At 52.2% G+C, this 121999-nt stretch overlaps 4 protein-coding genes across 7 annotated transcripts; 2 read left to right on the top strand and 2 right to left on the bottom strand.

Annotated features, from left to right (window-relative positions):
- Positions 1 to 2581: 2581 nt before the first annotated feature.
- On the top strand, positions 2582 to 15457 carry LRRC73 (leucine rich repeat containing 73). 2 transcript variants are annotated; one of them, XM_066594472.1, is made up of 7 exons: positions 2582 to 2689; positions 7534 to 7865; positions 7940 to 8100; positions 8193 to 8315; positions 13166 to 13266; positions 13625 to 13811; positions 14551 to 15457. In XM_066594472.1, exons 2-7 carry the CDS (start codon positions 7594 to 7596, stop codon positions 14619 to 14621), a joined length of 915 nt encoding a protein of 304 aa, XP_066450569.1. In that variant the 5' UTR covers positions 2582 to 2689; positions 7534 to 7593; the 3' UTR covers positions 14622 to 15457. The 2 variants fall into 2 exon arrangements, with proteins under 2 accessions (XP_066450569.1, XP_066450570.1); XM_066594473.1 differs by lacking the exon at positions 8193 to 8315.
- A 1671-nt stretch (positions 15458 to 17128) lies between these two features.
- TJAP1 (tight junction associated protein 1) lies at positions 17129 to 43410 on the bottom strand. 2 transcript variants are annotated; one of them, XM_066595201.1, is made up of 11 exons: positions 43358 to 43410; positions 37633 to 37675; positions 33012 to 33121; positions 32658 to 32709; positions 31951 to 32090; positions 30472 to 30500; positions 24796 to 24957; positions 24650 to 24716; positions 21342 to 21449; positions 20191 to 20274; positions 17129 to 19988 (listed from the first exon to the last, which is right to left on the bottom strand). In XM_066595201.1, the coding sequence occupies exons 5-11, from the start codon at positions 32065 to 32067 to the stop codon at positions 18822 to 18824; spliced, it is 1734 nt and encodes a 577-aa protein (XP_066451298.1). In that variant the 5' UTR covers positions 32068 to 32090; positions 32658 to 32709; positions 33012 to 33121; positions 37633 to 37675; positions 43358 to 43410; the 3' UTR covers positions 17129 to 18821. The 2 variants fall into 2 exon arrangements, with proteins under 2 accessions (XP_066451298.1, XP_066451299.1); XM_066595202.1 differs by lacking the exon at positions 43358 to 43410 and adding an exon at positions 43255 to 43306.
- Positions 43411 to 62968: 19558 nt separating this feature from the next.
- Positions 62969 to 82782, top strand: DLK2 (delta like non-canonical Notch ligand 2). 2 transcript variants are annotated; one of them, XM_066595199.1, is made up of 8 exons: positions 62970 to 63398; positions 66387 to 66822; positions 73721 to 73837; positions 76398 to 76487; positions 77953 to 78016; positions 78670 to 78800; positions 79079 to 79223; positions 81209 to 82782. In XM_066595199.1, exons 4-8 carry the CDS (start codon positions 76415 to 76417, stop codon positions 81912 to 81914), a joined length of 1119 nt encoding a protein of 372 aa, XP_066451296.1. In that variant the 5' UTR covers positions 62970 to 63398; positions 66387 to 66822; positions 73721 to 73837; positions 76398 to 76414; the 3' UTR covers positions 81915 to 82782. The 2 variants fall into 2 exon arrangements, with proteins under 2 accessions (XP_066451297.1, XP_066451296.1); XM_066595200.1 differs by lacking the exon at positions 73721 to 73837 and having other exon boundaries at positions 62969 to 63398.
- A 1386-nt stretch (positions 82783 to 84168) lies between these two features.
- ABCC10 (ATP binding cassette subfamily C member 10) lies at positions 84169 to 117593 on the bottom strand. Its single transcript, XM_066595198.1, has 22 exons — positions 117476 to 117593; positions 113358 to 113540; positions 103012 to 104266; positions 101752 to 101979; positions 100406 to 100565; positions 100210 to 100334; positions 99621 to 99700; positions 99372 to 99543; positions 99042 to 99140; positions 98526 to 98715; positions 95389 to 95466; positions 94945 to 95127; positions 94637 to 94775; positions 93831 to 94020; positions 93264 to 93607; positions 92003 to 92172; positions 91769 to 91929; positions 91316 to 91569; positions 91103 to 91248; positions 90914 to 91011; positions 90699 to 90811; positions 84169 to 85285 (listed from the first exon to the last, which is right to left on the bottom strand). The coding sequence occupies exons 2-22, from the start codon at positions 113516 to 113518 to the stop codon at positions 85147 to 85149; spliced, it is 4485 nt and encodes a 1494-aa protein (XP_066451295.1). The 5' UTR covers positions 113519 to 113540; positions 117476 to 117593; the 3' UTR covers positions 84169 to 85146.
- Between the last annotated feature and the right edge of the window lie 4406 nt (positions 117594 to 121999).

Below are 121999 nucleotides of genomic sequence, written 5' to 3'. Positions count from 1 at the left end.
GTTTAACAGCTGGTAAATGCTGCAGCGGCTGTGATCAAAGCTGGCGCCTAAAGTAGTTGGTTAACCCTTTAACTGCTGCAGTCAATGCAGACTATGACACTTACAGGGGGCCGGCACCCATGATGTGAGTGCAGGGCGTCAGTGCTTGCCACGGAGTGTTGCTTATTCAGCCCTGCCTGTGAGAGGGTTTAATAGGCTAACCATTCGACTATAATGTACTGAAGTACTGCAGTATATGATACAAGCTTATCGCACGTAGAGCAGAAAAGTAAAATCAAAGTAAGTTTCATAATTTTTTTTTTTAAATATTGGAAGTAATAAAAACCCTTTTCTGTTCAAAAAAAAAAATCTGAACGATAAAACACTTAAATATAAATCGCCGCCTCCGTAGGAGTGTGAACTATGAAAATATCACATTTATCACACACAATGCCAAAATTACAGGAGTATTTTTTTTTCTCACTCTGACTCTAAAAAGAAAAAAATTGCATGTACCCCATAATACCAATAAACACGGCCTCACAACGAACCCGCCGTCACACTGCGCCACCAACGGAAAGATAAGGCCGAGAGATCAGAATGGGACCAAAAGAAGTTTTTGTAGTATTTTTTTTAATTGCACTCTTTGTAAGAAAAAAAAATAAAAATTGTGCCCCCAAAAGAAGTTGTCATTTTGCTGCAAAACTCATCCTGCGGTTCCATCTCAGGCAGATCTGTAAATGATGAGAGTTGTGGTGATTAGATGGACGGTCTTGTCACCGGAGGCCCTAAAAATGGTTCCCCTCTTGGCCTATAAGAGGCTCTCGGAGGCTCCTTGTGTGTAGTGACCTCTTCTTCCGCTTGTGTAGAGCTTGTTGGCCACTAGACGCCTCTACGACGCAGAGAAGAGATTTCACCCCGTTACCAGAGGGGGGCGCATTATTGGGATGTGAGGAGCTGGATGGTCGTATCGATGAATTGTCCCCCGCCGGCCGTTCTGTCCAGACTTTTAGGGGGTGTTGGGACCAGTGGATGGGGGCACACAAGGTGACCGGGCTCAGGATGCCCCCTACGGACCACCAGTAGAGAGGAGCGTCTGACCAGACTGTTAGGAAACATTGTGAACCTGTATGCCTCCATGCCCGCCCGTATCACATCTTGTATCCAAGCTAGAGGCGGTACAACAGGGTACTAGAGCCTCCGTGCTCGCCCGTATCACATCTTGTATCCAAGCTAGAGGCGGTACAACAGGGTACTGCAGCGTGATCTGCCCCCCAACTACTCTAAACTCTCTGCAGTGTGATCTAGCCCATGTTTTCCTCTACAGCCATTGCTGTATGATTTGCCCCCTGTTCTGTGCATCGCCTGCAGTGTGATCTGCCCGCGTTCTCTACACTCCCTGCAGTGTGATATACCCTCAGTCCACCTCTATACTCCCTGCAGTGTAATCTGCCCCCCTCTCTATAATCACTGCAGTGTGATCTGCCTCCCCCTATCTCTTCATCCCCTGCAGTGTGATCTGCCCCCTGTCCTCTACACCAATACAGTGTTATCTGTTCCCCATTATTTACAGCCACTGCAGTGTGATTTGCCCTCCTGTTTTCTACAGTCCCTGCAGTTTGATCTGCCCCCACCTGGTCTCTACAGCCCCTGCAGTGTGGTCTGCCCCCACCTGGTCTCTACAGCCCCTGCAGTGTGGTCTGCCCCCACCTGGTCTCTACAGCCCCTGCAGTGTGGTCTGCCCCCACCTGTTCTGTGCACCCCCTGCAGTGTGATCTGCCCCCACCTGGTCTCTACAGCCCCTGCAGTGTGGTCTGCCCCCACCTGGTCTCTACAGCCCCTGCAGTGTGGTCTGCCCCCACCTGGTCTCTACAGCCCCTGCAGTGTGGTCTGCCCCCACCTGGTCTCTACAGCCCCTGCAGTGTGGTCTGCCCCCACCTGGTCTCTACAGCCCCTGCAGTGCGATCTGCCCCACCCCGGTCTCTACACCCCCTGCAGTGTGGTCTGCCCCCACCTGTTCTGTGCACCCCCTGCAGTGTGGTCTGCCCCCACCTGTTCTGTGCACCCCCTGCAGTGTGGTCTGCCCCCACCTGTTCTGTGCACCCCCTGCAGTGTGGTCTGCCCCCACCTGGTCTCTACAGCCCCTGCAGTGTGGTCTGCCCCCACCTGTTCTGTGCACCCCCTGCAGTGTGGTCTGCCCCCACCTGGTCTCTACACCCCCTGCAGTGTGATCTGCCCCCACCTGGTCTCTACAGCCCCTGCAGTGTGATCTGCCCCCACCTGGTCTCTACACCCCCTGCAGTGTGATCTGCCCCCACCTGGTCTCTACACCCCCTGCAGTGTGATCTGCCCCCACCTGGTCTCTACAGCCCCTGCAGTGTGGTCTGCCCCCACCTGTTCTGTGCACCCCCTGCAGTGTGGTCTGCCCCCACCTGGTCTCTACACCCCCTGCAGTGTGGTCTGCCCCCCTGTTTTCTACACCTCCAGCAGTTTCATCGGCTTTTTGTGTCGGATGACAGATAATACGTCGGCGCCTTTAAGGGAGTGACAGATTACGTCATCAGGTCAGCAGGGCGTGGCCAGACAGTGACGCGCTAGTTACCATAGAAACAAGACGGCATCACCGTGAGCTCAGGAGACCCCGGAACCGGCTGGTGGTCCCCGGGGGGCGGCAGAGGGAACTACCGGACAGCAACAGCGCCTCCTGCTGGTAACTGCCGCCCCGTTATCACCGCGTCTACACGTGTCTTAGTTTTCACTTAAGGGCCCTGATAATAACCCACCTGCTGTCACCCCCTGTACTGCGGTAATTACCCACCTGCTGTCACCCCCCTGTGCTGCGGTAATTACCCACCTGCTGTCACCCCCCTGTGCTGCGGTAATTACCCACCTGCTGTCACCCCCCCTGTACTGCGGTAATTACCCACCTGCTGTCACCCCCGGGCTGCGGTAATTACCCGTCGCCCCCCCCTTCCTTATGCTGTGGTAATTACCCACCTGCTGTGACCCCTCCCCCCACCCTGTGCTGTGGTAATTACCCACCTGTCCCCCTCCAAATTGCCCTAATTGCTCACCTGCCCTCCCCCCTTGTGTTGTGGTAATTACCCAACTGCACCAATACCTTCTGCTCTCAACTGCAGTGATGCCCACCTACTCCCTGCATTGTAATTACCCTCCTGCCCTCCCCACTCTGCTCTGGTAATTACCCACCTGCCCTCTCACCTCTGCTCTGGTATTTACCCACCTGCCCTCCTCTTCCTGCATTGTAATTACCCTCCTGCCCTCCCCACTCTGCTCTGGTAATTACCCACCTGCCCTCTCACCTCTGCTCTGGTATTTACCCACCTGCCCTCCTCTTCCTGCATTGTAATTACCCACCTGCTTTCCACCCTCTTCCCTCTGGTATTTACCCACCTGCTCTCCACCCTCTGCTCTAGTAATTACTCACCTGCCATCCCCTCTCTCCCCTCTTCCCTCTGCTCTGGTATTTACCCACCTGCTCTCTACCCTCTGCTCTGGTAATTACCCACATGCTCTCCCCCCTCTCCCCTTCGCTCTGGTATTTACCCATCTGCCCTCTCCACTCTGCTCTGGTATTTACCTACCTGCTCTCCATCCTCTACTCTGGTAATTACCCACCTGCCCTTCCCCCCTCTGATCTGGTAATTACCCACCTGCCTCACTTCCTCCTGCCCTGAATGGCAGTAATGCCCACCTGCCACCTGGACAGCGGTAATTACTCACTTGCTCTCATGAGATACGGTTATTACCCTCCTGCTCTTGTACCTCCTCCCCTAAGCTGCAGTAATTACCAACCCACCCGCATCCCTTCTCCCTTGGCTGTGGTATTTACCCAGTTGCCCTGTCCTTGTATCTCCTTTGCTAAATTGCAGTAATTACCCAGCTGCCCTCATACCTCCTATTCTGAGCTGCAGTAATTACCTACCTGTCCTTGTATCTCATAGCCATAACTACCTACCTGCCCTCATACCTCCTCCCTTGAGCTGTTGTAATTACCCACCTGCCTTCATTCCTCCTACCCTCAGCTGCTTTAATTACCTGCCTTCATCTCTCCTGCCTTGTGCTGCAGTAATTACCTACCTGCACCCATTCCTTCTTCCCTTAGCTGCTTTAATTACCTGCCTGTCCTTGTACCTCTTCCCCTGAGCTGCGATATTTACCAACCTGCCCTCATTCCTCCTCCCCTGAGCTGCCGTAATTACCTGCCTTCATCTCTGCTGCCCTGTGCTGCCTACCTGTAACCATTACTTCCTCCCTGTGTTGCGGTACCTACCCACCTGCCTTTGTTCCTTCTCCCTCGGCTGCGGTATGTACCCAGTTGCCTTCCTCCCTCCTCTCCTTGTCCATCCTTCCCTGAGCTGCTGTAATTTCTTGCCTGCCCTCGTATCTTCTTCCCTAAGGTGAAGTAATTACCCACCTGTCCTTTTTCCTCCTCTCCTGAGGTGCGGTAATTACCCACCTGCCCCCATTCCTCCTCTACTGAGTTGCAGTAATTGCCTGCCTTCATCTCTGCTGGCCTGTGCTGCAGTAATTACCTGCCTGCTCCATCCCTTCTTACCCATCTGCTCTTCTTCCTCCTTCCCTGAGCTGCTGTAATTACTTGCCTGCCCTTGTACCTCCTCTCCTAAGGTGAAGTAATTACCCACCTGCCTTCGTACCTCTTCCCCTGAGCTACAGTAATTACCTGCCTTCATCCCTTTTGCCCTGAGCTGCAGTAATTACCTGCCTTCATCTTTGCTGCCCTGTGCTGCAGTAACTGCCTGCCTGCAACCATTCCTTCTTCCCTTAGCTGCTTTAAGTACCTGCCTGTCCTTGTACCTCATCCCCTGAGCTGCAGTATTTACCCACCTGCAGTCATTCCTCCTCCCTTCAGCTGCAGTTATTACCCACCTGCCCTCGTACCTCCTCTCCTGAACTGCTGTTATTACCCACCTGCGCTCATTCCTCCTCCCCTGAGCTGACGTAATTACCTGCCTTCATCTCTGCTGCCCTGTGCTGCAGTAATTGCCTACCTGTAACCATTACTTCCTCCCTGTGTTGCGGTACCTACCCACCTGCCCTTGTTCCTTCTCCCTCGGCTGCAGTATTTACCCAGTTGCCTTCCTCCCTCCTCTCCTGAACTGCAATAATTGCCTGCTTTTACTTGTCCATCCTTCCCTGAGCTGCAGTAATTAACTGCCTGCTCCATCCCTTCTTACCCATCTGCTCTTCTTCCTCCTTCCCTGAGCTGCTGTAATTACTTACCTGCCCTCGTACCTCCTCTCCTAAGGTAAAGTAATTACCTGCCTTCCCTCGTACCTCCTTCATTGATGTGTGGTAATTGCCCACCTGTCCTTCCTCCTCCTCTCCTGAGGTGCGATAATAACCCACCTGCCCCCATTCCTCCTCTACTGAGCTGCAGTAATTACCCATCTGCTCCCATTCCTCCTCCCCTGAGCTGCTCTAACTACTTGCCTGGCCTTGTACCTCCTCTCCGAAGATAAAGTAATTACCCACCTGCCCTCATACCTCCTCCCCTGAGTTACAGTAATTACCTGCCCTCATACCACCTCCCCTGAGTTACAGTAATTACCTGCCTTCATCCCTTTTGCCCTGAGCTGCAGTAATTACCTGTCTTCATCATTCTTGCCCTGTGCTGCAGTAATTACCTGCCTGTCCTCGTACCTCCTCTCCTGAGCTGCTGTAATTACCCACCTGCGCTCATTCCTCCTCCCCTGAGTTGACGTAATTACCTCCCTTCATCTCTGCTGCCCTGTGCTGCAGTAATTGCCTACCTGCAACCATTCCTTCCTCCCTGTGTTGCAGTAACTACCCACCTGCCCCTGTTCCTTCTCCCTCGGTTTTGGTATTTACCCAGTTGCCTTCCTCCCTCCTCTCCTGAACTGCAATAATTGCCTACTTTTACTTGTCCATCCTTCCCTGAGCTGCTGTAATTACCTGCCTTCCCTCGTACCTCCTCCATTGATGTGTGGTAATTGCCCACCCGTCCTTCCTCCTCCTCTACTGAGCTGCAGTAATTACCCATCTGCTCCCATTCCTCCTCCCCTGAGCTGCTGTAACTACTTGCCTGGCCTTGTACCTTCTCTCCGAAGGTAAAGTAATTACCCACCTGCCCTCATACCTCCTCCCCTGAGTTACAGTAATTACCTGCCTTCATCCTTCTTGCCCTGAGCTGCAGTAATTACCTGTCTTCATCCTTCTTGCCCTGAGCTGCAGTAATTACCTGTCTTCATCCTTCTTGCCCTGTGCTGCAGTGATTACCTGCCTGTCCTCACCTCTTCTTCCCTGAGTTGCAGTAATTACCCACCTGTTCTTCTAACTTTTCCCTGGGCTGCAGTATTTTCCCAGTTGCCCTCCTACTCTAAGCTGCAGTAATTACCCCTGTCGTGCTGCCACAAAGCGCTATGGTGAGCGCTAATTATTATTATTATTTGTGTCTGGCAATTAATTGTGATTTGTTTTGTTGGGACACCGGTGCCCTTGGGCACAATTTGTACTTGTGAGTTGTGGCGAGGTGTGGAATAATACACAGAGCCAGATATTTTGCTTAAATTGTTGTGACCACGATATTATTAAATAAGGCAGTGAGATGAGGCAACATCCTTCAACACACAGTGCATGATCACTGATACACAATTTGCAACAATGTAGCCACCTGTCTAACTCATCCACACTCTGAACTTCTCTCTATCCTTCTTCATATTTACATCTCTTGTATTTTCCCTCTATTCCTTGTCAAAGCGGTCTCTCCTTCTCTGTTACTCACGGTTTCTCAGATTTCTCTCTTGTTTCTGTCTCTTTTCACTTCTTTCTCCTGCCTGGCACTTTCTTTTTTGTGCCGCGCTCTCTCTCTGCCTGGCGCTCCTCTGTCTGTCACCTCTCTTTATTCTCTTTAGTTTATTCTGCCTCTACTCTCTGGCACTTGCTTTGCCTGGTGCGTCTCACTCTCACTCCTGCAACCGTTGTCGGGCTATTTATCATCTGTCATCTGACTAGTTTGTATGCAGCCAATCACAGCCTATCTGGTTGCTAGGCTACCTGCCTCATCTGAGTCTCTAGGCCTTTTTTTCTATCTTGTGCAGCTGGATAAAAATGTCCCAACTGGTTGCTAGGTTACCTGCATCACTGACTCAGATTAAACCCCAGGGCCAGTTATCATATTACCGGTCCCCCATAACGAAACAGCGCTATGTAGTGCCTATTTCCAGACCACTACACCCCCTTACTCTCGTCCCTCCTCCCCTGAGTTGTGGTAATTACACTCCTGTGCCAGACTGCAGTAATTACTCGTATCCCTCATCCATTAGGCTGCATTAATTAATTACCCTTCTGCCTTCGTCCCTCCTGTTCTAGGCTGTAGTAATCACCCTTGTCCATCTTCCCCTGTCCTGGTGTTTTGGGGACCTCTTGCTGATTGTTCGGGGTGTTTATGTAATTTACATTTGGGGGTGCTGTGACATCTTACATTTATGGGATACCTGGCAGGACATAACATGGGGTGTGGTATCATTGTGTTCCCTTCTTTTCCTGTAGGGGGTCGGTCTCTGACACTTGCAGTGCTCGGTCTCGTGAGGTTCCCTTCTTCTACCCAAGATGTTACCGGGCTCTATTCAGATGTCGGGAGAGACGCTCTCCAGCGCGGAGGTGAAGGGGGTGTGCGAGGGGCTGGCAGAGGGCACAGTGCGTCTCCTCTCCCTGCGTGGATGCCACCTCTCTGATAGAGACTTTGCCCGGCTGTGTCAGGGGGTGTCAGAGTCCCCTTCCCTAGTACAGCTTAACCTCAACCTTGGAGTGGTGTCCAGCACGGGCCGGGTCCAGCAGTTGGCACAATGTCTCCACCGAAACCGCTCGCTGCAGTCCCTCTTGTAAGTATTCTGCTCCAGCTGGGTGTTGCAGGACGCCCAACCTATAATGACTCTCGCCCGTTTCCTCTCCGCAGCCTACATGGTAACCCTCTGACGGACACTGGCTTGTCCCTTCTTAACCCTGCACTGGCGGGCCACCCTGCACTGATGTCCCTGGACCTTGGTGACTGCTTGCTTGGTGATGAAGCAATCAGCCTGATTTGCGGTCTCCTGCCCCCTGATGGGGCTAAACAAGGTGAGGGGACCCCTCGGGGTAAAGTTATGATGGGGTCTCAGCCCTGTGTTATCTACTGGTTTGTTGCCGAATGGCATGTCATATGGTTTTAGGTCTTCGGGAACTGACTCTCTCTGCGAACCCTGGAATATCTTGTACTGGTTGGGCGCGTCTGGCCATCGCCGTGGCTCACAGTTCTCAAGTCCGAACCCTGAACCTGGATTATAATCCCCTGGGTGAGAGATGGTCCTTAGTGTGCGGTTATATCAGTACAGGGGGTCATATATCCTCCATGATGTCCCCAGTGTGCAGTTGTGTCAGTAAAAGTGTTGCCATATCTTCCATGTTGCCGTTTTGTGACTGTGTGGTTGTATCTGTAGAGGGGTCACACATCTTCTATGTGGTCCTAGGTGTGCTGTTGTATCTGTAGAGGCGTCACACATCTTCTATGTGGTCCTCTGTCTGTGGTTGTATCGGTAGAGGGGTCAGACACCTTCTATGTGGTCCTAGGTATGCTGTTGTATCTGTAGAGGCGTCACACATCTTCTATGTGGTCCTCAGTGTGCGGTTGTGTCTGTAGAGGGGTCACACATCTTCTATGTGGTCCTCGGTCTGCGGTTGTGTCTGTAGAGGGGTCACACATCTTCTGTGTGGTCCTCGGTCTGCGGTTGTGTCTGTAGAGGGGTCACACATCTTCTGTGTGGTCCTCGGTGTGCGGTTGTATCTGTAGAGGGGTCACACATCTTCTGTGTGGTCCTCGGTGTGCGGTTGTATCTGTAGAGGGGTTACACATCTTCTGTGTGGTCCTCGGTGTGCGGTTGTATCTGTAGAGGGGTCACACATCTTCTATGTGGTCCTCGGTGTGCGGTTGTATCTGTAGAGGGGTCACACATCTTCTATGTGGTCCTCGGTGTGCGGTTGTATCTGTAGAGGGGTCACACATCTTCTATGTGGTCCTCGGTGTGCGGTTGTATCTGTAGAGGGGTCACACATCTTCTATGTGGTCCTCGGTGTGCGGTTGTATCTGTAGAGGGGTCACACATCTTCTATGTGGTCCTCGGTGTGCGGTTGTATCTGTAGAGGGGTCACACATCTTCTATGTGGTCCTCGGTGTGCGGTTGTATCTGTAGAGGGGTCACACATCTTCTATGTGGTCCTCGGTGTGCGGTTGTATCTGTAGAGGGGTCACACATCTTCTATGTGGTCCTCGGTGTGCGGTTGTATCTGTAGAGGGGTCACACATCTTCTATGTGGTCCTCGGTGTGCGGTTGTATCTGTAGAGGCGTCACACATCTTCTATGTGGTCCTCGGTGTGCGGTTGTATCTGTAGAGGCGTCACACATCTTCTATGTGGTCCTCGGTGTGCGGTTGTATCTGTAGAGGCGTCACACATCTTCTATGTGGTCCTCGGTGTGCGGTTGTATCTGTAGGGGGGTCACACATCTTCTATGTGGTTCTCGGTGTGCGGTTGTATCTGTAGAGGAGGTCACACATCTTCTATGTGGTCCTCGGTGTGCGGTTGTATCTGTAGGGGGGTCACACATCTTCTATGTGGTTCTCGGTGTGCAGTTGTATCTGTAGGGGGGTCACACATCTTCTATGTGGTTCTCGGTGTGCAGTTGTATCTGTAGAGGAGGTCACACATCTATGTGGTCCTCGATGTGCGGTTGTATCTGTGGGGGGGGGTCACACATCTATGTGGTTCTCGGTGTGCGGTTGTATCTGTAGAGGAGGTCACACATCTATGTGGTCCTCAATGTGCGGTTGTATCTGTAGAGGAGGTCACATCTATGTGGTCCTCGGTGTGCGGTTGTATCTGTAGAGGGGGTCACACATCTTCTATGTGGTCCTCGGTGTGCGGTTGTATCTGTAGAGGGGGTCACACATCTATGTGGTCCTCGGTGTGCGGTTGTATCTGTAGAGCGGGTCACACATCTTCTATGTGGTCCTCGGTGTGCGGTTGTATCTGTAGAGGGGTCACACATCTTCTGTGTGGTCCACATTGTGCGGTTGTATCTGTAGAGGAGTTACACATCTTTTATGTGGTCCTCGGTGTGCTGTTGTATCTGTAGAGGAGTCACCACATCTTTTATGTGGTCCTCTGTCTACTGTTGTATCTGTAGAGGAGTCACCACATCTTTTATGTGGTCCTCGGTGTGCGGTTATATCTGCAGAGGGGTCACACATCTTTTATGTGGTCCTCTGTGTGCTGTTTTATCTGTAGAGGGGTCACCACATCTTTTATGTGGTCCTCGGTGTGCGGTTGTATCTGTAGAGAGGGTTACACATCTTCTATGTGGTCCTCGGTGTGCGGTTGAATCTGTAGAGGGGTCACACATCTTCTATGTGGTCCTCGGTGTGCGGTTGTATCTGTAGAGGCGGTCACACATCTTCTATGTGGTCCTCGGTGTGCGGTTGTATCTGTAGAGGGGGTCACACATCTTCTATGTGGTCCTCGGTGTGCGGTTGTATCTGTAGAGGGGGTCACACATCTTCTATGTGGTCCTCGGTGTGCGGTTGTATCTGTAGAGGGGGTCACACATCTTCTATGTGGTCCTCGGTGTGCGGTTGAATCTGTAGAAGGGTCACACATCTATGTTTTCCTCGGTGTGCGGTTGTATCTGTAGAGGGGGTCACACATCTTCTATGTGGTCCTCGGTGTGCGGTTGTATCTGTAGAGGGGTCACACATCTTCTATGTGGTCCTCGGTGTGCGGTTGAATCTGTAGAAGGGTCACACATCTATGTTTTCCTCGGTGTGCGGTTGTATCTGTAGAGGGGGTCACACATCTTCTATGTGGTCCTCGGTGTGCGGTTGTATCTGTAGAGGGGGTCACACATCTTCTATGTGGTCCTCGGTGTGCGGTTGTATCTGTAGAGGGGTCACACATTCTATGTGGTCCACATTGTGCGGTTGTATCTGTAGAGGGGTTACACATCTTTTATGTGGTCCTCGGTGTGCTGTTGTATCTGTAGAGGAGTCACCACATCTTTTATGTGGTCCTCTGTGTACTGTTGTATTTGTAGAGGGGTCACACATATTCTATGTGGTCCACATTGTGCGGTTGTATCTGTAGAGGGGTTACACATCTTTTATGTGGTCCTCGGTGTGCGGTTATATCTGCAGAGGGGTCACACATCTTTTATGTGGTCCTCAGTGTGCGGTTGTATCTGTAGAGAGGGTTACACATCTTCTATGTGGTCCTCGGTGTGCGGTTGTATCTGTAGAGGGGTCACACATCTTCTATGTGGTCCTCGGTGTGCGGTTGAATCTGTAGAGGGGTCACACATCTTCTATGTGGTCCTCGGTGTACGGTTGTATCTGTAGAGGGGTCACACATCTTCTATGTGGTCCTCGGTGTGCTGTTGTATCTGTAGAGGAGTCACCACATCTTTTATGTGGTCCTTGGTGTGCGGTTGAATCTGTAGAGGGGTCACACCTATGTGGTCCTCGGTGTGCGGTTGAATCTGTAGAGGGGTCACACATCTATGTGGTCCTCGGTGTGCGGTTGTAGCTGTAGAGGGGGTCACACATCTTCTATGTGGTCCTCAGTGTGTGGTTGTATCTGGAGAGGGCTCACACATCTTCTATGTGGTCCTCGGTGTGCGGTTGAATCTGTAGAAGGGTCACACATCTTCTATGTTTTCCTCGGTGTGCGGTTGTATCTGTAGAGGCATTCACACATCTTCTATGTGGTCCTCGGTGTGTGGTTATATCTGTAGAGGGGTCACATGTACTTCACATTGTCCTTATTGTGTGATTGTATCTGTACAGCGGTCACATACCCTCCAGGTAGTCTTCAATGTTCGGTTGTATCAGTGCAGTCATTGCAAGTCGTCCATCTTGCCCCCAGTGTAGTATTGTATCAGTGCACAGGTCACAAGTTCTCCATGTTGTCCACAATGTGTAGTTGTGTCATTCTCAATGTTGTCCTCCATGTTCGGATGTATCTACAGGGGTCAGACATCCTCCATGTTGTCAACAGTGTGCGGTTGTATCTGTACAAAGGTTACATGTCCAATATTTTCCTCGGTGTCCGACTGTATCTACAGGTGTCGCACATCCTATATGTTGTCCTCAGTGTGCAGTTGTATTTGTAAAGGGGTAACATATCCCCTACATTGTCCTCATTGTGTGATTGTATCTACACAGATGTCACATATCCTCTAAGTAGTCCTCAGTAAGCAGTTTTATTTGTACAGCCATCGCAAGTCTTCCATGTTGTCCTTAGTGTATGGTTGTATCTGTTCAGGGGTCACACGTCCTTCATGTTGTCCTCAGTGTGTGGTTGTATCTGTTCAGGGGTCACACATCCTCCATGTTGCTCTGAGTGTGCAGTTGTATCTGTTCAGGGGTCACACGCTCTTCACGCTGTCCTCAGTGTGTGGATGTATCTGTTCAGGGGTCACACGTCCTTCATGTTGTCCTCAGTGTGCAGTTGTATCTGTTCAGGGGTCACACGCTCTTCACGCTGTCCTCAGTGTGTGGATGTATCTGTTCAGGGGTCACACGTCCTTCATGTTGTCCTCAGTGTGTGGTTGTATCTGTTCAGGGGTCACACGCTCTTCACGCTGTCCTCAGTGTGTGGATGTATCTGTTCAGGGGTCACACGTCCTTCATGTTGTCCTCAGTGTGTGGTTGTATCTGTTCAGGGGTCACACGTCCTTCATGTTGTCCTCAGTTTGTGGTTGTATCTGTTCAGGGGTCACACGTCCTTCACGTTGTCCTCAGTGTGTGGTTGTATCTGTTCAGGGGTCATACGTCCTTCACGTTGTCCTTCACGTTGTCCTCAGTGTGCGGTTGTATCTGTACAGGGGTCACACATCCTCCATGTTGCTCTGACTGTGTGGCTGTAACTGTTCAGGGGTCACACGTCCTCCATGTTGCTGAGTATGCGATTATATCTGTTCAGGGATCACACGTCCTTCTAGTTGTCCTCAATGTGCGGTTGTATCTGTGTAAGCTTCCCTCGTCCACCATGTTGTCCTTCCTCCATGTGCAGTTGTATCTGTTCAGGGGTCACACGTCCTCCATGTTGTCCTCCGTGTGCAGTTGTCCGCTTGTGACTGCAGTTTTTTTGGCACAGGGGATCACATTGCCTCCATGTTGGCGGTGTGTGTGGCATCCAGTCGGACTCTGGAAGTTCTGGACTTAGAAGGGACTGGACTCAGCAATCAGTCAGCTCAGGTATGTTTATAGTAAATCAGTTGGTACGGGCGTGCTTTTTCTCCCTGCCACTAAGACCCGCCCACTCTTTTTTTTTTTTAACTTTATAAAAAAAAAAGTTGCACATTTTTGTACGTCTGTAAGTGGCACCAACGGCCCTCCCCGGTGGTGCACGTCCTCCGTGTGCCGCAGGTTGTGAACCGCTTGGTAATGCGCGCCCTACGTGTGCCGCAGGTTGTGGTGAACCACCATACAGAGGGACAGAGCTGCCATGTTGCCCGTCCGTGGGCAGTGCCTTTCATTCTGACTTTGGCATGTTGCCAATCCCCTCGTTCTGTGGGGTCTGCTCTGACGTTCTCCTCCTTCTCCATTGCTACAGATCCTGCTGGACATGGTGCAGAACTATCCGACCCCCCTCAAGTCTCTGGTGCTGTCTGAGAACAACATCAGTCTGGAGCTGCAGCAGCAGATCGCTGACCTGCTCTCCGAAGGGGAGGATGAGGAAGAAAGCGAAGGACACGGCCAAGAGAGACCGGTGAGGGAGAAAGGACTGAAGAGCAATGTAGGTGAGTGGTAGATGAGGCGGCGCAGGGGGTGAAGCCCAACAGACAATGGCTTGTCCCCGTGTCACATTTCGTCCTGCGAACCCAATACCTACATAGACAGCAGATGCTGGGGACAACCATCAGAGGTGGCCAAGTCTGACGACAGAAGGGAGGGGCCTGTGTAGGGACTCAAGTGGGAAGGGCTTGACTGGGATAGACCACCATTATTAAGGTGGCCAACTAACAAAAACCTGACAGTCATACACAAATATAGCGGATGAGGGTTATAAATACCCATCAATGCCACTAGTGCCAATCAGCAGGACCACAGAAGTACTCCACATCCAGCGTAGGGTTTGATGCCATAAGAAGGGTACATGCCTGGGAGGTGGGGGGTATGAGAGGCATGTTTAGTATAGGAGAAAAGGGTTGCTAAGAGAGTTGTACAGGATCGATAGAGGGATGTACATTATGGGGGGGAATAAGGCGGTATGAGAGTAGGGTAGTATGAAGAGATTTGGAGTATGGGGGTCAGGCCATGCATTGGTAAGGTAGTATGGAGAGATGTACAATATGGGGGTAGGGTAGTATAGGGGCATTTGAGTATGAAGATAGAGCAGTATGGAGAAATATACAGTGTGGGGATAGGCTAGTATGGAGGAAGGAATGTTCATTATGGGCTGAGGGCAGTATGGAGGGGTGTACAATATGGGGGATAGTTTTGCACAGTGAGCTATTTCTCTCTCGTCCCCTTCCTCAGGTTCCGGACCTCATCGGGTTCTCCTTACTTCTGGCATCGGAGACTGTCTCCTTGCTGAGACAGAGATGTGAGGCTCAGATTCCACCATACAACACAGCGGCTACTCACGGTAACCCAACTGCTGAAGACTTGAGAAGTGAGTGCCGGCTGCTGCTCCACCGATGGAGAAGACGGGTGCATTTACCAATGGACAATTCACAGTTTTGCACATTTCGAGAGACAGTTTCTGTTTCTGTTGCACAGAGGGCGGACAGGGTCTGAAGGGTTAATGATGGAGATTATTTATATACATATATATATATATACCCAACCACGGGAGCGGGCTGCACAGTACCGGGCACCTTAACACTGGCACATAACTACATGTTTGACTACTTCTTGGCCACAAGGGGCAGCCACACATGGAAGGAGGGGAGGGGGCGCTGCATGGGTCAGAGCTCTATAAGCACAAGCTAATAAAGGTTCTTACAGAAGCCGTGGCCCACTGTCCTGTTCCTGCCACGGATTTGATCACATCTGCGCCATCGGGCACAAAACCACTAATTCTCCTCAATGTTGCGCTATTTCATCAGGGAATATTGCAGGTTGCGGGCCAGGTGGTCTCTGTTATAGGCAACGTTGTCCATCTGGAGCCGGGATGTGCCGGATCCAGGTATTTTCATCGTGGAGCCGAAGGGAAACGATAAACAGAGGCCTGAAGGTGGTGTGAATGGGGCCTAAAGGTTCTTTTATGCTGGACCATTCATCAAGTACAACCGTCCCTCCACCGGACAGACAACTGGGCGGTGGAAAAGGTCCAACAATCCAATGACGAATGAGCAATTATTTTTGTCAGCGAGCATAAAAGATTTGCCTTGTTTTTCTAAAATACTCTTGTTGCTGTGAACATTACACGATGGTGATGCGACATTTCCTCATTTATGTCTGGTTTTCTGCTGCTCTGCAGTGACATCACAAATCTGATACCTAGCCACACCCCTGCAGCATCACAAATCTAAAACCTGGCCACACCCCTGCAGCGACATCACAAATCTGAGACCTGGCCACACCCCTGCAGCGGCATCACAAATCTGAGACCTGGCCACACCCCTGCAGCGACATCACAAATCCGAGACCTAGCCACACTCTGTATGACATCACTGCCCCCTATAGATATAGAATATTATTGAGGAGACCGTGGTTTAAGTCCAGCATCCGCTTAGTAATATCACTGATTCGAAGGACAGTAGCTGGGAAAAGTGAGTGTAAGCTCTGCCGGTGCAGACACCGATGACTTCAGCACAGAGAATCAGGCCCCTTAGGATATGTTCACACAAAGTGCATTTTCCACAGAGGAATCACACTGTGGATTTGAGTGCGGATCAGCTCCAAGACTTACATGTAGATTTCGGTGCCGAGTTGCAATGGAAAATCTACAGCCAATCCTCTTTGTGTGAGCACACGCTAAGGCCTCGTGTTCTGATGGGTCTGACCGTTTAATCTGCAGCAGGACTCTGCTGGATCCAATGGAGGAAGTGCGCAGAAGCCGTCCCCATGCAGATTTTACAAAGAAATCTCTGCCATATGAACGACGGGGCGAATTTTCATAGCATTCACTAAAACGCCAAAATGATGCAAATTTAGCTGCGGATTTGTGCAGAATCCATGCCAAAACTCCACCATGAGAACGAGGCTTAACTGGGAATCCCCAATTCGGCTTTTCTTGGCTGCCCTGTTCCAAGCATCTGTCGGAAAGAGCCAAGCGCTCAGCACAGCGCTGTTCCAGTAGCTCCCATTGAAGTGAATGTCTACGCCATTTCTGTAGCTCCCTGAGTTAAGGAAACAGCGCAGCGCTCTTGGTGGCCAGGAGTCACGGCAGCAGTTTCCCATATCGGTTGTAAAAAAGATGAGAATAGCGCCTTAAGCCCGGCTTCACACTGGCGGCAAAATCACGCACAGATATGAAACCTATTCTTCTGAATGGGTTCATTCACATGTGAGGTTTTCTGTATGGTACCGCATTGCGATGCTACGCAGGAAAATAAATCGCAGCATGTTCTATCTTCGTGCGGAATTGCCAATTGAAAACAACGGGAGACCTTCGCGATCCTCTGACGTGGATGTGACAGCCATAGCGGGGGATTCCTTCAGCCCCGGAGTGACGCATGCCGGTTTTCAGCTGAAGGGGTTTCACATGGATTGTGAGGGTGATATCAGGCCGCGATTCTCAGCCCGTGTGAAGGAGTCCTCAAGGGCTTTGTGCGCCCAGCGGGTTTTTCTTTTTAACCATGGATTGGACATAGAAATCACGGCAGTATCCGCATCTGAAGTCTCCCAAGTGTTGCGGAAGAAAAAAAAACGACATGTCACTTCTTAACACAGATCTACGCTGGAAACATCACATTTTGTGGATTGTCAATGAAATCCGTGTTGGAATCAACCTTGTGAGAACTTCGCCGAATACCGTATTGTTGCCATCACCATCCATCTCATTGATCTTCTTCCTGCCTGTATGACTGCACTTCTACGGTTGGTGGCACTTCCTCTCCCCCCCCCCCGCCTCCCTATCGGCCGCCGTCCTCAATCACCACAAGTCGAATTTCATTTAAAATAAGTTTATTTCTCGTTGGAAAATAGACATCAGCTCTGAAAAAATGTCAGAAAATAAATCTACGCGGGTTTAACAGTCAGATCCCGAGGACAGGGAGGCGCCAGACACACAGGAGAGGGTAATACTGTGCCGCCAGATACAAAAATATATATATATGTGCGTCTATATACAGACATGACCGATGGACGAGTCTGACATGGGCACAAGGACGAGACGGAGGCGCCCACCACCGAGGAACGTGAAGACAAGGCCGCGCCCTGAGCGAGCCACGGAGAGCGTCAGCGGCAGGGCTGCAACCAGCACACAGACAGGAGAAGAACAGTTCACACAAAACACAAGCGGCCGGAGGAGGGGTCTGCTCGTCGCACTCCGCCATCTCACTGAGCAAAAAACAAAAAAAGGCGGCAAATATTCAACGCTGCGTCAACGCGGTTTCATCGTGTGACAAATACCAGAGAATGGTCAGACTTCTAAAGCTCTGGGACACGGCGCCATCTGCATGAGCCACCACCTGAGGGTGAAGCGGGCGCGTGCTGACACCGGAGCTTTGGAAATCTGGCAGAGGTGGGCTACCCAGCGCCAGCATCTCCAACCACGATTCTGAGGAGGGGAGATCAAGTAGTTGCAACAGAAAGTCCCCCAGCGAATATCTGCTGCGATGTGGGGTCAGAGGACACAACGAGGAGACCTGGGCACTTCATGATGTGACCAACACTAAATCTTAGAGGGGATTTCCAGGCAAATACTATTAATGACCTACCCCCAGGATAAGTCATCAGTAGTTGATCGGCTGGGGTCCACCGCTCAGGATCCTGGCCAATCAGAGGCCAAGCTGTCATCACCACAATATACAGGGGTCGGAGAAGAGATGACCGGGATGCGCTTGTAATAACAAGTGGAGCTGCTATTGATTTTCATGAGACCCCAAGCCAGCAGTTAACAAGCGCCAGAACCATCTACTTCTGCTCCGACCCCTGTATACGGCGGCGCTGACAGTGGGCGCCCGATCAACAGATCGCAGCCAGACAACTATTGATGAGGATAGGTCATTAATAGTATTTGCATGGAAACCCCCTTTAAGGGTAAGGTCCAACATAGCGGTCACCACGCAGGTGGGTTGCAGCAGAGGTGGTGCAGGTCTGCCTTCACTAGCTGGTCACCTTTAGGCAACCCACATGGCCTTTAAGAAACTACAACTAGTGAACACTAAAAGCCACATGAATCTGTACAAAGAGCGGCGTTCTTGGCCGCAACCCAGCCGTGCAGCCGCCGCTACTCCATCACCCCCCTCTTTCCATCACTGCATTTCTCCACCGGATTCCGCCCCCCCCCCCCAACACTCTGGGACACTCATATGCCAATAGGTATGTGTTCCGACCTTGGCCGTCTCTGAGCTCTCGTACATCCTTGGTCTCCTTACCCATCCACCTCCTCTAAGCACCTGCATTCACGTATAACCTACTGTAGCTCCGGTCAAATCGGAGCATCTTCCTCTGTAGGAACCTGTGCTGGCCGCTGGGTAACCCTCCTCCTGTAGTGCACTATTGTCATGGCTGCAGACACGAATGTGTGCGGAGGTGGCCAGCAGGTCTGAAGACCTTGGGCCTGGTTATCTGCATATACTGTAAGGTTAATGGCCACAGCCCAAAGACATCCCATGTATCTGGTGCAACGCTCCTCGCTAGTTCAGTAAGTTCCCCTGCTCCTGTGCCCGGGTCAGACTGTCCTTCCGATGCAGATGGTGGACACCCATTCGCTTGGGGCTTCGGTGTGGGCGACCAGTCGGAGGTTTCTCCTTAAATATCTCCCTGTCTTCTGGCTCTATGCAAGTCTCAAGGATGTGATCTTCCAGTTCCTGTTCCTCCTCATCGATGTCTTCCGGTAGGGGTGGCGGCAGCTCCAGGAGGTCCTCCTCTTCTTCCACAGCTCCGGACAAGAGGTCCTGAGCCTCTTCATTTGAGAACTCTTTGCCGTACTCGTTGGGAAGTTGTCCTCTCTTCGTCCCGCTGCTTTCCTTTTCTGAACTGGACTCCCGGCTGCTCATCCAGCTGTTTCCGGACGTCTCAGAAAAAGCCTGCGCAGCGCGGCTCAGTTCTTGCATCGAGCGGCTGAACCTCTGCTGCAGCTCCAGCGCGGTGTCGCGACTAAAGGACGTGCGGTGCGCCACAGACCCCTCTGAACTCGGTGCCGCTTTATCGACAAACATCCTCTGCCAATTAGCAAGCATGTCTTCCTCCGAGCTGGCAGAGCTGGGGGCCGCACTACTTAATGGAGACCGAGCAGGATTATCAGCACTTCGTGCCCGCTGTGGGTAGCTGCCTGAAGATGCCGGGCTGTTTGGGACGGTGCGGTGTCTGTCGGGGCTGCCCTCCTCACCCTGCACTAGGCTGAGTGAGATGGCTTGCCTTGTAGCATAAGTACAGTTGGGCAGTGGACTGTTTTTAGGGATCCGCACCTTTTCATCAGAGAACTCGATGACTTTACGTCCCGGGTACAGAGGGTGTGGAGGTGGAGGAGTTGGGTACGGACTGAGTTTTTCAAAAGTTGGAGGGTCTTCGTTAGTGCTGTCCACACTCTCCTGCTTCTGGAGGACGCCATTATGTTGCTGACCGGACCCGCTCATGTCTACATGCACAAAGACATCCTCTGCAGTGGGGCCGCTGCCGCTACTGGAGGTGGCAGAGTTAAGAATAAGGGATTCTGGCTTCTCCAGAACACGGGCAATGACAGAAGTGGGCACCACGTCTGAATGTGACAGGCCAGGAGGAGGAGTGTCCTGACCGGAGCCGGGAGAGGAGGCCGAGTTCTGAAGATGCTTGCTGACCATGTCCTGCAGCTTGTATGGTAACTGGCAAGAAGGAGAGATGAACACACAAGTCAATGAGGGCACATGGGACATGGTAACACAACTGGATATCTCACTACAAGCTTTAGGCACATGGTCTATAGGGGCCACGAGTGTAACCCATGAACACCGACGGTAAATACTGGTGGAATGCAACGAGACTCGAGGCTGACCCATAACTGGTGACGACAATGTCGGTACTCACATCTGCAAATTTGTGGTTCCTGAAGTGAGACTTGTTGCATTTGAGCAGCTGCACAGCGAGGTTACAGTCCTGTCTGTAGCGCTCCTAGTAGAGAAGACAAAGGGTGATAGATGAGCAGATAATAAATACATCCACCACAACCCCAGGAGTCACTGTGTACATACATTACTTATCCTGTACCGATCCTGCGTTATATCCTGTATTTTACTCCAGAGCTGCACTCACTATTCTGCTGGTGGAGTCACTGTGTACATACATTACTTATCCTGTACTGCTCCTGAGTTACATCCTGTATTATACTCCAGAGCTGCACTCACTATTCTGCTGGTGGAGTCACTGTGTACATACATTACTTATCCTGTACTGCTCCTGAGTTACATCCTGTATTATACTCCAGAGCTGCACTCACTATTCTGCTGGTGGAGTCACTGTGTACATACATTACTTATCCTGTACCGATCCTGCATTATATCCTGTATTTTACTCCAGAGCTGCACTCACTATTCTGCTGGTGGAGTCACTGTGTACATACATTACCTATCCTGTACTGATCCCGAGTTATAGTTTATATTATACTGCAGAGCTGCACTCACTATTCTGCTGCTTGAGTCACTGTGTACATACATTACTTATCCTGTACCGATCCTGCATTATATCCTGTATTTTACTCCAGAGCTGCACTTACTATTCTGCTGGTGGAGTCACTGTAAACATACATTACTTATCCTGTACTGATACTGAGTTACATCCTGTATTATACTCCAGAGCTGCACTCACTATTCTGCTGGAGTCACTGTGTACATACATTACTTATCCTGTACTGATCCTAAGTTACATCCTGTATACTCCAGAGCTGCACTCACTATTCTGCTGGTGGAGTCACTGTGTACATACATTACTTATCCTGTACTGATCCTGAGTTACATCCTGTATTATACTTCAGAGCTGCACTCACTATTCTGCTGGTTGAGTCACTGTGTACATACAACCTATCCTGCCCTGATCCTGAGTTACATCCTGTATTATACTCCAGAGCTGCACTCACTATTCTGCTGATGGAGTCACTGTGTACATACATTACAGATCCAGAGTTACACCCGCTGTAACCCCCCCAGGTCCGATCCCTATGGCCATAGCCCTGTATGACGTACATTCAGCTCCTCCAGCTTGTTGATGGTCGTCTTGGCGTCCAGCAGCTTATTGGTCAGCTCCACAATCTCCCAGTCGAGGGTCTTTCGGTCCATCTCGGCCTTCTTAATCTACAAGCGATGAGAAGGACATGTCAGTGTCATGTGGAGTAGGACAGAGGGCGGGGGAGGTGCAGCCGTGAGGAAACACATGTCGTCATACACGCAACATACATGAGACAGAGCATGTCAGCCATTCTAGGGAGGTGGATGGCCGAGGTGAAAGGTGTCACTATTAACCCCGAGGTTGCCAGAGGTGGAAGACAAAAAATAGGGGTACATTCCGGAAAGCCGGACAGACGGGACAAATAACCCCCAATAACCCACCCCCACCACTACATTGTCACCCCACCCCCACCGCTACCAAACGCAACTGAATAGATCCAGCTCTGGCTGAACGAGGCCTGCGACAAAGCAAGACAAAGAAAGAAAGAGAACAACATGTAAGTTATAGCAGAGCTCAAGGTGCTGCATCCACTGCTTCGTCACCTTCCCCCATACATCATTGTCCTGGGTTCATCCTCTAGGACCCAACTGCCTCATGCCCTGCACTGTCATCCTGGCCCCAAACTGCCTCATGCCCTGCACCGCCATCCTGGCCCCAAACTGCCTCATGCCCTGCACCGTCATCCTGGCCCCAAACTGCCTCATGCCCTGCACCGTCATCCTGGCCCCAAACTGCCTCATGCCCTGCACAGTCATCCTGGCCTCTTCTGCCTCATGCCCTGCACCGTCATCCCGGCCTCTTCTGCCTCATGCCCTGCACCGTCATCCTGGCCCCAACTGCCTCATGCCTTGCACCGTCACCCTCGCCCCAACTGCCTCATGCCCTGCACCGTCATCCTGGCCCCAAACTGCCTCATGCCCCGCACCGTCATCCCGGCCTCTTCTGCCTCATGCCCTGCACCGTCATCCTGGCCCCAACTGCCTCATGCCCTGAACCGTCATCCCGGCCTCTTCTGCCTCATGCCCTGCACCGTCATCCTGGCCCCAAACTGCCTCATGCCCTGCAGCGTCATCCTCGCCCCAACTGCCTCATGCCCTGCACCGTCATCCCGGCCTCTTCTGCCTCATGCCCTGCACCGTCATCCTGGCCCCAAACTGCCTCATGCCCTGCAGCGTCATCCTCGCCCCAACTGCCTCATGCCCTGCACCGTCATCCTGGCCCCAAACTGCCTCATGCCCTGCAGCGTCATCCTGGCCCCAACTGCCTCATGCCCTGCACCGTCATCCTGGCCCCAAACTGGCTCATGCCCTGCAGCGTCATCCTCGCCCCAACTGCCTCATGCCCTGCACCGTCATCCCGGCCTCTTCTGCCTCATGCACTGCACAGTCATCCTGGCCCCAACTGCCTCATGCCCTGCACAGTCATCCTGGCCCCAAACTGCCTCATGCCCTGCACCGTCATCCTGGCCCCAAACTGCCTCATGCCTTGCACCGTCATCCTGGCCCCAACTGCCTCATGCCCTGCACCGTCATCCTGGCCCCAACTGCCTCATGCCTTGCACCGTCATCCTGGCCCCAACTGCCTCATGCCTTGCACCGTCATCCTGGCCCCAACTGCCTCATGCCTTGCACCGTCATCCTGGCCCCAACTGCCTCATGCCTTGCACCGTCATCCTGGCCCCAACTGCCTCATGCCTTGCACCGTCATCCTGGCCCCAACTGCTCCATGCCCTGCACCGTCATCCTGGCCTCTTCTGCCTCATGCCCTGCACCGTCATCCTGGCCTCTTCTGCCTCATGCCCTGCACCGTCATCCCGGCCTCTTCTGCCTCATGCCCTGCACCGTCATCCCGGCCTCTTCTGCCTCATGCCCTGCACCGTCATCCCGGCCTCTTCTGCCTCATGCCCTGCACCGTCATCCCGGCCTCTTCTGCCTCATGCCCTGCACCGTCATCCCGGCCTCTTCTGCCTCATGCCCTGCACCGTCATCCCGGCCTCTTCTGCCTCATGCCCTGCACCGTCATCCCGGCCTCTTCTGCCTCATGCCCTGCACCGTCATCCCGGCCTCTTCTGCCTCATGCCCTGCACCGTCATCCCGGCCTCTTCTGCCTCATGCCCTGCACCGTCATCCCGGCCTCTTCTGCCTCATGCCCTGCACCGTCATCCCGGCCTCTTCTGCCTCATGCCCTGCACCGTCATCCCGGCCTCTTCTGCCTCATGCCCTGCACCGTCATCCCGGCCTCTTCTGCCTCATGCCCTGCACCGTCATCCCGGCCTCTTCTGCCTCATGCCCTGCACCGTCATCCCGGCCTCTTCTGCCTCATGCCCTGCACCGTCATCCCGGCCTCTTCTGCCTCATGCCCTGCACCGTCATCCCGGCCTCTTCTGCCTCATGCCCTGCACCGTCATCCCGGCCTCTTCTGCCTCATGCCCTGCACCGTCATCCCGGCCTCTTCTGCCTCATGCCCTGCACCGTCATCCCGGCCTCTTCTGCCTCATGCCCTGCACCGTCATCCCGGCCTCTTCTGCCTCATGCCCTGCACCGTCATCCCGGCCTCTTCTGCCTCATGCCCTGCACCGTCATCCCGGCCTCTTCTGCCTCATGCCCTGCACCGTCATCCCGGCCTCTTCTGCCTCATGCCCTGCACCGTCATCCCGGCCTCTTCTGCCTCATGCCCTGCACCGTCATCCTGGCCCCAACTGCCTCATGCCCTGCACCGTCATCATGGCCTCAACTGCCTCATGCCCTGCACCGTCATCCTGGCCCCAACTGCCTCATGCCCTGCACCGTCATCCTGGCCCCAACTGCCTCATGCCCTGCACCGTCATCCTGGCCCCAACTGCCTCATGCCCTGCACCGTCATCCTGGCCCCAACTGCCTCATGCCCTGCACCGTCATCCTGGCCTCTTCTGCCTTATCCCCTACATCATAATGCCGGTCTCTTCTGTCTTCCCTCCTCCCAATCGTTGTGGCCTCATCCTCCCATTGTGATCCGCATCCTCCCTCTACACCATTTTCCTGGCCTCATCCGCCCTCCACTGTAGGCTCAGCCTCATCCACTTTCCCCTCTACACCATCGCCCCGACCCCACCCTCGATGCCTCCTCTACCTTTTCCCCTACACCATTACCCTGGCCTCTTCTGCCTTCATGCTTCACCATCATCATGGCGTCATCCTCCCAGCCTCATCTGCATTCCCCCGCTACACTATCACCCCGGGCTCATTCGCCCGGCAGCCATTTATACTGAAAGGCAGGATATGAGAAATATGGAGGACATATCTGTACGACGCCCATCACTAGAGCTGGCCCCAGGCAGAGCCCTTACCAGGGTGTGTAATTTCTCCTCCAGATCCTGGTTGGTCCTCTGGGAGGCCGTATAGCTGTTCTGTAACCTGCAGGATGGGAGGTAATGGTTGAATCGGGGGTCACCGATGATGGGACGATACACAATGCAACCAACTCCTCACTTACCTGCGGAATTTGTCCTTAAGTTTCTCCAGCTCCTCCCGATTACGACTTAGCTCCACCTCCAAATAATGACGACTGGCGTCCACCTCGTGCTCCATGGCCTCCATCTTGGTTGCGGTATATGCCAAACGCCTGCGCAGCTCGTCATTCTGATGCTGCAGAAAGCTGCAAAGATGAAATGGGTTAAGTGCCGAGGGAGATCGCCCAACATTCATTTGACAGGAGGGGGCAGCCATCAAGTCATACGTCTGCACTAAAATGTCATAGCCTTCCTGAAGAAGAATGGTCGCATACTGACATTTCCCCATACTGATTCCCAGTATAACCAGTATAAAGATAGTGGCCACACTGGTTGTTTCCCAGCTATGCAGGACAGAGTAGGGTTAACACTTTGTAAAGTGGACAGCATCATGCAATTTCCTATTAGGTCACATGGAGGAGATAAAAAGGCTTTCCCACCGGGACCCCCTCCTATTCACCCATCCTCTGGTGACATCACATGATGGCGGGGTGCCAGCGCTATCAGTACGCCGAGTGGCATAAGGCTGTACTGTGCAGCTGTGATGTGCGTCATGCGAATACACTGTGCAGAGGAGCAGCGACGGAGCCGTCACACAACACCACTCCTCCTGCATGGCAGCTCTCCGCTAGGACGACGGCTCGGCATGCCCAGTGTCCTAGATTCAGTGGAGTACGTCACAGGGGGCAACAAACTGCAGGACCCAAACTATGAGATGTAGTGCCCTATAACTGAAGGAGGCTGTGGCAAAATTAGGATGAGAGAAGATGATAATGGCAGGGCAAGATGAGAAGGAGATGACGACAACCGTATGGCAAAAAGAGGAGAAGGAAAAGACTACAATCGGAGGTCAAAAAGAAGAGGTCTGCGACCGTAAGGTGAAGACGAGGAGGAGGAGACTAGGACGACGACCACAGGGCAAAAAGACAAGGAGGAGGAGGAGACGAGGATGACAACCACAGGGCAAAAAGACGGCGAGGAGGAGGAGGAGGAGGAGGAGGAGACGAGGACGACAACCACAGGGCAAAAAGACAAGGAGGAGGAGGAGGAGACGAGGACGACAACCACAGGGCAAAAAGACAAGGAGGAGGAGGAGGAGGAGGAGGAGGAGGAGACGAGGACGACAACCACAGGGCAAAAAGACAAGGAGGAGGAGGAGGAGGAGGAGACGAGGACGACAACCACAGGGCAAAAAGACAAAGAGGAGGAGGAGGAGGAGGAGACGAGGACGACAACCACAGGGCAAAAAGACAAGGAGGAGGAGGAGGAGGAGGAGACGAGGACGACAACCACAGGGCAAAAAGACAAGGAGGAGGAGACGAGGACGACAACCACAGGGCAAAAAGACGGGGAGGAGGAGACGAGGACGACAACCACAGGGCAAAAAGACGGGGAGGAGGAGGAGGAGGAGGAGACGAGGACGACAACCACAGGGCAAAAAGACGGGGAGGAGGAGACGAGGACGACAACCACAGGGCAAAAAGACAAGGAGTAGGAGGAGACGAGGACGACAACCACAGGGCAAAAAGACGGGGAGGAGGAGACGAGGACGACAACCACAGGGCAAAAAGACAAGGAGGAGGAGGAGGAGACGAGGACGACAACCACAGGGCAAAAAGACAAGGAGTAGGAGGAGACGAGGATGACAACCACAGGGCAAAAAGACGGGGAGGAGGAGACGAGGACGACAACCACAGGGCAAAAAGACGGGGAGGAGGAGACGAGGACGACAACCACAGGGCAAAAAGACAAGGAGGAGGAGGAGGAGACGAGGACGACAACCACAGGGCAAAAAGACGGGGAGGAGGAGGAGACGAGGACGACAACCACAGGGCAAAAAGACGGGGAGGAGGAGACGAGGACGACAACCACAGGGCAAAAAGACAAGGAGTAGGAGGAGACGAGGACGACAACCACAGGGCAAAAAGACGGGGAGGAGGAGACGAGGACGACAACCACAGGGCAAAAAGACAAGGAGTAGGAGGAGACGAGGATGACAACCACAGGGCAAAAAGACGGGGAGGAGGAGACGAGGACGACAACCACAGGGCAAAAAGACGGGGAGGAGGAGACGAGGACGACAACCACAGGGCAAAAAGACAAGGAGGAGGAGGAGGAGACGAGGACGACAACCACAGGGCAAAAAGACGGGGAGGAGGAGGAGACGAGGACGACAACCACAGGGCAAAAAGACGGGGAGGAGGAGGAGACGAGGACGACAACCACAGGGCAAAAAGACGGGGAGGAGGAGGAGACGAGGACGACAACCACAGGGCAAAAAGACGGGGAGGAGGAGGAGACGAGGACGACAACCACAGGGCAAAAAGACGGGGAGGAGGAGGAGACGAGGACGACAACCACAGGGCAAAAAGACGGGGAGGAGGAGGAGACGAGGACGACAACCACAGGGCAAAAAGACGGGGAGGAGGAGGAGACGAGGACGACAACCACAGGGCAAAAAGACGGGGAGGAGGAGGAGACGAGGACGACAACCACAGGGCAAAAAGGACGGGGAGGAGGAGGAGACGAGGACGACAACCACAGGGCAAAAAGACGGGGAGGAGGAGGAGACGAGGACGACAACCACAGGGCAAAAAGACGGGGAGGAGGAGGAGACGAGGACGACAACCACAGGGCAAAAAGACGGGGAGGAGGAGGAGGAGACGAGGACGACAACCACAGGGCAAAAAGACGGGGAGGAGGAGGAGGAGACGAGGACGACAACCACAGGGCAAAAAGACGGGGAGGAGGAGGAGGAGACGAGGACGACAACCACAGGGCAAAAAGACGGGGAGGAGGAGGAGGAGACGGAGACGACAACCACAGGGCAAAAAGACGGGGAGGAGGAGACGGAGACGAGGACGACAACCACAGGGCAAAGAGACAAGGAGGACGAGACGACGACCGTAGGGCGAAAAGGCACGGAGGAGGAGACGAGGACGACGACCACCGTAGGGCGAAAAGGCACGGAGGAGGAGACGAGGACGACGACCACCGTAGGGCGAAAAGGCACGGAGGAGGAGACGAGGACGACGACCACCGTAGGGCGAAAAGGCACGGAGGAGGAGACGAGGACGACGACCACCGTAGGGCGAAAAGGCACGGAGGAGGAGACGAGGACGACGACCACCGTAGGGCGAAAAGGCACGGAGGAGGAGACGAGGACGACGACCACCGTAGGGCGAAAAGGCACGGAGGAGGAGACGAGGACGACGACCACCGTAGGGCGAAAAGGCACGGAGGAGGAGACGAGGACGACGACCACCGTAGGGCGAAAAGGCACGGAGGAGGAGACGAGGACGACGACCACCGTAGGGCGAAAAGGCACGGAGGAGGAGACGAGGACGACGACCACCGTAGGGCGAAAAGGCACGGAGGAGGAGACGAGGACGACGACCACCGTAGGGCGAAAAGGCACGGAGGAGGAGACGAGGACGACGACCACCGTAGGGCGAAAAGGCACGGAGGAGGAGACGAGGACGACGACCACCGTAGGGCGAAAAGGCACGGAGGAGGAGACGAGGACGACGACCACCGTAGGGCGAAAAGGCACGGAGGAGGAGACGAGGACGACGACCACCGTAGGGCGAAAAGGCACGGAGGAGGAGACGAGGACGACGACCACCGTAGGGCGAAAAGGCACGGAGGAGGAGACGAGGACGACGACCACCGTAGGGCGAAAAGGCACGGAGGAGGAGACGAGGACGACGACCACCGTAGGGCGAAAAGGCACGGAGGAGGAGACGAGGACGACGACCACCGTAGGGCGAAAAGGCACGGAGGAGGAGACGAGGACGACGACCACCGTAGGGCGAAAAGGCACGGAGGAGGAGACGAGGACGACGACCACCGTAGGGCGAAAAGGCACGGAGGAGGAGACGAGGACGACGACCACCGTAGGGCGAAAAGGCACGGAGGAGGAGACGAGGACGACGACCACCGTAGGGCGAAAAGGCACGGAGGAGGAGACGAGGACGACGACCACCGCAGGGCGAAAAGGCACGGAGGAGGAGACGAGGAGCACCGTAGGGCGAAAAGGCACGGAGGAGGAGACGAGGAGCACCGCAGGGCGAAAAGGCACGGAGGAGGAGACGAGGAGCACCGCAGGGCGAAAAGCCATGGAGGAGGAGACGAGGAGCACCGCAGGGCGAAAAGCCATGGAGGAGGAGACGAGGAGCACCGCAGGGCGAAAAGCCATGGAGGAGGAGACGAGGAGCACCGCAGGGCGAAAAGCCATGGAGGAGGAGACGAGGAGCACCGCAGGGCAAAAAGCCATGGAGGAGGAGACGAGGAGCACCGCAGGGCAAAAAGCCATGGAGGAGGAGACGAGGAGCACCGCAGGGCAAAAAGCCATGGAGGAGGAGACGAGGAGCACCGCAGGGCAAAAAGCCATGGAGGAGGAGACGAGGAGCACCGCAGGGCAAAAAGCCATGGAGGAGGAGACGAGGAGCACCGCAGGGCAAAAAGCCATGGAGGAGGAGACGAGGAGCACCGCAGGGCAAAAAGCCATGGAGGAGGAGACGAGGAGCACCGCAGGGCAAAAAGCCATGGAGGAGGAGACGAGGAGCACCGCAGGGCAAAAAGCCATGGAGGAGGAGACGAGGAGCACCGCAGGGCAAAAAGCCATGGAGGAGGAGACGAGGAGCACCGCAGGGCAAAAAGCCATGGAGGAGGAGACGAGGAGCACCGCAGGGCAAAAAGCCATGGAGGAGGAGACAAGGAGCACCGCAGGGCAAAAAGCCATGGAGGAGGGGACGAGGAGCACCGCAGGGCAAAAAGACATGGAGGAGGGGACGAGGAGCACCGCAGGGCAAAAAGACATGGAGGAGGGGACGAGGACGACCGCAGGGCAAAAAGACAAGGCGGAGGAGACGAGGACGACCGCAGGGCAAAAAGACAAGGCGGAGGAGACGAGTACGACCGCAGGGCAAAAAGACAAGGGGGAGGAGACGAGGACGACCGCAGGGCAAAAAGACAAGGGGGAGGAGACGAGGACGACCGCAGGGCAAAAAGACAAGGGGGAGGAGACGAGGACGACCGCAGGGCAAAAAGACAAGGGGGAGGAGACGAGGACGACCGCAGGGCAAAAAGACAAGGGGGAGGAGACGAGGACGACCGCAGGGCAAAAAGACAAGGGGGAGGAGACGAGGACGACCGCAGGGCAAAAAGACAAGGAGGGGGAGACGAGGACAACGACCGAAGTTCAAATAGACGAGGAAGAGAAGACGAGGACGACGACCGTAGAGCAAAAAGACGAGGAGGAGACAAGGACGACGACCGTGGGGCAAAAACACGAGGAAAGGACGAGAATGACGATCGTAGGGCAAATAGATGAGGAGAAGCAGAAGAAGAGGACGACCACAGGGCAAAAAGACAAGGAGGAGGAGGAAACGAGGATGATGACCGTAGGGCAAAAAGACAAGGAGGAGGAGGAGACAAGGACGACGACCGTAGGGCAAAAAGACGAGAAGATGATGATGACCAGAAGGCAAGATGAGGACGACGACAACGAGAAGACAAGGAGGATGAGAAGACAACAATCAGAGGGCAAGACAAGGAGCAGAAGGAGGCAACAACTGGAGGCCAAGACCAGAAGACATGACTAGTAGGGGGAAGGAGGAGAAGGCCAGGAGGATAAGAGGAGGCAAAAGACAACTTACTGAATTCTGTCAGCTTCTGACACAGGGTCCTGTGAACAGAGAGAAGATCAATCACTGGCAGGCAGGAAACTAGATGTCTCACATAATCAGATATTCCAATCAGGAGTATAAGAAAGCTGGGTGACACCCTCTATGGGAACTGTGATGGTGCCATTGTCTCCCAGCTTTCTCCAGAACAAGATACAACCAAATATTCTATCAGGTGACACTAGCATGCCAAATACAACCAGCAGTGCTATCTAAACACCCTCAGGTCATATCCACCCCTAGGAAAGCTGAGTGAGAACCTTCTGGCTGTGATCGTAGATTCCAAGGGGCAGTCACCCAAGCTTTCCCAGGTGATGAAAGTAAAACTGACGTAGCTACTCTGATGAGCAGGGAATGATGAATGCAAGATAGATTCTCCATGCAGGAGCCTAGGAAAGCAGGGTGACAGCCAACCGCGGGTGCGGTAATGACAGACTGCAGGACCTAGGCGCCGAGACATTAACCAGGAACAGGAGAAAAATGGGGAAACCATTGGGAAGAGGCTGCACACTGGATGGGGTAACCAGAGGAATGGCAAAGGCTGAAGCTGCGGGAGGAGGAAGGGGCACTAACCTTGGTGCGGGCAGTGTTAAGAGGCGATGTCCTGGGTGAAGGGCTTTTGCCCTCAGGACTCCAGTGAGAAGCAGAAGAGAGGGACTCTGTGTCCAGGTATCCCTGTTCCGATGGGGTCTGACAGCGCTCCTTACTGTGTGAGGCCGAGGGCAGCGCCCGCTCTTGAGTCCTCTCATCTGACCTCCTCCTGCCCATGGGCAGACCTGGAGATACCACTCGCTGATGCCCTGCCTTCTTCCCACAGCCATTGCCAGGTGTTCTGACCTGGGTTGGTGGAGACTCGTCATCGACGGATGGCCCTCTCCTCTGGGCTGTCTGCAAGTTGGTCGGGCTCAGCACCCGGGAGGTGATCTCATCCAGAAACCTAGAGAAGTCAGCTTTGTCCCGCAGAGTCTTGCGGTCTGGGGAGGGGGATCCTGATGGAGACATGGCTGATGGAGAGCGCAGCTTGTCGGGGTGTTTCAGGATGCTCTTCAGAGGCCGGCAGCTGGATGAATGGTGGGCTTTCTTGGGGGTTAGGACCTCGGCGGGCTCTTTAAAGACCAGGCTGCGTTCCAAGCTGCGGTTCTTACCCTCCTGCTTTTCCGTTTCTGCCACGGTGATGTTTTCCTCACTGCGACTTAGGAACCGACGGAGTCCCGTAAGCCGTTTGGACTTCCCCACCTTCCCCTTTCCCTTGAGGGACTTCACCCTCCGAAGTAGCGTCCGCGGAGGTCTGCCCCTACCAACCCCCCCCCATTCTGCTTCCTTATCATTGCTGGATGCTATGGACCAGGAGGAGGAACAGCTAAAGTTACCGACGTCTGATGCATCCAGCTCCACCGCCTCGGCTCTGCTGAAGCACGTGCGCTGGTATCCGGCTCTTCCACCTGCGGTTACCTGACTGCTCGGCTGCTCCAGCACCTCCTCCCGCGCTCCTGGCGGCTCGTGTCGGACCTCGCGGTGCTGCGGCGGAGCCTTACGGTACGGCTTCTTGGTGGGGGCCGTGCTGCTCATCCTGATATCAACGGGCAACGATCCTACGGCAGAGGAAGACAAGTCAGCGGCTTCACATGTAGGATGCAGGAGCAGAACGAGAGCGGCGCACACATCCACAGCCAGAGGCAGAATATTGATCTCTCCAGGGGGAGGCGCCGCTCACTGGGGAAAGATCAATCGACCCGATAGATGAGAAAACACACAGGGAGGGGCTGACGTCCCACCACGCGCCGGACCCCGGAGCGCCCGTCCCACCACGCGCCGGACCCCGGAGCGCCCGTCCCACCACGCGCCGGACCCCGGAGCGCCCGTCCCACCACGCGCCGGACCCCGGAGCGCCCGTCCCACCACGCGCCGGACCCCGGAGCGCCCGTCCCACCACGCGCCGGACCCCGGAGCGCCCGTCCCACCACGCGCCGGACCCCGGAGCGCCCGTCCCACCACGCGCCGGACCCCGGAACGGATAACCCACACAGCACTGCAGCAAAGATTCCTCAGAACGTAACCTACTCCACCGGATGTAGCAGTGCCTACTGTGCGCTCTGACCTGCACAAGACATAGTGACGGGTTATCTGGTCCCGTCTGATGATGATGGATATGTACTCACAACAAAAACTCCACACCGGGTCAGACGGGGGATCCGCTGCGTGTCAGGAGGCCTGTGGAAACACAAAGAGGTATATGTTAGTCTTGGTGAAGGTGGTGGGGGAAGCCAAAGATCTAAGTCTAGGCTGGCTGAAGGTGTGTGTGGGGGGGGGCACAGATTGGCTCTCAACTGCCAGGCGGTGTCAGTAGGGGGGCACTGCGCAGATGGTGGGGGGCACAGGATAGGCTGTGCCCCCCACTTTCTGCCAGTACAGAAGGGCTTTTATTTTCTAATTCAGACAGTCCAAGCAACACAAGAAAGGGCCAATATGAAGGAAAACGGGCATGGCCAACGTCACCGGGGCGGGGGTCTCACCTGTGGAGGGTGCAGCGTCCTGCTCACAGATGATGCCATCTGGGCGACACCGGCTGAATCTGCCTCGTCTCCGTCCTGTGTAATTCAAGCTGCGGGAATCAGCATTGTGTCTACGAAACATGAGGACAGCGAGCCGTCAGAGCAACAAGTATCATATCGCCCACTGGTGCCCGCCTGACCCTCGCCAGCCTGCAGCCCCCACTTGTGCCTACCGTGCCTGACTGCACATCACCAGCCTGCAGCACCTGAGACCCCCAACTTGTGCTCAACTGCCACCTCACCATGCTGCAGCAACCAACCCTACCTGTGGCTACTACCCCCTCACCAGCCATCACAGCTCTAGCATCCTGCAGGGGGCGCCATCAATATTTATTATTGCAGCCTGTAATGGCCGCCCTCACTATATATAATTACTCCAGCATCCTGTAGGGGGCGCCATCACAATAGATCATTCACTCCAACATCTGCAGGGGGCACTGTCACTATGCATCATTGTCCTGGCAGCCTGCAGGGGGCGCCGTCACTATATTAATCATTGCTCTAGCAGCCAGCAGGGGGCGCCGCCACTATATAACTCATTGCTCTAGCAGCCTGCAGGGGGCGCCGTCACTATATAAATCATTGCTCTAGCAGCCTGCAGGGGGCGCCGTCACTATATAAATCATTGCTCTAGCAACCTGCAGGGGGCGCCGTCACTATATAAATCATTGCTCTAGCAGCCTGCAGGGGGCGCCGTCACTATATAAATCATTGCTCTAGCAGCCTGCAGGGGGCGCCGTCATTATATAACTCATTGCTCTAGCAGCCTGCAAGGGGCGCCGTCACTATATAAATCATTGCTCTAGCAGCCTGCAGGGGGCGCCGTCACTATATAACTCATTGCTCTAGCAGCCTGCAGGGGGCGCCGTCACTATATAACTCATTGCTCTAGCTGCCTGCAGGTGGCGCCGTCACTACATATTATTGCTTCAACAAACTGCAGAGGGCGCCATTATTAAATATTATCACTCTGGAACCCTGCAGGGGGCGCTGCCACTATTTCTAACTGCATCCTGCAGAGGGCGCCATCACAATATATCATTGCTCTAGAACCCTGCAAGGGGTGCAGTTACTATTTATAATGCATCCTGCAGGGGGCGCAGCTCGTTACACGTGGGCAGAGGTGATGGCGGGGATATTTATGGAGGCATGACGCCCTCCTCGCCTCTTATATTGACTCGTGCCTGTAAGGCTCCAGGTGTACCCAGGTGAGGACACGCGCAGCGCCGCCCCGCCTCTCCTGTAAAGTTTGTGCCCCCCGGCTATGAACAGCGTGCCTCTCTGACTCGTACCAACAAGAATGTGGAGAGGAACTGAACGCCAGAAAAACACACACAGGACAAAAACCCCGTCATCCTCCCACGTCCGGGCAAGACCTGGCAGAGCCGGTAACCCGAGCGGCGAGACGCAACCTGCGCAGTCACCCTGGATGAGGCCTCAGCGTTGGGCGGACGCGCGGGCACAGGTGCCAGACAGTAAACAACTCGACGTGTTACCGCCATCAGCTACCAGCACGGCGCCGTGACCCGTGTAGGGGGACATCAGGGGCCACGGAGGACCACTGCAGATACTGTGGGCACCGGGGGGCACTCATCCCGCAATGCCAGGGAAGTACGGCCACATGGTGGTCCTGTGTGTAGGAAACCGCAATCTGCTGCGTGGAGCAGAGTGTAAACGGCATCTACCCCCGCAGCGTGTGGCGACCCCTGAACATACGAGGCCCGCACCCCGAAACCCGAGACCGCGGATCACATGTCTGGAAAAACAGCGGCTCCAACAGCCAGACAGAAGGAAACGTATCCGAGCCGCAGATAGGGTTACATAACAGCCAGCAGGTGGGGGCGCCGATAATATACGGGCGGGGGGGGGGGGGGGGGTATATTACATGTGCTCACTGCCCGCCCCTGGAAGGAGTATATATACACAGACACATATATACACACTTGTTGTCAGTGACTTCCCTCCTCTAGAGGTTGTCGGACGGATGACACTTTCTCTGTGATTGTAACGCTGGGTTCACATGGGGCGTATTCCCGTCGGAAATCCCGCGGTTTGGCCGCAGCAAAAACCGCGAGATTTTCGCCGGGAGAAGCACCGCGGAAAACCCCACGGCGGCTTTGAAGCGGCCCGGCTGCTCGCTTTTCCGTTGCGGCCGGCGCTGCCATAGAGGAGAGCGCGGCCGCGACGAAAGTAAACAATAAATAGACATGCTGCATCTTTTGAAACTGCGGCTGCCGCGGTTTCAGCCGGACTTACCGCAGTGGATTGGCTGTCCAGTGTGGACGAGGTTTCTGAGAAATCTCGTCCACGTGGCTGGCTAATCCCGAGATTAGCGGCCGCGGGCGGATTTGCCGCGGCAAATCCGTCCTGTGTGAACCCAGGCTGATAGAATTGATTACAATATCAGAGCAAAAGGAGAACCGACCCCTAGTAGGGAGGCTCTAGTACCCTGTTGTACCGCCTCTAGCTTGGATACAAGATGTGATACGGGGAGCATGGAGGCTCTAGTACCCTGTTGTACCACCTCTAGCTTGGATACAAGATGTGATACAGGCAGGTATGGAGGCTCTAGTACCCTGTTGTACCGCCTCCAGCTTGGATACAAGATGTGATACGGGTGGGCATGGAGGCTCTAGTACCCTGTTGTACCACCTCTAGCTTGGATACAAGATGTGATACGGGTGGGCATGGAGGCTCTAGTACCCTGTTGTACCGCCTCTAGCTTGGATACAAGGTGTGATACGTGTGGGCATGGAGGCTCTAGTACCCTGTTGTACCGCCTCTAGCTTGGATACAAGATGTGATACGGGGAGCATGGAGGCTCTAGTACCCTGTTGTACCACCTCTAGCTTGGATACAAGATGTGATACAGGCAGGTATGGAGGCTCTAGTACCCTGTTGTACCGCCTCCAGCTTGGATACAAGATGTGATACGGGGAGCATGGAGGCTCTAGTACCCTGTTGTACCACCTCTAGCTTGGATACAAGATGTGATACGGGTGGGCATGGAGGCTCTAGTACCCTGTTGTACCGCCTCTAGCTTGGATACAAGGTGTGATACGTGTGGGCATGGAGGCTCTAGTACCCTGTTGTACCGCCTCTAGCTTGGATACAAGATGTGATACGGGGAGCATGGAGGCTCTAGTACCCTGTTGTACCGCCTCTAGCTTGGATACAAGATGTGATACAGGCAGGTATGGAGGCTCTAGTACCCTGTTGTACCGCCTCCAGCTTGGATACAAGATGTGATACGGGGAGCATGGAGGCTCTAGTACCCTGTTGTACCACCTCTAGCTTGGATACAAGATGTGATACAGGCAGGTATGGAGGCTCTAGTACCCTGTTGTACCGCCTGTAGCTTGGATACAAGATGTGATACAGGCGGGCATGGAGGCTCTAGTACCCTGTTGTACCGCCTCTAGCTTGGATACAAGATGTGATACAGGTGGGCATGGAGGCTCTAGTACCCTGTTGTACTGCCTCTAGCTTGGATACAAGATGTGATACAGGCGGGCATGGAGGCTCTAGTACCCTGTTGTATCACCTCTAGCTTGGATACAAGATTTGATACGGGGGGCATGGAGGCTCTAGTACCCTGTTGTACTGCTTCTAGCCTGGATAAAATATGTGATACAGATTCAAGTGAGGTGGGTGATATATACATAGGGGGTACATAGATATACAGGTGAGGTGTGAGGGGATATATATATATACACACATAAGGGTATATAAATATATAGGTGAGGTGTGGGGAGAAATATACATGGGAGGTACATAGATATACAGGGCAAGGTGGGGGATATATATATGAATAGGGAGTTGTGTGGGTACACACATACACGAAACATACATGTACAGGGTGAGGTGTGGGGGATATATACACATGGGGGGTACATAGCTATACAGGTGAGGTGGGGTGATATATAGCTATACAAGTGTAGTGCAAGGGGGTATACACACACACACACATATATATATATCATACATACACACACACTTGTGGGGGACATATACTCACATACATGGGAGGGTAGGCAGATACACAGGGAAGCTCCGCAGTGACAACTCCCAGCATCCCCTGCTCCGGCACCACTCCTCTGCTGACCTCACTCCTTCCCCGGGAGGACGACTCCCATCTTTTGCCGCCTCCGGACTCCTCATAGGTAACAGTGAGCGGCCGAGCAGAAGCCAAAGTCCAGGGAGTCGTGGAGGGTCAGAGTCCGGGGCGGATGTGCCGTCCTCTGGAGATCCCTGCGCCTCGTACCTCCGGAGATCCCTGCGCCTCGTACCTCCGCTCACCTTCTAATACAGGGCTAGTTCGTCTCACTGATGGGACTGCGGTCTGCAGCGTCCTGACTAGTAGTGATATAGGAGGCGCCGCAGACCCCGTACCTCAGTCCCATCAGATACACTACTGCTATACTATCATGTGAGGTCCGGGCTCTGCAGCGCCTCCTACCTCTCACACGTTAGTATAGGACTAGTCTGATAATGATCCCTACTGGTGGGGCTGAGGTCCGGGGCGCTCGGTGTCCCCCTCCTCACACAGGATACAACAGGCACACAGAACGTTGCTGCTTACCGCACGGCTGGGTCCTCCGCACCGAGAGAAGCGCAGGCCTCACCTACAAGACAAACACAAGCTGGTAAAGTGGGGTGAGCGGACCCCCGAGATCTTCCAATATCAGACCTGACTAATCCGCCCCCCAACATCAGACTGCATCCATCCACGCCCGATCTCACACCCGCCATCATCAGACGCAGCGCGCCAGTCTACTATGCCGATTCAGCCATCAACCCAGCGCAACAGGTCACTCCATCGAGTCACCTGCCAAACCCACCGAAGTCCAACCAACCTCAAGCTGGAACCATCCACTAACCCTTTATCCTTTACTGTCAGGTCCGAACCACCCACCAACCCCTCCACATCACACCCAAGCCGCCCACCAAGCCCTCCACATCACACCCAAGCCGCCCACCAAGCCCTCCACATCCCACCCAAGCCGCCCACCAACCCCTCCACATCCCACCCAAGCCGCCCACCAACCCCTCCACATCCCACCCAAGCCGCCCACCAACCCCTCCACATCCCACCCAAGCCGCCCACCAACCCCTCCACATCCCACCCAAGCCGCCCACCAACCCCTCCACATCCCACCCAAGCCGCCCACCAACCCCTCCACATCCCACCCAAGCCGCCCACCAACCCCTCCACATCCCACCCAAGCCGCCCACCAACCCCTCCACATCCCACCCAAGCCGCCCACCAACCCCTCCACATCCCACCCAAGCCGCCCACCAACCCCTCCACATCCCACCCAAGCCGCCCACCAACCCCTCCACATCCCACCCAAGCCGCCCACCAACCCCTCCACATCCCACCCAAGCCGCCCACCAACCCCTCCACATCCCACCCAAGCCGCCCACCAACCCCTCCACATCCCACCCAAGCCGCCCACCAACCCCTCCACATCCCACCCAAGCCGCCCACCAACCCCTCCACATCCCACCCAAGCCGCCCACCAACCCCTCCACATCCCACCCAAGATGCCCACCAACCCCTCCACATCCCACCCAAGATGCCCACCAACCCCTCCACATCCCACCCAAGATGCCCACCAACCCCTCCACATCCCACCCAAGATGCCCACCAACCCCTCCACATCCCACCCAAGATGCCCACCAACCCCTCCACATCCCACCCAAGATGCCCACCAACCCCTCCACATCCCACCCAAGATGCCCACCAACCCCTCCACATCCCACCCAAGATGCCCACCAACCCCTCCACATCCCACCCAAGATGCCCACCAACCCCTCCACATCCCACCCAAGATGCCCACCAACCCCTCCACATCCCACCCAAGATGCCCACCAACCCCTCCACATCACACCCAAGACGCCCACCAATCCCCCCCCCAACATTTTGAACCACTAAGCAACATCCAGCGACCTACTGAACCCTGAAAAAGTCACCATAGCGATCTAACCCCAACCTGTCACCTGATGCAGCCAACCCCAACCTGTCAGCCCTGCCGTCCCATCAAAGCACCCGCCAACCCCCAACCTGTCGCCTGAGGCAGCCAACCCCCACCCTCCCCCTACACGTCCGCCGCCATCCCATCAGCCACCCTCCCCCTACACGTCCGCCGCCATCCCATCAGCCACCCTCCCCCTACACGTCCGCCGCCATCCCATCAGCCACCCTCCCCCTACACGTCCGCCGCCATCCCATCAGCCACCCTCCCCCTACACGTCCGCCGCCATCCCATCAGCCACCCTCCCCCTACACGTCCGCCGCCATCCCATCAGCCACCCTCCCCCTACACGTCCCCCGTCATCCCATCAGCCACCCTCCCCCTACACGTCCGCCGCCATCCCATCAGCCACCCTCCCCCTACACGTCCGCCGCCATCCCATCAGCCACCCTCCCCCTACACGTCCCCCGTCATCCCATCAGCCACCCTCCCCCTACACGTCCCCCGTCATCCCATCAGCCACCCTCCCCCTACACGTCCCCCGTCATCCCATCAGCCACCCTCCCCCTACACGTCCCCCGTCATCCCATCAGCCACCCTCCCCCTACACGTCCCCCGTCATCCCATCAGCCACCCTCCCCCTACACGTCGCCCGTCATCCCATCAGCCACCCTCCCCCTACACGTCCCCCGTCATCCCATCAGCCACCCTCCCCCTACACGTCCCCCGTCATCCCATCAGCCACCCTCCCCCTACACGTCCCCCGTCATCCCATCAGCCACCCTCCCCCTACACGTCCCCCGTCATCCCATCAGCCACCCTCCCCCTACACGTCCCCCGTCATCCCATCAGCCACCCTCCCCCTACACGTCCCCCGTCATCCCATCAGCCACCCTCCCCCTACACGTCCCCCGTCATCCCATCAGCCACCCTCCCCCTACACGTCCCCCGTCATCCCATCAGCCACCCTCCCCCTACACGTCCCCCGTCATCCCATCAGCCACCCTCCCCCTACACGTCCCCCGTCATCCCATCAGCCACCCTCCCCCTACACGTCCCCCGTCATCCCATCAGCCACCCTCCCCCTACACGTCCCCCGTCATCCCATCAGCCACCCTCCCCCTACACGTCCCCCGTCATCCCATCAGCCACCCTCCCCCTACACGTCCCCCGTCATCCCATCAGCCACCCTCCCCCTACACGTCCCCCGTCATCCCATCAGCCACCCTCCCCCTACACGTCCCCCGTCATCCCATCAGCCACCCTCCCCCTACACGTCCCCCGTCATCCCATCAGCCACCCTCCCCCTACACGTCCCCCGTCATCCCATCAGCCACCCTCCCCCTACACGTCCCCCGTCATCCCATCAGCCACCCTCCCCCTACACGTCCCCCGTCATCCCATCAGCCACCCTCCCCCTACACGTCCCCCGTCATCCCATCAGCCACCCTCCCCCTACACGTCCCCCGTCATCCCATCAGCCACCCTCCCCCTACACGTCCCCCGTCATCCCATCAGCCACCCTCCCCCTACACGTCCCCCGTCATCCCATCAGCCACCCTCCCCCTACACGTCCCCCGTCATCCCATCAGCCACCCTCCCCCTACACGTCCCCCGTCATCCCATCAGCCACCCTCCCCCTACACGTCCCCCGTCATCCCATCAGCCACCCTCCCCCTACACGTCCCCCGTCATCCCATCAGCCACCCTCCCCCTACACGTCCCCCGTCATCCCATCAGCCACCCTCCCCCTACACGTCCCCCGTCATCCCATCAGCCACCCTCCCCCTACACGTCCCCCGTCATCCCATCACCCACCCTCCCCCTACATGTCACCCTCCATGAACACAACACGCTCCTACCATCACCCACACCCTACAAGTCACCTGTCCTCCCATCACCCCCCCGAACCCTCCCCCTACAAGTCACCCACCAACCCATCAACACAACGGCTAACTCCAACACATCACCCCCCAACATCACCCACCCCCTACATGTCATCTGTCCTCCCATTACCCCCGCCACCATCCCGCTACACTATACCTGTCCCCCCATAACCCCCCACCCCCCTAGACGTCACCTTCCTCCCATAACCTCCCCACCCTCCTGCAAGTCACCTGTCCTCCCATAACCCCCGCCTACACGTCACCTGTCCTCCCATAACCCCCCCTACACGTCACCTGTCCTCCCATCACCCACCCTCCCTCTATATGTCACCCGTTATAAAATGGCTAACCCCGACACATTACCCGCCCTCCTAGACGTCACCCATTGCAATCCCCAATATATCAACCACAATCTCATCAACCTGATCCCTACATGTAAGCTGTCATCCCATCAACCTAACTGCCAACCCAAACAATTCACCCACCATCCCATCAACACAACCCCTACACGTCACCCGCCGCCCCCCGCCCTCCCCCTACACGTCACCCGCCGTCCCCAGCCTGTCTCCCGCCCTCCCCCTACACGTCACCCGCCGTCTCCAGCACTGGTGTATCTTGACGCCACCGGAAGAGGTGGGTGGAGACAAGGGATACTCTTCTTGACAAGGAGGTGACACCCCTGGGTAGTGATTGGCTGCAGGAGCTTCGCAGTGTAGCCGAGTGTGTTTGATGCACCACCCCAGGCAGCGTGTGCTGCTAGTCTGCGGCTGTGTCATTAAGTCCCCTCCGGCCTGCATGTCCCCTGCTAGCTCTCCCGCTGTATGTGTTGCCAGCGGCACGATGCCATCTGAGGCTGTCAGGGGCACCTCCACCGCCAACACTGTATATTTCAAATCAACTGCCCTCCGGCTTGCTTGCCAGGACGATGCCATGGTATGCTGCCACTGACTCCTCCGCTGGCGACAACACGCTCATTTCTGAGCGCTGAGTTATCAGTCCCACGGCCGCTGCAGTACCAATGCATCACTGGCTGCAGCGACGGGCATGGGGGCAGCCGGGGGAACTGCTGAGATGGCCTGCCGGGGAACAGCGCACAGTCAGCGACTACACACGCTCCGGCCACAGAGAGCAAAAGAAAGACTCACACTGAGAGCTGACATGGCACGCCACCGCCACCGGGGGAAGCAAGGAGAAGACAGGCAGCCTGTTCTGTCTGCTGTAATGAGCTCCTTCACACGGCAGCCGCTCAATCTGCCCTGAAGCCGGAGGGGTAAGGACAGCCAATCAGGCAGTGGGGGCATTACATAGCTGTCAAGAAGCATAACACTTGTCTCCACCCACCACTTCCGGTGGCTTCAAGGTATACCAGTACCCCCCACCCCCAGCCTATCTCCCGCCCTCCCCCTACGCATCACCCTCCACCCCCCAGCCTATCACCCTCCCCCTACGCATCACCCTCCACCCCCCAGCCTATCACCCGCCCTCCCCGTACGCGTCACCCGCCACCCCCAGCCTACCACTCGCCCTCCCCCAACCTGTCAGCTGCCCCTTCCCCTACATGTCACCCACCACCCCCAGCCTATCACCCGCCACCCCCAGCCTATCACCCGCCTTACCCCGCCTATCAGCCGCCCTGGCTCTACATGTCACCCGCCACCCCCAGCCTATCACCTGCCCTCCCCAGCCTATCACCCGCCCTCTCCTACGTGTAACCCGCAACCCCCTACACGTCACCCGCCGTCCCCAGCGCTCCGCCCTACACGTCACCCGCCGTCCCCAGCGCTCCCCCCTACACGTCACCCGCCGTCCCCAGCGCTCCGCCCTACACGACACCCGCCGTCCCCAGCGCTCCGCCCTACACGACACCCGCCGTCCCCAGCGCTCCCCCCTACACGTCACCCGCCGTCCCCAGCGCTCCCCCCTACACGTCACCCGCCGTCCCCAGCGCTCCCCCCTACACGTCACCCGCCGTCCCCAGCGCTCCCCCCTACACGTCACCCGCCGTCCCCAGCGCTCCCCCCTACACGTCACCCGCCGTCCCCAGCGCTCCCCCCTACACGTCACCCGCCGTCCCCAGCGCTCCCCCCTACACGTCACCCGCCATCCCCAGCGCTTCCCCTACCTGTCACCTGATCTACCACCACATCTCCCCCTCTCTCCTCCCCACTGCCGCCTCCTGCTACCCCCAATATGCCTCCTATTCCCCCCGCAGCTACATCACATCATCCCCCCATCGCAGTGCCCCCCGCTGCAGCCATCCGCACACAGCAGCAGGGAAGCCCCTCTAACTCTGCCCTACAGCGCCCCCTCCCTGTTACCCCGCACGGCCGCTGCTCATACCCCAAACAGACGGCTCCTTCACGACTCACTAGCGCCCCCTCCCTGTGCAGCCAGGACGCACCCTGCCCCGTCGCCTCGTAGGCGGCCTCCCTCCCCCTCTCACCTCCTGGCAGCCATGTTCCCGCGAGGCACGCCGGGTAATCCTCCGGAATCCCCACGTTCAACGTCTGACATCACAGTCCGACATCTCTCTTTCCGCCCTTGTCAGAGGCGAAGAACGCCGTCCGCCATGTTCAAGAAGCCCAAATAACCTCAGAAGTCAGAGGCTGAACCCCAGCAAGATGGCGCGGCGCCGCGGACACACCGAGGAGATAACGGACGGCCTCTACCGGCGAGCTGTACTCCGAGCCCGGTATAAACGGGGACAGCAGAGTAACCGAGGAACACGGCGACCGGAAATAACTAATCCAGGAGAACCAGTAGAGACCCCCCCCCCCCGGCGTCATGGAAACGGACCGCTCTACCGGCGGCCAATCACAGCGCAGCTCTTACACTCAAACCGCTTGTGCTGAACTGAAACGGGGCCTCTGATTGGTCGGTCTAGACACTGAGATTTTATCTCTACTGGGCATTGAACGTCAGGGGACTGCAAGTCCAAGCATTACATTGTTCTACTTTCTACCAGCAGAATAGTGAGTGCAGCTCTGGAGTATAATACAGGATGTAACTCAGGATCAGTACAGGATAAGTAATGTATGTACACATTGACTCCACCAGCAGAATAGTGAGTGCAGCTCTGGAGTATAATACAGGATGTAACTCAGGATCAGTACAGGATAAGTAATGTATGTACACAGTCACCCCACAAGCAGAATAGTGAGTGCAGCTCTGGAGTATAATACAGGATGTAACTCAGGATCAGTACAGGATAAGTAATGTATGTATACAGTGACTCCACCAGCAGAATAGTGAGTGCAGCTCTGGGGTATAATACAGGATGTAACTCAGGAGCAGTACAGGATAAGTAATGTATGTACACAGTGACTCCACCAGCAGAATAGTGAGTGCAGCTCTGGAGTATAATACAGGATGTAACTCAGGATCAGTACAGGATCAGTAATGTATGTACACAGTGACTCCACCAGCAGAATAGTGAGTGCAGCTCTGGAGTATAATACAGGATGTAACTCCGGATCAGTACAGGATAAGTAATGTATGTACACAGTGACTCCACCAGCAGAATAGTGAGTGCAGCTCTGGAGTATAATACAGGATGTAATTCAGGATCAGTACAGGATCAGTAATGTATGTACACAGTGACTCCACCAGCAGAATAGTGAGTGCAGCTCTGGAGTATAATGCAAGATGTAATTCAGGATCAGTACAGGATCAGTAATGTATGTACACAGTGACTCCACCAGCAGAATAGTGAGTGCAGCTCTGGAGTATAATACAGGATGTATTAAATAACTTTTATTAATGTTTTTTGCTACGGGGCAATAGATAAAAGAATTTCACCGTTGCTTTTTTTGGTTGTTGTTATTCACCATGTGGTATAATCATTAAGTGACCTTTATTCTGCGGGTCGTTCTGATTATGATAACCCCAAGTTTGTAGACTTTTCATTATGTTTTATCACTTTTGCTGCGTATAAACACTTTGTGTGACGTCGCATTCCAGGAACGGAGCATTTTTCCTTTTCAGCGGACAGAGCTGTATGTGGGCTTGTTTTTTTGTGGGACGACTTGTAGTTTTTATTGCTACCACTATGATGTATGTGTGTATATATATATATATATATATTTATTTTTTTTTTGTTATTTTTTTATTCCTGTTTTCGGGAAGCAAAATGATCAGAAAACAGCTAGTTTGGTCTTTTTGTTTTAGAGGTTTTTTTTTTTTTTTTTTAAGTATTTCCCATGCTGAATAAATCTGGCGGTGGTGATCCAATCATGTGGAGTCTTTTTTTTCTCTAATATTTAAAGGCTCGTCTGAGGTGAAATATAATATATTGACGAGTAATTCCTGATTCTTTAGTAAAAGAACTCCTCCGACCTCCACAAACGAAGGACCGACTCCCAGGACGACTGGAGACGGTGCAGAAGGACATCAGGTTTAGTCAGCCGTATGCTAGCAGTAGTCACATTCTGAGTCAGGATGGAGATAGGGACCACAAGGGAAGAAAAGTGACGGACAAACTGGCAGTACAAACTCCCCAAAAGTTTCAGTCCCTGAGGCAGAGGCCAAGACAAGACTCCAGTGCCAATGGAAGCTTTACCACCTGAAGCAAGCGCGTGGCGTATAGCTTGTTGTTATGGGGTTACATCAGTGCTGAAGAAGGGGTTTTACCTGCGCACGGTGTGATCGAAGATCCTGCTTAGAACCAAGGATGTTGTCTAGATACATGATACATACCAGTACTGCTATGGCTTATCACTAGGATATCAGATAGGGGTGGACCCCCACAATATACAAGAATGGAAAGACCATGGGATAGAGAATCTGAGGATCAGCGGGGGCCGCAGCCGCTGGATCCCCATCGATCATGGCGACATCTAGTATTCTAGTACAACTCCTGGAAGAGATGTTGCACAGGCTGAAAGACCTGGCCAAGTATCAATGGTGGTCGTCTCGGGTTAAATGCTATTTGTCACTCATCACCTTCTCATATGAGGGTCCGGCTCCCCTCACATCCACTTCCATAAAAATCCCAGACCCCCTAGAGACAATTCTTAGATGAAGGACAAGGGATAATTGTTTTTAATTAAAGCTTTCATGGTGTACACAAGGCTGAAGAAGAGAGAAGAAGGCATCGTCCACCGGGGAGCATGTCTTCTGGATGAAAGCTCCAATCTCAGGTAAAGATAAGGGATGCCATGAGGATGGGATATGCCAAGCAGGTCAATGCCGTGTCGTCTGGGCCATGTGGTAGGAGCTCTTTGATCTGCTGTTGGCAGAACACATCGGAAGAGTTTCATATACAGTAACATGCCAAAAGTCATAGGATAGCAATATATAAAGTGGTTCTGAAGTGGCGTTACTTCAGGTGATGCTTTGGAACACCCACAGCTGTCTAAGTTGTGAGGTTGAGCCCCGGCCAGCGCACTTGTGGCAAGGGGATGGGAATTATTGGAGTTCGAACATGGTGTGATAGCGGGCACCAGATGGGATGGGATGTTCCATTTCCAAAGTTGTGCGGGCATTTAACATTCATGGATCTACTGGGTGATGTGTGTCACAAGAAAACATCATCGAAGGCATTACCACCCACAGTGGACAGCGCGGGGACCGTCCACCGGTGCTTAATGATCACGGCTGACTAAAATTGTTCGTGCAAACAGACAAGCAACGTCGGCAGAAATTACTCCACATTCAGTGCAGGAGACCCCACTTGTATATCCCGCAGGTCAGTGCAGGAGACCCCACCTGTATATCCTGGAGGTCAGTGCAGGAGACCCCACATGTATATCCCGCAGGTCAGTGCAGGAGACCCCGCATGTATATCCCGCAGGTCAGTGCAGGAGACCCCACATGTATATCCCGCAGGTCAGTGCAGGAGACCCCCGCCATGTATATTCCGCAGGTCAGTGCAGGAGACCCCCCTCCCCATCTATATCCCGCAGGTCAGTGCAGGAGACTCCACATGTATATCCCAGAGGTCAGTGCAGGAGACCCCACATGTATATCCCGCAGGTCAATGCAGGAGACCACACATGTACATCCTGCAGGTCAGTGCAGGAGACCGCACATGTATATCCTGCAGGTCAGTGCAGGAGACCGCGCATGTATATCCCGCAGGTCAGTGCAGGAGACCACACATGTACATCCCGCAGGTCAGCGCAGGACACCCCACATGTATATCCCGCAGGTCAGCGCAGGACACCCCACATGTATATCCCTCAGGTATATCCCGCAGGTCAGTGCAAGAGACCCCACATGCATATACGGCAGGTCAGTGCAGGAGACCTCACATGTATATCCCACAGGTCAGTGCAGGAGCCCCCATATATATATCCCACAGGTCAGTGCAGGACCTTCCATGGGATATGAGACCCATCAAAGCACCTCTATTAGCACCACGACACCGGACACAGCGCCTCACCTGGGCTCATGAGGTTGTAACTGGACCCTAGAGGACTGGCGACACATGGCGTTATCCACGATACCAATTGTTTTGGTTGGTGGTAGGGTTTTTGTGTGGCACAGACCCCACAAAGCCATTTGACCCCAGGTGTCAACACAGCCCTTTGACGGCTGGTATGGGTTGCATACTGGTGTGGGGTGTGTACCCATGGCATGGGTTGGGTCAACCAGCCCACCTAAATATGTTGCTGACCCGGTGCCCGCTATATTTCACTACTTGGTGACTATATGTAGCCCTTTACGGACTTCATGTTCCCCTACAGTGACGAGATATTCCAGTAGGATAATTCTTTGTGCCACCGGGCCCAAGTTGTCCAGAATTGGTTCAAGAAGCGTTCTGAGGAGTTCACATGATGGTGCGGCCACAAATTTCGCACGAGTATGAACCCCATTCTTTGCCTAAAAAACGCCTTACCTCCACGGGTAAATCACACGTTGGCGCGTACAATATCGCGATCACCCGTGTGGAAGTAGCCTTAGGCTTCGTTCAGACGAGCGTGTAAGTGCGCACAAAACCGCAAGTCAACGGCCATGCCGAAAAATGCATGAACGCAGCTGTGTTTCCATTGCTTTCAATGGGGCCGCCACTGCTGCCGGCGGCTCCATTGAAAGCATTGGGACGCCGGCAACCCCTGCAGTGATTTTCGGGGAAGGGCTTTAAATATAAGCCCTTCCCTGAAAATCATCCTTAGTTCGTGTAATAAAAAAAATAAACATATATCACCTCTCCGCCGCTGTTGGGGCTCAGTGCGTCTAGCCGGAACTGTACTGAAGCTCTTTTAAATCCCACCCTTCTGAAAGGGCTGCGTCTGATTGGCTGAGTGCTCAGCCAGTCACAAGCAGCACTCAGACATTCATTGAATAACAGCTGAGCGTTGCCTCTGATTTGTCACAGCGCTCAGCCAATCACAGGCAGTGCTCAGCCATTCATTGACTTCAATAAATGGCTGAGCGCTGCCTGTGATTGGCTAAGCGCTCAGCCAATCATGCAGCCCTTTCAGGAGGCGGGGGATTTAAAATCTCCACCTGCTGAAAGAGCTTCAGTATACTGCTGGGGACCAATCCAGAAGATGTGCCGAGCCCCGACAGCGGTGGAGAGGTGAATATATATATATTTTTTTTTTACACAAGCTAGGGATGATTTTCAAGGAAGAGCTTATATTTAAAGCGTTTCCCCGAAAATCATTGCAGGGCTTGCTGGCAGCACATTGCTTTCAATGGGGCCACCGGCAACAGCGGCGGTCCCATTGAAAGTAATGGGAGAACATCGCGATCCTCTGCCACAGCTGTGGGAGGGGATTCTTTACTTCCCGCAGGGAGTGCCATCATCACTGAACACGGTGACACTACTGTCACCGTGTTCAGTGACCAGGGGACTCCCCGCGTTGAATATTTACACACAGCATGGACCTATGGTGCACGCATGTCCTATCTTTTGCAGGTGCGCAAATTTTCACACCTGTAAAACACAGACATGTGAACACATCATAGGAAAACAATGGTTGTAATTGACACGTGGATTTGTGCGCACAAATACACGCTTGTATGAGCGAGGCCTTAAGGTATGATCTCACGGGGCGGAAATGCTTAAAATTCCGCTGCAAATTTCACAGCATTTCCACATTAAAGCGTGCACCAAAATCTGCACCTCAGGCTGATTTCACACCGGCGAGTGCGATATCAGGCCGCCCAATATTGCGCTCGCTTATGTGCAATTTCAATGCATATGTGAGGCGTTTTTGTATGAAAAATGTCTCCTCGCATCACTTTGGGGAAGTAGCGATCGTCAACCGCGGCGGCCATTGTTCTCATTGGGAAACAACGTGTGATGGGATGCGAGAGCCCCGCGATGCGGGGAAAAAAATTGCTCATGTGTATGACCCCATTCAAAAGAATGGGGTCATACTTGTGCGTCTCACAACACACAAATCTTGCGCGAGGTTCTTGTCCGTGTAAAACCGGCCATAGGTGTTGTTTTGACTAGGAATCGGCTGCGTATCCAAAGCCGAATTACGGAGCTACATCGCTCCCTCTTACCTCAGAATCCATGGCGCTGTCAGCGCACCCCGGCACAGGCCCCCATGGTAGCCTTCATGAGCGCCGAGCCACTGGTCAGGAAAGGGGGAGGGGGGGGGGGTGCTGACAGCACTATGGATTCTGAGGTAGGGGGGGTGATGTAGCTATGGATACACCGCTGATATCTGCTGTAGATCTACGGTGTGGTTTCGACGCTGATGTTCTTGTGGAAAAGCTGCGGACTTTTCAGCAGCGGGAATCCCCAGTGTTTCCACCTCGTGAACATTCCATTGATGGAATGTTAAAGGCCGCCTGCACACGGGCAGATTTGTATTGCGGAATGTGGTGCGGGCATCAGCCTCCGGATTCCGCAGCAAATACCGCCCTGCTCATGAAAGATTCTTCCTGCACACGAGCGGAATCCAATTGCGCTTTCAGCTCAGGGAGGAAAAATCGCAGCATGCTCCATTTTTGCGCGGATTCTGCGCAGACAGCTTCCATTGAAGTCAATGGAAGCCATTCCGATCCACGACCCCTCGGCAAATGACCGCCAGGCAATGACGTGAAAAAAGCATGATTTAAAAAAAAAAAATCTGCATCATGCATGTCCAACGGCGAGCCGTGCGGACCGTCCACAGTATAAATTTGAGAAAAAAAAGGTACGTGAGGACGCCGCTGCTGCCAGGGTTGGATTCTGCCCGTACCCTGTGTGCTTACTGCTCTGGAGAGGGGCAAACTATACAAAACTCAACTTTAATAGGAGGCAGAATTAAGTTATTGCTTTAGGGAGTTGCAGAACTCTCGACTCCCGGAGGCAGAAGAACGCAAGCTCTCCTGAGCTGCTACAGAGAGGGGGCAGACTTACGTGCCGCCGCGTTGCTTCTTCGGAGAGGGAGTGCCATGTAAAGTTTGCAGCTCTTTTCTCTGAGAGATTAGCTCTGAATGTGGAGTTTATTTAAACATAGGGAATGAAATCTTTGTCCATGAGTAATGCGGGCGGGTCACCACTGAGCCCCTTAATTGCTGCTGTGAATTATGTATCCGCAGGGCACGTATTTTACACACAGCCTGGCTGATGTACAAACACGCTGCCAAACCGGCACCACGCCAACACAATCTGGAATTACAAGCACACAAAGCCACCAAACTGCAGCGCTCCATGCAAGCTTCACACCTCGTCACCATGGGTCGGCGCTTCCCTGGAGCACCAGCCAGGGGCGCAACAGTGCAGGGTTTTCCTGAAAGGCCTCATTAACATTAATTAAATGAGAGTACAGTAACTTCTCAGACATAACCCTAGGATGGAGGAATCCACTTCATTTACAGCACTAGACTGCTGGATCAGTCGCCCTCCCCGCTCACTTACATACACGACTTGCGGTACTAGACACTGACTAAGGCACACGACTGTTTTAAATTGCGGGGTCCGCGATCCTCACCCGCACGGACGATCCGCAGTATTCCAGATCTATTGAAAGAATAGCGGACAGCGATAGCGGCGAGCGGAAATAAAATGGCAACATGTTCCATTTTTGTGCGGACTTCGCGCGGACGGCTTCCATTGAAGGCAACGGAGCCACAGCCCATCCACAATTGACATTGCAGATAGGTCGCGGGTACCTGTGTCATCGCCTAGTGACGGCACTGGAAAAACAAGGATTTATTAAAAAAAACCTGAACGGCGCACGACCAACAGCGAGCCGCTGCGGTCATCCACAATACAGAAAAAAATCAAGTACGCAGGGTCGCCGGCCACGGTCAGTGCCGGATTCCACTGCGGGCACCCCCATGCGGAATCCGACCCATCGTGTGCAGCCGGCTTAAGGGTACTTGTATCCTAGCCAACTATCAGCCCAAAAAAATCGAGTCATTTTAGGCGATAGTTGTCCCGTATAAACGTGGGACCCCACAGGGTGCGGAGCGAGAAATCGCTCATTAGTCTCTAGTTACTTAGTTTCAACTCATTGATATGAAACAACCTTCTTGCTCAGTGGAAACAGGCAGTAGGTCATCTTCGAACTACCGTACTGCCCGTTCACTGTGAATGCAGGCGGGCGGCCGGAAGAGATCTCTGTCCCATGTGCAACGGTGGCTTTAGATGGGACAACGATCGTCTGAATAGTTGATTGAAATAGTTGTTAGCGTACGAACGACTGTGGTTTACGTGTTTTTCCACAGAGCGATTGTTGTTCACTTTTGTTCGTTTTCACAGTCGCAGTCGATTTTTGACCCGATACAACACACGCCTATCAACAAAGTACACTCATTGTCAAAAAACTTCAAGCCTCTAGAATAATTTGTGGTTTTGCTGCAAAACCCGTCCTGCAGTTCCATCTCAGGCAGATATGCAAATGTTTAAAGTTGTGGTGTAATTAGATGAACGGTCTTGCCACCTGAGGACCTAAAAGGGGTTCCCGGTTCATGCAAGGAGATGTGTAGCTGACAATGAGAAGTTTTTTTTCCGGCTGCATAAGACATGCCATCAAGCAATGCTCGTTCATTGGCTGATAGGTGCCGCTTCACACAGGCCAACATTTCGGCAAATGAGCGTTCATATGAAAGTTTTTGCCCAATTGTCGCCGCGTGTAAAAGGGCCTTAAATGTTAAATATCTTTCTGCTCTTGGAAGGTATGTTAAATCACCAGAAGCCCCTTATGCAGCCGAACAATATGGTTATTGGATCAATAGTTGGCCCCTGTGTCGTCAGGTTCATTTCCTCTTGTCCTGTGCTACAGATTTTTTGACTCAACATTTTGCACTCGAGAGACGGAGTTTTTCACTCCCACAGCTGTTCCGTGATATACATAAAGAATTCACATCTTTAGGAAACTGATGTTGGAGAAGAACTTATATTTTGGACATCAAGGGAACGAGTGGATCCTTGGCAGGATGAAAATTCACACCTTTAGAAATTTGATCTTGGTGAAGAACTTAGATTTTGTTCGTCAAGTGGATCCTTGACGAGATGGAGCCAAGGCTCTCAAGTCAAGAGACGCACCTTATTGTGGACATATCCTGAGAAGACTGATCTTTGTGGAAGATGTAAAGGAGGCAGAAGGACGTCAAGATGGGTAGAAACTATTCCAGAACTGAGGAAGCATGAGTTGTTGAGAAATCTAGCGCTCCGAAGACAAGATAGGACATTTAGAAGAACCGTGAGTCACATGGGAGAGAATCTGAAATGCAACATAAATGATGAATCTGGAACAATGCTTGAACGAGATCTGAGAACATAGTCAAAGGCCGATAAACGTGCCCAGTCATCTAAAGTCATCCAGAAGCATCCACCAGAAGCCCCTTATGTGTCCGATCAGTATGGTTATTGGATCAATAGTTGGCCCCTGTGTCGTCAGGTTCATTGCTTCTTGTCCTGTGGAACCAATTTTTTGACTCAACATTTTGCATTCAGAGTTTTTCCCTTCCCCAGCTTTTCCGTGATATACGTAAAGAATTCACATCTTTAGGAATTTGATGTTGGCGAAGAACTTATATTTTGGACATCAAGGGAACAAGTGGCTCCTTGACAAGATGAAAATTCACACCTTTAGAAATTTGATGTTGGCGAAGAACTTATATATTGTATGTCAAGAGAACAAGCAGATCCTTGACGAGATGGAGCCAAACCTCTCAAGTCAAGTGATGGACCACACGGACCTTATTGTGGACATGTCTTGAGAAGACTGATCTTTGCGGAAGGTATAAAGGAGGCAGGAGGGGGCCAAGATGGGTGGAAACAATTCCAAAAATGAGGAAGCATGAGTTGTTGAGAAACCTAGCGCTCTAAACACAAGATAGGACATTTTAGAAGAATCGTGAGTCACATGGGAAAGAATCTGAAATGCAGTAATAAATGATGAATCTGGAACAATTGCTTGAACGAGATGTGAGAACATAGTTAAAGGCTGATAAACGTGCCCAGTCATCTAGAGGTTAATGCATCTATCTGCTTTCAGAGTGGGACTCGTCCAGACTCATTCATGCCCTGGATCGCTGCCTAGATATTTTTATCATATTGATTTTATCAAAGAGTGTCACCAATCAGGTTTCCCGTAGGGCTGGTAAAGTCAGGATCTAAAGAGACGCCGTCCTCGAAAAAGACAATGGGCTCCCAGGTCTCAAAAGCATGCAGCCCCCGGGCAGAGGGGTAGTAATGGGTGGTGCAGCTATCCTCGCTGTAACTGTGATACCCCACTCCGTGACCTTTTTTTTCTGTTTCTGCTTTACAATAATAGCTCTTTATTGGCACTATGGGGTCTACAGTTTTGAGTCTTGTCCAAAAACTGTCCGTGAAGAAGATTACTGCAAGCATCTGCCACCCAGAGCTCTGCCAGTTCTTTCTGGGGACCCATGTAATAACTCATCTAATATGGAGTGCTCTGATTAGAGTATCTACACATCATGCTCAGCTCCCTTCCAAGGAGATAGTGAAGAAATCCGGTGGAACATGTAAAGACAGTAAACGTAATAAACATTGACAAAGTCTGGAATGATAAAGGGAGGAGTCTGACATTTAATTACAGGCGCTTGTACTATTATTATAATGTTACAGATGAAGCCGAGAGATCTGCATCAAATATGGGACCAAGTTATGAAATAACACCCTGGAAACTTTCTACTGTTACCGGTGATAGCGAAAGGTGTAGCATGGGGGCCGCTCGCACCAGCTTGTAGATTAGCCATGGGCGCCTCCAACAGCCGATCTATGTTACTGAGCACTTCTCCACCGCGGAAGATAATGATGTTCCAGGCGTCCACCTGTCCTGGGCCGGGGTTTGGTTTCAGGTCTCTCCTGCCGAATCATCAAAGTTTCATGAGCTGAACGGTGTACTCTTACTTTCTGTTGTCGCAACCTTTGTTTTACGGAAGGAGAATGTATTCGATGGAAGGCCAAAAACACTTCTGTATATCGATTGGTCATAAAGGCAACATGGAAACTACGGAAAACCAGCAGCATCAGAGTCTATAGAACCCTAAAATGAATGACTACAATGTCCATAAATTGTCCTCTTCTCTCATTAAATGTAATCTTAGTTATCAGCTTGTGAGAAAGTTGGATGACAACAAATAGGACTGGCCACCCAACTTTTCCACACTTTAGATACCAATATGTTCAATTCAGAGCCTGGGAAAGATGGGTTGTGGGAGTTGAATGGCAGACATATTGGTTCTCCCTTGTCTTTCGCAGAAATTAAAAATAGTTGAGTAGAACTTTCAACAGCAGGAGAAAGAAGACTCAAGAATAGTGTTGAGAGAACTAAAACCTCCGAACTCTTGTTTCGGGTCGAACTTTGCAGAAAGTTCGGTTCGGTGCGAACTCGAATCTTGGCTGGCGCATCTCGGCCAAACCCACTAAAATGGCATCTAGTATATGGTCAGAGCCACTATAAAAGGCTATGCACCACAGCTTCAGCACCCAGTTTGGTCAGGCATAAAGTAAGGTGACCAGATGTCCCGATTTAGGCGGGACAGTCCCACTTTGGGTTACTATGTCCTGCTTTTCCCAGGGTCCCTAAGTGGGACAGTCTTTTGTCCCGCCTTTGGGACATCTGCTCACTATAAAGGTGATTAGCATTTAGGATTTCGAGGCTCCCTGGCTGATATTCACTCACTGGCGCTGCTGCGGGATGTACACACTGACGGCAGTGTGTGCACCCAGGATCCTCCTCCCCTGACCTCTCCTGCTTGGTTTCTGCAGGAGAAGAAGAGAAGGGAGGAGGTGTGTGGGCACACAAAATTATGTCTGCAGCAGAGAGGCAAGCAGAGGAGCAGCGGAGCTTAGAAGACCAGGAGGAAATAAGCATATTGGTCTAAGGGGGGCTACTGTGGAGGTCACTATTACTACTGTAGCCACTGTAGGGGGTCAATATTACTACTGGGGCAGATATAGGGGTCACCATTACTACTGGGGCAACTGTAGGGGTCACTATTACTGTTGAGGCCACTGTGGGGGTCACTATTACTACTGGGGCTGATATAAGGGACACTATTACTACTGGGGCCACTGTAGGGGGTCACTATTGCTACTGAGGCCACTGTGGGAGGGGGGGGGTCATTATTACTACTGGAGCCAATATAGGGGACAGAATTACTACTGAGGCCACTCTGAATGTGGCAGCATACGTCAAGCTGATTTAGGGTATGTTTAAATGTGGCAGAAATGCGGCGGAATGTCTGCAGCAAAAATTTTCGCAGCATTTCCGCATCCAAAAACGAGCCAAAATTTGCATCATTGGTGTGGTTCATAACTGGAAATCAGTCAATATGCAGCTGATTTCATGCATCGCTCCCCCCTCACCTTCTCCGAAGACTTCCCGCTATCAGCGCTCCCCAGCTTTCTGTTCCCAGCGGCCTGATGAAATACAGGAACCGGAAGTCGGGGAGCGCTGGCAGTGGAAGCCTTCAGAGAAGGTGAGGGGGGAGCGACACATAGTTTTACCAGGCAAAATCCACACCATTTGTACGAATTTTGACTGTTTTTTGGATGCCGAAATGCTGCGGTATTTGCTTCCTGCCTTTTTTGAAACGACCCTGTACTTTTTATAATGATAGAGGTAAAATCATACATTGTGATAAGCCCCGCCCCCCGACCACACACCCCTGTCCTGATTTGACCTTGGGAAAATCTGGTAACCTTAGAGAGATGAATAAGAAAGTGAGCAGCAAGGAGCAGCATTAGCCCTGCCATTGACTTGCTACTACCACCAGTCCACCACACCTGCAGCCGCCCACTACCACCAGTCCACTACACCTGCAGCCGCCCACTACCACCAGTCCACAAAACCTGCAGCCGCCCACTACCACCAGTCCACAACACCTGCAGCCGCCCACTACCACCAGTCCACAACACCTGCAGCCGCCCACCACCACCAGTTGAACACACCTGCAGCCGCCCACTACCACCAGTCCACCACACCTGCAACCGCCCACTACCACCAGTCCACCACACCTGCAACCGCCCACTACCACCAGTCCACCACACCTGCAGCCGCCCACTACCACCAGTCCACCACACCTGCAGCCGCCCACTACCACCAGTCCACCACACCTGCAGCCGCCCACTACCACCAGTCCACCACACCTGCAGCCGCCCACTACCACCAGTCCACAACACCTGCAGCCGCCCACCACCACCAGTTGAACACACCTGCAACCGCCCACTACCACCAGTCCACCACACCTGCAGCCGCCCACTACCACCAGTCCACCACACCACTGCAGTCGCCCACTACCACCAGTCCACCACACCTACAGCCGCCCACTACCACCAGTCCACTACACCTGCAGCCGCCCACTACCACCAGTCCACCACACCTGCAGCCGCCCACTACCACCAGTCCACTACACCTGCAGCCGCCCACTACCACCAGTCCACCACACCACTGCAGCCGCCCACTACCACCAGTCCACCACACCTGCAGCCGCCCACTACCACTAGTCCACCACACCTGCAGCCGCCCACTACCACCAGTCCACCACACCACTGCAGTCGCCCACTACCACCAGTCCACCACACCTGCAGCCGCCCACTACCACCAGTCCACCACACCTGCAGCCGCCCACTACCACCAGTCCACCACACCTGCAGCCGCCCACCACCACCAGTCCTACACAGCCACAGATCTCCTGTACCAGTACTGAGGCAACTACTTCTACTGATTAACTGAAACACATTTCCAGGGAGGAATGGTCCAAAATTTCTCTTTACCATTGTACAAATTCTTTTTGCATTTACAGGAAATGTTTGATGGAGGCAACGGATGCTAAAGTGGGATCTACAGGTTATTACATTCAAGGCTTCTCTTTACACCGTGGATATTACACAATGTGTTCCATGAAAGTCAATGGCACAATTGTCTGTTAGTTACATTGCATCCAAGTCACAATTAACTAATTGGAGCACAATTTATTAGTAATCAAAGCAGAAATCCGGGTAACGCTAAAGGGGCCACCTTTTCTTGCAACGGTTTGCTCAGGTCTGATATGCAGACCCCTTACCAGTCCTTTAAATATACAATAACTGAATCATATCAGATCTTGCAGATGTTTATATTTCCAGAACCAGGCAAACCTTCCTCTTGGAATGCAGGGGTTAATCTGTGACTTATGCTGGGGCGCATTATGGCTAAAATTACTCCCACCAGTCACTGGGAAGTAGGAGGTTTGGATTCCAAATTTAGCGCTGAGATCCTGGAATCTGGAGGTTAATGTCCCTTGTGGCAAGTAATAAGTTAATCCAAGTATTTATAACCCCTAAGCATGGCGCTCTCCAGAGATCTTCTGACCTCCCGTCAGCACGGTGCAGCAGGAAGCTGCATTCATCGGACCGGGAGATGTTTTTCCGCTGCTTAGTGATACAAGTTTTGCGCTCTTTTGCCCGCCTGAGTCGCCTTTCTGTCCCTTTTAGACACAATGGTGCTGGCACTGGTCGTCGGCTGTTATAGCCGATCCGTACTAAGGAATGGCGGGTTATGTGTTGGGACACATTAGTTGGAGCCCCAGCGTTGTATTCAGCAACTCCTGACTGTGCAGCGCCTGGTTGGTTAGAACGATTCCTGACATCCTCCTCTGACCCCTTTTTGCAGTTTTGCAGCGCCTGTTGGTTAGAATGATTCCTGACATCCTGGAGCCTCGATCCCCTAATGTCATAACCAGCACAGCGGAGGAGGATGAACCAAATAGATCTTACCAATGATAGGTATGTAGGAAACATATCAGCAGCTACTTGTCTCAGGGTTCAATAAATGGCCGCTTCTTCGAGCAGATACTTATCTCAAAAGTCAAGTCCAGCGTAAACGAAAGGCACCAATGCCAGCCTTAAGACAGCACCCTGTGGCGGAATTTCTTTTGGTGCCCCATCCCATCATAAGAGAAAAATTATATATATCACGGATATACAATCTCCTTGTATTCTGCTTGTGCACACCAGAACAGTTCAGCAAAAAATACTGTACCAGTACATAAATACAGTACCAAAACCAAACTCCATACATAGATACAATACCAGAACCAAGCTCAGCACATAAACACAGCACAAGAGCTAACCTCAGTACATGGATACAATACCAGAACCAAGTTCATAACATAAATACAGCAGCAGAATGAACCTCAATACATAAATACAATACCAGAATCAAGCTCGTAGCATAAATGCAGCACCAGACCCAAGTTCATAACAAGTACAGCAGTAGAATCAACCTCAATACATAAATACAATACCAGAAGCAAGCCCATAATATAAATACAGTATCACAACTAAGCAATTGTGTTGTGGGGGCGCCAACTGGCTGACAGTTGTACCTTGGAACATCAGAGGGAAGATGATAGAGTCAAGAGGAAGAAGATCATCTGACCAGGCGGTACTAAGGGCCTGATCTCCTCTAGCCTACTGTAACATCAAACTGGGATGTGAACACTCCACAGAGTCTTACAGGCGAAACTCGACGGCGGGCAAATTCACACAAAACCGCACAACTGTGGACATACTCGCGCACAGACACAAACCAACGGCTGATAAATGTTCCAAACACGCACCCAACATACCCGCATGCATAAATAGATGAAATAGATACAATACGAGGTATTAGTTCGTATTATGGCCAGGATTCTTAAGCCCGCAAGCCCACTTCACGGGTCCCGGTTGTCTCGCAGGTCCCTACACTAAGGAGACAACTAACTCCAGGAAACCTGCCTGCAATGCGGGGCGATCGTCCTGATAGGGACAACCCCACGCTGGAACCTAGGGACCTACCTCTAGATGATAAAGGACCCACAGCATGACACAGTTCACACTACACATACCGAGAGCTGCACAGAAATGCAGGAGCATGACACTGTTCACACGGAACACCCTGAACACCGCACAGACACCTCAAGTTTAGCCACATGCACAGACACGCAGGAACCTGGCACTATTCCCACTGAACACACGGAACAAACAGAGAAAAGGCCAGTAGACTCTAGCAAAGGAGCTGGTATATATGAGCAACAGACCTGGGGGATTGGCTGGCTGGAGCAATCCACACCCAGCCAGATCAATCAACACCACCTGTGGGGCTGTGCTGCTGAAAACCTTGGGGACATTGTTCAAACCCATAACCCCCCTTCTGTAACAACCCAATCAGGAGGCAAAAATTCACATCTCCTTAGGCATGTAGGGATTAGAGATGAGCGAGCATACTCGCTAAGGACAATTACTCGATCGATCATTGTCCTTAGCGAGTATCTCCCCGCTCGGAAGAAAAGGTTCGGCTGCCAGCGCGGGTGACAGGTGAGTTGCGGCAGTCAGGAGGGGGGAAGCCGGGGGGAGAGAGGGAGAGACAGATCTCCCCTCCGTTCCTCCCCGCTCTCCCCCGCATCTCCCCGCCCGCCGTCGGGAGCCAAACCTTTGCGGGCAGGTACTCACTAAGGGCAATGCTCGATCGAGCAATTGCCCTTAGCGAGCATGCTCGCTCATCTCTCGTAGGGATCATTATTACTCCTGAATGTTATTAATGGGAGTAGACAAGGTTCACATTCCAGCAGTTAGACCCCACCAGACCTCTGGCAGACCCCTGCAGGAATCACGCAGTATTAGTAGGGGTGCTTTATTTTTGTCACTCAGCCAGATCGATTGATATCACTAGCCCAGGAATGAGGGCAGAGTCTTCACAGGGGCGAAGCTAGTGGCCTCATGGGGTGATATGTGATCCAGGTGCTGGATGCTAGGGGCCATCAACCAACCATTCTGCGTTGGGCACGGTATCTAGACATAGGGCACAAAATCGGGTCTCCGCCTTGGGTGAATACAAGCCTAAAGTTTCTGCTCTGATCATACCCGATACCTGGACCCCCTTACTGATGGTTTCCTTTAGTCGGGGTCATCACTTCTTACTGGCGTTTAGACTTTTTGTGATGCTTCTACTTAACATATAAAATCTGAACTATCCCAGAGCAACTTCTGTAGGATTAAATGTCCGTCCGGCACGTGCCACAGCTGAGGGCAGCTGCTCCCTTGTCCCCTACTGATCCTAATATGCAGGTACACAAGGTCATGTACCAGCTGAATCTCCACCCGCACAGTGACCTACCGCACGTGGCAAACACAGAGGTCACACAGCTGAAGGGACTGCGGGGGTTCCAGTGGCACTTAACCCCTCCTAACTCACTCTAAATGAATGGGACATCCTATTGCAATCCCTAATAATATATACAGTTGAAAGAAAAAGTAAGTGAACCCTTTGGCGTTTCCTAGATGTCTGCATTGATGACTAATACAATGTGGTCTAACTGGTCACATTTGTAGACAAACACAGTGTAACTAATAACACGCAGACAATTGTAGCGTTCATGACTTTTAATGTGTAATATCCACAATGCAAGGAGAAAAGGAACCATTGAGTTTATAAACATGTAGATCCCTTCTTTAGCAGCAATCACCTTCGCCAAACAGTTCCTGTAGCAGAAAATAAGATTTGCACATTGTTGAGATGTTTTGGATCATTGCCCCCTACAAATGTGCTTAAGTTCAGCAGTATTTCTGGGATGCCTTGTGTGCACAACCCTCTTCTGGTCATTCCACGGCATCTCCATAGGGTTAAGGTCAGGACTGTCACTTGGCCATTCCAAAACACAAATCTTTTTCCACCATTCGTAAGTTGATTTAATTGTGTGCTTTGGCTCATTATCTTCTCGCATAACCCAACAGCTCTTCAGCTTGAGGTTATGGACAGCTGCCTTCAGATTCTCCTGTAAGATGCTCTCATCCACCTTAAAAGTATTTCTGGGATGCCTTGTGTGCACAACCCTCTTCTGGCCATTCCACGGCATCTCCATAGGGTTAAGGTCAGGACTGTCACTTGGCCATTCCAAAACACAAATCTTTTTCCACCATTCGTAAGTTGATTAAATTGTGTGCTTTGGCTCATTATCTTGTTGCATCACCCAACGTCTCTTCAGCTTGAGGTTATGGACAGCTGCCTTCAGATCCTCCAGTAAGATGCTCTCATCCACCTTAAAATTAATTGTTCCCTCGATGATCACAAGACGCCCAAGCCCTGAGGAGCAAAACAGCCCCAAACCATGATGGCCCTCCACTGTAGCCCAAAACCATGATGCTCCCTCCATCATAGCCCCAGACCATGATGTCCAGTCCACCATAGCCCAAAACGATGATGCTCCTTCCACCATAGCTCCAGACCATGATGCCCAGTCCACCATAGCCCAAAACGATGATGCTCCTTCCACCGTAACTCCAGACCATGATGCCCAGTCCACCATAGCCCAAAAACGATGATGCTCCCTCCACCAAAGCCACAAGCCATGATGCCTCTCCGTAGAACATATCCTGGTGGTTTGGGGGAAACTTGAGACAGGCTGCAATGTTTTTTGGCCAGCAGCGGTTTTCTTTATGGTGTCCTTCCATGATCACTGTTCTTAGTCAGTGTTTCCCTAACAGAGGACACATGAATGGAGGTTTCTGCAGTCTGTAGAATCTTCTGTAGTTCCTCTACTCTTCTTCTTGGGTTCTTTCTCATCTCTTTCAGGATTGTCCATTATGCTCTTGGAGTGATATAACAGGACGCTCCCAGGGAGAGAAGAACAGTCCAGAATGTTCTCCATCTAGAGATAGTAACCATGGATTGCTATACACCCGGGTCTTTAGCTTTTGTAGCCTTTCCCAGCTTTATGCATCTTTATAAAGTGCCTTCTGAAAGTTCCTTACATGGAGGCGCAGTTTATACTAAACAGATTTGTCAGCAACCAGCCTTTGTGTGCCTCTATTTAATGGGCAAAACCCTTGTGACTTCCAATCTATTCTTTTTAATTGAAACACCTTTTGCTAATTAGCACTTGGAGAAGGATTCACTTACTTTTTTTCCCCCTGCACTGTGGATGATGAACAATACATTTGTTTGTGTATTACTAGTTACATTGTGTTTGTCTACAGTTGTGACTTTGATACAATCACACCACATTTCATTAGCAACCAATCCAAGGAATTCCAAAGGGTTCACTTATTTTTTATTGCAACAGTATTGTGTAAAATCCTACGGTCAGAGCTATCACTTATCCTCCACCTCTTTCCCTATAGATTGTAAGCTCCTTTCTTCGGGACTCTTAGTCATCTCATAAATGACCCTTGGCTTGTACATGATGGCAAGTCATACAACTCAAGCACGTAGCATTATCCAGACCTGGTATTGGCTTTACGACAGTGGCATCCATCGTGGTGCATTGACTGGCATCATGTGAAGTTGGGGCAGCAGAGGTCAGCAGACATTCAGGGCCGCGGCTATGGTGCAGTGGATGCAGCAGATGACCCTGGCCAACCGTTCTCTGCCCAGATGGTGCCCATGAGATGACCGTGAGGGACCTTTCGTTGTGGCCCTGGCTCGGTCACCCTGGGGTTTTCCTGTAGCAGTCTTCCCGGCCCTGCTATTCCTAAGAAATCCTGGGTATGTGGGGAATGAGGTACTAGCCAAACACAGGCGCACGCCACCCTCTGCCACCCGCCTCCTGCTCCCTCTGATCTCCTGTCAAATATAGGGAACAATAGGCATCTCCAGTTACAGTGAGCTGGGGAGGGGTGGGGGGCTCCAGGCGGACTGTGTGATGAGCAGGGGGACATTACTGGGGGTTAGACATTTGTTTCCATATGTTGAGTGCTGTGCCCTGGGTTGCTGGATAACAATGGGCAGTTAGCTGGTGCTGGGCACAGGTCTGGGCAGAGTCTGGCTCCTGGCTTGGTGGAGAGCCCATTGCTGCAGCTGTCCCGTCACTGCCTCCTTGTCTTTGCTTGGGGGATTACAGCAGGGAAGGTGTGTGAGAGTCTGCACAAGTGTCTGCCTGCTCCGCAGATTCCTGCTGCTCCCAGGTGAGGACGGGCTGCGCTGTGCACACCTCCGCTCCATGCTCAGCGCTCCACACCTGGACCTGGGGTCTCTGAGGACATTGTGGGGTCACCGCCGCTTCTACGGGGAATATACAAGCGAACTCCGGGAATTCTGCAGAAAGCAACAAGAAGACTTCTGGAAGAAGTGGAGAGACGAGAGCCTCACCACCCCAAGGTCAGAACCTCTGTATTATACATTATATACGTAAGGGATTCTGTCCCAAAGAGCTCACAATCTATTGTATTGTATGAAACTTCTATAATCCTCCATATTTTAACCCTCTACATAGTATAACAATCTCAGGTCACATCCTGTGTATTATAACATCTCTCCCTCCGTATTATAGCTATCTAAAGTTACATCCTGTGTATTATAACACCACCCAGTCCATATTATAGCAGTTGAAGGTCAGATCCTGTGTATTATAACATCTCCGTCTCCATATAATAACAATCTATGGTCACATAACATCTCTGCCTCCATATTACAATCTAAGGTGACATCCTGTGTATAACATCACCCCTTTATATTGCAGCAATCTCGGGTCACATCTTGTAAATTATGACATCACTCCCTCCGTATTATGACAATTATTAGGCCACATCTTGTGTATTATAACATCACCCGTCCATATTACAACAGTTGAAGGTGACATCTTGTGTATTAGAACATCGCTACCTCCATATTATAACTATCTAAGGCCACATCCTGTGGATTATAGTATCACCTATATCTGATCTCACACAGTTTATATAGATTAGTGGGATGGAAGTGACTGAGCACACCGACTACCATAATTCACAGGTCTGTTATTTTCTTCTGTGGAATAAATGGTGCATCTCCCCCCGGAACCCAGGCTTGATATTCCACCAGCCCAGCACCCAGGGTACATCTCCCACCATTCTCCCCCAGCACCCAGGCTTGATATTCCACCAGCCCAGCACCCAGGGTACATCTCCCACCATTCTCCCCCAGCACCCAGGCTTGATATTCGACCAGCCCAGCACCCAAGGTACATCTCCCACCATTCTCCCCCAGCACCCAGGGTAGATATCCCACCAGCCTATCACCCAGGGTATATCTCCCACCGTTCCCCTTCAGCACCCAGGCCCTATTCCCCACCAGTGATTCACAGCACCCAGAGCAAATATCCCACCAGTCCACACCAGCAACCAGGGCACATCTCCCACCAGTGTACTTCCAACACCCAGGGCACATCTCCCACCAGTGTCCCTCAGCACTCAGGACACCTCTCCAACCAGTCCACCCCAGCAACTAGGGCACATCTCCCACCAGTCTACTCCCAACACCCAGGGCACATCTCCCACCAGTCCACCCCCAACACCCGGGGCACATCTCCAACCAGTCCACCCCAGCAACGAGGACACATGTCTCACCAGGCCACCCCAGCACTCAGGCTACATTTCCCGCCAATTTCCTCTCTGCAGTACCTGGGATACTGCTCTGACCAGTCCCTCCCAGCAACTGTAGCATGTCTTCCACCAGTCCTGCCCCCATAACCCAGGGCATATCTGCTACCATTCCCTCCCAGGACTCAGTACACATACCCCACCAGTCCCTGCCAGCACCAGGGAAATATCTCCCACTAGTCTGCTCCAGTACCCGAGGCACATCTCCCACCAGTCCACCCCAGCACCCAGGATACATCTCCCACCAGTCCATGCCCAACACCCAGGGCACATCTCACACCAGTGTCCCTCAGCACTCAGGGCACCTCTCCAACCAGTCTACCCCGACAACTAGGGCACATCTCTCACCAGGCCACCCCAGCACTCAGGCAACATTTCCCGCCAATTTCCTCCCTGCAGTACCTGGGATCTATCTCCGAACAGTCCCTCCCAGCAACTGTAGTAAATCTTCCACCAGTCCTGCCCCCATCACCCAGGGCATATCTGCTGCCATTCCCTCCCAGGACTCAGTACACATACCCCACCAGTCCCTGCCAGCACCACGGACATATCTCCCACCAGTCCTGCTCCAGTACCCGAGGCACATCTCCCACCAGTCCACCCAAGCTCCCAGGGCACATCTTTTGCGACTTGTCCTTGGCATTCAGGGAATATCTCCTGCTAGTCTTTTTCCCAGCACCTGGTGCACACCCTCTACCAGTTCCTCCTAGCACTGGGGCTTATTTCCTGCAAGTCTCTCCAAGCATCCATTGCATATTTCTCTTCAGTCCTGTCCTCAGAACCCAGGGAATATACCCTACAAGTCCCTCCCAGCACTCTAGGCACACATCTCTCCAGTATATCCCAGTCTCTGGGATACAGCATTTTCCAACTGCACTCATGGCATATCTCCCATCATTCCTACCCTCAGCACCCAGGACACATCCCTCGACAGTCTCTCCAGCATCTGTAGTGCATATTCTCTGTCAGCCCCTCTGAGCACCTGTGGCATATCTCTCTCTAGTCCTGCCCCCAACACCTGAGGAATATCTTCTACAGTCCCTCCCAGGACTCTGGGCACATCTCCCACCAGTACATTCCAGCACCCAGGACACATCCTTTGCCAATTGCCCCCAGTATCCGAGGCTTATCTCCGGCTAGTCTTTCCTGGGGCATATCCTCCACCAGTTATTACCAGGACTGGGGCATATTCCTCACCAGTCCCTTCAAGCACCTGTAGAATATTTCTCTTCAATCATGCCCCCAGCACCTGAGGAATATTCCCTACTAGTCTCTCATAGCACATCTGGCACATCTCTCACCAGCACCTGAGGTACTTTCTTTGCTAACTGTTCCAGCAACTAGGGTATATCTTCTGCTAGCCCCTCCTAGCATCAAGGGCATATCCTCCACCAGCCCCTTCCAGCACCTGGGGCATATCTCCCACTAGTCTCTCCAAGCACTGAGGCATATCCCCCATCAGTCTCTCCCAGCACCCATAGCATATTTCCCACCATTCCTACCCCCAGCACCCTGGACACATTCCTATCCAGTCTCCTCAGCACCTGTGGCACATACCCCACCAGTCCCTTCTAGAACTGGGGCATATTTCCTGCCAGTCCCTCCAAGGCCTCGTGTCATATCTTCCACTATTCCTGCCCCCAGCACCCGGGGCACATTCCCCACCAGTCCTCCCAGCTACACATTGATTCATACAGTGTATAACCTAATATTTAATCTGCTCCTCATGTAGGTCTTGTTCTGTTGGATACCAGTTCAGACCATCCATGTTGTAACCTTGGATTATCTTGAACCTCTTGGACATTCTGGTGATGGCGGCCAGACACCCGGTCACTGCACACATGTTAGCCCCTGAGCGTGGCCCTTATCTACAGGAATTACGGGCGATCGAAGGAGACGACTACTAAAGGTTTTACAGATTGCACATTATTGGATCAGAATATCAACCGCACGAGGCGTTATCATCTAGAGGCCTGACTCTGTACTGGTCACCTGTGGAGTGTAATGCGTGAAGCCCTGCGCCAAGGGCAGAGCTTCACAACTGGGATCCTGTGAACTGTGTGCAAAGGACTCCAAAGGCTCCTCCCCTGCAGTACCAGGTTCATCTATTAACCTGAAGAAGCCCGCACTGTGAGGAGCACAAAGTGCCACTGCACGTCGAGTACGAGGTAATGTTATCCGACAACTCCTCCTAATACACAGACATCAGACTCTTCTCCAACTAATGCACACACTTCAGCCCCCTGACCCACCTCCTAGCACGCAGGCATCAGCCCCCAGACCCACCTCCTAGTACACAGACATCAGCCCCCAGACCCACCTCCTAGTATGCGGACATCAGCCCCCAGACCCACCTCCCAATACGCAGGCATCAACCCCCAGGCCCACCTTCTAGTACGCGAACATCAGCCCCCAGACCTACCTTCTAGTACGCGGACATCAGCCCCCAGCCCCACCTCTTAGTACGCGGACATCAGCCCCCAACCCCACCTCTTAGTACGCGGACATCAGCCCCCAGACCCACCTCCTAGTAAACGGACATCAGCCCCACCTCTTAGTACACGGACATCAGCCCCCAGACCCACCTCCTAGTACACGGACATCAGCCCCCAGACCCACCTCCTAGTAGACGGACATCAGCTCCCAGATCCACCCATTTACATGGCCATCAGCCCCCAGACCCACCTCCTAGTACACGGACATCAGCCCCCAGTCCCACCTCTTAGTACACAGACATCAGCCCCCAGACCCACCCCCTAGTACACAGACATCAGCCCCCAGACCCACCCCCTAGTACACAGACATCAGCCCCCAGACCAACCTCCTAGTACATGGACATCAGCCCCCAGACCCACCTCCTAGTACACAGATATCAGCTTCCAGACCCACCTCCTAGTACACAGACATCAGCCCCCAGACTCACCTCCTAGTACACAGACATCAGCCCCCAGTCCGACCTCCTAGTACATGGACATCAGCCCCCAGACCCACCTCCTAGTAGACAGATATCAGCCCCCAGACCCACCTCCTAGTACACAGACATCAGCCCCCAGTCCGACCTCCTAGTACGCAGACATCAGCCCCCAGTCCCACCTCTTAGTACACAGACATCAGCCCCCAGACTCACCCCCTAGTACACAGACATCAGCCCCCAGACTCACCTCCTAGTACACAGACATCAGCCCCCAGACTCACCCCTTAGTACACAGACATCAGCCTCCAGACCCACCCCCTAGTACACAGACATCAGCCCCCAGACTCACCCCCTAGTACACGGACATCAGCCCCCAGACCCACCCCCTAGTACACAGACATCAGCCCCCAGACTCACCTCCTAGTACACGGACATCAGCCCCCAGACCCACCTCCTAGTACATGGACATCAGCCCCCAGACCCACCTCCTAGTACATGGACATCAGCCCCCAGACCCACCTCCTAGTACGCAGGCATCAGCCCCAGACTCACCTCCTAGTACACAGACATCAGCCCCCAGACCCACCTCCTAGTACACAGACATCAGCCCCAGACCCACCTCCTAGTACACAGACATCAGCCCCCAGACCTTCCTCTCCTTCTAATAAAGAGAGGAGATAGAGATGTAGGTTGATGCTCCTTGTCCCTTAATGCCAAATACATACTAGGACCCCCACCTGCCATGTGTTATTTATAATACTGGGGTCTTTTTGTGTGGCAGAGGGGGCTCTAGGCCCTCCCATACACCGGGGCCTGGATACGACTGCTACCTCTGCACCCCCAACAGTAGCTCCACAGCTGGAAGGCCCTTTTCTTTGACATGCAATTTGCGTGGTCACATGGCACTATAATCCATTTTAGTAGCTTTTTTGCACCAGTTAAGCAGACGAGTGGCGGCACTAAACATTACAGCTGGGTGTATTGTATGGTAGACTTGGGGGTATGTTGCAGTAGAGGCCTGTATTTTATTATTTACAGTTGGGTATATTGGCACAGTCCAATGTCGTATTTTGTACAATTGGGTGTATTATCAGTACTATTATGTACGCTACAGTTGGGTGTATTGAGCAGTACATCAGGGGTATTGTACAGTACAGTTGGGTGTATATGGTGTAGTACAGTCAGGGGTATGGTACGGTACAGTCAGGGGTATTGTACAGTACAGTTGGGTGTATATGGTGTAGTACAGTCAGGGGTATGGTACGGTACAGTCAGGGGTATTGTACAGTACAGTTGGGTGTATATGGTGTAGTACAGTCAGGGGTATTGTACAGTACAGTTAGGTGTATATGGTGTAGTACAGTCAGGTGTATGGTACGGTACAGTTGTGTTGTAAGGTGTAGTACAGTCAGGGGTATTGTACAGTACAGTTAGGTGTATATGGTGTAGTACAGTCAGGGGTATTGTACAGTACAGTTAGGTGTATATGGTGTAGTACAGTCAGGTGTATGGTACCGTACAGTTGTGTTGTAAGGTGTAGTACAGTCAGGGGTATTGTACAGTACAGTTAGGTGTATATGGTGTAGTACAGTCAGGTGTATGGTACGGTACAGTTGTGTTGTAAGGTGTAGTACAGTCAGGGGTATTGTACAGTACAGTTAGGTGTATATGGTGTAGTACAGTCAGGGGTATTGTACAGTACAGTTAGGTGTATATGGTGTAGTACAGTCAGGTGTATGGTACGGTACAGTTGTGTTGTAAGGTGTAGTACAGTCAGGGGTATTGTACAGTACAGTTACCGTAGGTGTATATGGTGTAGTACAGTCAGGGGTATTGTACAGTACAGTTAGGTGTATATGGTGTAGTACAGTCAGGTGTATGGTACGGTACAGTTGTGTTGTAAGGTGTAGTACAGTCAGGGGTATTGTACAGTACAGTTAGGTGTATATGGTGTAGTACAGTCAGGTGTATGGTACGGTACAGTTGTGTTGTAAGGTGTAGTACAGTCAGGGGTATTGTACAGTACAGTTAGGTGTATATGGTGTAGTACAGTCAGGGGTATTGTACAGTACAGTTAGGTGTATATGGTGTAGTACAGTCAGGTGTATGGTACGGTACAGTTGTGTTGTAAGGTGTAGTATGGTGCATTGTGATTGAGTAGAACAATCTTATTTATTGTGTATTCTAGTAGGGTATATTGTGCAGTTGGTGTATTTGCAGCACAAACTGGTGTATTGTGCGGTACAGTCAGGTGTATTGTGCGGTACAGTCAGGTGTATTGTGTACAGGTAGGTGGATTGCACTACACAATTGACTTTATTGTTCTGATTTGGATATATAGTGCGGTACAGTTGCATGTAGTATTCTACAAAGTTGGGTGTAATATTCTGTAGCGGATGGTGGATTGCACTATACAGTCGATGTGATATTCTGTAGCGGGTGGATTGCGCTATACAGTCGGTGTGATTTTCTGTAACGGATGGTTGGTTGCACTATACAGTCGGTGTGATATTCTGTAGTAGATGGTGGATTGCGCTATACAGTCGGTGTGATATTCTGTAGTAGATGGTGGATTGCGCTATACAGTCGGTGTAATATTCTGTAGTGGATGGTGGATTGCGCTATACAGTCGGTGTAATATTCTGTAGCGGATGGTGGATTGCGCTATACAGTCGGTGTGATATTCTGTAGCAGATGGTGGATTGCGCTATACAGTCGGTGTGATATTCTGTAGTGGATGGTGGATTGCGCTATACAGTCGGTGTAATATTCTGTAGCGGAAGGTGGATTGCGCTATACAGTCGGTGTAATATTCTGTAGCGGAAGGTGGATTGCGCTATACAGTCGGTGTAATATTCTGTAGCGGAAGGTGGATCGCGCTATACAGTCGGTGTGATATTCTGTAGTGGATGGTGGATTGCGCTATACAGTCGGTGTGATATTCTGTAGCAGATGGTGGATTGCACTATGCAGTCAGTGTGATATTCTGTAGCGGATGGTGGATTGCGCTATACAGTCGGTGTGATATTCTGTAGCAGATGGTGGATTGCGCTATACAGTCGGTGTAATATTCTGTAGCGGAAGGTGGATCGCGCTATACAGTCGGTGTGATATTCTGTAGCGGATGGTGGATTGCGCTATACAGTCGGTGTGATATTCTGTAACGGATGGTGGATTGCGCTATACAGTCGGTGTGATTTTCTGTAACGGATGGTGGATTGCGCTATACAGTTGGGTGTGATATTCTGTAGCAGATAGTGGATTGCGCTATACAGTCGGTGTGATATTCTGCAGCGGATGGTGGATTGCGCTATATAGTCAGGTGTGATATTCTGTAGCGGCTGGTGGATTGCGCTTTACAGTCGGTGTGATATTCTGTAGAGGATGGTGGATTACGCTACACAGTCGTATGATATTCTGTAGCGGCTGGTGGATTGTACTATACAGGCACGTATGATATTCTGTAGCGGCTGGTGGATTGGGCTATACAGTTAGTGTGATATTCTGTAGCGGCTGGTGGATTACTCTATACAGTCGTATGATATTCTGTAGCGGCTGGTGGATTGTACTATACAGGCACGTATGATATTCTGTAACGGCTGGTGGATTGTACTATACAGGCACGTATGATATTCTGTAGCGGCTGGTGGATTGTACTATACAGTTAGTGTGATATTCTGTAGCGGCTGGTGGATTACTCTATACAGTCGTATGATATTCTGTAGCGGCTGGTGGATTACTCTATACAGTCGTATGATATTCTGTAGCGGCTGGTGGATTGTACTATACAGGCACGTATGATATTCTGTAACGGCTGGTGGATTGTACTATACAGGCACGTATGATATTCTGTAGCGGCTGGTGGATTGTACTATACAGTTAGTGTGATATTCTGTAGCGGCTGGTGGATTACTCTATACAGTCGTATGATATTCTGTAGCGGCTGGTGGATTGTACTATACAGGCACGTATGATATTCTGTAGCGGCTGGTGGATTGGGCTATACAGTTAGTGTGATATTCTGTAGCGGCTGGTGGATTGTACTATACAGTTAGTGTGATATTCTGTAGCGGCTGGTGGATTATACTATACAGTCATATGATATTCTGTAGAGGATGGTGGATTGTACTATACAGGCACGTATGATATTCTGTAGCGGCTGGTGGATTGGGCTATACAGTTAGTGTGATATTCTGTAGCGGCTGGTGGATTGCGCTATACAGTTAGTGTGATATTCTGTAGAGGATGGTGGGTTGCGCTACACAGTCGGTGTGATATTCTGTAGCGGCTGGTGGATTGTACTATACAGGCACGTATGATATTCTGTAGAGGATGGTGGATTGCGCTATACAGTTAGTGTGATATTCTGTAGCGGCTGGTGGATTATACTATACAGTCATATGATATTCTGTAGAGGATGGTGGATTGCGCTATACAGTTAGTGTGATATTCTGTAGCAGATGGTGGATTGCGCTGTACGGTTGGCTATATTGTTCTGCAGATTTCGGTGTATTATATGGCATTTGGGCTTGGGCTCCAGGATGACTGTAGGTCACCCCGGCTGTAGAACATCACCATAGTTGGGTCTGCTGAGGATGATTGTCACTTTATCACGCAGAGGACAGATATCTGGCTATCTCACGTGACTTGCGTCCGACCGCTGCAACGCTTGTTACTGCGGACTCCGATATGTGTGGTGACCCACTGAGGACGGTGTTGCTGCTGCAGTCACATCTGCCCGTCGCTTCACCCCTCTCCACACGACTGGCATCCTGTCAACATATAATCGCCTCTCTGCTGTCAGCAGTTATAGACTCACTGGCAGCTGCGCCCACCCTGGGGGCCTGCCCGGGTCCAGATTATCTGTCATTACGATGTCCAGGTATGTGTCCCAGGGACACGCAGACACCTGCTGAGCACAATCCGCTGACAGACCACAATTAAAAACTTCCAGTCACCAAACAAGGTGCTGACAGGGACATAGAATATCACCTGTGTCCCCGCGGGAACATGGCTGCACCTGAATGGGTGCTCTATCAATCCGTCTGCATTATGACTGGATGCAAACAAGGAATGTTTCTATTCACTGACAGTAAGCAGAGATCTAGAAAAAAAGGAATTAAAAGCAGCAGAATTGGGAAAATCCAGCAATCCGAGCGACTTCTAATGAGGCCTGGTCATTGGTACTAGACTAGCCGGGGCCTCACTGCCAAGCGGGGGGGGGGGGGGGGGGGGGTTTCTCATGCAACGGGGTGGAGAGTATACAGAGAATGAGGACGGAAACAACTCATCACAGAAAGGGGTCAGAGGAGGATGTCAGGAATCGCTCTGACCAGCAGGTGCTATACAGGCAAGAGCAGCTGAAGACAACGCTGACACTCCAACTGATGTGTCCAAAGGCCCAACTTGCCATTCTGTAGCATGGATGGGCTATAACATCAGACGACCAATTCCAGCGCCATCGTGTCTGCGAGACTGCAGTGGGCAAAAGAGCACAAAAATTGTATCACTAAGCAGCAGAAAAACATCCCCTGGTCAGATGAATCCAGATTTCGTGCTGACGGGAGGTCAAAATTTGGCGCAAGCAGGTGGTCAGAACATTCTGTTCTTCTATCTAATGTGCGTCAACTACAAGAAGCTTCCTGTCCGCAGGGGCCGTTTTCCCCACAAACCGATTTCATCACCAAGTGGGATCTACACTACAACGAATTGCTGTGGGTCTGAAGGCCAAAGAAATCCAACGCCCTGCTAGATGGGGCTCTAATAAAGGGGGTGTTTAGTGTATAGTGAAATACAGGCCCAAATCACCTCTATATAAGGTCCATATGATTGATGAATGCGATCCTCGCACATCGTCCGTACAACCCAAATGTCTCCTGTGATATTCAGAACTGATCTCCCACATGACTGCTATACAGGGCAAAGAATAGAAGTAGCGCAATACCTAAAATAATGCCATGCTGTACCCAGATTGATAGTGCGATATGCTACCATACCGTACATATATTAATGGTCCTCTTTGATGGTCACATACAGATCTCGCCTGTCTGGACTCTTCACTATGAGGGGTCTAGAAGACCACCTCCTACCACAGATGGACATGAATGGAGACCACTAATCCTCACCTCTGTATTGATCTCTCCAATCTACAGGGATACCTGGGATGTCCGAACATCAGGGTTCACAATCCTCCTGACCTCAAGATGGGACCTTCCCTGCACTTCTTGCCATAACCAGCAGGACGGCCACACTGTGTCCTTCCACTGAAGGTAGGAGTCCTACTAGTTGCCTCCTACGTCACGTACATGGTGGGGCGGGGGAGTAAAGATATGACATGACCGACCATAAACCTCCTCAGATCTTTCTGCAAAGTAAAGTTATCTCCAGCTATACGTCCTTCAGAGCAGCGATCAGTCTACGTCAGAGACCACCACAAGCTGAGGTTCTCCACCTAGGTCTCACGGGAAGGTCCATTTACTGTGCCTGACCTTCTCCATGGTCTCCTCCATTCAGTAGGTCCATTTACTGTGCCTGACCTTCTCCATGGTCTCCTCCATCCAGTAGGGCCATTTGCTGTGCCTGACCTTCTCTATGGTCTACTCCATTCAGTAGGGCCATTTACTGTACCTAACCTTCTCCATGGTCTCCTCCATCCAGTAGGTCCATTTACTGTTCCTGACCTTCTCCATGGTCTCCTCCATCCAGTAGGTCCATTTACTGTACCTGACCTTCTCCATGGTCTCCTCTATCCAGTAGGGCCATTTTCTGTACCTAACCTTCTCCATGGTCTCCTCCATCCAGTAGGGCCATTTTCTGTACCTAACCTTCTCCATGGTCTCCTCTATCCAGTAGGTCCATTTACTGTAACATGACCTTCTCCATGGTCTCCTCTATCCAGTACAGAAGCTGAGGTTTGAGGTCCTGGTCAGATGAGGTGTGAGGGTCCAGCACGTGGCATTGCTGGGTGTACCGGGCCTTCATGGTTGCACATGGGGGTCTCTGTAGTTCTAGATTACAGACGCTGGGGCATTGCGCTCTCCCATAAAATTACCTTTAAATGGGGCCATTATCGCTGGAAACAGCAAATTTGGGAGATAGTCCTGTGAGCAAGCAACCGCCGACAAGGCACTGAATGACAAATCGCTCACTTGTTGAAATCGCTTGCGTTTTGAGCGACTCCTGTTTGCAGTGAAGGGAGGCGGTCTGCCGGAACGATCTCCTGCCACCCCACCGCCATTCACAGAACAAGTATTGCTCCTGTGTAAAAGCACCGGAGAGATCGTAACGAGCACAACAGTCAGGCGACAGTCGTACCGTGTAAAGGTACCTTTAAGCCCAGCGGCGGTAACTCAAGGTCCTCAAGATGCCCCCATCATTAGGATATGTTCTTTAAAAGAGGCCCTTTTAAATGGGGCAGTTTTCGACCCGTTGTAAACGAACACCGATTGACAACCATGTTTGCTTTTGTCTACACGGGCCAAAAATTGCAGTGACGGGGACTAATGATGAAAATCAATGATCAGCTGACAAATGGCCGTTCGGTCGATTCGTCGGCCGTTTTACTCGGCCTGATGGTCTAGTAAACCGACGTTCGGAGGAACATTCATGCCCAATAATAGGGCTTTAACCCTTTGCAATCCAATTTTGGATTCAGGGTTTCCTAGGGGGCTTTCTCTTTCTGCCGTTATGCAATGGCGCCATCTGCTGGCTAGAGCCAGTACTGCGGTATGGGATATGCTGGAGAGGCCTACCGACAACAGAGCGGCCAATAATCTACAGTAAGAATACCCTGCCGGCCGCCCTCCAACATCCGAGCTGTACAGCCTTCAATTAGAATGCCTTTAGACGTCAGACAGTGGATTGGAAAGGGTTAAGGCTTCATTTACACTTGTGGGAATGATGATGAAAATCTGCAGCACTTTACAGTAGCAGCATTGTGGATGACATTGCAAAAAATCTCATCCATACTATGCTGAAAAATCCACAGCGTAAACTGACCCGCAGCGGGAAACTTAAATCCGTCGTATGTCAATTTATGCTGCCGATTACAAGCAGATTTTAAGACAGCCCTGCACTAAAATCCACTGCGTGTAAGGCTATGTGGAGTGTCCGCAGCGAACATTCTGCAGCAAATCCACAGTTTTCAATACGCCGTATGAACATAGCCTAATGGTTTACAATGATTTGTATAACATAGGTACAATTTATTGGGGATCCAAATAATCTTAAAGGAACACTCAGGTCAAAACCAGGGCGGGGGCATTGCAGGTACTTCCTCTGGGGTTGTCTCTGAATCACTCATGCTCCGCCCCCTCGGAGCCAACACTGCACAGAACAGTGGATCACAAGGTGGCATAAATCATAGTTGAAATCTATACCAGCTTGGATGACCTGAAGAGGCTCCAAACTGAACAAGAGGCCAGTCTAAGTAAATCTCTCCCCCCATGTGTTTCAGTTCCTCCCCCTCCCCGCCTGCTGTAAGTGAATTGAGACATGCATTCTTTATATCTAGAGGCTGAATACCTACCCTGACCCAGCCCTCCTCACAGCTGGGGCTTTGTTACAGTGTATCAGCGTAGATAACCAGCTAAAAACAGCAACAGCACCAATCTCTCTTCTGTTCTGTCCGGACTCTACACTGTTACATTGTTGCAAACTGCAGCTGTGTGAGCGGATCTAGGCTGGGTCAGGACAGTATCGTCTCTGGCTGATCTTTGTAACTACTGTGGGTGTAGCAAAAGGACAGCCGGGGTGAGGATGTTGAGGGTATGGATGCCTCCCTGGAGGTGCAGCCATTGGGGTGCTGACCGGTGTTTTCTCTCTGCTTAGACCCTGCGGTGCTGACCATGCTCTGGTGCCCTCCGCTCCTTCTCTCCGCCTTGTGTTGGGTCCTGTTCATCTACCAGACTTCAGTAACAGGTAATTATACTGATCCCCCGCGCCGTACTGAACACTTCCACCATCTCACAGGCTGCACAGACAGAAAATGTTAAGTAACTTTTGTAAATCCTTTACTTTACCGTTTTTGAGGTTTCATGTCTTATTCTCTAGTCACCTCCAGAGCTGCAGTCTCAATGCTGCTGATCGCCCTTGCCAGGGCTTCAGCTTCACCTCTGAGTCAGACATTTGCCTTTAGTTACCCACACTACGCTGCTTACACAAAAACAACTGAATGGTTTGCTGCAGCTCTGGCTGTGACTAGAGTATAACACAGCAGGATATTAAGTAACTAATTTTTGGCACCCAGCTTTGTGTGAACCCGGCCTGGCTTAGCGCGATACGTAATTTATCCTAATTCACGCCGCGGATTTGACACAATCAGCAGTGATTCCGTGGCCAATGCGCATCCTACAATTTCAATGGGGATCCACAATGTAGCCTATAGAGAACGGATCTTTCCACACGCGGAAAAATATAAGTGGCGTCACTTTTTGACGACGATTCCACACCAATCACGAATGGGGATTTGCCCATTGCAGATTCGCGGTTGCATACACGTAACAGAAATACGCAGCTTAGCGCAGCTCAGATTCTGCCATCTACAGCTAGTTCACATGGCGGAGTTCACCACGGATTTACGGAATGGGCGTCCGTAAATCCACACACAGATTTCTCCGACTGGATGGGCTAAATCCACAGCAGCAGATTTTGGGCAGAGTCCGCGGGAACAAAGCCAACCCCACCTGTGAGGTTGTTGGGGTCACCCGGGAGTCTACAGAGAGAGCGCTGAGAATTGGCGCTGGATTCTTTTTTCCGATTGTCCCTTTGAGCGCTTCACCTTTGCTTGTCAGACTTTTTCATAGCGCAGCGTCCTTACAGGTGTCGCTCCTGGGGGTCTACAACCCCAAATTCACCTTTTGGGGAAGTCAAGGTTTGGCTTTGGCGCCTGGGAGATGCTGGGATGGCATCAAAGCAAAATCCCTTAAGCTTTCAGGCTCGGGGCGTTGCGGGGGGTTTATGGGAGGCCTTTCTATTGCGATGGCTTACAACAGACTCATCCTTGGCCACTTGTTTATCAGCACTTGAGCATGTATTCGGCCTTTCACTGGAGGTCGGAGCATGCGAAGGCGTTCTGCATCCGTATAGCATCTGCACCATGTGCTGCATCAGTGACACCTAGAGGCCACATGCAGGTATTGCACCCATATCTCAGCATAACTGGTAGCAAGTGGATTAAAGGAGGAGGGTCACACACACTGCTGTCATTCATCTGCCTGCACCAACTCTGCCAACAATGTTTTAGGGCTGATTGTTCCCTATTGGCTTCGTAACATCAACTTTTATACTACGCCCTAAATCGCTGCGCTCATCACCCACCCTGTGCGACCCTCATAATGCTGTAACTGTGATGCCAGAGGTCACATGTGGCATTTCTCTTCTGCAGCTGACGAGTGCGCAGAGCGGTGTGACTTGTACCACGGACACTGTGACGAGGACGGCGTGTGCAGGTGAGTGAGCTGTCAAAGCAGCACGAAGCGATATGCAGCCGCCAGGCGGAACTACTGAGTGTGTGGAAACGTGTAGCCATTTGTTTCCCATTGATTGCAATGTTAAAACAAAACAAAAAAAAAATGGATACATTTCGATACATTTTTTGAGGGGGCTGAGAAAGTGGAGACTTTGTGCCACCTGAGAGTTTGAAACTGATCCCATTCCGAGCTGCTCTCCACACCCCATGATGCACTCTGCTACCCCTAAGGTCTTGTTCGCAAGGTGGAATTTTGTTGCAGATTTGATTGCAAATTCTGTGCCCAAGTCTGCCGCAAAATCCTGTTATTGGCATTTTGCCCCTGGCCAGGGTATATTCCGCATGCAGATCTGTACAAAGAAACGCGTCGCTTCGATGCGGATTTTAGGAGGCGGTATGGAAGTTTTCCATGGTGAATTCAGCCGTGCGAACATACCATAAATGTAGTTTCTCTACATGAGATTAGACTACATCTTCCACAATGCCACACAACAAGGCATCCTCCGTGCAGACACTGACCCAGCAGGGGGTGCAGGGAGAAGCAGCACAAGGGAAACGTTGCCCAGATGAGTACAGGATGGAGTCCGGATATCGGATTATTGCACCTTTTGACATGTCCTTGTTTTTTGACAGGTGTGACCCCGGCTGGGACGGTCCATTCTGTGAGGACTGTGTCAAGATGCCAGGCTGTGTCCATGGTGTGTGCCACCAGCCCTGGCAGTGCATGTGTCTGAGCGACTGGGCCGGGAAGTTCTGTGACAAGGGTGAGGTCCTTATTAATGTTCTGGTTATAATGGAGGTTGATGAGGTCATCGCGGAAGCTTGCCTCATTGAACCCCGAGGCGGCCGATGTCCTCATGCCTTGTAGATTATTAAAGGGGTATTCCCACCGTGAGTCATAAACGTCTAAGATGGGAACACCCCTTTAACAATCAGGAAGAGCCTCCAGCCAGCTTGACCAGGGTCTAAAAACCCTGCCTGACCCCATCAATCATTCCACACGATCCCCGCCATCATCCTCATGTATGTCTTGTCTCCATAGATCTGCACATCTGTGAACGATCCAATCCCTGCCAGAACGGGGCAGAATGCGTCATCACCCCGGAGGGCGATTACTCCTGTAACTGCCCAGAATCCTTCCACGGCAAAAACTGTGAACTCAAGAGAGGACCCTGTGAGATAGAAGGGTAAGAGTGCAAGGCCTCCTTCCCTGGCATTACCCACCCATATAGCCTATACCATAGCGCTCCAGCTGGCAGCTCTGGGCTTGGTGTAAGTGAAAGTAAAAGACTGGAGCAGGGGCGTAACTAAAGGCTCAGGGGCCCTGATGCAAAACGTGAGCTCAGGCCCCCCCTCTATCTGTTTTTGTACCCGTACCCATACCTAAACCGTGCTGCACAGAGACATAACTTGAAGCTTCTGGGCCCCAATACAAAACCTGTAACAGGGCCCCCAACTATAATGCTTTATTCATAGTACTGGACTCCCTATATGGAGAAGAGAGGCCTTATTGGGCCCCCTAAGGCTCCTGGGCCCGGGTGCAACCGCATCCCCTGCACCCTCTATAGTTACGCCCCTGGACTGGAGTATTTATGCCACTGTTGCATTCAGCTATGAGGATTGTTTCACACTGATACTCTGCAACAGACCCTCAGCTGCGAGAACTTATCATTCTACCAGGACGTGTTGCACATTGCTAGCAAGATTTTAGAATTGGCCCACTGGATATGTGTTGAGCAGGATTGGTTCACTAGATCAATATAGATCAGTCCACTACATCAGTGAAAGGATCATCTCTAGATCAGTGTAGATCACAACCAGTTTCAGTCTACTTGATTGGTGTCCAGAGTCCACTAAGATTGGTGTACATTAGTACCAGGATCTGCCCACTAGATCGGTGTAGATTAATCCATTTGACTGGTGAAAACATTGCTCCACAAGATCGGTACCAGGATCATTCCACAAAGTCAGTGTAGATCAGCGCCGGGATTGCTCTATTAGTTTGGTCTGCTAGATCGGTTTTAGGATTGCTCCACTCGAGCGGTACAATTGATTAGTACTAGGATCAGTGTACATCAGTGCCAGGAACAGTCCACTAGGTCAGTGTAGATCAATCCAACTGAGTAGTTCAAAGATTGGGACCAGACTTGATCCACTAGATCAAAGTATGGATCGGTCCACAAAAAGTCAGTAAAGATCAGTACCAGGATCACTCAAAAAACAGTGTAGATCAGTGCCAGGATCCCTCCATTAGTTTGGTCTGCTGGATCAGCATTAGGATTGCTCTACTCGATCAGTATCAGTCTATTAGATAAGTGTAAGGCAGTACAGGATCAGTACACTTGATTGGTGTCAGGATCAGTCAGTCCACTAGGATCAGTGTACATCAGTGTCGGGAACAGTCCACTAGATCAGTAAAAGGATCTGCTTACTAGATCATTGTCAGGATCGCTCCACTAAATCAGACCACTTGATTGGTGCCAGGACCTCTCCACTAAATCAGATCACTTGATTGGTGCCAGGACCTCTCCACTAGATCGGTGTAGATCAATCCATTTGAATGGTGCAAAGATCAATGCTCAAGCCACTAGATCAGTGTCAGGTTTGGTCTACTAGATTAATACCAGGATCACTTTGCAAATTCAGATCAGTGCCAGGATCGCTCCACTAGTTCGACCCTCTAGATCAGTGTTACGATCTGTCCACTAGATCAGTGTAAATCAGTCCAGCATCAGTGTACATCAGTGCCAGGACAAGTCCACTGGATCAGTACCAGGATCTCTTTACTAGATTAGTACAAGGATCTCTCCGCTAGATTAGTGTAGATCAATCCATTTGATTGTTGTAGAAGACCGATCCACATCAGTACCAGATTCAGTCCACTAGATCAGTGCCAGGCTCGATCTCCTAGATCATTGTCAGCATAGCCCCACTAGATCAATACTAGAATCGCTCTAGAAAGTCAGTATAGATCATTGCCAAGATTAACTCAAGGTCAGTGTGGACCGATGCAAGGATAGCTCCACCAGTTTGGTCTACTAGATCAGTGTTAGGATCAGTCTACTAGATCTGTGTGGATCAGTGCCAGGATCCCTCCATTATTCCCTAACTTTTGTGGTTGCCCTTAAGGTTTCTTGTATGACTGATGGTAATAATGTTTCTCGTCATTCAGGTTTCCATGCCAGAATGGTGGGACATGCCAGGATAATGGGGGCTACGCAGAGACCTTCACCTGCCGCTGTTTGGCCGGTTACGTGGGTCGATTGTGTGAGACAGATGTTGATGATTGCCTGATGCGTCCATGCGCCAACGGAGCCACCTGTATAGATGGAGTCAACCGCTTCTCATGCGAATGCCCTCACGGCTTCCAGGGACGTTTCTGCACAGTCAACATTGATGATTGCGCTGGGCAGCCATGTCACAACGGAGGGAGGTGCTACGATCGGGTCGGAGACTACGAGTGTTACTGTCCTGGTGGATTTACTGGAAAGTCTTGCGAGATCCTCGTTCCCAGGCCTACGTGGGAATATGAGACTGGAACATCACCATTAGATCGGGTACCCTCAGTACCCCCAACGAGGACAGTCAGTAGCACCAGGGGGACTGTTGGGTCCACCGAGAAACCTGGGCACTTCAAGATCTCCGTGAAGGAGGTGGTGACTCAGAGGGAACATGGACTCAGCAAACTACAATTAATCACGATCGCCGTGCTCGGAGTCATCACGGTCCTGGTGATTATCCTCACCGTGCTGCTGGTGGTGAGACACCGAAACCGAGGCACCTCTTGTTGGTGTCAGCGGTCCTCACCAGACACCAAGACTCATTATCACCAGTGTCAGGGGACGTCACAGGAGCACAAGAAGACCACGGAGTTATAAGCGGTCAATGTACATAATGGCGGCCTTGGATATAGACTGGCAGGTGGTCTCTATGTGAGCTTATAGACTTGTCTGAGCCCCTCTGCGGAATCTACAGGGGTCGCAGAATGACTCTAGGATGATGATGGTGACGAGAAGGAACTGAAAGTCATGTACTCCTAAAAGAAGCCTTGGTATTTAGCGGCTTCTTGCCCGGTCACATGACAAAAGGTGCCTTGCCCCCTTCCTTATGGTCTTAAGGAACTCTTCTTACACTCAGAGCCACGTATGGTAACTCCTGGTATGGAAGGTGACAACTTTCAAGAGGAAGCTGGGAGAAACTATTATATAAACTCACCCAAACATTATAAAATAATGGATCCAAGACACAAGAAAATTGAGCCCCGGAGTCGTCGTGTCGTGTGAAACCCCGAGTCACCAGGGCCTGCTGGATGACAACCACTAATGGCCACCATTACTCTGCGGATGAGAGTTGTCACCCCAAGACATACATATCTGCATTGTTATGTTGCTATACTCCTGCCCCCCAGCTTCCCTATGGCCATACCGGTGTAAATATCTGTAAATGTGGTGTTATATTCATGAACTAGGAAGCTCAGAATGAACAGAACTAGAGGTGAAGGGCACCCTCTGCAGACTGTGGCGTTATTGCAAGAAAAGAACTAGAGAGGAGATCATACATCGAATCAGAAGGGCGACTTCTAGAGGTTGTCCAATAATATTCTATCTTTTCTCTAAGTTGGAAGGAAATCTTTGTCCGGTACGGTCATGTGACCTGGATCCAGCGCTTATATCCAGAGATGTGAATATTAACTAGAATTAAATAAACTCTGTCCAGTTTCAAAATATGAAAATTAATTTGTTTGTTAGCAGCAAAATACTGACATACAATGCAAAGGATACTTCTATACTAAATTGGTGGTCTAGGGTTGCGAGTAGGTTATTTTATAAATTTCCTGGTGGTCTAGGGTGTAAAAGGGTTAGCTGTAGAGATGAGCGAGCATGCTCGGTTAAGGCAGATACTCGAGCGAGCATCGCTCTTCTCGAGTATCTGCATACTCGTCCGAGCAAATTCAGGGGAGGGGGAATGGCGGCAGGGGTGAGCGGGGGAAAGAGAGAGAGATCTCTCTCACTCTCCCCCCTGCATTTGCTCGGACGAGTATGCAGATACTCGAGAAGAGCGATGCTCGCTCGAGTATCTGCCTTAACCGAGCGTGCTTGCTTATCTCTAGTTAGCTGTCAATGTGCTGGTGATGTAAGGTGGTGAATTAGTTAGTTGCTAATCCTCTGGTGGTGTAGGATGTTGAGGGGGGTTAGTTTTAAATTCCTTAGTTGTCCAAGATAATGAGGAAGAGATAAGTTGTCAATTCCCTGGTGGTCTAACATGGTGATTGATTAGTTTTAAATTCCTTAGTTGTCTAGAGTGGCGAAGAGGCTATCGGTGAACTCTGTAGTAGTTGAGGGTGGTGAAGGCATTAATTACAAATTCCCTAGTGGTCTAGGGCGGTGAAGAGGTTCGTTGTATATACCCTGGTAGGCTAGGATTGTGAAGGAGTTAGTTGTAAGTTTTCATGGTGGTCTGAGGGTTGGTAAACCGTTTAGTTATAAATTTTCTAGTGGTTTAGGATTGTGAGGAAGGTTAGTTGTTTAGTTGTAAATTTCCTGGTGGTCTAGGGCAGTGAGCGGGTTAGTTGTCAATTCCCCATTTGCCTCTGGTGGTGAATTGATTAGCTGTAAATTTTCTAGTGACATACTGTTAATTTTGTTGTGAATTTCTTAGTATTTTAGGGTGGTGAATGTGTTAATTACAAATTACAAAGTTCTAGGTTGGCAAAGAGTTTTGTTGTAAATCCTCCGGTGGGCTAGGTTGGTAAAGGTCTGAATTGTTAGTTTCCATGGACGTGTGGGGTGGGGTGAAGGAGTTAGTGGTATATTACCTGGTGCCATGAGAGATGGGGAGGGGGTGGTTTTAAAGGGGTTAGTTGCACACTAGTCTAGAGAACGAAGGAGTTATTTGTACATTCCATAGTGGTTTCCAGTGGTGACACGGTTACATTTCCTGGTGGTTTCGGGTGGTGAAGAAGAGGTTCATTGGCAATTACCTGGGGGTCTAGGGTGGTCAAAGTGTTCATTGTAAATGCCCTGGTGTCCAAGGAGGTAAAAGGGTTAGTAAATGGTTTGGTGTTGTAAAGGGGTTAGTGGCGAATTCCGTGGTAGTCTTATATAACATGCGATTGGCACAAGATGGCAGACATCGAGATATAAAATATGTTTATAAGAATCAACAATATTTACAGCATCTGAGAGAACAGAGAAATCCCCTCCCTGAGAGACAAAGTGCAAAGTAAAAATTTACGGACACAAATGTCACATATGCACTCGTACCATCCCTACCAGTGTCACCTTTATTGTCCCCATCACCCTACATCACCCGTACCATCCCCATCAGTCTATCACTCATCCTGTCCCCACCAGTGTAAGCCCATACCATCCCCACCACACAGCGTCACCCGTAACTCATCACCACCCTACGTCACCCGTACCATCCCCATCAGTCAAGCATTCATCCTGTCCCCACCACAGCGTCACCCATCCCATCCCTACCACACAGTCACTCGTCCCCACCACACAGCATCGCCCATACCGTCCCCACCACACAGCGTCACCCACACCGTCCCCACCACACAGCGTCACCCACACCGTCCCCACCACACAGTCACTCGTCCCCACCACACAGCATCGCCCATACCGTCCCCACCACACAGCGTCACCCACACCGTCCCCACCACACAGTGTCACCCACACCGTCCCCACCACACAGCATCACCCACACCGTCCCCACCACACAGCGTCATCCGTACTGTCCCCACCACACAGCATCACCCATACTGTCCCTAAAACACCTCTCCATCCATACTATTCCCATCACACTGTCACTCGTAACATCATCCCCAGCACATACACCTCCACCCATACCGTCCTTGTCACACAGTATCACCTATATTGTTCCCCCTTAGTGTCACCTGTAATGTCAGTCTCACATCAGTAGCGCCATTGGACAGGCTCCGTCAGACAGCATCACCTGTACTGCCCCCCATCACACATCTCTATCTGTACTAACATTGTCATGCAGCATCATTCAGCCACCATCACCTGTGCCGTCACCACAGTACCGCCTGTATTGTCACCCTCATAATTACGCTGTGTTTTTAAAGCACCGTCCATTATCTGATCACTCAGAGTTGGCGCTGTGTATTAGCCGGTAGAAGTGTGAGTCTGTCCTGTTGCTCAAGATTGTAGGGGAGTCCAATTCTGCCACCTTCCCAGCATGCATCACCAGCACCCGGTCAGAGTCCATGATGGTGTGCAACCTGAAACAAAATAAAGTCATAGTTTCATTTTGGAAAATAAATTCTGGATGGCGGAGTAGGGCTGTACACCTGTGTGATATGTGTGGGTGGCGGAGTAGGGCTGTACACCTGTGTGATATGTGTGTGGATGGCGGAGTAGGGCTGTACACCTGTGTGATATGTGTGTGGATGGCGGAGTAGGGCTGTACACCTGTGTGATATGTGTGGATGGCGGAGTAGGGCTGTACACCTGTGTGATATGTGTGGGTGGCGGAGTAGGGCTGTACACCTGTGTGATATGTGTGGATGGTGGAGTAGGGCTGTACACCTGTGTGATATGTGTGTGGATGGCGGAGTAGGGCTGTACACCTGTGTGATATGTGTGGATGGCGGAGTAGGGCTGTACACCTGTGTGATATGTGTGGGTGGCGGAGTAGGGCTGTACACCTGTGTGATATGTGTGGATGGTGGAGTAGGGCTGTACACCTGTGTGATATGTGTGGATGGTGGAGTAGGGCTGTACACCTGTGTGATATATGTGTGGATGGTGGAGTAGGGCTGTACACCTGTGTGATATATGTGTGGATGGTGGAGTAGGGCTGTACACCTGTGTGATATATGTGTGGATGGTGGAGTAGGGCTGTACACCTGTGTGATATGTGTGGATGGTGGAGTAGGGCTGTACACCTGCGTGATATGTGTGGATGGTGGAGTAGGGCTGTACACCTGTGTGATATGTGTGGATGGTGGAGTAGGGCTGCACACCTGTGTGATATGTGTGGATGGTGGAGTAGGGCTGTACAGCTGTGTGATATGTATGGATGGTGGAGTAGGGCTGTACACCTGTGTGATATGTGTGGATGGTGGAGTAGGGCTGTACGCCTGCGTGATATGTGTGGATGGTGGAGTAGGGCTGTACACCTGTGTGATATGTGTGGATGGTGGAGTAGGGCTGTACACCTGTGTGATATGTATGGATGGTGGAGTAGGGCTGTACAGCTGTGTGATATGTATGGATGGTGGAGTAGGGCTGTACAGCTGTGTGATATGTGTGGATGGTGGAGTAGGGCTGTACACCTGCGTGGGTGGTGGAGTAGGGCTGTACAGCTGCGTGATATGTGTGGATGGTGGAGTAGGGCTGTACAGCTGCGTGATGTGTGGATAGCGGAGTAGGGCTGTACAGCTGCGTGATATGTGTGGATGGTGGAGTAGGGCTGTACAGCTGCGTGATGTGTGGATAGCGGAGTAGGGCTGTACAGCTGCGTGATGTGTGTGGATTGCGGAGTAGGGCTGTACAGCTGTGTGATATGTGTGGATGGCGGAGTAGGGCTGTACAGCTGTGTGATGTGTGTAGATGGCGGAGTAGGGCTGTACACCTGTGTGATGTGTGTAGATGGCGGAGTAGGGCTGTACACCTGCGTGATATGTGTGGATGGTGGAGTAGGGCTGTACACCTGTGTGATATGTGTGGATGGTGGAGTAGGGCTGTACACCTGTGTGATATGTATGGATGGTGGAGTAGGGCTGTACAGCTGTGTGATATGTGTGGATGGTGGAGTAGGGCTGTACACCTGCGTGGGTGGTGGAGTAGGGCTGTACAGCTGCGTGATATGTGTGGATGGTGGAGTAGGGCTGTACAGCTGCGTGATGTGTGGAGGGCGGAGTAGGGCTGTACAGCTGCGTGATATGTGTGGATGGCGGAGTAGGGCTGTACAGCTGTGTGATGTGTGTAGATGGCGGAGTAGGGCTGTACACCTGTGTGATATATGTGTGGATGGCGGAGTAGGGCTGTACAGCTGTGGAATATGTGTGGATGGCGGAGTAGGGCTGTACACCTGTGAGATATGTGTGGATGGCGGAGTAGGGCTGTACAGCTGTGGAATATGTGTGGATGGCGGAGTAGGGCTGTACACCTGTGTGGATGGCAGAGTAGGGCTGTACACCTGTGTGGATGGCGGAGTAAGGCTGTACACCTGTGTGATATGTGTGGATGGTGGAGTAGGGCTGTACACCTGTGTGGATGGCAGAGTAGGGCTGTACACCTGTGTGATATGTGTGGATGGTGGAGTAGGGCTGTACACCTGTGTGGATGGCAGAGTAGGGCTGTACACCTGTGTGATATGTGTGGATGGTGGAGTAGGGCTGTACACCTGTGTGATATGTGTAGATGGTGGAGTAGGGCTGTACACCTGCGTGATATGTGTGGATGGTGGAGTAGGGCTGTACACCTGTGTGATATGTGTGGATGGTGGAGTAGGGCTGCACACCTGTGTGATATGTGTGGATGGTGGAGTAGGGCTGTACAGCTGTGTGATATGTATGGATGGTGGAGTAGGGCTGTACACCTGTGTGATATGTGTGGATGGTGGAGTAGGGCTGTACACCTGCGTGATATGTGTGGATGGTGGAGTAGGGCTGTACACCTGTGTGATATGTGTGGATGGTGGAGTAGGGCTGTACACCTGTGTGATATGTATGGATGGTGGAGTAGGGCTGTACAGCTGTGTGATATGTATGGATGGTGGAGTAGGGCTGTACAGCTGTGTGATATGTGTGGATGGTGGAGTAGGGCTGTACACCTGCGTGGGTGGTGGAGTAGGGCTGTACAGCTGCGTGATATGTGTGGATGGTGGAGTAGGGCTGTACAGCTGCGTGATGTGTGGATAGCGGAGTAGGGCTGTACAGCTGCGTGATGTGTGTGGATTGCCGAGTAGGGCTGTACAGCTGTGTGATATGTGTGGATGGCGGAGTAGGGCTGTACAGCTGTGTGATGTGTGTAGATGGCGGAGTAGGGCTGTACACCTGCGTGATATGTGTGGATGGTGGAGTAGGGCTGTACACCTGTGTGATATGTGTGGATGGTGGAGTAGGGCTGTACAGCTGTGTGATATGTGTGGATGGTGGAGTAGGGCCGTACAGCTGTGTGATATGTGTGGATGGTGGAGTAGGGCTGTACACCTGCGTGGGTGGTGGAGTAGGGCTGTACAGCTGCGTGATATGTGTGGATGGTGGAGTAGGGCTGTACAGCTGCGTGATGTGTGGAGGGCGGAGTAGGGCTGTACAGCTGCGTGATATGTGTGGATGGCGGAGTAGGGCTGTACAGCTGTGTGATGTGTGTAGATGGCGGAGTAGGGCTGTACACCTGTGTGATATATGTGTGGATGGCGGAGTAGGGCTGTACAGCTGTGGAATATGTGTGGATGGCGGAGTAGGGCTGTACACCTGTGAGATATGTGTGGATGGCGGAGTAGGGCTGTACAGCTGTGGAATATGTGTGGATGGCGGAGTAGGGCTGTACACCTGTGTGGATGGCAGAGTAGGGCTGTACACCTGTGTGGATGGCGGAGTAAGGCTGTACACCTGTGTGATATGTGTGGATGGTGGAGTAGGGCTGTACACCTGTGTGGATGGCAGAGTAGGGCTGTACACCTGTGTGATATGTGTGGATGGTGGAGTAGGGCTGTACACCTGTGTGGATGGCAGAGTAGGGCTGTACACCTGTGTGATATGTGTGGATGGTGGAGTAGGGCTGTACACCTGCGTGATATGTGTGGATGGTGGAGTGGGGCTGTACACCTGTGTGATATGTGTGGATGGTGGAGTAGGGCTGTACACCTGTGTGATGTGTGTAGATGGTGGAGTGGCGCTGTACACCTGTGCGATATGTGTGGATGGTGGCGTAGGGCTGTACACCTGTGCGATATGTGTGGATGGTGGAGTAGGGCTGTACACCTGTGTGATATGTGTGTGGATGGTGGAGTACGGCTGTACACCTGTGTGATATGTGTGGATGGTGGAGTAGGGCTGTACACCTGCATGATATGTGTGGATGGTGGAGTAGGGCTGTACACCTGTGTGATATGTGTGGATGGTGGAGTAGGGCTGTACACCTGTGTGATATGTGTGGATGGTGGAGTAGGGCTGTACACCTGTGTGATATGTGTGGATGGTGGAGTAGGGCTGTACACCTGTGTGATATGTATGGATGGTGGAGTAGGGCTGTACAGCTGTGTGATGTGTGTGGATGGCGGAGTAGGGATGTACAGCTATGTGATATGTGTGGATGGTGGAGTAGGGCTGTACACCTGCGTGGGTGGTGGAGTAGGGCTGTACAGCTGCGTGATATGTGTGGATGGTGGAGTAGGGCTGTACAGCTGTGTGATGTGTGTGGATGGCGGAGTAGGGCTGTACAGCTGTGTGATGTGTGTGGATGGCGGAGTAGGGATGTACAGCTATGTGATATGTGTGGATGGTGGAGTAGGGCTGTACACCTGCGTGGGTGGTGGAGTAGGGCTGTACAGCTGCGTGATATGTGTGGATGGTGGAGTAGGGCTGTACAGCTGTGTGATGTGTGTGGATGGCGGAGTAGGGCTGTACAGCTGCGTGATGTGTGTGGATGGCGGAGTAGGGATGTACAGCTGTGTGATATGTGTGGATGGCGGAGTAGGGCTGTACAGCTGTGTGATGTGTGTAGATGGCGGAGTAGGGCTGTACAGCTGTGTGATATGTGTGGATGGTGGAGTAGGGCTGTACACCTGTGTGATATATGTGTGGATGGCGGAATAGGGCTGTACACCTGTGTAATATGTGTGTGGATGGTGGAGTAGGGCTGTACACCTGTGGGATATGGGTGTGGATGGCAGAGTAGGGCTGTACACCTGTGTGATATGTGTGGACGGTGGACTAGGGCTGCACACCTGTGCGATATGTGTGGACGGTGGACTAGGGCTGTACACCTCTGTGATATGTGTGTGGATGGCGGACTAGGGCTGTACACCTGTGTGATATGTGTGGGTGGCAGAGTAGGGCTGTACACCTGTGTGATATGGGTGTGGGTGGCGGAGTAGGGCTGTACACCTGTGCGATATGTATGGATGGTGGAGTAGGGCTGTACACCTGTGTGGATGGTGGACTAGGGCTGTACACCTGTGCGATATGTATGGATGGTGGAGTAGGGCTGTACACCTGTGCGATATGTATGGATGGCGGAGTAGGGCTGTACACCTGTGTGGATGGGGAAGTAGGGCTGTACACCTGTGTGATGTGTGGAGAGGGGGTGGAGCAGAGCTGCACACCTGTGTGATATGTGCTGAGGGGGTGCAGTGTAGCTGTACACCAGTGTGGCATGTGTGGAAAAGGGATGGGGTAGAGCTGTACACCTGTGTGGTATATGTGGAGAGGTGATGGGGTAGAGCTGTACACCTGTGTGGTATATGTGGAGAGGTGATGGGGTAGAGCTGTACACCTGTGTGGTATATGTGGAAGGTGGAGTCGCGCTGTACAGCAGTGAGCTATGCGTAGTGCAGGGTGCAGTAGGGCTGTACACTCAAGTGTGTGAGAAGGCTGCATATAGTTCTTTACCGGTTGACAACACTGAAATATTTGGGCGAGGAAGGAGTTATTTGGGAAGGGTGGAGTTAGGAGATGCCAGCACCTGTGTGCGATGGTGAGGACTGTGCGGTTCCGGAACTTCTCACGGATGGTCATCTGGAGGAAGTGGTCCGTCTGGTGGTCGACACTGGCAGTGGCTTCGTCGATGCAGAGTATCTACAACACAGCAGACAGCCACAATCATAGAATGCCAACAGCCTGATCCTAGGCGATCCTGTACTGAAGAGCTTACGCTCTCCACACAGCAAGCCGGCTCACCTTGGCTTCAGTTAGCAGAGCTCTGGCCAAACACAAAAGTTGCCTCTGCCCCTGCGAGAAATTCTTCCCTCTCTCCCCGACGTCGGCGTCCAGGCCTCCTGCATAACAATATGGGCAGCGAGAGGACAATGTGGCGGAAGGTTGAACAATGCCACGTGTTCCCTAACATGGCACAGTTATAGCTCTCACCAATGCGTGACACCAGGGCCTGTAGGTGGCACTGCCCCAGAACGTCCATCAACTCCGCGTCTGTGCGATGGGATAGGGGGTCCAGGTTCTCCCTCACACTTCCACTCAGCAGAAAGGCATCCTGAGGGATGACAGCCAGCCGCGACCTGGAAGGGACATAGTGATCATTACCTCTAGCACCCATTACCTGCAGGTCCAGTGTGTGGGCCTCACCTCAGCACATCCAAGTTCAGCTCTTGGGTGGGCACGTCGTCAATGAGGATGGACCCAGAATTCAGCTCCATCATCCTGAACAGAGCCAGGAACAGTGTGGACTTCCCTGAACCCGTCCGGCCCACGATGCCAATCTTCTCCCCTGCACGAATGGTGAAGCTGACCCCATCCAGGGCGTTGGGGAGACCCGGCCGGTAACACAGGATAGCGTTTCTGAATTCAACAAGTCCATGCTGAGGCCACTCTGCCTGCACCTGGGGAGAAGGCAAAACACAGGAACATGAGAAATCTCCTATAGGAGCTTATAGAACCATCCCTAGGTCACATGGCTTGTCCAGTATAGCAGCATTCTGTTTGGGACGGTGGCATAAAGAGTTATCTAAGAGTGAGGAGGGTCTCTATCACAGGGTGGGCAGTCTGAGAATGAGCTTCACTTGTAGGGTCCGGACTCACCTTCACTGTGCCCAGTGTCGGCTCGGAGGGCAGTGTGGTGGAGTACTCCTCTGCTCTCTCCACGCTAACCATAAAGGCCTCCGTCTGTGTGAAGCTGGAGATGAGTCCGGACAGTAAACCGGTGATGGAGAGAGCGTAGGACAGAGACAATCCCACGAGACCTTGTGAGGAAGAGGAGGCCAGTGAGACACTGCCCAGATGAGGTGCAGACAACAAGACATGATGTGTGATTACCTGGATCGCCGGCATTTCTTTGGTGCTGGATTAATGCAATGATGGCAATGGATGTAACAACAACTACTCCAATCATCTGCAGCCGGATGTCTAACCACTGCACCGCTGTGTTACTGGCAAACATGCAGCGTTGGTTCAGCTCCATTCGAGATTCGCATTCCTCCGCAAACCTGAATTATCCAAGAGACAGTGATGGAGCAAACTCATCTGGTCACCCGGCCGTCCATCCCATCCAGATGACCCATCCAAAGTCAAACACAACATCCATCCCAACCAGGTGACAAAGCAAAACACAACACCCATCGAGCCAAATGACCAAGTCAAACACAACCACCCCTTCAAAATGGAAAACATATCCAAGTCTAAACACAAACCAGACAACCAAACTAAACAGTCATTCAATCCAGATGACAAGTCAAACCGAAACACAACCACACACCCAAACCAGAAAACCCATCCAAACCCAAGAATCATCCAAGCTAGATGTTCATGGTAAACACAAACACCCATCAAAACCAGATGACCAAGCCAAAACTAAAGAAATCTCCCATTCAAAGCAGATAACCAATCCAAGCCCAAGACACAACCAACCACCCAAACCAGAAGACCAGGCCAAACTCATACACAACCATTGAATCAAACCATAAAACCCACGCAAACCAGACAATACAGTGAAAAACAACCACCCATCCAAATTAGACGACCCACCAAACCCAAACAGAACCACCCATCGAAAACAGAAAACCCATCCAAATCCGAAAACACAACCACCCATCCAAACCAAACAACCAAGCCAAACCCAAACACAACCACCCAGCCAAACTCAAATACAACACCCATCCAAACCAAACAACCAGGCCAAACCCAAAATGCAACCACCCATTCAAACCAAACAACCAAGCCAAACCCAAAACGCAACCACCAATCCAAACACAACCACCCATTCAAACCAAACAACCAAGCCAAACCCAAACACAACACCCATCCAAACCAGACCAGACAATCAAGCCGAACCCCAACACAACCACCCATTCAAACCAGACAACCAAGCCAAACCCAAATGCAACCACCCATTCAAACCAGACAACCATGCCAAACCCAAATGCAATCACCCAGCCAAACCAAACACAACACCCATCCAATTATCCCTCTTCTTCCACAACTTTTCTAGTAGAAGAGGCAACCATGTACTGGACTGTTCTGACCCCTTGCTCTAGCACTCTCAGAATACAATGGACACATCTGCCCTCCCATGTCTTACCTATCAGCATGGCGTATGGCTCGAATAGTGGTCAAGCCAGTCAAGGTCTCAGAGAAGTGGCTGTAGATGGGGGAGAGGGTGATGCTCTGCAGCCTCTTGAGCTCCCGCGATGTGTGGCGGTAGAAGCGCTGGATACAGTAATATAGGACCGCCAGGGGCACCAGTATGGGCAGGATCATTGGCAGCCCGTAGCTGATCATCACCAGCATTCCCAGCAGTCCGAACACGTTAGCCAGGAAAATGTTGAGCGTGAAGGGCAAGAAGTCATCCACGGTGTAGAGGTCAGAGGAGAAGCGGTTAATGATGCGGCCGACGGGTGTGCTGTCAAAGAAGGTGACCGTGGCCTGCGAACGAAGAAACCGGGCGGATGTCAGATGCAGCTCAAGGCACTGAACGGGGGCATTCATCTGGTGACTCTGCAAGTACTGCCCCCTACAGCCCTTATTTACTCCCTGCAGACATCGGTGATCTCTGGGAAGCCATAGCACTATGTAGCAGAGGTGACTGCTGTCGCTGCGCTGCCTGACATACATGACACTGTTCCATACTGTATTCTCCACTCCTTACCCTTAGGACCCGCTGCAGGAGGCGCTTGTGAATCACCGTAGCGGCACGGATCGCTCCAAAAGCGAAAAGCAGGGCACGGAGCGCAGTAAAGATGGAGTTCGCCGCTGCCATCCCCCCGTACACTGATAAATAGAAGCTGAGGTCCACGCTGGTGTTCTGCCCCCTAAACTGGTCCCAGCTCATCGGCGTCCTGAATCAAGACAAGAGAGCGTGTAACACAGACAGAGGAAGGAACTAAGATAACCCCACAACCACTGAGAGCAGACAATACACAGTGCAGAGATGGAAGGGTGCTCTTACCACGCAACCACCGAGAGCAGACAATACACAGTGCAGAGACGGAAGGGTGCTCTTACCACGCAACCACCGACAGCAGACAATACACAGTGCAGAGATGGAAGGGTGCTCTTACCACGCAACCAACAGCAGACAATACAGAGTGCAGAGACTGAAGGGTGCTCTTACCACGCAACCACCGACAGCAGACAATACACAGTGCAGATATTGAGAGGTGCTCTTACCACACAAATACTGCAAACAATACACAGTGAGGATATTAAGAGGTGCTCTTACCACACAACCACTGAGAGCAGACAACGCACAGTACAGATATGGAGGCGTGCTCTTACCACACAACCACCAACAGTAGACCATACACAGTGCCAGTACTGAGAGGTGCTCTTACCTGACCATTGATGATGCACAATGCGCATATTGAGGGGTGCTCTTACCACACAACCACCTGCATCTGACAATACGCTGCGCTTACAGTATACATATATATTTATCAGTTTGTCTTTACTCACACAAGCCCGGACATAGAGAACAGCAGCAGTGCCGGTGCCAGCGCCGGAGGAGTCAACGTCACCAGAGAGGAGTTCTGGGATGCATCTGGCAAGCTTGAAATCCAGTAGGACAACCACCAGTCGGAGACGTTCCTGGACGCTGCAAGACAGGCGAACATGTAAGATCCACACAGAGCCCGGAGCTGCTCCCAGATGTGGGCCAAGTGTGACCCTAGAGGTTATCAAGAACATCTCCCCCATGCAGAGACAGGGGTTATGTTCATAGGCAGCACAGCCGGAGGTCTAAGTGTGACAGAGCGGCCACTCACCCTGCATGAAGAGTAAGGCCAGGAGCACCGATATCCCCAGCGCAGCCCCCACCGCTCTCCAGTAGGCCACATACACCTGCAGGGACACGGCACCTTCCTTCTTCTCCTCCTCCTTCATCCCGAAGCCGGATGCTACCGGCGGCTCCTCGTCTCCATCTGCGCTCTCCGGACAGACGCTGGACTCTAGGATGACAGGTGACAGCGGTGACAGACCCAGGGAAGGCTAACCTGATATAAGGAGATAATGTCCGCTCCGGGCTTCTGCTGGTCGGAGGTCTCCCGGGATGTGCCCTATGCCGCTACCGATGTAGAGGAAATACAGCGGCACCCCCTGATCACCGCTGTATACTCTGCACAGGATATATCCCAGAGGCCCGGGTGAACCCACAGAGTGCAGAACCCCTGAAACATCACAAGCTAGAATCAAGAAACGTGGACACTTACTGTTTTCCGAGGTCTGCGCCAAAGACGGGTTTAGTCTGGGAGATTTCTCAACCTGAGGTAAGATCTCTTCTGGTGGACCTACAAGGACAGGGCAGAATTAAAGGAGTCCGCGGGACCCGTCACTCACCCGCACAGAAAGGGGCCGCGGGACCCGACACTCACCCGCGCGGGAAGGGGCCGCGGGACCCGACACTCACCCGCGCGGGAAGGGGTCGCGGGACCCGACACTCACCCGCGCGGGAAGGGGTCGCGGGACCCGACACTCACCCGCGCGGGAAGGGGTCGCGGGACCCGACACTCACCCGCGCGGGAAGGGGTCGCGGGACCCGACACTCACCCGCGCGGGAAGGGGTCGCGGGACCCGACACTCACCCGCGCGGGAAGGGGTCGCGGGACCCGACACTCACCCGCGCGGGAAGGGGCCGCGGGACCCGACACTCACCCGCGCGGGAAGGGGCCGCGGGACCCGACACTCACCCGCGCGGGAAGGGGCCGCGGGAGCCGACACTCACCCGCGCGGAAAAGGGGCGCGGGAGCCGACACTCACCCGCGCGGAAAAGGGGCGCGGGAGCCGACACTCACCCGCTCGGACAAGGGGCGCGGGAGCCGACACTCACCCGCTCGGACAAGGGACGCGGGAGCCGACACTCACCCGCACAGAAAAGGGACGCGGGAGCCGACACTCACCCGCACAGAAAAGGGACGCGGGAGCCGACACTCACCCGCACAGAAAAGGGACGCGGGAGCCGACACTCACCCGCACAGAAAAGGGACGCGGGAGCCGACACTCACCCGCACAGAAAAGGGACGCGGGAGCCGACACTCACCCGCACAGAAAAGGGACGCGGGAGCCGACACTCACCCGCACAGAAAAGGGACGCGGGAGCCGACACTCACCCGCACAGAAAAGGGACGCGGGAGCCGACACTCACCCGCACAGAAAAGGGACGCGGGAGCCGACACTCACCCGCACAGAAAAGGGACGCGGGAGCCGACACTCACCCGCACAGAAAAGGGACGCGGGAGCCGACACTCACCCGCACAGAAAAGGGACGCGGGAGCCGACACTCACCCGCACAGAAAAGGGACGCGGGAGCCGACACTCACCCGCACAGAAAAGGGACGCGGGAGCCGACACTCACCCGCACGGAAAAGGGACGCGGGAGCCGACACTCACCCGCACGGAAAAGGGACGCGGGAGCCGACACTCACCCGCACGGAAAAGGGACGCGGGAGCCGACACTCACCCGCACGGAAAAGGGACGCGGGAGCCGACACTCACCCGCACGGAAAAGGGACGCGGGAGCCGACACTCACCCGCACGGAAAAGGGACGCGGGAGCCGACACTCACCCGCACGGAAAAGGGACGCGGGAGCCGACACTCACCCGCACGGAAAAGGGACGCGGGAGCCGACACTCACCCGCACGGAAAAGGGACGCGGGAGCCGACACTCACCCGCACGGAAAAGGGACGCGGGAGCCGACACTCACCCGCACGGAAAAGGGACGCGGGAGCCGACACTCACCCGCACGGAAAAGGGACGCGGGAGCCGACACTCACCCGCACGGAAAAGGGACGCGGGAGCCGACACTCACCCGCACGGAAAAGGGACGCGGGAGCCGACACTCACCCGCACGGAAAAGGGACGCGGGAGCCGACACTCACCCGCACGGAAAAGGGACGCGGGAGCCGACACTCACCCGCACGGAAAAGGGACGCGGGAGCCGACACTCACCCGCACGGAAAAGGGACGCGGGAGCCGACACTCACCCGCACGGAAAAGGGACGCGGGAGCCGACACTCACCCGCACGGAAAAGGGACGCGGGAGCCGACACTCACCCGCACGGAAAAGGGACGCGGGAGCCGACACTCACCCGCACGGAAAAGGGACGCGGGAGCCGACACTCACCCGCACGGAAAAGGGACGCGGGAGCCGACACTCACCCGCACGGAAAAGGGACGCGGGAGCCGACACTCACCCGCACGGAAAAGGGACGCGGGAGCCGACACTCACCCGCACGGAAAAGGGACGCGGGAGCCGACACTCACCCGCACGGAAAAGGGACGCGGGAGCCGACACTCACCCGCACGGAAAAGGGACGCGGGAGCCGACACTCACCCGCACGGAAAAGGGACGCGGGAGCCGACACTCACCCGCACGGAAAAGGGACGCGGGAGCCGACACTCACCCGCACGGAAAAGGGACGCGGGAGCCGACACTCACCCGCACGGAAAAGGGACGCGGGAGCCGACACTCACCCGCACGGAAAAGGGACGCGGGAGCCGACACTCACCCGCACGGAAAAGGGACGCGGGAGCCGACACTCACCCGCACGGAAAAGGGACGCGGGAGCCGACACTCACCCGCACGGAAAAGGGACGCGGGAGCCGACACTCACCCGCACGGAAAAGGGACGCGGGAGCCGACACTCACCCGCACGGAAAAGGGACGCGGGAGCCGACACTCACCCGCACGGAAAAGGGACGCGGGAGCCGACACTCACCCGCACGGAAAAGGGACGCGGGAGCCGACACTCACCCGCACGGAAAAGGGACGCGGGAGCCGACACTCACCCGCACGGAAAAGGGACGCGGGAGCCGACACTCACCCGCACGGAAAAGGGACGCGGGAGCCGACACTCACCCGCACGGAAAAGGGACGCGGGAGCCGACACTCACCCGCACGGAAAAGGGACGCGGGAGCCGACACTCACCCGCACGGAAAAGGGACGCGGGAGCCGACACTCACCCGCACGGAAAAGGGACGCGGGAGCCGACACTCACCCGCACGGAAAAGGGACGCGGGAGCCGACACTCACCCGCACGGAAAAGGGACGCGGGAGCCGACACTCACCCGCACGGAAAAGGGACGCGGGAGCCGACACTCACCCGCACGGAAAAGGGACGCGGGAGCCGACACTCACCCGCACGGAAAAGGGACGCGGGAGCCGACACTCACCCGCACGGAAAAGGGACGCGGGAGCCGACACTCACCCGCACGGAAAAGGGACGCGGGACCCGACACTCACCCGCACGGAAAAGGGACGCGGGACCCGACACTCACCCGCACGGAAAAGGGACGCGGGACCCGACACTCACCCGCACGGAAAAGGGACGCGGGACCCGACACTCACCCGCACAGACTATTTTCCCATCCTCCATCAGCACAATGACATCCGCCTTCTGCAGCAGTTCGGTGCGGTGGGTACAGAGGATCCTTGTCTTGTGTCTGAGAATCCCCAGAATGCATTGGTCCATGAGGTGAGCGGCCACGTCTGTGTCTACAGCAGCCAGGGGATCATCCAGGAGGTAAATGTCCTTCTCCTGAGAAGGTATAAGAATGATCATGTGACCCCTCAGGACTCCACCCCTCACATTCCTCCAGCGGTGCCGCGACTGACAGCCATCTTTACCGTACAAATGCTTGAGGCAGAAGTGTCGGTGACTACTCTGCAGGACACCATGATGAACTGCCACATAGTGACACGCAGACCTACCTACAGACAGCAGAGCACCAGCTCTAGCCCCGCCCCCATACCGCCTGCGCAGTGGGTGGGTAAGTTCGCACCAGCCCTGCTTTGCGGCAGGCCACACCTTGTGCAGAAGCTGCCATAAGATCGCTCACTCCGCCCCCACCAGAGCGGACTCACCTGATATACAGCCCGGGCCAGGCTTATCCGAGCCTTCTGCCCCCCGCTCAGCGTCACGCCGTTCTCCCCGACCTCCGTCTGATCGCCGGCTGGAAAGATCTGAAATACAAGAGATATTGGCGTCATGTGACAAAACATACGCCGGGGTCCGTCTCCGCACCAGGATGGCGACATTGAGATGGATGATGGTTTAGACCCATACTGTGTTTCCTATGACAACACTGAAGGGCTAGAGCATAGTGCAGCAAGTGCTGTCATTGGGGATCCCAACCGATGCTATGCCCCCCAACTCCTCCGCAGCTGCTGATGCCCGGGTGACATGACACTCACACCGAGGTCCTGGGTCAGGGCACAGGCGTCCAGCACCTCCGAGTACAGGCGCTGGTTATACTCCCTCCCGAACAGGATGTTCTCTCGGATGGTGGCGAACTGGATCCACGACTCCTGAGCGACAAATCCAAATCCAGAATCCTGGTGGGCGACAAACAAGTCTCCGTCCAGCCTGCGGCAAGAAGAGATGATGAGCGCTCTACTATCTCCTCCATGAGCAGGGTCTGTGCGTCTGAGAGCGCCCCCTACCTGCGGAGTTCTCCTGTGATCGCCGCCAGTAAAGAGCTCTTTCCACAACCGACCTTCCCAATAACCGCGAGCAGCGTGCCCTGCGAATGAGACGCCACAGAAGTCATCACACCCCAAAAAGAAGTCACTATATGCAAGGACCGCGTACAAGGCAAATGCTCTGGGGTCAGAGTCCACACTCGGGACGGAGGTTACAACCTTACACCCAGAGCTGCAGTCACAATTCTGCTGCCGCATCATGTCTTATACTCCAGTCACAGCCAGAGCCGCAGTCACAATTCTGCTGCTGCATCATGTCTTATACTCCAGTCACAGCCAGAGCTGCAGTCACAATTCTGCTGGCTGCTGACACATGCCAGTTCAGCTGACAGATTCAAACAGGGTGATGTCAGGTCCTGTAGCTTGAATATAAAGAAACCGGAACTGTGACTGCAGCTCTGGATGTGACTGGAGTATAAGACATGATGTAACAGCAGAACTGTGGCTGTTCTTGATTTTAGTGGATTCTGACTTGTTAGTCCCATGTCTTGGCATCGGTGGTCTCCGTACAGGATGTATCAGTGATTGGTCAGTCTACGGGGGTCCTCACCTTTCTGACGGACAGATGCTGGATGAAGAGTGTGAGGGATCTGGATTCTTTGTCCTTGGCTTCGGACCCCCAGGAGAAGGTGGCATTCTTCATCTCCACCACTACACCATCATCTCTGGAAGGAGCTGAAATGACATCAGAGACATCAGGTCATGTGACTTTTGGCTGCGGGGGCGTCGGGACACCCAAGCCTCACCTTCCGTCCTGTAGTACCGCAGCATGTCCTGCTCTGGCAGCGCTAGGAAGCCCTGTACTCGATCCAGGGAGACTTTGGCTTCTAAAACGCCATTGAGCACCCAGGGAAAGTTATTGAGAGGTAGAATTAACATCCCCACCAGGGCCAAAGTCGTAAATACCTGCAGGGGAGGAGATCAATAATCAGGAACACCGAACCAATCACAAGAATCGGACAGACCGAGACTAGACAGGTAAAGAGTGGGCAGAGTCAGGATGGATAGAGACTAGACAGGCGAAGAGTGGCCAGAGTCAGGACGGATGGAGACTAGACAGGCGAGGAGTGAGCAGAGTCAGGACGGACGGAGACTAGACAGGCGAGGAGTGGGCAGAATCAAGACGGAGACTAGACAGGCGAAGAGTGAGCAGAGTCAGGACGGACGGAGACTAGACAGGCGAGGAGTGGGCAGAATCAAGACGGAGACTAGACAGGCGAAGAGTGGCCAGAGTCAGGATGGATAGAGACTAGACAGGCGAAGAGTGGGCAGAGTCAGGACAGAGACTAGACAGGCAAAGAGTGGGCAGAGTCAGGACAGACGGAGACTAGACAGGCGAAGAGTGAGCAGAGTCAGGACGGACAGAGACTAGACAGGCGAAGAGTGAGCAGAGTCAGGACGGACGGAGACTAGACAGGCGAAGAGTGAGCAGAGTCAGGACGGACGGAGACTAGACAGGCGAAGAGTGAGCAGAGTCAGGACGGACGGAGACTAGACAGGCGAAGAGTGAGCAGAGTCAGAAAGGAGACTAGACAGGCGAAGAGTGGGCAGAGTCAGGATGGATGGAGACTAGACAGGCGAAGAGTGGGTGGAGTCAGGATGGATGGAGAGTAGGCAGGGGAAAAATAGGCGGGGTCAGGATGGATGGAAAGTAGACAGGTGAAGAGTGGGCAGAGTTAGGATGGGAGGAAAGTAGATATGTGGAAAGTGGTTGAGGTCAGGATGGATGGAGAGTAGATAGGTGAAGAATAGGCAGGGTCAGGATAGAGTGTAGATAGGTGGAGATTGGAGGAGTTAAGATGAATGGAGAGTAGACAGGTGGGTAGTGTCTGAGGTCAAGATGGAGAGTGGATAAGTGAAGAGTGGATGGAGTCAGAAGAGATGTAGAGTAGAGACCTTAAAAACGGGTGGAGTCAGGATGGATGGTGAGTAGATAGGTGAAGAGTGGGTGGGGTCAGGATGGGTGGAGCGAAGATAGGTGAGGAGTGGGCGGGGTCAGGATGGATGGAGAGTAGATAGGTGGACTATAAAGGATCCAGTGGTTGCTGGGGCAGAGGGCCGGGTGGATCGACTGTTGCACTATGACACTGACCTTGGCGGCTGTCAGCTGGTGTCCCAGCAACACATAGGTGATAAATGTGATGATGGATGTAAGGACGGGCAGCGATGCCCACAGGTAAACACACACGGCATCCAGAAGCTTAATGGCACGAAGACTTCGCAGCTCCTGCTCCCGTAACTTGGACACCTGGCGGGCAAAGTGCTCCTCCCAAGTGTAGAACTTCACCACCCGCATCCCGGACAAGAGCTCCGTTACCAGCTGGAGGGGGAGAGAGAGGGTGAGGGAAAGAGACATGCAGTGACATCACCACTTGCCTGATAAAAGCTATATTATACAGGAGGTGACATCACCACTCACCTAATAGAAGTTATAGTATACAGGAGGTGACATCACAGCTCGCCTAATATAAGTTATATTATACAAGAGGTGACATCACCACTCACCTAATATAAGCTATATGACACAGGAGGTGACATCATCACTCTTCATATGTAAGCTACACTATACAGGAGGTGACATCGCCACTCACCATATATAAACTATATTATACAGGAGGGGACATCACCGTTCTCCATATATAAGTTATATTATACAGGAGGGGACGTCACCACTGTCCATATATAAAAGCTATATTATACAGGAGGTGACATCACCACACTCCCTTTATAAGCTTTATTATACAGGAGGTGACATCACTACTCTCCCTATATAAGCTATATTATACAGGAGGTGGCATCTCCACTCTCCATATATGAGCTATATTATACAGGAGGGGACATCACCACTCTCCATATATAAAAGTTAAATTATACAGGAGGTGACATCACCGCTCGCCTGATATAAGTTATATTATACAGGAGGGGACATCATCGCTCTCCATATATAAAAGTTATATTATACAGGAAGTGACATCATCGCTCTCCATATATAAAAGTTATATTATACAGGAAGTGACATCACCACTCTCCCGATATAAGTTATATCGTAGAGGAGTTGACATCACCACTCTCCCGTTATAAGTTATATCATAGAGGAGGTGACATCACCACTGACCATATAGAAGCTATATTATACAGGAGGTGACATCACCACTCACCTGATATAAGGTATATTATAGAGGAGGTAAGATCACTGCTCCTCTGATATAAGTTATCTTATACAGGAGGTGACATCACCACTCACCATATATAAGCTATATCATAAAAGAGGTGACATCACCACTCTCCCGATAGAAGTTATATCATAGAGGAGGTGATATCACATACAAGCAGGGGTATTAAGAGCTACTACCTTGACCCGGGCATCTTTATGTTGCAGCATTTCTTTGTTGTTCTTCATGATACGGGTCGCAATGACTTTGTTGAGGGGCACCAGCAGCAGTGCCAGGCCCAGCCCCCCGAGAAAGGCGACCCCCACCTGCCTGTGCATGAGGTAGAGTGTGACTGCGAACTGCACAGGAAGGCTCCATAGTTCATGGAAGCTGCGGCAGAAGTTGGATATCCGATCGGCGTCTGTGCTCATGAAGTTGACGACTTCCCCTGGGGAAAATGTGGCCAGGCCCGTCCCCTCCCCACGGAGAGTCTTCCGGTAGACGCTGCTGAGCACTACGGCCCTCACGGATAGCGTTAACTTGTTAATCTGATGCTGGTACTGATTCTGAACAAGGGCGCCGAGGAACCCGGTGGTGAATAGTCCGAAGGTGTAGAGCGCCCCCCAGCTCAGCGGCTCCTCCCTCGTCTCCATGAAGTTCACGAGAAAATTGAGCAGCACCGGTCCCATGAAGGCCAGTGCGACGGAGAACAGCTTCAGGAGTGCCAGGGAATAGTAATGAGCCCCAAAACAGGAGAAAAGCGCCGAACGGAGGTGCGGCGTTCCAGAATCACACTTAGAGAAGAAGTTCCGGCAGAGCCCTGGAGTTTGGAGATGATGGGGCAAGAGATAAACATCTTGAGGGCACTTTAGTCCTCCACTTGCTCCTCTCTGCAGGAGGCGCTGCATCCAAAAATAGAAGAATCGCGACAACCAACTTTCGCCGTCCTCTGATGGTTCCTCATCACCGTCTGAGGAGAACGAGGCAAGCAGTGGAGAATATTCACCGTCATCGTTGATGGACCCAACAGCAGGAGACGTAGTCCGAGGAGGGACAAGAAAGGCGCTTAAATACACAAGGATGCAAAAGAGGCGAAGACATGAGAGCGAGAAGCGGGATACCAGCACCATATTCAAAGGTGATCTCACCGCCCCCTCCTCGCATAACCACACCATCATAATGACCACCGACGGGATCACCAGGAGGACTGGTATCATTAGACTCAGAGGACCCCGGGAATCCCCATAGCAGGACTTTCGGAGGTTCAGGAGTGATAGAAAGTGGGTGATCCATGCTAAGCAGGACACCGTCCCGGAGAGGACCTCTACGCTGGTGGGGACTTCACGAGGAAAAAGAGCTCCAAGGACTAGATCAGCAGCACAGAGACACGAAATGAAGAAGGAGATGAACGTCCTAAACAGCCAGGTGGGACTGGTGGAGCCCGAAATGCCACGTCTAGAAGAAGACAAAACATTCAGTCACTAAAACGACAGAAGTGTCATCATGGTCGAGGCACTGATTAGCACAAATGTAAGTCTTCCCCGAGCTCACTCCCAGTCCATAGTGAAGCCTGTCTCCCCTTTATCAAATTATATCCAAGTTAATATAATCCCCGGCCACCTCACCCTCCCACCTGCTGCTTCTCTAGTCAACTGAACTTACAATTACTTTGATTGTGGTGAACAGGACCTTCCATCTTATCTGAAAAGTAAGACCCCCAATTCCACTCTTACTCCCTCTGGTAAACACGAGCTCCCTCCCACCTCCCTGATGAACACTGACCTCCCTTCCACCTCCCTGATGAACACGACCTCCCTTCCACCTTCTCCCTCTCTGCTGAACACTGACCTCCCTTCTATCTTCTCCCTCTCTGCTGAACACTGACCTCCCTTCTACCTTCTCCCTCTCTGCTGAACACTGACCTCCCTTCTATCTTCTCCCTCTCTGCTGAACACTGACCTCCCTTCTACCTTCTCCCTCTCTGCTGAACACTGACCTCCCTTCTCCCTCTCTGCTGAACACTGACCTCCCTTCTCCCTCTCTGCTGAACACTGACCTCCCTTCTACCTTCTCCCTCTCTGCTGAACACTGACCTCCCTTCTACCTTCTCCCTCTCTGCTGAACACTGACCTCCCTTCTACCTTCTCCCTCTCTGCTGAACACTGACCTCCCTTCTACCTTCTCCCTCTCTGCTGAACACTGACCTCCCTTCTACCTTCTCCCTCTCTGCTGAACACTGACCTCCCTTCTACCTTCTCCCTCTCTGCTGAACACTGACCTCCCTTCTACCTTCTCCCTCTCTGCTGAACACTGACCTCCCTTCTACCTTCTCCCTCTCTGCTGAACACTGACCTCCCTTCTACCTTCTCCCTCTCTGCTGAACACTGACCTCCTTTCTACCTTCTCCCTCTCTGCTGAACACTGACCTCCCTTCTACCTTCTCCCTCTCTGCTGAACACTGACCTCCCTTCTTCCTCTCTGCTGAACACTGACCTCCCTTCTACCTTCTCCCTCTCTGCTGAACACTGACCTCCCTTCTACCTTCTCCCTCTCTGCTGAACACTGACCTCCCTTCTACCTTCTCCCTCTCTGCTGAACACTGACCTCCCTTCTACCTTCTCCCTCTCTGCTGAACACTGACCTCCCTTCTACCTTCTCCCTCTCTGCTGAACACTGACCTCCCTTCTACCTTCTCCCTCTCTGCTGAACACTGACCTCCCTTCTACCTTCTCCCTCTCTGCTGAACACTGACCTTTCTACCTTCTCCCTCTCTGCTGAACACTGACCTCCCTTCTACCTTCTCCCTCTCTGCTGAACACTGACCTCCCTTCTACCTTCTCCCTCTCTGCTGAACACTGACCTCCCTTCTATCTTCTCCCTCTCTGCTGAACACTGACCTCCCTTCTATCTTCTCCCTCTCTGCTGAACACTGACCTCCCTTCTACCTTCTCCCTCTCTGCTGAACACTAACCTCCCTTCTACCTTCTCCCTCTCTGCTGAACACTGACCTCCCTTCTCCCTCTCTACTGAACACTGACCTACCTTCTCCCTCTCTGCTGAACACTGACCTCCCTTCTATCTTCTCCCTCTCTGCTGAACACTGACCTCCCTTCTACCTTCTCCCTCTCTGCTGAACACTGACCTCCCTTCTACCTTCTCCCTCTCTGCTGAACACTGACCTCCTTTCTACCTTCTCCCTCTCTGCTGAACACTGACCTCCCTTCTACCTTCTCCCTCTCTGCTGAACACTGACCTCCCTTCTTCCTCTCTGCTGAACACTGACCTCCCTTCTACCTTCTCCCTCTCTGCTGAACACTGACCTCCCTTCTACCTTCTCCCTCTCTGCTGAACACTGACCTCCCTTCTACCTTCTCCCTCTCTGCTGAACACTGACCTCCCTTCTACCTTCTCCCTCTCTGCTGAACACTGACCTCCCTTCTACCTTCTCCCTCTCTGCTGAACACTGACCTCCCTTCTACCTTCTCCCTCTCTGCTGAACACTGACCTCCCTTCTACCTTCTCCCTCTCTGCTGAACACTGACCTTTCTACCTTCTCCCTCTCTGCTGAACACTGACCTCCCTTCTACCTTCTCCCTCTCTGCTGAACACTGACCTCCCTTCTACCTTCTCCCTCTCTGCTGAACACTGACCTCCCTTCTATCTTCTCCCTCTCTGCTGAACACTGACCTCCCTTCTATCTTCTCCCTCTCTGCTGAACACTGACCTCCCTTCTACCTTCTCCCTCTCTGCTGAACACTAACCTCCCTTCTACCTTCTCCCTCTCTGCTGAACACTGACCTCCCTTCTCCCTCTCTACTGAACACTGACCTACCTTCTCCCTCTCTGCTGAACACTGACCTCCCTTCTATCTTCTCCCTCTCTGCTGAACACTGACCTCCCTTCTACCTTCTCCCTCTCTGCTGAACACTGACCTCCCTTCTACCTTCTCCCTCTCTGCTGAACACTGACCTCCCTTCTACCTTCTCCCTCTCTGCTGAACACTGACCTCCCTTCTACCTTCTCCCTCTCTGCTGAACACTGACCTCCCTTCTACCTTCTCCCTCTCTGCTGAACACTGACCTCCCTTCTACCTTCTCCCTCTCTGCTGAACACTGACCTCCCTTCTACCTTCTCCTTCTCTGCTGAACACTGACCTCCCTTCTACCTTCTCCCTCTCTGCTGAACACTGACCTCCCTTCTTCCTCTCTGCTGAACACTGACCTCCCTTCTCCCTCTCTGCTGAACACTGACCTCCCTTCTACCTTCTCCCTCTCTGCTGAACACTGACCTCCCTTCTACCTTCTCCCTCTCTGCTGAACACTGACCTCCCTTCTACCTTCTCCCTCTCTGCTGAACACTGACCTCCCTTCTACCTTCTCCCTCTCTGCTGAACACTGACCTCCCTTCTACCTTCTCCCTCTCTGCTGAACACTGACCTCCCTTCTACCTTCTCCCTCTCTGCTGAACACTGACCTCCCTTCTACCTTCTCCCTCTCTGCTGAACACTGACCTCCCTTCTACCTTCTCCCTCTCTGCTGAACACTGACCTCCCTTCTACCTTCTCCCTCTCTGCTGAACACTGACCTCCCTTCTACCTTCTCCCTCTCTGCTGAACACTGACCTCCCTTCTACCTTCTCCCTCTCTGCTGAACACTGACCTCCCTTCTACCTTCTCCCTCTCTGCTGAACACTGACCTCCCTTCTACCTTCTCCCTCTCTGCTGAACACTGACCTCCCTTCTACCTTCTCCCTCTCTGCTGAACACTGACCTCCCTTCTACCTTCTCCCTCTCTGCTGAACACTGACCTCCCTTCTACCTTCTCCCTCTCTGCTGAACACTGACCTCCCTTCTATCTTCTCCCTCTCTGCTGAACACTGACCTCCCTTCTACCTTCTCCCTCTCTGCTGAACACTAACCTCCCTTCTACCTTCTCCCTCTCTGCTGAACACTGACCTCCCTTCTCCCTCTCTACTGAACACTGACCTACCTTCTCCCTCTCTGCTGAACACTGACCTCCCTTCTATCTTCTCCCTCTCTGCTGAACACTGACCTCCCTTCTACCTTCTCCCTCTCTGCTGAACACTGACCTCCCTTCTACCTTCTCCCTCTCTGCTGAACACTGACCTCCCTTCTACCTTCTCCCTCTCTGCTGAACACTGACCTCCCTTCTACCTTCTCCCTCTCTGCTGAACACTGACCTCCCTTCTACCTTCTCCCTCTCTGCTGAACACTGACCTCCCTTCTACCTTCTCCCTCTCTGCTGAACACTGACCTCCCTTCTACCTTCTCCTTCTCTGCTGAACACTGACCTCCCTTCTACCTTCTCCCTCTCTGCTGAACACTGACCTCCCTTCTTCCTCTCTGCTGAACACTGACCTCCCTTCTCCCTCTCTGCTGAACACTGACCTCCCTTCTACCTTCTCCCTCTCTGCTGAACACTGACCTCCCTTCTACCTTCTCCCTCTCTGCTGAACACTGACCTCCCTTCTACCTTCTCCCTCTCTGCTGAACACTGACCTCCCTTCTACCTTCTCCCTCTCTGCTGAACACTGACCTCCCTTCTACCTTCTCCCTCTCTGCTGAACACTGACCTCCCTTCTACCTTCTCCCTCTCTGCTGAACACTGACCTCCCTTCTACCTTCTCCCTCTCTGCTGAACACTGACCTCCCTTCTACCTTCTCCCTCTCTGCTGAACACTGACCTCCCTTCTACCTTCTCCCTCTCTGCTGAACACTGACCTCCCTTCTACCTTCTCCCTCTCTGCTGAACACTGACCTCCCTTCTACCTTCTCCCTCTCTGCTGAACACTGACCTCCCTTCTACCTTCTCCCTCTCTGCTGAACACTGACCTCCCTTCTACCTTCTCCCTCTCTGCTGAACACTGACCTCCCTTCTACCTTCTCCCTCTCTGCTGAACACTGACCTCCCTTCTACCTTCTCCCTCTCTGCTGAACACTGACCTCCCTTCTACCTTCTCCCTCTCTGCTGAACACTGACCTCCCTTCTACCTTCTCCCTCTCTGCTGAACACTGACCTCCCTTTTACCTTCTCCCTCTCTGCTGAACACTGACCTCCCTTCTACCTTCTCCCTCTCTGCTGAACACTGACCTCCCTTCTACCTTCTCCCTCTCTGCTGAACACTGACCTCCCTTCTACCTTCTCCCTCTCTGCTGAACACTGACCTCCCTTCTACCTTCTCCCTCTCTGCTGAACACTGACCTCCCTTCTACCTTCTCCCTCTCTACTGAACACTGACCTCCCTTCTACCTTCTCCCTCTCTGCTGAACACTGACCTCCCTTCTACCTTCTCCCTCTCTGCTGAACACTGACCTCCCTTCTACCTTCTCCCTCTCTGCTGAACACTGACCTCCCTTCTACCTTCTACCTCTCTGCTGAACACTGACCTCCCTTCTACCTTCTCCCTCTCTGCTGAACACTGACCTCCCTTCTACCTTCTCCCTCTCTGCTGAACACTGACCTCCCTTCTACCTTCTCCCTCTCTGCTGAACACTGACCTCCCTTCTACCTTCTCCCTCTCTGCTGAACACTGACCTCCCTTCTACCTTCTCCCTCTCTGCTGAACACTGACCTCCCTTCTACCTTCTCCCTCTCTGCTGAACACTAACGTCCCTTCTACCTTCTCCCTCTCTGCTGAACACTAACGTCCCTTCTACCTTCTCCCTCTCTGCTGAACACTGACCTCCCTTCTACCTTCTCCCTCTCTGCTGAACACTGACCTCCCTTCTACCTTCTCCCTCTCTGCTGAACACTGACCTCCCTTCTACCTTCTCCCTCTCTGCTGAACACTGACCTCCCTTCTACCTTCTCCCTCTCTGCTGAACACTGACCTCCCTTCTACCTTCTCCCTCTCTGCTGAACACTGACCTCCCTTCTACCTTCTCCCTCTCTGCTGAACACTGACCTCCCTTCTACCTTCTCCCTCTCTGCTGAACACTGACCTCCCTTCTACCTTCTCCCTCTCTGCTGAACACTGACCTCCCTTCTACCTTCTCCCTCTCTGCTGAACACTGACCTCCCTTCTACCTTCTCCCTCTCTGCTGAACACTGACCTCCCTTCTACCTTCTCCCTCTCTGCTGAACACTGACCTCCCTTCTACCTTCTCCCTCTCTGCTGAACACTGACCTCCCTTCTACCTTCTCCCTCTCTGCTGAACACTGACCTCCCTTCTACCTTCTCCCTCTCTGCTGAACACTGACCTCCCTTCTACCTTCTCCCTCTCTGCTGAACACTGACCTCCCTTCTACCTTCTCCCTCTCTGCTGAACACTGACCTCCCTTCTACCTTCTCCCTCTCTGCTGAACACTGACCTCCCTTCTACCTTCTCCCTCTCTGCTGAACACTGACCTCCCTTCTACCTTCTCCCTCTCTGCTGAACACTGACCTCCCTTCTACCTTCTCCCTCTCTGCTGAACACTGACCTCCCTTCTACCTTCTCCCTCTCTGCTGAACACTGACCTCCCTTCTCCCTCTCTGCTGAACACTGACCTCCCTTCTCCCTCTCTGCTGAACACTGACCTCCCTTCTCCCTCTCTGCTGAACACTGACCTCCCTTCTCCCTCTCTGCTGAACACTGACCTCCCTTCTCCCTCTCTGCTGAACACTGACCTCCCTTCTCCCTCTCTGCTGAACACTGACCTCCCTTCTCCCTCTCTGCTGAACACTGACCTCCCTTCTCCCTCTCTGCTGAACACTGACCTCCCTTCTCCCTCTCTGCTGAACACTGACCTCCCTTCTCCCTCTCTGCTGAACACTGACCTCCCTTCTCCCTCTCTGCTGAACACTGACCTCCCTTCTCCCTCTCTGCTGAACACTGACCTCCCTTCTCCCTCTCTGCTGAACACTGACCTCCCTTCTCCCTCTCTGCTGAACACTGACCTCCCTTCTCCCTCTCTGCTGAACACTGACCTCCCTTCTCCCTCTCTGCTGAACACTGATCTCCCTTCTCCCTCTCTGCTGAACACTGACCTCCCTTCTCCCTCTCTACTGAACACTGACCTCCCTTCTACCTTCTCCCTCTCTGCTGAACACTGACCTCCCTTCTACCTTCTCCCTCTCTGCTGAACACTGACCTCCCTTCTACCTTCTCCCTCTCTGCTGAACACTGACCTCCCTTCTACCTTCTCCCTCTCTGCTGAACACTGACCTCCCTTCTACCTTCTCCCTCTCTGCTGAACACTGACCTCCCTTCTACCTTCTCCCTCTCTGCTGAACACTGACCTCCCTTCTCCCTCTCTGCTGAACACTGACCTCCCTTCTACCTTCTCCCTCTCTGCTGAACACTGACCTCCCTTCTACCTTCTCCCTCTCTGCTGAACACTGACCTCCCTTCTACCTTCTCCCTCTCTGCTGAACACTGACCTCCCTTCTACCTTCTCCCTCTCTGCTGAACACTGACCTCCCTTCTACCTTCTCCCTCTCTGCTGAACACTGACCTTCCTTCTACCTTCTCCCTCTCTGCTGAACACTGACCTCCCTTCTACCTTCTCCCTCTCTGCTGAACACTGACCTCCCTTCTACCTTCTCCCTCTCTGCTGAACACTGACCTCCCTTCTACCTTCTCCCTCTCTGCTGAACACTGACCTCCCTTCTACCTTCTCCCTCTCTGCTGAACACTGACCTCCCTTCTACCTTCTCCCTCTCTGCTGAACACTGACCTCCCTTCTACCTTCTCCCTCTCTGAACACTGACCTCCCTTCTACCTTCTCCCTCTCTGCTGAACACTGACCTCCCTTCTACCTTCTCCCTCTCTGCTGAACACTGACCTCCCTTCTACCTTCTCCCTCTCTGCTGAACACTGACCTCCCTTCTACCTTCTCCCTCTCTGCTGAACACTGACCTCCCTTCTACCTTCTCCCTCTCTGCTGAACACTGACCTCCCTTCTACCTTCTCCCTCTCTGCTGAACACTGACCTCCCTTCTACCTTCTCCCTCTCTGCTGAACACTGACCTCCCTTCTACCTTCTCCCTCTCTGCTGAACACTGACCTCCCTTCTACCTTCTCCCTCTCTGCTGAACACTGACCTCCCTTCTACCTTCTCCCTCTCTGCTGAACACTGACCTCCCTTCTACCTTCTCCCTCTCTGCTGAACACTGACCTCCCTTCTACCTTCTCCCTCTCTGCTGAACACTGACCTCCCTTCTACCTTCTCCCTCTCTGCTGAACACTGACCTCCCTTCTACCTTCTCCCTCTCTGCTGAACACTGACCTCCCTTCTACCTTCTCCCTCTCTGCTGAACACTGACCTCCCTTCTACCTTCTCCCTCTCTGCTGAACACTGACCTCCCTTCTACCTTCTCCCTCTCTGCTGAACACTGACCTCCCTTCTACCTTCTCCCTCTCTGCTGAACACTGACCTCCCTTCTACCTTCTCCCTCTCTGCTGAACACTGACCTCGCTTCTACCTTCTCCCTCTCTGCTGAACACTGACCTCGCTTCTACCTTCTCCCTCTCTGCTGAACACTGACCTCCCTTCTACCTTCTCCCTCTCTGCTGAACACTGACCTCCCTTCTACCTTCTCCCTCTCTGCTGAACACTGACCTCCCTTCTACCTTCTCCCTCTCTGCTGAACACTGACCTCCCTTCTACCTTCTCCCTCTCTGCTGAACACTGACCTCCCTTCTACCTTCTCCCTCTCTGCTGAACACTGACCTCCCTTCTACCTTCTCCCTCTCTGCTGAACACTGACCTCCCTTCTACCTTCTCCCTCTCTGCTGAACACTGACCTCCCTTCTACCTTCTCCCTCTCTGCTGAACACTGACCTCCCTTCTACCTTCCCCCTCTCTGCTGAACACTGACCTCCCTTCTATCTTCTCCCTCCCTGCTGAACACTGACCTCCCTTCTACCTTCTCCCTCCCTGCTGAACACTGACCTCCCCTGTACCTTCTCCCTCTCTGCTGAACACTGACCTCCCTTCTACCTTCTCCCTCTCTGCTGAACACTGACCTCCCTTCTACCTTCTCCCTCTCTGCTGAACACTGACCTCCCTTCTATCTTCTCCCTCCCTGCTGAACACTGACCTCCCTTCTACCTTCTCCCTCTCTGCTGAACACTGACCTCCCCTCTACCTTCTCCCTCTCTGCTGAACACTGACCTCCCTTCTACCTTCTCCCTCTCTGCTGAACACTGACCTCCCTTCTACCTTCTCCCTCTCTGCTGAACACTGACCTCCCTTCTATCTTCTCCCTCCCTGCTGAACACTGACCTCCCTTCTACCTTCTCCCTCTCTGCTGAACACTGACCTCCCCTCTACCTTCTCCCTCTCTGCTGAACACTGACCTCCCTTCTACCTTCTCCCTCTCTGCTGAACACTGACCTCCCTTCTACCTTCTCCCTCTCTGCTGAACACTGACCCCCTTCTACCTTCTTCCTTTCTGGTGAGCATCATGTTCTTTCCACCACTTTCCTCTCTTATGAACATCATCATCACTTTCTTCCCCTCTTATGGGCTTTCACATGGGTAGAAACTATACTCCATATCTGAAAGACAGTCAGTAAGTGGAGTTTACACAGAGCTCTTACCTGGGAGCTCCAGCATGACACGCACTGCTCAGGGCCAGCAGAACATGAGGAATGCAGCTGATAATAAGCTGATTGAAGCAAACGCCAACATGTCCCTGGACCCAGACTGGCACGGGGTCTGATGAGTGAGAACCACAGAGCTGAGCAAGGACATCTTCCATCCCATTCACTGCAGACGAGACTCTTCAGGAGAGAAAAGAGACATCATCAGACAGCACCGGCAATAACCGCTGGAGTCCTGGGGCCCTGACTGACTGCAGAAAGGAGTCACAGGGAGTATATAGCATCCCGAGCATTATACACTGCACACTTTATTATATCCTGTACTGTCCTGTATAGAAAGGCAAGTCGTCTCGCTCCAACACTTGTAACGAGGGTAATTGTCCAGTGCTTTAATTAACATTAATCTCCTCCGGACTGTGAGAGGCTGGAGAGACAGACGGCTCCCGCGTTTTGAATGCTTCAGTCATGCAGTTAGGGCGATACACCGGACACACATTATAAAACATAGGCGCTGTCCAATCACATCATCCCTCGTACAATCAGATATACAACCCATCAAACAAGGGAGCGGCATCATGTTCATTAACCCTTCGAGTGCAAGGACAAGAGCGACGGATATTCTTACTACTCCCACAGTACATGGACTACACGGGTAAAAATGGTCATGACGTGAACACAGCGGCGGTGTGCATGCGTGATTACTGAGCCGCCGAGCGCATCGATCTCCATCTGTCCCATAGAAGTGAATGGAGTGGCAGATGAGCATGCACACTGCCGTTCTGTTCCCATGGGGCATTTGGGTGCGCCAATCTCAGGATTGCTGGGGTACCTCGTAGTCGGACGCCCAGTGATCAGACGATTATACCCTGTCCCATGGGTATACTGCGCGTCCAGAACATTACATCCTTTACATTATACACTGCACTCTATTATATGCTGTACATTATAATGCATCCTGTCCATAGGCGTAGCGTCAGGGGTCACTGGGGTGACCCGGCCCCTGCGCTCAGGGGGCCCCGAGGCTGGCCTCCGCCATACACGAGCTGAACTTTTGCACCCGGGCCCCTGAGCCTTTAGGTACGCCCCTGATCCTGTCTATCATACCCCGTACATTATATGCCGCACACACCATTATACCCTGCACATTATATGCCGCGCACACCATTATACCCCGTACATTATATGCCCCGCACACCATTATACCCCGTACATTATGGCCTGCACACACCATTACACCCTGTACATTATATCCTGCACACACCATTACACCCCGTACATTATAACCTGCACACACCATTACACCCCGTACATTATAACCTGCACACACCATTACACCCCGTACATTATATCCTGCACACACCATTACACCTTGTACATTATATCCTGCACACACCATTACACCTTGTACATTTTATCCTGCACACACCATTATACCCCGTACATTATATCCTGCACACACCATTACACCCCGTACATTATATGCTGCACACACCATTATACCCCGTACATTATATGCTGCACACACCATTATACCCCGTACATTATATGCTGCACACACCATTATACCCCGTACACACTATTATACCCCATACATTATACGCCGCACACACCATTATACCCTGTACATTATACGCCGCACACACTATTATACCCTGTACATTATACGCCGCACACACTATTATACCCTGTACATTATACGCTGCACACACTATTATACCCTGTACATTATACGCCGCACACACTATTATACCCTGTACATTATACACCGCACACACTAGTATTCCCCGTACATTATATACCACACACACTATTATACCCCGTACATTATACGCTGCACACACTATTATACCCTGTACATACGCCGCACACACTATTATACCCCGTACATTATACGCCGTACACACTATTATACCCTGTACATTATACGCCGTACACACTATTATATCCTGTACATTATACGCCGCACACACTATTATATCCTGTACATTATACGCCGCACACACTATTATACCCTGTACATTATACGCCACACACACTATTATACCCTGTACATTATACGCCACACACACTATTATACCCTGTACATTATACGCCACACACACTATTATACCCTGTACATTATACGCCACACACACTATTATATCCTGTACATTATACGCCACACACACTATTATACCCTGTACATTATACGCCACACACACTATTACATCCTGTACATTATACGCCACACACACTATTATACCCTGTACATTATACGCCGCACACACTATTATACCCTGTACATTATACGCCGCACACACTATTATACCCTGTACATTATACGCCGCACACACTATTATACCCTGTACATTATACGCCGCACACACTATTATACCCTGTACATTATACACCGCACACACTAGTATTCCCCGTACATTATATACCACACACACTATTATACCCCGTACATTATATGCCGCGCACACTATTATACCCTGTACATTATATGCCGCGCACACTATTATACCCTGTACATTATACGCCGCGCACACTATTATACCCCGCACATTATACGCCGCGCACACTATTATACCCCGCACATTATATGCCGCGCACACTATTATACCCCGCACATTATATGCCGCGCACACTATTATACCCTGCACATTATATGCCGTGCACACTATTATACCCTGCACATTATACGCCGCGCACACTATTATACCCTGTACATTATACGCCGCGCACACTATTATACCCCGCACATTATACGCCGCGCACACTATTATACCCCGCACATTATATGCCGCGCACACTATTATACCCTGTACATTATACGCCGCGCACACTATTATACCCCGCACATTATATGCCGCGCACACTATTATACCCTGCACATTATATGCCGCGCACACTATTATACCCTGCACATTATACGCCGCGCACACTATTATACCCTGTACATTATACGCCGCGCACACTATTATACCCCGCAAATTATACGCCGCGCACACTATTATACCCCGCACATTATACGCCGCGCACACTATTATACCCCGCACATTATATGCCGCGGACACTATTATACCCTGCACATTATATGCCACGCACACTATTATACCCCGCACATTATATGCCACGCACACTATTATACCCCGCACATTATATGCCGCACACACTATTATACCCTGCACATTATATGCCGCGCACACTATTATACCCTGCACATTATATGCCGCACACGCTATTATATCCTGTACATTATATGCTGTGAATGGTTCGTACCTTACAGGACTTAAAGACTTAGTGATAGGAGAAAACCAATGTGGCTCATTAAAGATGTAAAGAAGGCAATAAACAGAAAAAAGGAAAGCGTAGAATTACTAAAACAAGAAGGAAGCAGAGAAGCACTAAAACCTGTAAGAAAAAACAATTAATGCAAAAAGCAGATAAAAGCAGCAAAGATGGAGACAGCGAGACGGAGCGCCAAAGAGGGTGAAACCAACCCGAAACTGTCCAATTATATAAATTGTAGAAGGATCACAGCAGAAGCGCCGGCCCTTTAAGATGTAATAATTGTAGAGAAAGCATATCTGTTAGAGGGGGTTATATCATCGTATCACGCACACTTTACTGTGCGCTGTAGATATTATACCCTGTTTATTATATCATTATACACTGTACATTATGTGCTACACACTATTATACTCCGTATATATCATGTACATTAAACACTTTATGATAACCCGTATATACTACACACTATTATACCTTCTATATTATATCCACTACACACATTATTACACCCGGTATATTATATTCTGTACATTATGTGCTACACACTATATTATACCCCGTATATAACATATACATTACACACTACACTTTATTATACCCTACACACTCCATTGTACCCTGTATATTATATCCTGTACATTGTACCCTGTATATTATATCCTGTACATTATAATCAGTATATTATATGCAGCACATTGCATTATTTCCCATCATGCAGTGCCTGTCTGTATACTCCATCAGCTCCTCTGTCCTCTGCTGGTGATTACACTCTTACACCACATATATTGGACAAACTTGCAACCGATCAGCTGCTTCTACTGACACCGAGAACCTCTCACCTCAACCCCCTTCCTTCTACCGGCAAGTTAGGCGGAACATATTACGAGTCTCCTTGTTTCTCGGGATGATTTTATGTGACGAACCAAATCCAACACCAGCAGCAACCATAGAGATGAGTCGTGTACAGAGTGACCTGCATTTACTGCTGCGGGCCACTAGGTGACGGCATAACAGTACAAGTGTAATTAAGCAGCCGGCCTGCAGATGGCAGCATAGAACTAACAGTACAAGTTGCAGGCGGCAAAATCTTCTGTGTGATGATTTGTGAATGAGAAAGACAATGCCTCTGCAGCGCCACCTACTGGGAGGCAGCCTTCCTGCAAGTCAGTGTCAAATCTCTTTACAAGGCACAACTCGCATCAGACAGCCCCCGCACATATCCCAACTATGGCCTCCTGCACACGGGCAGATTTGCATTGCGGAATGTGTGGCAGGCATCCGCCTCCGGACTTCGCAGCAAATACCGCCACATAGCATGCTGTGGATATACGGGATTTCATCTCCGCGAGCCGAAATTAATTGAGATTTTTCCAGTTGCAGAGTAGAAATCGCAGCATGCTGCGATTCTGTGTGGGCTACGCACAGACGGCTTCCATTAAAGTCAATGGAAGCTGTCCGGCTCGCAGCACACCCGCAGAGAGCACTGCGGAAGTATCGTGGGATCTGCACCATCGCCTAGCACCGGCGGACAGGTATGCAGGGTCACTAGCTGGGCACCATGCCATGCTCCGCTGCGGGAATCCCTCATGCGGGGTCCGATCTGCCCGTGTGCAGGCGGCCCATGTCCTGAACAGGCTGACATATAATAGTCTCATCCGATAATCAAGAATCGGGCGCGCTGCGATGTCTTTTACTCGGACTATTAGTGTCAGTAAACAAAGCCGGTGTGCATGTACCCTATGCCTGAAAATAAGCCCCCCTCCATCCAGTTCAGCCTACTACCCCGCAATGATGATCCAGAAGAAGGCAAAAAACCCCAATGAGGTAGAAGAGGGTTTTCCTCATTTTAGGGGGAAAAAAATTCTTTCCCGACTCCAATCCGGCAATCGGAATAATCTCCGGATCACCGGCCCGCCTGAAGTAACAGGAATATAACATATAATATTGTATCGCTCAAAGGCATCCAGGCCCCTCTTGTACTCTTCTAGTGAGTTCTCCATAACCCCGTCCTCAGGTTCCACAGTCTCACTGCTCTTACAGTAAAGAACCTCCTATGTTGTGTAGAAACCTTCTTTCCTCTAGAGAGCGCCCCCTTGTTACAGTCCTGGGTATAAACAGATGATAGGAGAGATCTCTGTACTGACCTCTGATATATCTATACAAAGTTATTAGAGCGCCCCCTTGCTACAGTCCTGGGTATAAATAGATGGTCAAAGAGATCCTTGTATTGATTACTGATATATCTATACATAGTTATTAGAGCGCCCCTTTGTTACAGTCCTGGGTAAAATAGATGATGGGAGAGACCTCTGTACTGATCCCTGATAGATCTATACATAGTTATTAGAGCGCCCCCTTGTTACAGTCCTGGGTATAATAGATGATGGCAGAGATCTCTGTACTGACCCCTGATATATCTATGCATAGTTATTAGAGCGCCTCCTTGTTACAGTCCTGGGTATAATCGATGATGGGAGAGATCTCTGTCCTGACCCCTGATATATCTATACATAGTTATTAGAGCGCCCCTTTGTTACAGTCCTGGGTAAAATAGATGATGGGAGACACCTCTGTACTGATCCCTGATATATCCATACAAAGTTATTTGAGCGCCCCCTTGTTACAGTCCTGGGTATAATAGATGATGGGAGAGATCTCTGTACTGATTCCTAATATATCAATACATAGTGTTACGATCGTGTAGGCAAACTAAGCACGGGGCCCACACGATCGTGCCCAAGGAGGACTGGATGTATGCACACAGGTTGTGCACGGGTTTCAGGCAACTGGCCCTGTTCTACACGGGAGGATGGCATGGCCCTACCTAAGCTGGGGATTCACCCCAATAAAGGGCAGCCCAGCGGTCTTCGGATCTGGCCCTAGCTGATCCTAGGAGCCACACACCAGAACAGGACGCATTGACATGCCACATGACAGGAACTGAACAACAGGACAAAGTAAGCTGACACACAGAGCTGGAATCACAGCATACAACAGCCAAAATGCAAACACTAATAGATGATAAGCTGAATATAAATACCAGGTATTAGTTGACATTTTGTACAAAACATGGAAGCTAGCAGGCCACTTCACGGCTCCTGGTTATACCCTTAGTCCCTACACCAACCAGGAGTCCAGCAAAAACGGACACAGATCGCACAGCACGCTGCAACAGGACAGGACACAGATCGCAGGTCATACAGCAAGCTAACACAAAACTGACAGAAAATAAACATACAAACAGACATGAACCAGCAAAACACAGATCACACCTCACAAAGATGAAACTCACAGCAAGTCCATGTGTCCTCATACAGGGGAGATAGACAGTCAGCCACTGAGCTGACATAGGGAGCAGTGTCAGGGATCTAGCAACTGACACAGAGAGAGAGAAATAAGACATTTGGAGGCCGCACCTGTAAAGGAGGGAGGAAAGGGGAGCTGCATGTGCTGCAGACCAGGACTACAGGTGTCCAAACCATCTTGAGAGAAGCAGAGAGTCACAACCAGACCTACTTGCAAACACAGATCTGAGTGGGAACATAACAGATACATCCAAAAAGTACAAGACCAGCTTCAGACTGACAAGAGCTGGCTTTATATGTGCTGGAGACTAAAGGGGATTGGCTAGCAGGAGATCACCACACCCAGCTAGCAAAATCATTACCACCTGTGAGCTGTGCTGCTAGAAACAATAGCACTATATGTCTCAGCAGCACACGTAACACATAGTTATTAGAGTCCCCTTGTTACAGTCCTGGGTATAAATAGATGATGACAGAGATCTCTGTACTGACCCATGATATATTTATATATAGTTCTCACCGCCCAGTCACAGATTTCATCCAACCAGGTCTCAGTTATTCCCAATATGTCGTAGTTTTTCTCAGAAATTATTACATCTAGTTCATCAACCTCATTGGTCAGACTTCTAGCATCTGTCCCCATACAGTTTAGAAGGGTTTAGTTATTTTTAATTTTAGGTATATCCCTATTAACTGTTCTGCCAGTTCTAACTCTACTGACCCTTCCCGGCGCTCCACCGCCATTGCCATCACATAGGCCTATACTATAGGGTCTCACTATTATTGTAATGATGTTGCCATTCTTCCTCCTCAAGGAGTCCCAGAAGACAAACACCGGGAGTCTTTGGAAGTGGTTGCCCCTACTTGGCTGAGTAGGTCAGTTGCTTCAGACCAACAGGCCTGGATTCCTGGGTAGTTCCAGAATAAATGAGCGAAGTTTGTGATCCTTAGTAAGAGCACCTAGAAGGTGAGTGAGGAGACTTATAAGGCCATTCATGCTTCTCTGGGTAATATGAAAATAAAGGAGATAGAACAATACCTCTGCAGCGCCCTCATTGGAAGGCAGCATTCCTGCAAGTCAATATTAAACTCTTTATACAAGCCTTGTAGCAATGACTTGGAATTGAACCGTAGTTTGGCACGTGCCTTCCCCCACACAAAAGAGCACAGTAAGGAATTGACTATGACTATGAGTATAGGCTCTAGAGATATGTACACCCAAGTGTGTAAAGCTGGGAACAATACCAAGGTGGCATATCTCCTCACCCCCCACCCACCCCTCTCACCTGCAGGGGTATAAAGGTGGACCTTTACTAGTTTATATATCAATGTTTCATTTCGGACCGTTTTTTGGGGCGTGATTTTCACACCCGAAAGAAAAGACAGTCATCTGTTTCAGCCCTTCCCACGCCGTTCATTGGGGTTCTGTCGGGCAGCCAAGGCAATAGGCTCAATAGCTTATTGCCTTGTGGTCAACCCTGCTCAGAGGGAAAGACGTAGAGAGCAGTCCGTTTACCAAGACATCGGCCACAGGCGTGATATATAACAGATATTCACCTGATAAATGAGTCCCCATACAATGGAATCAAAGGCTTTAGCAGCTTCTCGTGACGCCAGTGCCCGATCACTCTTGTTTGCAACCAACTTGAGCAACCGCCCGAATCCTTCTAAACAGATGTAGATTTTCCAGGCATGAAGCCTGACTGGTCTGGGTATATAATATCATGTATAGCGAGATATAACCTAGTTACCAGGAATTTGGTAATAATCTTTTTATTGTTATACATCTCTGTACGGCCGCCTGCACACGACCGGGTCGGATTCCGCATGCAGGACGCCGCAGCTGAATCCGACCCTGTGCCTGGATGGTGATCCCGCGTACCTGGCTGGATTCTTCTTCATTCTGTACTGCAGATGTGCTGCATATATGCGACAGCCGGCATAATTTAATAATTATTTAAAGTTTTGAAAGTCCCCATAGTAGTCTATGTGTGTGGGGGGGGCGTGCAGATGTGCACAAAATACAGCGCAAAACCACGGGGAAAAGAACATATCTGG

This window comes from Eleutherodactylus coqui, chromosome 3 (assembly GCF_035609145.1).
Source record: "Eleutherodactylus coqui strain aEleCoq1 chromosome 3, aEleCoq1.hap1, whole genome shotgun sequence".
NCBI lineage: Eukaryota > Metazoa > Chordata > Amphibia > Anura > Eleutherodactylidae > Eleutherodactylus > Eleutherodactylus coqui.
Note: the sequence above shows the minus strand (reverse complement) of the source record. Positions and strands in the feature narration are given on the sequence as shown.

What these genes read in the sequence shown, in the direction of transcription:
- LRRC73 (XM_066594472.1), top strand. Translation starts at nt 7,594, where the DNA reads ATGTTACCGGGCTCTATTCAGATGTCGGGAGAGACGCTCTCCAGCGCG. An exon ending in CCCTGATGGGGCTAAACAAG is followed by an intron (nt 8,101 to 8,192) that starts GTGAGGGGACCC and finishes ATATGGTTTTAG; the next exon opens with GTCTTCGGGAACTGACTCTC. An exon ending in AGGACTGAAGAGCAATGTAG is followed by an intron (nt 13,812 to 14,550) that starts GTGAGTGGTAGA and finishes CCCCTTCCTCAG; the next exon opens with GTTCCGGACCTCATCGGGTT.
- TJAP1 (XM_066595201.1), bottom strand. Translation starts at nt 32,067, where the DNA reads ATGAGCAGCACGGCCCCCACCAAGAAGCCGTACCGTAAGGCTCCGCCG. An exon ending in CTTAAGGACAAATTCCGCAG is followed by an intron (nt 24,717 to 24,795) that starts GTAAGTGAGGAG and finishes CCCATCCTGCAG; the next exon opens with GTTACAGAACAGCTATACGG. An exon ending in ACAAGCTGGAGGAGCTGAAT is followed by an intron (nt 20,275 to 21,341) that starts GTACGTCATACA and finishes CTTCTCTACTAG; the next exon opens with GAGCGCTACAGACAGGACTG.
- DLK2 (XM_066595200.1), top strand. Translation starts at nt 76,415, where the DNA reads ATGCTCTGGTGCCCTCCGCTCCTTCTCTCCGCCTTGTGTTGGGTCCTG. An exon ending in CTACCAGACTTCAGTAACAG is followed by an intron (nt 76,488 to 77,952) that starts GTAATTATACTG and finishes TCTCTTCTGCAG; the next exon opens with CTGACGAGTGCGCAGAGCGG. An exon ending in CGGGAAGTTCTGTGACAAGG is followed by an intron (nt 78,801 to 79,078) that starts GTGAGGTCCTTA and finishes TTGTCTCCATAG; the next exon opens with ATCTGCACATCTGTGAACGA.
- ABCC10 (XM_066595198.1), bottom strand. Translation starts at nt 113,518, where the DNA reads ATGGAAGATGTCCTTGCTCAGCTCTGTGGTTCTCACTCATCAGACCCC. An exon ending in GCGGTACTACAGGACGGAAG is followed by an intron (nt 100,335 to 100,405) that starts GTGAGGCTTGGG and finishes ATGTCATTTCAG; the next exon opens with CTCCTTCCAGAGATGATGGT. An exon ending in TTCTCTATGTCCGGGCTTGT is followed by an intron (nt 94,021 to 94,636) that starts GTGAGTAAAGAC and finishes GTCTTGATTCAG; the next exon opens with GACGCCGATGAGCTGGGACC.